Source organism: Mytilus trossulus, chromosome 4 (genome assembly GCF_036588685.1).
Source record: "Mytilus trossulus isolate FHL-02 chromosome 4, PNRI_Mtr1.1.1.hap1, whole genome shotgun sequence".
NCBI classification, from domain to species: domain Eukaryota; kingdom Metazoa; phylum Mollusca; class Bivalvia; order Mytilida; family Mytilidae; genus Mytilus; species Mytilus trossulus.
In genome coordinates this window covers 55,014,692-55,140,631 of record NC_086376.1, presented here as the reverse complement: position 1 = coordinate 55,140,631, position 125,940 = coordinate 55,014,692, and the positions used below count along the sequence as shown (strand labels likewise).

The 125,940-nt window shown below is 33.2% G+C and overlaps 5 protein-coding genes and 2 long non-coding RNA genes across 8 annotated transcripts; 4 read left to right on the top strand and 3 right to left on the bottom strand.

Moving 5' to 3' along the window:
* Positions 1 to 19,614: 19,614 nt before the first annotated feature.
* Positions 19,615 to 28,062, bottom strand: LOC134715549 (uncharacterized). Its single transcript, XR_010106747.1, has 3 exons — positions 27,959 to 28,062; positions 20,543 to 20,624; positions 19,615 to 19,729 (listed from the first exon to the last, which is right to left on the bottom strand). It is a non-coding gene; the product is annotated as an uncharacterized LOC134715549 (long non-coding RNA).
* On the top strand, positions 21,828 to 46,663 carry LOC134715548 (lachesin-like). The gene is made up of 8 exons (XM_063577789.1): positions 21,828 to 22,005; positions 25,191 to 25,303; positions 30,362 to 30,566; positions 38,058 to 38,210; positions 38,851 to 38,991; positions 41,578 to 41,874; positions 42,903 to 43,178; positions 44,859 to 46,663. Exons 1-8 carry the CDS (start codon positions 21,831 to 21,833, stop codon positions 44,936 to 44,938), a joined length of 1,440 nt encoding a protein of 479 aa, XP_063433859.1. The 5' UTR covers positions 21,828 to 21,830; the 3' UTR covers positions 44,939 to 46,663.
* A 24,870-nt stretch (positions 46,664 to 71,533) lies between these two features.
* LOC134715546 (uncharacterized) lies at positions 71,534 to 81,732 on the bottom strand. The gene is made up of 3 exons (XR_010106745.1): positions 81,629 to 81,732; positions 73,620 to 73,701; positions 71,534 to 71,649 (listed from the first exon to the last, which is right to left on the bottom strand). It is a non-coding gene; the product is annotated as an uncharacterized LOC134715546 (long non-coding RNA).
* On the top strand, positions 78,667 to 101,011 carry LOC134715545 (lachesin-like). Of its 2 annotated transcripts, none has more exons than XM_063577787.1 (7): positions 78,667 to 78,968; positions 84,030 to 84,234; positions 92,787 to 92,939; positions 93,593 to 93,733; positions 95,926 to 96,222; positions 97,090 to 97,365; positions 99,207 to 101,011. In XM_063577787.1, exons 1-7 carry the CDS (start codon positions 78,813 to 78,815, stop codon positions 99,284 to 99,286), a joined length of 1,308 nt encoding a protein of 435 aa, XP_063433857.1. In that variant the 5' UTR covers positions 78,667 to 78,812; the 3' UTR covers positions 99,287 to 101,011. The 2 variants fall into 2 exon arrangements, with proteins under 2 accessions (XP_063433857.1, XP_063433858.1); XM_063577788.1 differs by lacking the exon at positions 78,667 to 78,968 and adding an exon at positions 80,756 to 80,814.
* A 2,037-nt stretch (positions 101,012 to 103,048) lies between these two features.
* On the top strand, positions 103,049 to 109,202 carry LOC134714007 (uncharacterized). The gene is made up of 4 exons (XM_063575263.1): positions 103,049 to 103,456; positions 105,310 to 105,514; positions 106,513 to 106,551; positions 109,067 to 109,202. Exons 1-4 carry the CDS (start codon positions 103,316 to 103,318, stop codon positions 109,153 to 109,155), a joined length of 474 nt encoding a protein of 157 aa, XP_063431333.1. The 5' UTR covers positions 103,049 to 103,315; the 3' UTR covers positions 109,156 to 109,202.
* A 1,170-nt stretch (positions 109,203 to 110,372) lies between these two features.
* On the bottom strand, positions 110,373 to 113,887 carry LOC134714006 (uncharacterized). The gene is made up of 6 exons (XM_063575262.1): positions 113,744 to 113,887; positions 113,039 to 113,144; positions 112,517 to 112,747; positions 111,963 to 112,030; positions 111,238 to 111,319; positions 110,373 to 110,530 (listed from the first exon to the last, which is right to left on the bottom strand). The coding sequence occupies exons 1-6, from the start codon at positions 113,815 to 113,817 to the stop codon at positions 110,456 to 110,458; spliced, it is 636 nt and encodes a 211-aa protein (XP_063431332.1). The 5' UTR covers positions 113,818 to 113,887; the 3' UTR covers positions 110,373 to 110,455.
* Positions 113,888 to 120,247: 6,360 nt separating this feature from the next.
* Positions 120,248 to 124,289, top strand: LOC134716680 (uncharacterized). Its single transcript, XM_063579685.1, has 2 exons — positions 120,248 to 120,340; positions 123,081 to 124,289. Exons 1-2 carry the CDS (start codon positions 120,329 to 120,331, stop codon positions 124,287 to 124,289), a joined length of 1,221 nt encoding a protein of 406 aa, XP_063435755.1. The 5' UTR covers positions 120,248 to 120,328.
* Positions 124,290 to 125,940: the final 1,651 nt, after the last annotated feature.

The window sequence follows — 125,940 nt, the reverse complement described above, 5'->3', positions numbered from 1 at the left end:
TAACTCCGAAATATATGAATAAACTAAAATTAAAATCATAAAAGACTAACAAATGCCAGAGGCTCCTCAGTTGGGACAGGCACAAAAATTAATGGAGAATGTGTCCATATTGGACACATATGATTCCCCCGCCTATATATATATATAACTATCAAAGTGTTTTCTCATGAGAACGGTAAAAGTGACGCCACATAATTCGAACATGAACTTTGCTTTGTTGTAATAAGACTTTTTTTCATAACATTTTGTTGAGGCAAACTAAAATTAGATAACGGATACAAATTTCGGGACGGACGGGAATACGGACAGACAAGGATAACACGTTATGCCTCCCTCCGATGACTTTGGGGTGTACCCATACTTTTCTTTATTTAATCATACATGTAAGTACAGTGATTTCAGTCGGAGTGATTAAATGTAAAGTCAACAGGAAAATGTTGAGAAGGATTTTTTTTGCTTTGAAGATAACCGGATAATTTTGTTTTTGTTCTTCATGTGAGTATCTGAAAAAGTAAGGAAACGAGAATTTTTCCACTTGATTATCATGATTATTGGTCATTGTGACATAAGTGTGCGATCTTTTAAAAGAAACTTTGATAGAATATAAAAGAGAGAGGAAAACTAGATCAACCCACAAACTTGTTGGTTGCATCCTTCGCATGTGGTTTAGGGTGGCACGGTAGTATTTGTTTTCCAGAATTTAGGTTGCTCTTTTGTGTACCCTACTTAGGTAAATGTATCTGAACAGTGTGATTGGACAAAAAATACTTTATCAACTGAACATACTTTCCCAAACTGAGTGATGAATCAGGTGTAGAAAAATATGAAATAATTTTACATACAGATAAAAATGAATTAATGATAAATTTTTTAAATTTTGTATTCACTGCACCATAAAAGACCTAAATTTACTAGTGGCCTTAGTTTTTTAAAAATAGCAAAAAAAATAAACGGTCATGATACATATTCAAATTCTTTTCTGTATAGTAAAATGAAAGTACTTCAGTTAACTGTGAATGTAGAATTTTTTGCAGTGTTAGAATTCGAAAGTGGTGAAAATTCTAAAAAGGCTATCATTATCCCTCATGGGCCAGGAAATACTACCGTGCCACCTTAGCCTTTGATCTAATTTGTATATAAATAAAATGTGAAAAGAATAATTACATCGTTTATTCGCAGACAAAGAGAAATGTCAGCAGATCGTCGCTGTAATGGTTGCAGACGAATTATCAACAATAAAACTGCCTGTTGTGTTTCTACGTCATGATAACATGATATGTGCTACACTGCTAGAGCATGTAAGAAATGGATTAGATCACGAACTGATTTAACATACTTTTATTTGATATTTTAATGAAAAAATGAATCTTTTGGCCGATGTTTTGTTTTTTGTTGCTTTATATCCATCTAGTGCACAACAATATGTTAATACTGTAAAGGTCACACCTGGACTTGCAACTGCATTGACATGTCATGTCAAGAAAACAGATGACAGTAATTTAAAGAGGTTAGTATTTTTCTTAACATAAAAATAACATTTCACATATATCATTTATATTTATGTGTGTAAAAACTATTTCATATCAAGGATTAATTTTTGTATAGTAATATTTTGTATCTAGTATACAAATCCTTGGTCTTATATATACAATTAGAAATGTACGTTTTCTTTACATCAAATGCTGATAAAAACTAAGCATTCAAGATTACAGAGAGGGTTCAAAGCTCACAGACGTCCGTTCGAACCGCGATATATATTTGATTCAGCAGCTTGAACACGGCCGACACTCGGCTAACCGAGAGATTGGACAGTTAATCTATATTGAGTATGCGGCTATATTGGTGGTTGGTCTGTTAACCGGGTTGGCTAAAGTCTGATAATCAGGTCTTATCGAGAAAATCATTGAAAGTTCAGCATGTTGCATTGTATAACATTTTAAATATTTTTTTATCATTAAAATTATTCATGTCTAACAAAACAATTTAATGTACTGAATCCAGTGGTGTAATTATTTTTTATTCTAGCTTCGATGTACGATCTGTAAAATGAAACGGCGGGTTACTCATCAATAAATTTATAAACATTTTACACACACGAAATGTACACAAAATGACACGTTGGTTGAATTTACTTGCATGCAGTGTTTTGAACATCGAAAAAAGACGGCCATTATGTTTGTTAACCATATTGATGTCATATTGTAAAAAATCTACACGAAATTTTGGTGACATTAATCAATCTTTATATAAACCTGGTCTGTTAATGGGTCGGATGAATATCACCCGGTCTGTTAATTGGTCTGTTAAGAGTTATGAATGGCAATAAAAGTATAATTTTATTGTTAAATGGGGTGTTATCGGATCAAATTGGTAGACTAAAGACGAGCGGCTAAAATATACGGAAACAACGCATGAACAATGAACAATTTAGACAATGGAAATTGAAATTTGATAAAAAAATGGTTTCAAAAAGTTGAATATTAAAGTAATATTAATTTCATACAAGAATGGTCGCATGCATCATGTGGATTCTGTTTAATTATCATGAGGGACACCAAATTGTCATCTACATTGGTAACCAGTATATAAATCAGAGAATCAGATAAACGTCGTAATGGAAATAAACATCAGTAAGTTAAATATGTTAGGATGCTAAAATATAAAGAATAGAGAAAGAAAAATGAGTTAGATAGATAAAATGTAGAGAAAAGTGACATAACAATATAAAGAATGCAGAAATAATCAACACCCCAAATCCGGACCCTCTTGGTATACACGAAAATCGGGATGGAGACGCAGAATATAGAATAATAGATAAGGACAGTAAAGAGTGATGCATTGCTAAAAAAAAAAGGTAAAACAATAATAATTGTTTAGGAAAACAGATATGAAACACCCCTGGGTGTTGAAACAGTAACGTATTGCGATGTACTCATATTGGTAACAAATGCTAGAAGTTTACATGCGGACAACTGCAGTTCTCCTCTGCACTTATGTAGAAACGAACTAAACGGAATAAAATTAATTAAAACTTAAGATAACCAAATGTAGCTGCATTCGATCCTTTCCATTTTCTTCTTTAGAATGATTTGTTAACAACATATTATTAATAAGTAATGGAAAAAAAGAACCAATTGGAAAATGCTGAAGAATTAGCAAATATTAAGGCTGACTGAAAACGTTAATAATAAATTCATGCATATTCCAGTGGCCAATCCATACCACGCTATATTGAAGTGACACACCCTTCAATAAATGCAAAGAAAGTCAAAATAAAAATGCTCTTACTTGAAGGATACTGTTGCACCGTATTGATTTTTTTCCCTCAAGAACACCTCTTTCTTTACTTTTCCAATGGGAAAATATAACGGTAGCAAAACTATTGTCGTGGCTAAATAACTCATTACTGACACACTTTCAACTGTCCAACCCATTAACAGACTTTATTCCCATAATTTTCACTAAAAAGTGGTACTATTCTCGTTATTTTACGATTATGAAATATCTACTAATGTCAATTTATCTTTTAGAACCAAATTACTATTTTGTGTCCTTTAAAATATATCTTTAATAGTTTTTTCTCGCCTTTTATTAAAAAAATGCTATGCGTATAAGCATAAATACCACATACTTGCACGACGCCTTTTAGTTTATTGAAAACTGCGCAGACTATGTACCTGTCAATTCATTTAATATTTGGCATTGCACAAGTCATGTCTTCTCTGACTGTTCATGACGTTTAAATACTAAATCCCTGGGATGTGTTTTAGTTGATTTTAGTCTCTGATGCATGATTTTTTATTATTTATTGTTTATGGCTTTTAACTAGCGAGTACTCTTAAATCGTATTTTCTTCGACCTGTTGATACTGTTTATAATACTTTTTTGTTATTTTATATTTATATGGATCTTGGCTATATACCAGCTTTGATCATTTGGAATATCTCAAATTTTTCACTTCTTCTTATACTTCATTTGTATAAACTTCAAGATTTACATGTATTATTAAAACCGGTTTTTTTCTAAAGTGATTTTTTTCGAAGGGTTAAATATGTCGCAGTGGTGTCTTGCCATGACTTTGTTTGGGCTTTTTGTTTGCTTTTTGGCCTTGAATGTTTTGTTTTATTTTATTAACTGTATTTGCATTTAGATATATATCGCCGATCAAATTTATTCGTTCATAGTGTATAATTAATTTAAGTTTTTTGATTGATTTAAGCCTGCTAATTGATATTTTATCGTGTGGTGTTCTATGTTTTGATCTTTTGCTCTTGTTTCAGAAAAGGGGAGAATGTTTGGATCCGTTAAAACGTTTAATCCCGCTGCAAATTTTTGCACCTGTCCTTAGTCAGGAATCTGATGTACAGTAGTTGTCGTTTGTTTATGTAATCTATACGTGTTTCTCGTTTCTCGTTTTTTTATATCAAGTTTCAATTTTCAAGTTTTTTATTAAATCAGGAAAATCAATACAAGTATAATGATGTCTTCCCCCGCATTAATATGCTATTACATCACATAAATAAATATATATATCATGTATGACAAAATATCAAATCAAGGTTAAATGAATAAAATTACAAAGATTCAAAGCATAATTTTATGTAATGGCATATATTTTTAGTACCATCAATATTTTGTGGGTTAAGTAAACAAATAATGATTTTCATAACTTTTTCAGGGCACAGATCTTGTGAATTAAAATTTAGTTTATCAAATAGTTGTTTTCTATAGATTTTAAATTTTTTGCAGTATATAAGGAAATGTTTTTCATCCTCTATTTGATTGCAGTTCAAGCATATTCTGTTTTCTCTCTTAATTTTTGGTCTGAAATATCTACCCTTTTCAATCAAAAGAGGGTGGGAACTAATTCTTAATTTTGTAAGATTTCTTGTTAAATTAGGAGAACATATATAAGAAAGATAATTTTGCAATTCAAATTCTTCTGAATAATTATTGGCATAGAAATGTAATTTATTGTCTTGTTCATATATAGATTAGACCGTTGGTTTTCCCGTTTGAATGGTTTTACACTAGTAATTTTGGGGCCCTTCATGACTTGTTGTTCGGTGTGAGCCAACTTCGAAGGCTCCGTGTTAAAGGCCGTGCATTGACCTATAATGGTTGACTTTTTTTTTTAAATTGTTATTTGGATGGAGAGTTGTCTCATTGGCACTCACACCACATCTTCCTATATCTATGAAGTGTTTTACAAGTGGAAACTGTTCTATGATAGACATCATTTTGTCAGACACTTTGCTTTTTTTCAACAGATTCTTAAATATGCCAAAAAATCTGTATATTAAATAGAGTAACCATCTAATTTTCCGTTTTACTCTTAACAGACATATAACCAACCCGATTAATAGACCAATCGCCAATATGGCCGCATTCTATATATAGATAAACCGACCAGTCTCTCGGTAAGCCGAGTGTCGGCCGTATTTAAGGGAGCGACTATTTAACTTCAAGAAGGGGTATTGTTTTTGTCCGAGTTTTTTAGTTGTTTTGGGTCATCAGCTTGACTACAATATTGTTTATTTTCATCAAATTGCGGGTCCGAATATTATTGTTGGGGAAAAATGATCTTCATCCCCCTTTGAAGTTCAGTGAATAGTCGTGCCCTTAGAGATTTTGTCATCTGAACTTCTCCCGTTCAGCTTACAGTTCCGTGTCGTATACTTTACATTTCAGATGCGTGGGATGAATAATTGATTCAAAAATAATCATTAAAAGGAATACAAATATTTAATACGATACTTTGTCAATCCTTTGTACATTATAAATACATTTGATTGGTGTTTGACGCCACATTTTTACCGCTGGAGTGCCAGGAGAAAACCATATACCTTCGGTATGAAAACTTACAAGCATGATCCATTGCCATGTGCGGGATTCGAACTCACAACCCCAGTGTTAACGTGCTAGTGATACAGTTCGATTAAATTGACCAATCGGAAATAGACTTTACAGTAAAAAGAAAAGGTGAATTATACCCTTGGGATTTCATAAACTCGAAAGCCGAAAATAAACTGAAAATAGTGGTTACGACAATTGGAACATATATGTCTCTTGGCTTTTTTTATGACACAGTCATTCCATTAGAATCTACCAAATCCTGATGATGCCCATACATATTTTACCAATTGGAACCTCATAAAAATGTGCATCATTTTCTATATTATTTTTAGTTCATCTAGCTATTTATAATGGATACCAGTTTCTATGTGTTGGGGAATCAAGACAGTATATTGAGAAGGAAAACTGGCAATAATTAAGGTCAGAGTCAAACATATCTCGCATCGAGCTTAAACTTCATACTCTAAAGATCACTATAAATTAACTACTAAAACCCCTTATTAAATTCCTACCTAATGTCTTCAAAAATAAACTCATCATAGATACCAGGACTAAATTTAATATATACCAGACGCGCGTTTTGTCTACAAAAGACTCATCAGTGACGCTCGAATCCAAAAAAGTTTAAAATGCCAAAACACCAAAAACGCGTATTGCTAGTTCAAATAAAATCTCGAACTCCCTTTGGAGGCTACAGGAACTTGAATTCTTACGTACATATATAAACATTTAGATATGATAAATTTCTCCTTTTCACTCTTTTGAACATGTTGTAGATTCTCCATTATTTAAAAATATATCAAAATTTTGTTATTACTTTATACTTTATTCGTTTGTCATCATCATCAGGTCATATGGGTCGGACCTTCAGGAAGTCCTCTTACCTTTGGTAAACGTAATGTTACAACAGATTCACGAATTTATATAGAGCAGCCTTATGCGAATGTCTGGAAACTCCACATAACCAGAGTAAAACTGAGTGACTCCGGGGATTATACCTGTAAAGTGGAATCGACACTCCCTCAAGTTTCAAAAGTAAAGTTAATTGTTAAAGGTAAGGTTATGGATACCGTATTGCAAATCCATAAATAATAATAATACTTTATTCCGAAAGCAAATACAGCTCATAAGATTAAACATATACACAAATTATACAGTTTACTAAGGCAACAACCATTTGATTTTCTAGTGGATGGGGGGGGGGGGGGGGGGGGGTCTATGGATTTTTTTATAGTGGCAGCTGAGGGTAAAACAAACAATTTGTTTTTCTCAGGGTTGAAAACAAATTATTTTTTTCTCCAAAAACTGAAAACAAACTTTTTTTTCAAAAAAAACCCATAGAACCCCCCCCCCCCCTTTTCCATTGGTAATAAAGGTGCATATAAACAAACAAGCAAGTGTAACGAATTTTTCTGTGTCTCATAAATGTATTTACACAGATTATTTAACTCCTTAATACTTCTTACAGTTAATAATAAACAGTTATCTTCAAATAAAATTGATCGGAAATTTACTTATATTACCAAAAAAAAATCACACAGTAAAGCAGATGTACGTAAACAATCAAGGCAAATGGATTTAATTGTTGATCTTTGTCTAGAACATCGTTAGCCCCTTCCATAATACGTAAGCATGGATTTTTTCCAGGCAAAGACTGAACTTCGGGAAGTGTATTTCTGTATTCGGTGAGATAAACCCGATAAAATGAGTTCTCTATTATATACTTACTGCCATTCATCACATTCGCACGAAACTTTATTCATTACAATTTTAATAAATTCCTTCTCTGCTCAATTTATGTTTAGAATCCACTGTTACAAACCCTCATTCAAACCAATACAAACTTCAAGCTATAATTTCGGATATTGCAAGTCACAGACTTTTCAAGCCAGTTCGCATTGGAAAAGATGAAAAAGAGAAAAGATCTTTTTTAAATCTTTCCTTTGCCAACAAAGGTCTCGATGGCGTCAACCTAGGCAATATCCTTCATCATAAATTAGTTCAATCGAAAATACCTCCTTATTTTAAAGACCAGTCTGTACCAATAATTTCCTATACCTATACCAAACCTATTGCAACTAAATTTTCAATTACAAACCCGTTTTGCAGGATCTCGGTATTGACGACTTCATGTCTAAACCTCCTGATTGCAACTGTGCTTGTTCCTAATTCACATATGATCCTGCTGGCCACGTTATTACCGGTGACCTTTACATTGTTAATAACACTTCTCTACGAAATGTGTTATAGAAAGGTTCGAAATGTCGTGAGCCTAAATCCATCAATTTGATTGGATTCAGTCGAGGATATGCGCGAGAAGGAAGACGTAGACACTCTTTCCGAGTATATTAAGGCAGTGAGGTCGTTGATACAAATCAGAATTAAGAAACTGAATGGGTCCATCAATGCCCATGCTACGTCAATCTTTAAAGACCCAAATGCTGCAAAACACCTATCCGACCTCCATGAAAAATATGTTATAGTCCCCGCAGATAAAGCCCCAAATAACATCGTTTTTGTGTGTAAAAGTCATTATATGAACTGCTTGATAAACGAATGGGGTATTGACAATTCACTTGGAAACTCAGCATATACCCTCACGACACTTACCAAAGAGGAAATCCTGGATAATCATAGGTCTGTTCTATGTTCCTTTGGAATTTCAACCAAAGAGGAAGAACTGGATCTTCCATCGCTGTATTGGATACCTAAATTACATAAGTGTCCTTACAAACAACGGTATATTGCTGGGTCTTCCAACTGCTCCACGAAACCTCTTTCTAAATAATAAACATCTATTTTATCAGCAATCAAAGACGGGCTTCAAATTTATTGTGAAACTGCCTATTCTAGAGGTGGCGTGATTCAGATGTGGATACTTAAGAATTCCAAAGATCTTTTAGAGTACATACCTTCGAACTCTTTCATCTTGTAACAGTATTTAAAAATTTGACTTTTCTACTCTTTACACAAGTATTCCACGTTCCAAACTAAAAGACAAATTGAAAGAGTTGGTATTACTTTGCTTCATAAATAAGAATGGCCAACGTAGATACAAGTATCTTGTCTTAGGGAGGGATGAATCCTACTTTGTAAAGAATCACTCTGATTCAAACAAAAAATTCTTTGAAACTGATATTATCAAGATGCTTGATTTCTTGATTAACAACAGATTTGTTACGTTCGGAGGACGTGTTTTTCAACAGACTGTCGGCATTCCAATGGGAACAAACTGTGCCCCTCTACCTGCTGACTTGTTTCTTAATTATTATGAGGGTGACTTCATGCAGGAACTTCTTAGTAAGAAAGATAAGAATTTAGCATTATCCTTTAACTCTACTTTCTGCTATATAAATGTTCTTTCACTAAACAATTCAAAATTTGGTGACTATGTGGAACGCATCTATCCCATCGAACTAGAGATAAAGGATACTACAGATACAGTAAAGTCTGCTTCATATCTTGACTTACATCTAGAAATTGACAATGAGGGTCAGTTTTCTATGTTGTGTCATGCGTACCATTGTTTTTCTGTTTGTCTGTTTTCATTTTAAGCCATAGCGTTGTAAGTTTGTTTTAGATTTATGAGTTTGACTGTCCCTTTGGTATCTTTCGTCCCTCTTTTAATCCTTTCAAAACATTAATTTTCCTTTCATTTTCCTTATTCGTTAATTTAATTTAATTTCTCATTGTATCTCTTATACACGAAAAGCTAGTCGTCTCTTAGATGATGAAAGTGGAAAGGGTTTTCGCTTTGAAGATTCAATTTAATTCATTAAGAATATCCTTGCAAAGATTTTTTTCTGTTGGGGGATGGACGTAGGGTGACTTTAGTCTCTTTGTACGGTAATCTGATCCTGTTATTTGAGTTGTCCAGTCAAACACCAATTACTTTTTTTAGAGAGAAAAAAACACGTGATATAAAATTATTTATCTGCTAAACAATTTTCTTCACGTCAACAATCAATAAAGGAATACATCGTTAGGATTCGTTTTGATTCGTTTTGTTTCTTTTCATATATTTTTTTTACCAACAACGACTATGCCATGAACAATAGAAACACTATCAACATCGACGAATTTTCCAACACAAACAGGTAACTGCAATTATTTTATATATATATATTATTTGAGGAATATGCTACACTAGTCACAATTTTTTGAAATGCATTTGAAAATTTAAAGTTCTGGTCAAACATATTAAAATTTGCTATAATAATTTCATAACATAAGTTTAGATCTCCGTTATGTATGTAAAATGTAGTCTTTCTGTGAAGTTGTACAAATCTGTGACGTAACCTGTGAAGTGGGTAGACGGAAGATACCAGAGGAATAGTGACTATGTTCATTCTCATGAGTCGACTACGAGCTAATAATGCCATGCCGAAAGAAAAAAAGTACGAAAAATTATCAGATGACAAACAACAGTCTACAAAAACAACATAGAAAACTAAAGATTGAGCAACACGAATCCTACATAAAGCCGATAGTGACCTCAGATGCTCTGGAATGCTAACTTCATATTCTTCTCCATAGGTGGCTAATTTGAGAAAAGACCCGGTGGTGAGTCTAATTTTTTAGGTCACCTTCGATGAAAAATATCTTGTGACGGGATTACAGTTAGGACAACTAGAACATATATGTCGTCATCTGTCAAATAATATTTCAAAACGGTAAAATAAAAATAAAAAACTCGTGATGGTATACATAATGGGTTGATTGCATAAATTTGTTTCCCTCTTTTACAAATGATTACGGTTTAAACATTTAAGAACCGTATAGAATTTACTTAAAACAGTATAAAATATTGTCAGTCTGCCAAAGCACACAACATCACTATACTGTTAGTCGATTCATAATGCGTGCCTTTACACGGCCGACACTCGGCTAACCGAGAGATAGGTCGGTTAATCTATATTGAGTATGCGGCTATATCGGCGGTGGGTCTGTTAATCGGGTTGGCTAAAGTCTGTTAATCAGGTGTTATCGTGAAAATCAGTGCAAGGTCTGCATGTTTCATTGTGTAACTTGTTAATTATATTTATATCATAAAAACTAATCATGTCTGACAAAATGATTTGGAGTACTGAATCCAGTGGTGTAATTAATTTTTTTCTAGCTTCAATAAAAGATCTATAAAATGAAAAGGCGAGTTACTCATCAGTAAATTTATACACATTTTACACACACAAAATGTACACAAAAATTACAAGTTGGTTGAGTTTACTTGCATGCAATCTTTTGAACATCGAAAAAAGACTGGCATTATGTTTGTTTACCATATTAACATCAATATGTGAAAAATCTACACGAAAAACTGTATTTTGGTGACATAAATCAATTTTTAATAAAAATATGGTCTGTTAATGGGTCGGATGTATAAAACTCGGTCTGTTAATTAGTCTGTTAAGAGTTATGAATGACATTACAAGTATAATTTTAATTGTTATATGGGTAGTCAAGAGATAGGCCCAATATTAGTGGCTATAATAAATGGAAACAACACATGAACAATGAAACATAAGTTTAGACAATGGAATCTGAAAATTGATAAAAATGATTTTAAAAAGTGTAAAATCAGAGTAATATTAATTTCATCAAAGAATGGTCGCATATATCATGTGGATTCTGTTTCATTGATATGATTGGCACCAATTTGTCATTTACATAGTTAACAAGTACATAAATCAGAGATAAACTTCTTAATGTTTTGATTTATTATCAAATGAACTGAAATATGTTTATTATGCAAACAAATACAGACAAACCATTCAACATCAACCTTTCTCTACACAACCGTGAAGGTCACTCGACAGAAAAAACAAGCACGTTTGCTGACTGCGAGTCGGCTAAATGACTTACGATATCATTGGAATACATCATTACTCGAAAAATAAAATTAATATTATGCATTTATTGTGATTTACAGGAATATAAAATTTTCTTGTTGTTACCCATTAAATCAGCACCCAACAATAATATAAAAAAAACTTACTAATGTCTATTTCTTCTTTAGAACCACGGTTTAGAACTTGGTATGAGAATGATGACTCGGTACAAAGGAAAATACATACCGGAAATAAACTCCTCATAGATAACAGGAATGAAATTTGATATTTGCGCCTTATATTTACGCCAGACACGCGTTTCGGCTACGAAAAACTCATCAGTGACGGTAAAAAAAAAAATGTTTAAAAGGCCAAAAACAAAAGTTAAAAAGCATTGAGGAAGTACGACTAATACCGGCGTCACACATCAGCGTATAGCTCTGGCGGGTTAAAAATCATTTACGCTGCCAATATCACTGTGCTTAAACGGCCAAGCGCAAGGCCAACTTTTGAAAAATGCATAAGATGTCCGTAACTTATAAGTAAAAAATAATCAGACTGTCCGTAACTTTATTTTTCGGAAGTGGGTAACCTTTTTTCAAAATTATAAAAATTAACAATTTCAACACTTAAAGGACAATAAACACTATCAAACCCCTTATATTATTACATAGATTTATACAATAACAATATGCTTCAAACTTAACAAGAGAAAAAGCAAACCAGAGTGTCACGGATTTTCCGTTGAATTTAAAAAAAAATATTCCCGGGATAAAACGGGATCTTACGGCACGGCGAAATTTATCTAACATTCTTCTAGCTTTATAGATTGTTCACTGATGAGTCCTTGGTCGGTATAGTCGCGGAAAAATTGATATCCTTTCCTTTAAATAATTTCTGAATTGTTAGCCAAACAAGTATGGTCTCTTCACTATTTCTAGTGTGATGTATTGTTGATTGTGGGAAAAAAAAGTGCTAATATCTAGGAATAGATGGAAAGCTACATTGTTGAACAGGATTCAGTTTATTATAGCAATAAAAGTAGATTTAAAATATTCTAAAAGTTTCATTGACCTCAGGGATTTAATAAGATCGGGTATCAAATCATACACATCTTCTTGAGAGGTTTGGACTGATTCATCTATGTATTTCTGCTAAGGATTGACCTCCGAACTTGTTCTCCTGAGGTCATTTTCATATGTTCACTATTAATGTAATTTCTACAGTTGGAAATGGTGAGATTTATAACCTGCATGCATGTCATGATTTATCATCTAAAAAGCAGTTAACAATCTATAAAGCCAGTAGAATGTAAGATGCATTAATTTTGCGGTACAATTTTCTACATAATAAAATGCCTGTACCAAGTCAGGAAAATGGCAGTTGTTATCCATTCGGTTGAGCTTTGGATTTTTCCATTTTATAAGGGACTTTCCTTTTTGAATTTTCTTCAGAGTTCAGTATTTTTGTAATTTTACTTTTTAATGCCTGTACCAAGGAAGGAATATGACCGTTGTTTCCATTCGTTTGGTGTGTTAACTTGAGCTTTTGGCTTTGCCATTCTATAAAGGACTTCCCGTTTGAATATTCCTAGGAGTTCGATCTTTTTTTATAATTAAATCTACGAATAAAGATTTTTGAAAGTTACCGACATCATGCTAAAGTTACGGACATCCCTATTGGTACAAGGAAAAAAGTTACGGACAAGTTGTTTTGAAGTTACGGACATCATAAGTGTTTTGGAAAATCATGTTGTAATCGTTTATTTTGTAGTAACAAACCACGTTTTACATTGCAAAGTTTCCCTAAAAGATTTATATAACTTTTTAATTACTGAACATTTCTTTTGTATGCATGGTATTGTAATTATATAGGAGCAAACTTCCTAACCGAAGTCAGGCGGCTCCATCTTGGGCTGTGGGTAACTTAAGTTACCCACGGCCGTTTAAGCACAGTGAATATGCTTTAAGCGTGAATTGGGCGTACTAGAAGCGTACCTAAGGCTAAACGTTTATCCGGCGTTCAAGAAACGTATGTTGGCGTATGTTGTATGTTTTTATGCTGCATAAATATTTCCTCGGGTTGTAGCGTTCATCAAGCGTATTTACTTTCCTTTAGTGGCTAGAGGTATCGGGGGAGGGTTGATATCTCATAAATATGTTAATCCCCTCCGCAATTTTGCGCCTGTCCCAAGTCAGGAGACTCTGGCCTTTGTTAGTCTTATATGATTTTTAATTTTATTTTCTTGTGTATAATTCGGAGTTTATTATGACGTCCATTATCACTGTACTAGCGTTCCTATGGCGTGCAACTAATGTATACCGACTTTGTCAGTTTTCTCTGTACGTTTAGTGCACGCTATAGTCTATCCGTCAATGTGTGCCGCCGGCATAAGGTAATCTATTCCTAAGGTAGAAAAGCCTAAGTATTCTAAAAAAAAATGGAATTTAACCAGCTGAATTGCAACACATGACAGATTCATAGATGTTACAGACTTTGAACAGACAAAAAAATAAGGCTGATTGATAACTTGGCGTAAATAATAAATTCATGCGAATTCGAGCGGCCAATCAGTGACACACCCTTTTAATGAAATGCAGAATTTAAAAAAAAAAATAAAAGTGCTCTTTCTATAAGGATACTGTTGCACCGTATTGTAATTTTTTCGTCATAAGTACATATCATTAGTTTCAATGTGAAAATATAAACTCAAGGTAGTAAGACTACTAGTATTGTCGTGGCTAAATAACTCTTAACTGACACGATTCCAATTGTCCAACCCATTAACAGACTGTATTCCCCTAATATTCATTAAAATGTGGTATAACTCAATTTATATAACAATTATGAAATATTTAGCAATGACAATTGATCTTTTAGAACCAAAGTACTACTTTGTGTCCTTTAAATCATATCTAAAAATGGTTTTTGGCCTTTTATCTAAAATATTGGTATGCGTACAAGCATAAAAACCACATACTTGCACGACGCCTTTTCGTTTTACTTAAAATTGCGCAGGCTATGCATTTGTTTTGATGGTGGAAATTGTTCAATGATAGATATCATTTTGTCAGACACTTTTCTTTTTTTGATGTGATTCTCATAATATGCCAAAAAATCTGTATATTTAACAGAGTTTAACATTAAATTGTGAGTTTTACTCTTAACAGACTTTAGCCAACCCGATTAACAGACCCACTGCCGATATAGCCGCATACTCAATATAGATTAACCGACCTATTTCTCGGTTAGCCGAGTGTCGGCCGTGCTTTAGGGCAATACATGTTGTAATTTCAAATGAGACAATTATCCATTTAACACCAAAAATCCTGACAATGTGTTTACTTTTGGAACAATGAAAGTTTATGTTAAAGGTAAGTTCACGTCAAACTTAACAAAACAATTATAGTATAATAAACTCATCAAAGATACCAGGACTAAATGTCCCTTCTGCAATTTACGGTCGCTTTTATGGTTTTGTAAGATGGTTGACAGTATAAAAGAGGGACGAAAGATACCAAAGGGACAGTCAAACTCATAAATCTAAAACATACTGACAACGCCATGGCTAAAAATGAAAAAGACAAACAGAAAAAACAATAGAACACATGACACAACATAGAAAACTAAAGAATAAACAACACGAACCCCACCAAAAACTAGGGGTGATCTCAGGTGCTCCGGAAGGGTAAGCAGATCCTGCTCCACATGCGGCACCCGTCGTGTTGCTTGTGTGATTACAAATCCGGTAAAAAGTCTAATTCGGTAGGTCAAATTCATTAAAGGGAAGGGGATTGTAATTACGACGTAAGGAATATATTCGATATCATTTGTGAAACGGTAATTCCATAACAGTCAACCAACTCTTGATAGCGTCCGTAAAATTTACGAAGGGATGATTTCAACTTCCCCATTTGGAACTCTTGGTTTAATAGCTTCCTTGTGAGCAGTAACCCTCTATCAAGAAAATCATGATAGGAAATGCAAGCACGGGAATATCGTATCAATTGGGAGATATATACCCCGTATTCAGGTGCTGCTGGAATGTTGCTACTTAGAAATGGAAAGTTCACAATTGGAAAGCTGAAAACATCTCTTTTCAATTTCTAGATGTAGGTCAAGATATGAAGCCGACTTAACTGAATCTGTAGTATCCTTTATCTCCAATTCGATGGGATAGATGCGATCCACATAGCCACCAAATTTTGAATTGTTTAGTGAACGAACGTCATCTATATAGCGGAAAGTAGAGTTAAAGAATATTGCTAACTTCTTTTCTTTCTTCCTAAGAAGTTCCTGAATGAAGTCAGTCTCATAATAATAAAGAAACAAGTCAGCAAGAAGAGGGACACAGTTTGTTCCCATTGGGATGCCGACAGTCTGTTGAAAAACACGTCCTCCGAACGTAACAAATATGTTGTCAATCAAGAAATCAAGCATCTTGGTAATATCGGTTTCAGAGAATTTTTTGTTTGAATCAGAGTGATTCTTTACAAAGTAGGATTTATCCCACCCTAAGACAAGATACTTGGCAGACTCAGCAATATACCGTTGTTTGTGAGGACACTTATGTAGTTTAGGTATCCAATACAGTGATGGAAGATCCAGTTCTTCGTCTTTGGTTGAAATACCAAAGGAACAAAAAACAGACCTATGATTATCCAGGATTTCCTCTTTGGTAAGTGTCGTGAGGGTATATGTTGAGTTTCCAAGTGAATTGTCTATACCTAATTCGTTTATCAAGCAATTAATGTAATGACTTTTTCAGACAAAACCGATGTTATTTGGGGCTTTGTCTGCGGGGACAACAACATATTTATCATGGAGGTTGGAAAGGTGTTTAGCAACATTTGGGTCTTTGAAGATTGACGTAGTATGGGCATTGATGGACCCATTCAGTTTCTTAATTCTGATTTGTATTAACGACCTCACTGCCTTAATCCATTCGGATAGAGTGTCTACGTCTTCCTTCTCGCGCTTAGCCCATTGCCTGGCATAATCCTCGACTGAATCCATCAAAATTTTAAAGTTGTATTTCCAATTGATGGATTTAGGCTCACGATATTTCGGACCTTTCGATAACTCGTTTCGTAGAGAAGTGTTATTAACAATGTTAAGGTCATCGGTAATAACGTGGCCAGCAGGATCATATGTGAATTGGGAACTAGCACAAGTGCAATCAGGAGGTTTAGACTTGAAGTCGTCAATATCGAGATCCTGCAAAACGCGTTTGTAATTGAAAATTTTAGTTGCAATAGGTTTGGTATAGGTATATGGAATTATTAGTACAGACTGGTCTTTGAAATAAGGAGGTATTTTCGATTGAACTAATTTATGATGAAGGATATTGCCTAGGTTGACGCCATCGAGGCCTTTGTTGGCAAAGGAAAGATTTAGAAAAGATCTTTTCTCTTTTTCATCTTTTCCAATGCGAACTGGCTTGAAAAGTCTGTGACTTGCAATATCCGAAATAATAGCTTGTAGTTTGTATTGGTTTGAATGAGGGTTTGTAACAGTGGATTCCAAACATAAATTGAACAGAGAATGAAGTTTTGAAAGGGGTAATGAATAAAGTTTCGTGCGAATGTAATGAATACCTAACGGTTTGTGTATGCATGGCAGCAAGTCATTAATAGAGACATCATGCAGAGAGGGTGATGTATAATGACGATGACCATGACTACGTCTACGTCGAGGAGTCGAGTTGAAAATATTCATCACATTCACCGAGTTACACGAAGGACTAGATAGAATACCTATACCATCAATTTTGTCATTGCAGCTACACAGTGTTGCAATTCCCAATTGTCTAATCCAGTAGTCTTCTTTTTGTCTACGGAGAGTCGTTGAAAGATTAGGATTGTTAGAGCTTTGGTATATCTTTTCGATAATTCGAACTGTCATAGAAACGATGGAATGATCGGGCTGATTGAAATGCTGGTATAGAATGTCGTTAGCATTGAGGTTAATGTCTGAAAATGTATAAAAGATGAAGTCGCAATCCTGCACTTTTTTTCTTATTAATAACCATATATACCATATGCATTTATTATCGCTGTCTGCTTTATTATCATGAGCCGTAAGATTGGTTATACTATAAGTAAGGAACTAATTGCCCTTAAAAAGGTCCTCAGATTATTACGGTTTATGTTCAATGGTGTTGTGAGAAATAAAACAAAACTTTTCATATTTGAAATTATCAAATTTGAATGCAGTATTCCTGAATATAACAAACTATACATATCAAATAAATAAATGCAAAAACACAATTGCCGGTAGAGTCAAGAAACGGTGGAACACCAAGGGGAACGTACGATATTGTGTTTGACCATATTCATTACCTTGCAACACATGCATGCCAATTTATTTTTTTCCTGAAAACTATTGATACAAATTTTACAGCTTTATAAACTCTGCCTCCAAATGAAAAGAAAAAAACGATAATAAAATGTTTTGACTGGCTAGCTTGTCATGGAGAGTACGAATTGAGCAAATAGGGACAACTCTGTTATGAAAAATACGCCAAATATAATATATATTACACTGAATAGATATAATTTAAGTTAATTGTTTCACTTACACGCAGTTCTTACATACAGTTGCATATAGTGTTGATATACAAAACCGATCCGAAAAATATATATAACAGTGCGTTCTATAAAGCATATATTACCTTCGACTGTTTGGCTGCTTATCTTCTATTTCTTCTTTGTGTTGACACACGATTGAGTTACCATTATTAAATTTTACTCTTTCTTTCCAGATCCAACTGGTATGGCACCGAGTTTACGAATGAAGAATTTTGATGTTTTTTGTGTCATTTTATCATTTTCATTTCTAGTTGCTTAACGAATGTGGTGATCGTGTAAATACAACAATTATAACTATGACATAACTTCGTCGATAATGGTTGGATCTGCATGTACTGTGCTACACCCCTAGAATAAACCGACAGGAAAAGAATTCACTGCCATGGTTCAATATCCGTGCTTGTGCACTTCTAACCCCAGAGTTTATCCTTAACTTTGATATCAGTGCTGCGGTGCTGACAAAAAATAAAACTTTAACTTAATTCTACGTAAATTCCGAAATTATAATGTAACTAAGATTCTAACTCTCTTACACAAAGTTGCCTATTATAGTTAAATTTTGCCATATCTCTAAGGTCCCTTGTGTTCAAATAGCTCTTCGCGTGTTTAGGTCGAATACCTCCTTGGCTTTCATATATTTGTCTATAAAATTAAGGATGAAGGTAAAACAATAACGACGTTTTGGACACAGGAAATTAATAAAGTGATATTTCCATTATCTTGGGTATAACAAATTACCAAATATATTTGGTATAAATCGAACGTTGAGACACGAACAATTTTTTTATGATTGTTCGTGATGGTTGTTTAATACAAGAGGAACAGTAAATACCTAATCGAGTTCCTCGTTTCGTCACTCAAGAGGAACAGTAAACACCTAATCCAGTTCCTCAGTTCGTTACGTGTTGCTCAACCTTTTGTGAATGTATATTGTTTTGTGGACTTTCTTTGGGATTTTGGAAAGTGAGTAATTTTCCATTGCCTCTTTGGAAAAAGTAAACCAATAAACAAGATTTAGACTGCTTGGATTCTCTGGTTGTTTAGAAAAAGGAAGATGTGGTATGATGGCCGATGACAAAAGACCATATGACAAATACATTAGCATCTATAGGGTCCCGTACTGCCTTCAACAATGAGCTAAGCCCATTCTGCATAGTCAGCTATTAAAGGCCCCGAGATGACAAATGTAAAACAATTCGAACGAGAAAACTAACATGCATGCTTCCTTTTTTTCTCTCTCTCGATTAGCTGAACATTAACATACTAAACGTGAAATGACGAAATTATTCAAAAAATATATTATAATTTATTCATAAAAACATGAAATAAAACAACCTCAAAAGCTGATTTACAAAACGTTATCAATATTGTATTATGTCTCTATCTACGGAATTCACGCTTGGTTAGTTCAAAATCAGGCAACCTTGCAAAGCATCCATTCTTTTCATTAAATTTCTGAAAATGTATTAAAAAAATGTAATGAAAAATAAAAATGAAGACTAAAAAATACAAAAGTATATTGTTTAATTTTAAAAATTTATTTAGTTATTGAAAAATTAGCCAATATCTCATTTGAATTCAGAGCGGTGAACCTTAACTTTTGCTTTTTATTCCGGTCAAACAACTCTGTCGAACTTTGCTATTCGCTATTAGTGTATGGTCGTTAATATGTCTGTAATGGTTTCAACTGGATAGTTAGGTAGCACAGCAATCAATTAATATTGCAAGTTGTCAATTTCATTATATCTGTTACATGTATATAAGCTTACAAACGTAACCCTTTCAAATCTCACTGGGGTAAATTTGATGGCCGTAATTCGATTCGTTGTCATGTCTAATTATTTTTATATTATTTTTTTTATACAAAGCATACATTGGTATGATGTTAATTCATAAAAGATTCATATGGAAATCACAACTTACTACCGAAAAATGTGCATGAAACAGAAAATTCGATTTGTAAAAATCTTGAATCGGGTAATTTTATCAATGACTTGGGGTTCGTGTTGTTTATTTATTAGTTTTCTATGCTGTGGCATGTGTGCTATTGTTTTTCTGTTTGTCTTTTTCTTTTTTAGCCATGGCGTTGTCAGTTTGTTTTAGATTTATGAGTTTGACTGTCCCTTTGGTATCTTTCGTCCCTCTTTTAATAATCTAATGTTGACTTTAATATCAAAAGTCAAACTTTTTCTAAAAGCACTTGAAGCAATCTACATCCAGTCACATGACAAATGCTCAAGAATTCAAGAATATAGTAAAAGAACTTACCTGAGGCATGGTAAACTGGTATTTGCTACTCTTTCGTTGCACAACAGTTTGTATCGGTATGATTGTGTGTATACTTCTATTCCTGAAATGATATATAAAAATATTGTAAGGCGTATTAGATTATTACATTGTACTGAGTATTTGAATTGTTACATTTTAATGCGTATTAGATCGTAACATTGTAATGCGTATTAGATTGTAACATTGTGATGCGTATTGTAACATTAAAATGCGTATTATATTGTATATAACATTTTGTCATATACTTAGCATTACTATGATAGCTTTTGCAAATGTGTAATGGGCGAAAGTTAACAAGCCATAATCTCCCACCCAGGCTGATAACCCATATCAAGTGCCTCTCGTGCAAACAAAAACCATATTAGTGCCTCTCGTGTTACTTCCGGTTTCCGGTATCGTCTGTTTACAAATAAATTTTATAAGTTCTGCTCAAAACATCTGACAAACAGACAGAGGAGGAAAGATTTTTAAATGTGGGAGAAGGAGACACAACTGATTTGATCAACTCGATGAAGAACGCTAACACTATAACAGCATGTTTCCAACTTGGCTTTTAGCTACACAAAATGAAGAACGTCCGTTTTCAACGATTGAAAATGAGAAACTGGATCAATATCTTGTCAGATTTTTTTTTATATCTGTGAGGAACAAAAAAGGTGAAGAATATGAACCGGACACACTTAAGTCCATACTGTCTTCAATTAACAGACAACTTAATGAAAATTCTGAAACATTTTAACTGATAAAGACTTTCAACACTCAAGGGACGTTCTGTCAGCTAAAAAGAAAGATTTAAAGAGCAAAGGGTTTGGGAACAGAAAAAGACAGGCAGATGCTTCCACACAAGAGGAAATTGATCATCTTTATGACAAAAATTTGCTTGGAACAAGTTAGTTTAATAAAATATGATCTAAACCATTACTTTATATATTATACATTAAAATTATTATTTTTCATAAATTATATAAGTGTTCCTATTATGTCGCTAAAGTGTATATTTTCAGGTACTACTATTTGGTATTTTTTCCACCAAAAACATAATACTTATTTTTTTCTGTTAAGCATAAACATATTCATATACACTCAATGTACATGTACAGTAAATAATCGAATAGTAATTTAATGCATGTTATTGGTATCGAGTTACATGCATACACATACTTCCCTAATAAAATGATGTTTTAATTACTGGTTTTATTTCAATGTATGCTTTTATTTGACAGGTAATCCAGATAGTTTGACTAATACAATGTAGCTAAATAATTCAATGCATTTTGGCATGAGAAGCCGCCAAGAACATCAATATATGAAGTTTGGTGATATTGAGATGAAAGCAACATCAGGAGGAGTCCAGTATCTTGAATTTACCAAGCACCAAACAAAAACAAGAAAGGGAGAGGGAGGTGCAAGGCCATTTGCCCCAAAAATGTTTGCAATTGCAGGTAATTATTCTTAAAAAAGTACTTTTATCATGTTTATTATTCTTAGTATTATACAAAAAGAAAATATCATTTATTATATTTCATAACAAGATAATACCCAATTATAGTTCCTGAACAGCTATGAGGTAATCTGTTTAAATCAAACACCGGTGAAACTCACTCCGCTACGACAATATCACACATGTATATAGTGAGTAATACAGACCAATTTAAAAAATGTGCAAAAAACTTTAATGTTTCTTTATGAATGAAAGTTTTATTGATATTCCTATTGTTTTTTCTGTCTCTTATCAAATGACAAGATTGTGTTTACATTTACATCATTATATATTTTTAAGATAATCCAAGATGTCCTGTGAAAACATTCAAGGCTTATATTCAATGAAGGCCTACTGAATAATTAAAGCCAGACGGTAAATTTTATTTGTCAATTCTTCCTTGTTATCACAAGGGTCATGATGATTTTGACACTGAAAACAAAAATACATGGTACAGTATGCAGCCAATGGACAAGAATAAACTTGGTGAATTAGTCAAAGTAATGTCATAGAAAGGAGGATTCACTGGTCGAAAAGTTAATCATTCAGCTAGAAAAACAACAGTGACATCATTGCTGCAATCCCATGTAGAGGCAACAACAGTAATGCAGTTAACTGGACACAAAAATGTAGCATCTATAAATGATAAATTCTCAGCATCTTTAGATCAATTAATCAAAATGTCCAACATATTGTCTGATATTGGATCTGGTGGTAAATCTGTGTGTACAGAACCTGCTGTAATGGCAAAACAGACTGTAAACATGATTAAATCTAGTGATATTGATTTTCCAAATGAAGATACCAGCTGATATGGATCTACAAGCCATTGATAATTATGAATCTAGTACAACATGTAGTAAAACTGACCAGAATGCCGTACGGTGACCTATAGTTGTTAATGTTTTTGGCAGTTGTCTCATCGACACTCATACCACATCTTCTTTTTTATGATGATAAAACTGTAAACACTTCTATGCTTCAAACCTCAAAATTCCAAATGTTTCAAAATGCCTCCATAGGAAATGTCACCATAAATAAATATGGAGGTAGTGATGCTGTTGTTGGACATTTATTACTTGTATTTGTTGGATTCATTATTTCACTTCTTTATAAAAAAAATTTGACTGTATTTTTTATATATGTATATCGGGTTTGATAAAACTATTGTATTGTTTAGATACTATAATATATGTACTATGATATAGAAAAAAAATTCATGCAGTCCTTTCGGTTCCCAGCAAAGTAACATGCGTAAATGACCGTTTTCGTTTTTAGCTTCCTTGTGCAATAATTGTGAGTCAACGACCGTAAAAAAGAGCAATTTCACTAAAAGAAACAGTATGACAGACGAATAAATAATTCAATACAATCTAACTTGTTGTAAGCTCGGAAGGATGTTTGACACGGCTTCATGTCGGGAACCGTATTTTTTCCAATTAAATTAACTGTATAACTGAAATCTCTGCTCAGTTTCATTCTTGTTTTCATTATTGTCTGCTGTCTCCGTAAAGATGAAATTGACAACAGTTGAATATTTGACTAACACAAATTTTTGACTAGCCATTAAACCAAATTAGATTTTATAATTGGCATCTGTTTTTGAAAATGTAATTACCATTTAAAGTTAATAGGACTTCAGGTTGTATGGATAACTTTGAGATGTAAAGCTTATCATCGTTGTAAGGGACACGATTAGTGCTAAGTAGATACATGTATCAGGACAAGTTGTTAGAGCTTTAATCATAGTGATATATTTGACTTCCGCACGATTCCGAAGGATTTCTTTGTACATACTTTGCATCATAGATCTGATATGATTAAAACGAAGATATATACGTTTGTGAGGGTTGAGATCTCACAAACATGTTTAACCACGCCATATTTTTGCGCCTGTCCCAAGTCAGGAGCCTCTGGCCTTTGTTAGTCTTGAATTATTTTAATTTTGGTTTCTTGTGTACAGTTTGGAAATGAGTATGGCTTTCATTATCACTGAACTAGTATATATTTGTTGAGGGGCCAGCTGAAGGACGCCTCCGGGTGCGGGAATTTCTCGCTACACTGTTGGTGACCTTCTGTTGTTGTGTTTTTTCTTTGGTCGGGTTGTTGTCTCTTTGACACATTCCCCATTTCCATTCTCAATTTTATTTGTTATCATGGTTATGTATACACCCAGTCTACAACATATAACCATGCATGATGGGAACTGTTTATTATGTTCTGGAAAAAAATCTGTTATTAAGTAAAACTACCATGTGCATGCGATTGAAAACGGAGAAGGTTGCGTGCTATGAAAAATGGTTAAACCTCAGTGTCTATCGTCATAGTTAAAATGCGGTTTTTTTCTAGAATTTTTTTTTTTTAAATAATAACAAATGTTCTACCCTTTTGGATTAAGAGCACGACTTATTTTATCGAAATCTGCAATGACTGTCAGGTTTCTGGTCAAGTGTTCCATCAAAATACTTATTCTAAAATGATTTACATTATCCCGATTGACGTGAATCTTAAGATTGACAACAGTTGAAATGTTCAAACTTCCCACTTTAGAAGGAAACATAACTTAATTATGTAAATGGTTACATAAATCTTTTGTACGAGTCTTTCCAATTGTAGGTGTTTTAACCAAGTGCGCAGTATATTTTAAATATTCGCCCAATTTTTTTTATTACATTCCTACAGAGTAATTATTGTTTCAAACGCAAAATAAATTTTGAAACATTTAAATAAAAAAGCAGAACAATATTTTCTTTATTAGCACACAGTTTAATGTTTAATTGATAATGTTGAGTCACATGTACAGAAACCCTTTGAACCAGTACTTAAAAGTACTTCATGAAGAGATCCACTTATATTAGTGTATAAGTACAAACAGAGGATGTGTATCTTGAAACGAAAATGACAAAGTGACACTTTAAAATTCAATGAAACGTATTGACCTTCCTGCAACTTAAACTGCCTTCATTATTTTTAATAACTAGTACTGAAATATAAGTTTTGATTCATTATAATATAACTGATCATTGATTAAACACCACTAGTATTGAGAAAATTAAAACGAGAACTGAACTGCTGTAACATAGGATTTAGTTTTTGGTGTATAAATGGAGCTATTGATTAATGTCTTCTTTCTGTTTCTGATTCCAGTATATCATACATGGGCATACCCTCGTCTCAACACTGTTTCGACCACCATTATGCAATTATCCGGGTATTCAGCTGTTCTCAAGTGTCAGGTCTACGATTTGGGCGATGCACAGGTAAAGTAAATTATTTGAATATTTTATGAATCTGTAGTATGGAAATTAAGATAAATGTTAATGTCTGATTATTGAGACGAAACGATATTGATAAAATCGGTAAATTTTGCTGTTAATACCTTGCACTATACATTGCTATAGCAATCTTTGGGACCACAGAGATGTATTGATAATTCTTATGCTTATAGGAAACTTAATTGGGCGTTTAGAAAACTAAAAGGCTAACCCAAACCATAAGACATTAGTTCTTCGTGATGGTCTAAGTATTTTACAACCAAGAAACTGCCACTGTTTCATGAACTGCAATTCAGCAAATATTCTATAACATCGTAACATAAAATATGTATAAAGACACTAACTCATAAGGTTTCCGACTTGGGATAGCTTCAGATGGAAATATCCCCCACAAAAAAACTCCTGCAAGTGGGCAACATTAAGCAAGAGGAAGATATAATGTTCCACCTGTATAACAATTATTTTCATAGGCACATATTATATTTCGCCAATTTGATGTTCCAGTATAACTAAATATCTTGCAGTTTCTATGGCCTATTAAGTGTTTTTCTTTAGTATGTTTATCCTAGGATTGTTCATCAACTCTGCGTGGTTTTATTAATGTTTTTTTTTGCAAAACTTCAGTAATGTGGCTTTTTCTGATTAAGCTGTTTTAGCTAGAAAAAGATGACATTCTATTGAAAGGGGTACCTTAATGCGATAACTATTATTTAATTTTGATTTATTTTGTTTTTTTAATTTTCCTTAAAAAGAAGAATACTGCATCAACATGTCCTCCTATTTGAAGAGACAGAAAAAACTTCCTTATTAAAGCATCATTATATTTCAAGTGCATTTCAAGCGAACCAAACTTAACTTCACGTTACAACTATAGTATCATCGAATTAACGTATATATGATATACGTTTTTTCACACTCAAGACTACCTTTAAGGACATACGATACAGTTTTGATCCTGTTTTTACAAGTTCGTGAAAATTGGCATATATGCTATTTTTTACCTGATTAAATCAAATATGTAATAAAAACTATACCTTCATGTGCTACTTTTTGAGTAAATTGAGGTCGAAATTTTGTATATTTGCTCAAAATTCAGATTTGTGGCCGTAATTTCTTTTTCGAAAGAAAGACATAACTTTTTTGTTATAAAATATAAACACAAATTGTTTTTTGTTAAATAAACGGTAAATTCTGTATTTAATAATTATTCGAAAAAATTATGCATTTTTTATTCAGAAATAACTCATGGTGGGGTTCGTGTTGTTTATTCTTTAGTTTTCTATGTTGTGTCATGTGTACTATTGTTTTTCTGTTTGTCTTTTTCATTTTTAGCCATGGCGTTGTCAGTTTGTTTTAGATTTACGAGTTTGACTGTCCCTTTGGTATCTTTCGTCCCTCTTTTTTCATATTCATCAAATATTCATGAATTGAGTGAAATACGTCATTTTTTTATGCATGTTTATCAAAATTAAAAAAAATATCTATTTACAGTTTTATAAACTTTGGGTCACATACTCTCCCTGCAAAATAAAACAAACTAGTTAAGTTTAAACATATTTTATTGTCCAAAAACATTGACAATAAGATTAGACACAAGTTTTGCAACTTAGAACGTCTTCTCCATTACATACAAATAATAAATAACCGAACAAAAATGAAATACATAATAATAACATCATAAACAATATTAATATGAAGACATGAAACTAACGAGAATTTAAACGACATGGCTCATCTATTTCTAAAAGTCGAGTTGACCGTAAATTTTTATGATAGACCTACCTGGTAGGTTGTATTAATCTTGGAATAAATATTCCCTCAAAAGGTAAGTTTTTTACTGTATTTTAAACAAATAAGTTAAATTGTTGTTGTCAACTGATCAATTATATACTAAAATCAAATTGATGATCCATGTCTTAGGAAAAAATGAACAATTTCATTCGAAGTCAACAAAAAGTAATAACATTGAAATTGCTGTTTTGAAAAAAGAGGGGTCCATGAACTCGTTTTCAAATTAAATCAGTTTGAATGATAAAATTCAGTCGAAAAATGCATCTTTTTCCAATATTTCACAGTTTGATGTCGCGAAAATAACATTTTACGTTAGCAACGTCATTACCTCCACAGTAACTGTATGGTATGCCCTTAAATAAGTCTCATATAAACGGCATCATATTCTTGGCACTTCACATCAATTTATAAACGCAATATCTTGAAAAATACTTCAATCAAAAATTTGCAACATACGGTATGTATTTTCTTTTATTAAAGTTTATAAAAAGTACACTTTTATAGTTAATATATAAGATAAGTAGGTAAAACGTTTTAAGGGCATACGATACAGTAGAGATCCCTGGTTGATTTTTTCTTTAAATTATGATAGAAGGTCAATTTCAATGTGTACTTTTCAAATATGCAAAGAAAAAGGTAGCTGCGGAACCGTAGCTCTGAGGTCCTTTTGCTATTTTTTACTATTTGCGGACCATAGAGCTACGGATTTTTCCTATTTCAAAACGTTAGGAATTGCGACCCAGGTTCAGGTCGCAGTTATTTCCACAAAATATATTGTTTATAATCAACGCGAAGCTTGTCAATATATATAGTTCGTTTCGTCAGATATTTTTCTAGGATATGACGTACCTATGATGTTTGAATATTCATTTCCTTAACACTATTATCTAATTATTTCCATTTGTATACATTCTCCGCCTATTTTGTACGGCCGTATTGAATCTCGTGGTGACGTCACGAAAATCAAGAAAAGATAACTCAAATATCCTCGATCTCTTATGTTGGAGGTGAGGAACACCTACGAAAAACATGAACAGATAACTCTCATAGGAAAACACGTGTTGGTTTGTTTACTTATTTCTAAGCGAGATCGAGTGTTTATAAGACTTTACAACAATTATTTATACTAAATATTCAAATTGCACGATAGAATTATTATTTCCGTTAGTATCTAACTTTAATTAAATGTACTTTCATTCAAAAAGTCATGAAAATAAAATAAAAGCCTTCAACAATGAGTAAAATCCTAACTGCATAGTTAGCTATGAAAGACCCCTACATGACAAATGCAAAACAACTCAAACGGGAAACTTAAGGCTTTATTCATTACAAAACAACAAAATACAAATATGAGGAACAATACCAAAAGACACCATTTTAATACAAGCCCTTTTAACAGCATGTGAACGGGCGTTTTCTTGTTTTGGTATATTTACATCCAGTTTCATATACAAAAAGAATACAACTAATTAAACAAATTAACATGTGACAATTCTGCATATATTGGTAATATTTTGCTTAAAATCAAACCAAAAACGACACCAATATATTTTTTTGAAATCTTTTTAACTGACTTTCATCGACAGTTTTTCTACATACACATACAATAATATATGTTTTTAAAATACCAATTAAAATCGACAGGGTTTTTTTATGTACCAATTTCAATTCCAGAACAGGATGAGAAAATCTCCTTATTTATTATTTTATTTACGAAAAAGGGTGTTATGTGACCTTGTCCACCAATGAGGGTCTCGCACACGTCGGTTGTGTTATTTCATTGATAGTCTGTTAAATTTGGCCTTACAATGACAATTCTCTGTAAAAATTTGGAGGCTGCCAAATGCTAAACAAGAAAAGTAAAAAAAAAAAGACACAAACTTAACTATTTTACTACTGATGTTTTTCAATTCAATATAATATTATTCACTTCGAATTCATTGTCAATAAATGAAAATAACTGTTCTCGTCATAAAAAATATTTCACAGCAGTACAACACGCCGTGGCAATGACTTAAGTGTATGGATTTCAACACCAAACTAGATTCGGCCACCATACGCGCCATTGATTTTGTTAAATTGTTTTCATTAACACGGGTTCATACGTTTTCTCATTTCTTTAACTTTCATTAAAATAACATTTGGATGTTATAAATATGCAGTTAAATATTTGCCCCTGGACGTTAAGCAGCTACCAATACTTATAATTAGCTATTGAAGGTCGTTTTGTTTCGAATTGTGTTATTGGTAAAATGATTTTTCAGTATGTTCCGTCTTTCCATGTTATACGCTCTTCTGTGTCTATCACCATTTCTCCAATTTCGTCATGCAAAATTGTATTGGATTTATTTTTGTTTATCACAAGTATTTCCTATAATCTCACTGCTTTTTTGGCGGATGTCTCCGTCTTTTAGAAAGGACATGGCACTTTTTTAGCAGGTACTTTTGTGAAACTCGCGCAACCGAAATTAATGACGTCAGTGAATATTCCGCGAAATATGACTTCTTTTAAAGCGACTTCGCGAAATGTTAACGTTCTTATTAGAAACATCGCGAAATTACAACGTTCTGGTTAACAAGATCGCAAAAAAACAACACGAACAGTCTTAAAAACGTTATTATCTGCCCCTGCTACTGTATCGTATTCCCTTAACTGCATTGTTGACGGAGGTAACTCCCCAATATAAAACCTGGAACAAAGGGTCCGTTTGAGCTTTAAAATTTTGTTGTCACTTGTGGACGGTCGTCTGTTGTTCCTCCTTGGTGTCGTTCATCGTTGGAAAGAATACCAAAGGAACATTTTTAGTTTTAGGGCAGAGCAGCGTAAAATGTATGAAAATAATTATCATGAATACAGCTAGGAAAGAACTTATACAGCATGCATTCAATTTTATAATCTCAAGCAGCATTTGTTTAGGGAAATAAGACATGCGCTAGGAGTGTGAAACTAAACTGTTTAGCTGTTAAAAACATGAAGATTCCAGACATAAAATTTTGTATTACAATAAGAAATTACCATAAAAATTAACTTATGCGTTGATGAATTTGCAAATTCTTTTGGTGAAACATTCCATCGACATTGGACTAGTTATTAGTTTCATTTATTGTAGTTTTATTTCTGAAGAATTTCCTGGTTCTGTTCTAAAAGAACCATATTAAGAAATCGTTCATTTTGGAATGATTCGATCATTCGAAGGATAAAGCCATTTTTATTTATCTCCGTATTATCTGTCAACTATCTTCTATTTATAGGTTATATGGTTTGCTCCTAGGGGAATGCCGTTAGCGTTAGGCCGAAGGCGAATTACGACGGATAAGAGGATTTCTGTGGAACAACCCAATAATGTTGATTGGAATTTACATATACGCCATGTCAAACCGAGCGATGCTGGAGAGTACATATGCAAATTAGATACATCGCCACCGCAAACAAAAAGAATCAACCTGAAAATTGAAGGTAAACAAATAAGTGTTTATGATATCAAAAGTTGAAATTGCATTAATCTTCAGGCAGTAAACATTGAAGAAATATACTTAAGTCTTACAAGTACAGCTAATAATGGCTGAGTGTGATTTTTTCTCATTAGAAATGTTTTTAATTTGCATGAGAAGTTCAGCTGTGAACAAAAGATAACAGGCAAGGTTGAAAATCCTTTAACATTGATACTGTTGGACAGCCTTATTTTCTTAATATACATGTAGTAAACCTGCTATTCTACCAAAAACCAAGGGACAAAATTACGGTAACAACTATAATTCACACGGTCTTAAATAATGAGTAAACCCATACAACAAAACAACTTACGGAGATACTACTATAAAAGCGTACGAAATAGTCTTTCTTATCATCTTCTTTTGCGGCCATGAAATCATAAATTTTAAATCGTGAAAAAATGTGACAGGGACGGAACCAGCCATTTCTAAAAAGGGATTCCAACCATGGAGAAAAAGGGGTAAGATTCCAAATATCTGTCACCATTTAAATGCATTGATCGTTTGAATAAAAAAGTGTTCCAACCATCGGACCCCATTTCTTGAATCAGCCTCTAGGGCACGAGATGTTTGTGATTTTTTTTAAATTTTCTTTCCAACTTTAATCTGACTGATGCAAAGTTCTAAGGTTAGTATTTTGGCTAAAATTGTTTACCTAAAGTGCGTATGTTCTGACTAGTATATGTGCAAAATCTGCCAAAAATCAAAGCATAATGAGAGTAGTTGCAACAATATAATAATTGACAATATCCAGAAGCAAACTATTTACACCAAGTTCTTTATGTTACAATAATCCAGACGAATCTGCTATAATACCTCATTGACTTTAACCTTATATATCAATTTCGTTTTTTTCAACAGTTTTATATCTAAAAGCCTTGTTATAATATTAATTTTTAATGTGTAAATTAATTTAGTTTAAATATATTTTATTTGCTGAAATACATGTATGCAAAAGGGATGAGACACAAGATAATCAAACTTATGTATAGTCGTCTCCCATTAATTGATGTGTTATTCCGTTCGATTAGAAAGAGAGAGCTTATTTTTAACCATACTATGTGAAAATTACCAGTCAAGCGTCAATTTATATAAGGATTGCCTTTAATTAGAGCCTTGCATAGTTTCATACATTATTTCTACTTCATTTGCAGTCGCTACTCTTCGCGTAAAAGTTTTGCAAGTGCTGCGTATTGCAGTAGAACAAATTTATGAAAGTATTTGAATGTAATGTTTTACAATAGTCACTTTAGGAGCCGAAACTGACAGAACAATAATATACATAGTCTCAGGGATCTCCATGGATGACAATTGAACCATGGAGGAACTTTCATCATCATAAAACGTATCTACACCGTACAGTGTAGCGCGATTTAGTGTATTTGATCCCTCCACATAAGTATAGGTGAACATGCTAATTCATTGCTTATTTGAATTATATTTATTTGAATCTTCATTATAAATACTATATAGAAGTATATATATTTTCAATAATTTCCGTTTGTAACCCTTCGACGGCCAAGCCCTCATGCCCCTCCTTCCCTTAGTCAAAAATAACCAATAGCTGTCACGAAGGTCCCAATGTATTTTTCTTGCTATTTTTTAGTAATTGTTATAGGGGTTAAAAACTTGTGGAGCTTATTTTTCACGGACACTGTCAAACTTAGAAGTCATGAACCCATTACCGGTATGGCTGGTTTGCAGTAGCCAGTAACTACAAAACGAGTCATACGGGTTATTTAAAAGGTTAAAAAGATTTGTAAAGCAAACGTTGTCAAATGAAAAAGTTTTTAATTACTTTATCTAGCAAATCGATGCTATACAAAATGCATCTTTCGAGTCTGAGTAGAAACCGGAAGCGCGGGTGTATCAATTTGATTGTAATACGTCTACGTAGTATTTTACCAAAACGGAGACACGTTTTCTTCCTTCAAAATTTGTTAACCAATCTTCGTGCACAAATCTCAAATAAGTGCATATGTCCCAACATATAATGAGTAACTTTGAATCAAAAACCCAAGAGTAAACAAATTAGACTTGGAATACCGTTAATGTAATCTACACCGAGTTCATCATAAAACAACTATATTACAAGATTGATGACTTCTAAAGCCTCAATTTATAATGTGGATTGTAAAGTCCAAAAGTTTCTCAATAATAGAGTATCAATATACTTATTCATGACACATAATAAATCATATAATGGACAGAGATAGATTGTTGTTTCAGATTTAAGATTTAACTTTTTCATTCACCATGCACATTTTATTAACGGAAACAATCACTTATTCCTGTATGAAAGCTATTTAATATAATTATTTCATCTAATATATCTATTTTAAGTTCAACAGCAATCCAAAAAAAATTTGCGTATTACGGATATTTATATTGAACCACAAGGGTGCCATCTGCTTGATAGCAATATTTTTTTCCATCAACTTGGGGATCAGAATATGTGTATGCCTCTCCGTAGTGGAGGGGACTTTAAGTTTGACAATTGTCCGTACGTATGTCCGTACGTCCCAATGATGGTTTCCGTTTTCTAACTTTACCGATTGCTTATAACCACAGAATACAGATCAAGTTGGAAATTTGGTGATGTCACTTTAACCGTTCTAGAGTGATGCCCCCTTACACATGGAAAACAAATGTTGATTTTGTTCTTTTCCGTTCTCTAGCACAAGTAAGCCTCAACTAAATTTTTTGCAACTTATACACAATGCTCATTACCTCAAACAACAGATCTATTTCAAATTTTAATGATGTCATTTTAACCGTCTTAGAGTTATGCCTCTTTACAATTCGAAAAATTGCTGATTTTAAGTTTCCGTTCTGTTACTTTAGTTTGCCTCAACCAAAACTTTTGAAACTTATAAACATGGCTTTAACATAACCACAAAATACAGATCAAGTTTGAATTTGATGGTGTCACTTTAACTTTCTAGAGTTATGCCTCTTTACAAATGGAAAAATAGATTGCTGAAGTTTTCCTTTCTGTTCTCTAACTTAAGTTTGCCTCAATTTTATTACTACAAAAAACTCAGACCAATATCACATTTGGTTGCGTAACTTTCACCTTTTCTTCGGTTATGTACCTTTATAACTTTATAAAATATGTAATCAGGGGCTTCATCTGTGTCCCATGGAAATATTCCCCATTTAATTTAGGAATAAATCAGAACCCCCCTTAAAGATAAATGGTCGTTCCCTAATGCACTGTTACGTTCTATGAACCATCACTGAGGGTTTTCAAACTAAAATGTATTTCCTACTGTTTCAATGTACGGTGTTTGCATTTTTGAAAATATAATGCTTCTAATTGAACTCCTTCTTAATGATTATTCACTTTGTCTGTTAATTTCTAGATAACGAATTGCGTAATAGTAAAAACATTAAGGTTATCACTCTTTCGAGTGAAAATAATATTACATGCGTTCTAATAAGGTTATGTTGCTTTGTATGATTTCTTATATTTTCGTTTTTCATCATTATTGGCACCATTTTTTGTTGTGAAAATTATTCTAGAAGTGTGTACCGTGAGATTTAAAACACGTTTTTTTCTCCATTCTTTTCCCACTATTTAAGCTTCAAGATTTAACAAAAATATTTCATCTAGATTGATAAAGCAGACACCCATTCTGAACGACTCGAAAGCTACGACTGATTCAGGTTTCAAGTAAAATTGAAGCAAAATGGTCGAAAAGAGGGACGAAAGATACCAAAGGGACAGTCAAACTCGTAAATCTAAAACAAACTGACAACGCCATGGCTAAAAATGAAAAGGACAAACAGAAAAACAATAGTACACATGACACAACATAGAAAACTAAAGAATAAACAACACGAACCCCACTAAAAACTAGGGGTGATATCAGGTGCTCCGGAAGGGTAAGCAGATCCTGCTCCACATGCAGCACCCGTCGTGTTGTTTATGTGATTACAAATCCGGTAAATAGTCTAATTCGGTAGGTCAAATTCATGAAAGGGAAGGGGATTGTAGTTACGACGTAAGGAACATATCCGATATCATTTGTGAAACGGTTATTCCATAACGGTCAACCGACTCGTGATGGCGTCCGTAAAATTTACGAAGGGATCATTTCAACTTCACTATTTGGAACTCTTGGTTTAATAGCTTCGAACTTGGTATTTTAAAATTGACAACAATCACCAAGTTTCTGTGATAAAGATGTGTTTATCAAACTAAACAATTACTCAATGTTCTCGACAGCTGGAGCAATGTACGATACAATCATGTTTGTCGATTTTGCTTGGGTGATCTTTTGATTGCCTAAGTGATAATAGATTGCATCTTTTCATCAGCGATCGGAAGGCTCAATATTTAAATTGGGATTTTCATCTTGGTGACACGAATCATTATGCAGAATCGATGTAAATAGTGAGAAACGACAGGTCACTCTACTCAAATGCATAAATGACGGTGATAAATTTACTTCTAGCATTTGCAATCAATACTTTCTCGTTATTCAGTTATATACTCTTTCAATCCTCGATTTTGATATCTGTCATATAAGGAACGCTACAAGTGTTAAATTCCCATGAACAACTATATGCATGTCTGTTAAAGTGAGTCTTTTGGACAACTTTCAAGGGAAAGCGCAGTATTACAAACATTAAAATTTGCATATCGCGTATTTCTATGCAACTTTAAACTTGAACTGCTCTAATTTACAATCATCGAAAGGGAAAAAGAATGCTACTGATTTCTAATAAACTATTTCATATAAGTTTTTTTCGAAGTCAAACTATCTACTAGTATATTTTGAATCCTCGTTTACTGTTATGCAATTAAAAGAACGGAGCGTCTATTCGGTAAATTCTCTGTTCGTCCGGCCATCCGTCTGCGGATGCGCAAATCTTCAATATCAATAAAAATGTCATGTGACGCGGAATGTGTCCCGGATGAGGTGTCGGATAACACACGTGGTGTCGGATAACACACGCTCGTATGCAATGGACGTTTTGAGAATTGGAGATCGTCATTTATATTTAAAGATGTCATAGAGAAAACCAGAGATAATGTGATTGCTTTAAACAAACTTTTATAGGAGTGATTCCAGAATAATAACTGAGGACTAAGCCTGAAATCAAAGTGAAATGGATGATTTAACCCCATTTAACTCCCCTTTTATCTGTTGTATCTAATATACATTTAAAAAAAAAAAGTCTTATCGAAAACACAATCCTACTTTTTGAGACAGGTTACACGTGCCTGCCCTTTTCTCTTATGTCCTATGAATTAAAATCGCCAAATAATTTAAAAATAAGAATTGCGCATAATCATATGAGACCTTACTTTAACCACACGAACATATTTTATTAGAATTAGTTCTTTCCCATAAAATGATGTTAGCCAATATATTTTAAAACAACTCGTGCTTTATTTTAAACCTCCAAACACGGTGCTATATCTTCACAATTATATGTTTGGCCGAACAAATATCATAAAACCGTAAACATACTATCTGTCCGACTTGCCGGATGAATACACATTTTTGACTATCTAGCCGGACAGCCACTGCATGCCTTAAAAAAATGTCTGATAGGTTTGTTGGTCAGTCGATTAAGGAATATCGCTTTAATAGGCATTAGATATAAATTAATCATGGTAAGTGTTGAACCACGTTGCGGTATCAATCTCGATCCATAGAATGTGTTCACCAATTTAGTCGTCCTATCCTTTCTTAAAGTCAGGGATGAATAAAATGAGATTATGGATAAACGACCAAAATACCAGCAAAACCAAAAGATAATAATATTTTGAAACCGAATTATTATTTTTGTTTGTAATAAACACTAACATTTTCTTATCAGTATGGTCGAAGGTGCATCAAAACCGTCCAAACATTATTAGAGGTCGTCATTAAAGAAACATTATGATTAATGTATTACTAGACAAAAAGCCAAGCTGATTAAAACCATGGAAGATACATCCAAAATAACGGAAGTGCGGTATGATTTTAATGAAATTGAACAAAAGTCCGTCTTGTTTTGGTCAGGTGTCAATTTCCTTTGGTGGCTACTATTAGACACATCTATATTCAGGTTGAGTAATGTAATTAACCGTATAAAAGTCAATATTAGATAATGTAATATCTACTTGTAAATCATCAATTAGAATCGATAAGTTTTGTCAATACCAAGTGGCATATTAGGATTGTCATGTAGGCTGAGGCAATTGCATGGCTTGTAAACAAATGCATATGGCAATGAATAAATCGTTTCTATCCGGATTTGACATCAACGTCGTTTGATTTGGGGGAAAATGATAAAAATATCGAAAATAAACCACATTTAACACCGAACTAGGACGTCAGTTTAGGTAATTTGTGTAACAAAAAACAAAAATATGAGCTTACATGTATCTGCATTTGTGGAAGAGTTCCGCGATTGAAATTTTCGCATGGTTTGGAGTATTTTGAAGACACATTATCCACATGTACTTTCTACATCTTTAAATACATACTAATGAAATGATTCCAATCTTTAACGGATTTAACGGCTTTCTTTCTGTTGTGATTCCTTTGATGTTTTGACGGAGTATTCTTGATTGTAAGCCTTGTGTCTGGATAGTACTGAATGTTCCGCAGTCTGATACGTGTAACCGAAATACTAACCATGTCTATAGCTAATAGATTGTTCTTTGTTTAAAATCAATTATGATCAACATTTTTAGTTCAGTTCAACATGTTATAGACGGAATTTAACCTTTCCTATTTTGTTCTTACCCGTGTATATCCGCCCTAACTAGATAAATGACTGCAGAAATGTAAAGGTAACTTAAGTTCACAAAAATACTGAACTCTGATGAAAATTCAAAACCGAAAGTCCCTCATATATCGAAATCAAAAGCAAGATAGATAGATAAATTTATCTCTCTGATCCATTGTCAATTTAATGAATTTATTCATTTCTGCACCCGTTGTATAAAAAATTTAATCAACATGTGGTTCGTTTGATCTGAGTTCTTCATTGGTTAAAATCCGATTACGACGTCGAATTTCTTGCTTTCCACTGACTTTCCTTTTGTGACGGCATGAAAACAGGTAGGTTGGTCCCCTCCGTAAAATATCCAGTATGCCTTCGGAATATACAAATGTTAACAATATTGTCAACAATTTGACTAACGACCGGGACACAGACTCGGAAGAGGCGACCAGGCCTTGCGGTCATAAAACTTTCGAGTCGGTTTTTTGTACTTGTCCTCGAAAATCAACCAATCAAAATATTGGATTTCATGTTTCGAGCATGATTTTGGTGCTCCAAGCACTGAGCAAATTTTATAACTTCAACCCCAGGTCTGAAGACGTCACATAGAAAGAACACATCTTTTTATAGATCATTTGAAAAGAAGGAATACGTTTCTCTCTCTATGTATATAGAACCAGTCCTCAGTAAAAGCTGCATATTCATTTCAGTATTTTATATGTTTCAGTTGCACCTACAATTAACCATGCACTTTCAACAAAGAATCCCCTTTCGGTAGCAGAAGGAAAAAATGTTACACTCTTCTGCAAGGTATCAGCATTACCTGCCGCAAGTGTCATGTGGTTTTATTATCACCCTCAAAGACCGAATAATAAAGAGCGTAAGTCTAATGTAATTTGTTTAATTATAGCGCCGCATAAACATACAGCTGTCCCATTCCGATAATAATTTTAGAATGGCAATAACGCACGAATCTCTCAATTATATTTGTTTCCAAATTTACTCGAATTGTCTACGAAACGTCATTGTGGCATCAGAAATACATATACAAGTACATATTATAGCGGGTGGCAAATACACAAGCACACAAAAAGGAAACAAGAAACTAATTAAAAAGTTTTGCAGGAAATACTATTGGTATCGGATTAATCACACAAAATACCTTAAACACTCACATTTGCATAGAATACATTATACTCACATTTGCATAAAAAAACTTTATACTCACATTTCCCTAAAATACCTTATACTCACATTTGCCTAAAATACCTTTTACTCACATTGACATAAAATTTCTTAAACCATGTCTATCAAACACAGAAATGGTAAACCAATAAGGATTGTCCAAGTCACTAGTTAGTGATCTTTATATATATATGAGGTTTTCGCATTGATATACCATCATGACCAGTATATGCATTAGACAGTCGTACTCGGCTTTGCTTCTTGAATTATAATTTTTGTTTAACTAAATAAGTTAATGTGCCCTAGTATCCTTAATCAATAATAATTATTTTCAGAGCCTAATTTTCCTGCCTCTGTTACTGGAGAAACATTAACAATCCACGAAATATCTAAAGAACAAGCTGGTATTTATAAATGTCTTGCATTCAATGGTGTTCCTCCAACAGCAGTCAAAAACATTACAGTTAATGTTGAATGTAAGTATTTGGTATACCTACCTTTTTTGGGTTTCAAAAATATTAAAAAAAACACACACGTTATATATAATACATTTGTGTACATAAAATATTTTACTAATATTCCATTTCAGTAAAGTTACGCGCTGCTTTGTAACTCAGAGGTCCCGGGTTCGAGTCCCGGTGGAGACAAGCAATTTTATATCCGGTTACATTGGCGCCCACCTAAAAACGATAGAGGTTAGAGATGAATTTAAGCTAGGGTAGTTTGTGTGAGAGTCATAATGGTTAGATGATTCTTGAGGTGGGGGACGTGTGACGGGATTGCTTCCCTTAGAAAGTGTGGTAGTTACTTTGGCAGCTGTAAATGGTTGAGCTAAGGAAGTACTTTGTTTTAGCTCAGTCGTTCAACACGCTGCCTTATTTCACAGAGCCCCGAGTTCGAGTCTCGGTGGATACCAGCAATTTTGTAATGAAATTAATTCAAGCTCACCAGTTACATTATTAACACATTTCGACGATAATTTACTGTTAAAATTTTCTAGTAATACATCGACAAAGATTTTCTCCTAATGTTGTTGTTAGCTTTAAATCCATAGTAAATGCTTCTTATATTTAGAGGATATCAGTTATTGAACGTAGAAGATGGATAAATCAGTTCGGAAGTTGATACGTTCGACTACAAGTGGAAATAGAGGCCTTTGTTAAAGTTCTTGGACCCCCACATATGAGTTATTGTCCGTGCCTTTACATAGGCAGGGGCACATGCATTCTCCCAAACAAAAATAACGTTGTTTATATTTCGAGTGTCCGATTCACGTTCTTGATTTTCCTTCACCGTGAACATTTAAACCTATACAATTTAAAGCCAGTGATGTATAAATACATAAAAAGTTAGAAGATATAACTCATAATTCTTTTTAAATTGCCTTTATTCATAAGTGAATTGTATCTTGTAAATGTTTTGTCACAGACAAGACTTAAAACGAAATATTGTTTTGTCTATTCTGTATGACCAAAAGGAACTTAATAAGAATTGCCAAATTCATTTACTTTGCCTGATGCAGTCGGAACCTTAGTTGCTTGATTATATTTTAATTAATCATCAGGAATTACAATTGTACACACTGCAATCAAAGCCCTTTCATGTATTTTTGTGTCTGATATCAAGTTTACTTACAAATATGGCAATTTAATAAATGATTCTGACTATGGATTCCATAACTCAAGCATTGAAGCTTGATATTATCCAAATCAATCATGTAATGAAAGTAAAGCAGCTAAAGTAAAATAACTTCTATGGCTTTTGGTCTGTGGTGATGAGAATCATACACAGCATCTTTATATTTTTATAATTAATGTTCGGTGCATTTTTTTATGAGCACAGAACATTATAACATCCGACTGCAATTTAATTATTAATTTATTATAAATGATTCTGACTATGGATGCCATATCTCAAGCATCCAAATCAACCATATAATGTAAGTAAAGCAGCTAAAGCAAAATACATACGATAATTAGTTGTTTTAAACTTCTATGTCGTTTGGTCTGTGGTGAAGAGAAACATACACAGCATCTTTATATTTTTATAAGTAATGATCGGTGCATTTTTTTTTATGAACACAGAACATGATAACATTCGACTGTGTTTTAATTTAATGAGTTGTATGCGTTGAAAATTTGAAATACATCTATTCAAATTAAAAATCTTTCAAATAACCAGTTTATATGACACACATGAAAATATGCAGAAACGTTCATTATAACTGAACTAGAATATATTTGTTTAGGGGCCGCAGGACGCCTCCGGATACGGGAATTTCTCGATACATTGAAGACCTGTTGGTGACCTTCTTCTGTTGATTTTTTTCTATGGTCGGTTGTTGTCTCTATGACACATTCCCCAGTTCCATTCTCAATTTTATAAACAGAATATTTGGACATATACATCATATGTTTTAAAACAAATCAATGTCTGTCTAAGATATACAAATATGGTCACCTTTGAATAAGTTGAGAAATTTAAACACGTTGAAAGAAGCATTAAAGCAATACTTTAAGTCTGTTGCAAGTCAAAGTATTAATTATCTGCTCCTGCTCATGTTAAGCATTATCATAAATGTCCGCCCTTCATCACGGTCTACTTGTTTTGCAGTACTGTCCTGTCCAATCCCCTCCGTAAAATATCCAGTATGCCTTCGGAATATACAAATGTTAACAATATTGTCAAGAATTTGACTAACGGCCGGGACACAGACTCGGAAGAGGCGACCAGGCCTTGCGGTCATAAAACTTTCGAGTCGGTTTTTTGTACTTGTACTCGAAAGTACTGTCCTGTCCAATAATTTGTTCGTCCAGGATATTTGTGAAATGTTTATCACTGGACGTTTAGCAAACAATAATAAATAAATCCATCCGCTTTGGAAAATGTATTTATATTCACCATTCTTACACTTACATGTAGGAATAATAAGTTTACAGTACGTATACACGTATCACTATGTTTTGTGTGTATACTTTGATAAGATTATAAATCATGGATAATCTAATTTTAAGATCGATTTTGTATTTCTTTTGAAAAAAAATATTTGTTTTATATTTTAGTTAAACCGATTATCTCTACAACCAATAAAAAAATTCGACAATCAAGAGGTAAAGATACTATTTTGGAATGTAATATCAAGGCATATCCACCGGAAATAGCAATATGGAAAAAGGGAAATATGGAGATAAAAGAAGGAGAAAGAGATTGGAAATACAATCCAACGTTATTCAAAAACAGTGACTCAGAATTCGTTTTAAGTTTACAAATATATTCGTTAGAAGCAGATGATTTCGGAAATTATACATGTGTAGCCAGCAATCAACACGGAACAACTTCTGTACAAGTTTTAGTTGAAGGTAAGATAAACAAATATACCGAAATGCGAGGACATTTCTAAACGGAAAGGCCCAAATTGAATTGTTAATTTAAAAACTCAAACACATCAAACGAAAGTATAACAACTGTCATATTCTTGACTTGGTATAGGTATTTCGATGTAAAAATGGTGGATTAAACTGGTTTTATAGCTAGCTTAATCCCATACTTATATGACAGTCGCATACAATTTCTTTCTATTAATAACGATGTGTGAATAAAACAAACCCAGTCACAATAGCTAACCATAATGTAAAATAATGGTGTACAGCAGTCAACATTGGGGTATAATGTTATTCACTTTATAAAAAAAATCTTTGTAATAAAGAAATACAAAATAGTATGGGATTCTAAGGGGTTCCAAATACTTACTGATAATACAAACAATGTAATCGATAATATGTTTAACCGGATTTTTGAGTTTTTTTGCTTCTAAAAAGATTTCTGAATGCATATTGAGTAGATAATAAATATCGGTTTTATATGCATGAGCAACACGACGGGTGCCACATGTGGAGCTAGATCTGCTTATTCTTCCAGAGCACATGCATGAGATCATCCCAGTTTTTGATAAGGTTCGTGTTGCTAAGTCTAGTTTTCCATGTTGTGTCTTGTGTATACTATTATTTGTCTGTTTGTTTTGTTCTTTTTTAGCCATGGTGTTGTCAGTTTATTTTCTATCTATGAGTTTGAATGTCTATTTAGTATATTTTGCGTTTCTAATGTTAAACAGAAAATAGTAAGCGTTTTGTGTTTTTATTTTTTGTATCCATTATTATATAAATAAGAAGATATGGTATGAGTGCCAATGAGACAACTCGCTATCAAAGTCTAAAAAGATGTACGTGTAATAAAGACACGAAAGCGTTCTCACAGGCTAACAACCCATTTATATTATAAAATATCAGAGTTGAAAGGCATACAAAATGTTTTATAAGATTAATAAAGTGCATTTGTACTTAACTATGAAAATCATTGCGTTCTATCATATGTTTTCCTTCTTTTTCAGAATTGGTAATTAAGCCGTCAACAACAACTTCAACTACCACTACAACGAGTACTACAATTGTCACCACCCCAACATCAACATCAACGATACCAATGACATCATCAGTTTCAAATAAGACATTATCGTCTATTCGGACAACACCAAACCAAATTAAATCCACTACAACACAGAAAGGTGTGATTATCGATGATGGCGATTCTTCGAAGGGCGATAAAGATCCCGGATATAATGTGCTTATAACACCGGCTATTTATCCAATTTCTCCTGCAGAACAAGGTAAACAAATTGTTTTTGAATCAAAACAGTTGCTTCCGTGCGGACATGTCTGTCTCTTAAGCCATTAAATATTTTAACTAACATTATGCTTTACCTTCATTAGGAAAAAAATATACATAGTGGTCCAAATAATTAACAGATTTTTTTTCAATAGTAGACAAATTCTTGAACAATCTTCCTGCATATTTGGAAGGGCAATTACATACGTGTCGGAAAAGAAAAATATTACGCATCCCTCCATTTTATTCCTTATTCATTAAAGAATATCTGTTTTCTTTTAATTGAGAGGTAACATTTCATATAAGTACATGTTATACAACTACATTCTAGTTATATCGAGAAATTCATGGAATAGGCGCTTTTAATCAGTCCTTATTTGACAAAAAACTTCGATTCAAAGAAGATTTGTCCTGATGTATCAGGATAAAAATATAAGACTAACAGAAACTTTTATATTGAAAGAGTTTTTTTTAACGAAAAATAGTTATTGCTCTTTAATTATCAAGTGCGAACTAACCATGGCGGAATATAATGCATGCATTGTAAGATTTTAAAAAAGCTCCGATGATTGCGATTGATTAACAACCGTCCTTTGGAACCTATTGAATGGCGTATTGCTAATTAAGTTTGAGAAACGAGCTATCAAATAAACTACAATCCTCGAGATTAGTGTATGGAAAATTGCTGTAGAAATTTGTGTTTCATCGACTTTATTGGTGATATGCAATACCACCTAAATAGTACGGGCACTCTTGTTTTTATACGACCCCAACATTTTTTTGGGATCGTATAATGGTATGATGTCGTCGTCTGCGTCGTCGGAAGACACATTGGTTTCCGGATAATAACTTTAGTTTAAGTGAATAGACCTTTATGAAATTTTTTCAGAAAGTTCAATACCTCAAAATGAAGTTCGGGATTAATTTTGGGATTGATGGTCCCAACCGTTCAGGAATTAGGGGCCCAAAAGAGGACCAACACAAGTATTTTTCTAGTTTCAGGATGATAACTTGTGTACAAGTATTTCAATTGCTCTGAAATTATATTGCAAATTGACTGTTGCAAACAACAAGTAGAAGGTTCGGATTCATTTTCAGGGATATGGGGGCAAAGTTTAGGAATTAAGGGCCAAAAAGGGGCCAAAACGAGCATTTTTCTAGTTTCTAGACAATAACTTGTGTGTAATTGTATGGATCATTCTGAAATTGTACCACAACGTTCCATATAACAAAGGGGAGGCTGAGTTTATGCTTTGGGTTAATTGCCCGAAATATGTAGGATTTAGGTACCTAAAAAGGGCCAAAAAGAAGCATGTTTCTAGTTTCTAAACAATCAAGATGATTTATTGTGTTTAAGTGTATGGATCTCTCTAAAATTGTACTACAAAGTTCAATACTACAAAAGAAATCATGGGATTGAGTTTAAGGGTTATTGCTTTAGTAGGGGGTTTCAAAAAGTGTCGGGGGATTTTTTGCTAACAATTTTTTTAAGGGATTCAAATTCAGACAGTATCGAGCTTGAATGTTGTGACCATATTCCGCCCTGCGGAGCACCTGGTTACCGATTCTTCTGTAACTTTTTAACTGGTAATTTAATATCCGGTATGTTTTCAAAATAATATATACCAAATTCAAAGAAGATGTCAAAAACAGGTCTTAACACAGTGTTTTCTACTTTCAGATCCAGGAAACAGAGGAAATTGTTTAAATTGGAAATTGTCGGGACTTGCAGCTCTAGTGTTATCCCTAATCATAATGTGACTTGATCTATGATGAATTTGTCTCTTTTGCACAAGTGCTACAAACTTTTCTAGTCAGTTGATAAGATATTGTACATTTACTGAACATTGCATGCCTAAGTCTTAAGTTCTATGTAAATTAAAAAAAATATTTATCGAGTCATAGCGTCAGTATTATTGAGAACACTGGTGTTTTTTTAATTTGTTATGTTTTGTACTTCTAACTTTCTATGTACATGTAAATAATGAAAAGATCTGAAAATTATCATTTTTACTGAAGTATAAATGGGTTTTTTTTCTGTCGAAATCCAAGTAAAAGAGTGCATTTCTACTTATTTTCAAGCGTAGGCTTTATTAGTCATATTTGTTAAAAGGCATTTTGTCATATTTGTTAAAAAGCATTTTTTCATAACTATGATGTTTATATTAACCTGAAATAAAAGGTGTTTTGACACTAAGTGTAAGGTAATTGTCGACGAATTTTGTAGGATTTTCTAAAGAAATAGAAGTGAAAGTGAAATGTTTTAGTCTATATATGATAACTTAATTATATAAAAATGACTAAACTACATGTAGGTGGTAAAATGACCCTTGAAGCAGTACATATTACATGATAACGCTTCCTATTTTTGAGTTGGAAACCGGACTAAATGTCAGATATGAAATGATTTACATAAAAGGTAAATAGATCAAACCATAAATAAAAGTATGTAACATTTGGTAGATATACTCGAATTTATGTACTTAAAACAGGGATGACATAAACAATACTCATTTATTTCATTTTTAATTTGTACAAAGTATGAATAAATTTGTTTATATTGTTTAAGATACATTTACAGTAACTTGTTCTATAATCATTATCACAAATAAATATCTTTTATGTCAAACATCCTGAAAATTTGAAGAACTGTCTCGAATTTAAGGTTTATGGGTAAACTTTTTAAGTCACATGACTTCTTGTTTATAAATAATTTATTTATTCAATTGCAAAAGCAATAAAAACATAGTAAAGACAACTTGATTAAGGTATAAAATTTCTCTGTTTTCTATGAGATGTGTATGATGCTGTGTCCACATGTACATTTAAATTGAATTTGATTCATTATAACTAATTCAAATAAGTTTAACATTCGAAACGTTTCACGTCCGAACGTAAATTCTTATTGCAATTGCAATGCGTATTTTAATTGCAATGTGCGTCGAATTTGCTAAATAGTGTCCGAACGACGTTAAGTTTTCTTTCGCATTCTCAATTAATAAATTAGAATTTAATTCGAATTACTAATAAAGAAAGTGTCCAAATTAATATAGTTTAATTCTACTTAACTAATTCGTATTAACAGAAACGCATTTCTAATGCAAATTGGATAATGCGAATAAGCCAATTCGAATTTGATTCGAATCAAATAAAAGAATACTGTGCGAACACGATTAGCGAATTCGATTCGCATTCGATTCGAATTCAATTTGAATTAAAAGTACGTGTGAACGAGGCAGATTTTATTATTTTGAATTGTTGCTTATGTATTGATTTAGAATTGTATTTCAGTGTCTTGAGTTAGTAAAACTTACAAAACGCGTGAACGAGCAAATAATCGATGTGCTATTATAAATGTTTTCTTTTGTGCCAAAGAATGATAATAATCAAACAATGTATGTTTATATGTAAAGATGTGAATGTGTATCATGTAAATATATGGTTTACTGCATTTTAAATGTTACATGAATAAACTGTCGCCAAGTATGACGGTTTTGTTTTTTTACCTTATTATACGGCCGTCAAAATTTTGACGGGACGTATGATATACAAATGTCCGGTGTCTGTCTGACTGTTCAGCGTCCACATGTCGCACCGTAACTTGAGAATAACAGGGACATGATTCATTTGTAAAATGTTAGTTCGTGTGGGAATTTAAATAAAACAAATATTCTAAATGATTTACATTGATAAATATTGAGAAATAAAATGAGGAATGTGTCAAATAGAAAGCAACCCGACCAAAGAGCAAAAACCGCCGAAGTTCACTAAAGGGTCTTAAACACAGCGTGAAAATCCTGCACCTTGTTCAACTCCGAAATATATGAATAAACTAAAATTAAAATCATAAAAGACTAACAAATGCCAGAGGCTCCTCAGTTGGGACAGGCGCAAAAATTAATGGAGAATATGTCCATATTGGACACATATGATTCCCCGGCCTATATATATAACTATCAAAGTGTTTTCTCACGTGAATGGTAAAAGTGACGCCACAAAATTCGAACATGAACTTTGTTTTGTTGTAATAAGACTTTTTTTCATAACATTTTGTTGAGGCAAACTAAAACTAGATAACGGATACAAATTTCGGGACGGACGGGAATACGGACAGACAAGGATAACACGTTATGCCTCCCTCCGATGACTGTGGGGTGTACCCATACTTTTCTTTATTTAATCATTCATGTAAGTACAGTGATTTCAGTCGGGGTGATTAAATGTAAAGTCAACAGGAAAATGTTGAGAAGGATTTTTTTTGCATTGAAGATGACCGGATAATTTTGTTTTTGTTATTCATGTGAGTATCTGAAAAAGTAAGGAAACGAGAATTTTTCCACTTGATTATCATGATTATTGGTCATTGTGATAACGTCGTGAGATCTTTTAGAAAAAAACCTTTAATAGAATATAAAAGAGAGAGGAAAACTAGATCAATCCACAAACTTGCTGGTTGCATCCTTCGCGTGTGATTTAGCCTTTTATCTAATTTGTATATATAATAAAATGTGAAAAGAATAATTACATCGTTTATTCACAGACGAAGAGAAATGTCAGCAGATCGTCGCTGTAATGATTGCAGACGAATAATCAACAATAAAACTGCATGTTGTGTTTCTACGTCATGATAACATGATATGTGCTACACCGCTAGAGCATGAGCATGTAAGAAATGGATTAGATCACGAACTGATTTAACATACTTTTATTTGATATTTTAATGAATAATGAATGTTTTGGCCGGGGTTTTGTTTCTTGTTGCTTTATATCCATCTAGTGCACAACAATATGTTAATACTGTAACGGTTACACCTGGACTTGCAACTGCATTGACATGTCATGTCAAGAATACAGATGACAGTAAAGAGGTCAGTATTTTTCTTAACATAAAAATAACATTTCACATATATCATTTATATTGATGTGTGTAAAAAGTATTTCATATCAAGGATTAATTTTTGTATAGTAATATTTGTCTTACTAGTATACAAATCCGTGGTCTTCTATATGCAATTAGAACATGTACGTTTTCTTTACATCAAATGCTGATAAAAAGTAAGCATACAAGATTACAGAGAGGGTTCAACGCTCACAGACGTTCGTTCGAACTGCAATATATATTTGATTCAGCAGCTTTAACACGGCTGACACTCGGCTAACCGAGAGGTTGGTCAGTTAATCTATATTGAGTATGCGGCTATATTGGCGGTTGGTCAGTTAATCGGGTTGGCTAAAGTCTGTTAAGCAGGTGTTATCGAGAAAATCATTGAAAGTTCAGCATGTTTCATTGTATAACATTTTAAATATTTTTTTATCATTAAAATTTTGCATGTCTTACAAAACAATTTAATGTACTGAATCCAGTGGTGTAATTATTTTTTATTCTAGCTTCGATGTACGATCTGTAAAATGAAAAGGCGGGTTATTCATAAATAAATTTATAAACATTTTACACACACGAAATGTACACAAAATGACACGTTGGTTGAATTTACTTGCATGCAATGTTTTGAACATCGAAAAAAGACGGGCATTATGTTTGTTAACCATATTTATGTCATTGTTTAAAAAATCTACACGAAAATCTGTATTTTGGTGACATTAATCAACCTTTATTTAAAACCTGGTCTGTTAATAGGTCGGATAAATAAAACCCGGTCTGTTAAGATTTATGAATGGCAATAAAAGTATAATTTTATTTTTATATGGGGTGTTATCGGATCAAATGGGTAGACTCAAGACGAGCGGCTAAAATATACGGAAACAACGCATGAACAATGAACAATTTAGACAATGGAAATTGAAATTTGATAAAAATGGTTTAAAAAAGTGTAATTTATACCTATAACTTTCAGAACAATAGAAGTCTCCTTGAACACTGAAAAGTCTAATATACCATACCAATAAAACAGTAGATGTCTTCTAAAGCACATTAACAAGTCTCCTATACCCTACCACAAGGAACAATAGATGTCTCCTAATAAATGCTACCAATTCTTGTATACCATACCACATACAAATGTAAATGTCTTTAAGTACATAAAAAAGTCTCAAGAACCATACCACATAGAACAAGTAGAAATCTCCGCCTAAAACCTAACAAGTCTCATACATATATATACCATACCACAAGAACAGTTGATGTGTCCTTATAGACAATAACTAGTCTCATGCATCATACCACATTTATCTATATTTCTATAGATGCTTAGAGTAGAAAAGGAAATGTCCAACTAGGATGGAACATATATCTTGCTGTACTGGATACTGATATCATACGCAAAACTTTATAATAACTATCCTCATTTTATTAACAAACTAATATACTAAAACACTATTGTATACACAGTATACTAAAATCATATTCACAATCATTTCTACATCTTTTATACTACTACATATGAAAATAATAATAAATGTATCATTTGGCTTTCTAGGGGGCTACTCGTTAAAACTTACAATAAAAATAAAAATAACCATATGAAAAACACTACCTACTCAAAACAATTTTTAAATTAATTAAAAAGTAAATTGTCTAAATTATGCAATTTAAAAACCTGCAGTAGAGCCCTGACAGGTGAAAAAATAGTTTAAGAAACCTGACTGGTAGAGCCCAAACAGGTATAAATTTGAAAAATGAGAATGTCTGCGGTAGATCCCAGCAGGTACTTTTAGAACCTGAGTGGTAGAGCCCAAACAAGTATGAATTTTGAAAACTGAGAATTCCTGCAGTAGATCCCAACAGGTACTTTTAGAACCTGAGTGGTAGAGCCCAGACAAGTATGAATTTTGAAAACTGAGAATTCCTGCGGTAGATCCCACCAGGTACTATTAGAACCTGACTGGTAGAGCCCAGACAAGTATAAATTTGAAAAATGAGAATTCCTGCGGTAGATTCCAACAGGTACAAAAAAAAAACTTAGTTATCACCCTTAAATAAAACAAAGCCTTAATAAATAATAAAATGTATGAATGAATTGGGGGAAAATAATTTCCCTGAAATTAAGTAGGCCAAATTGAAACGAGTAGCATGAGTGAAAGCCCCCAAAATGATACATATACATATAAAAAAGATATATATATAATAATGATAATACAAAATTTTCCATATACCATAAAGAGAATAGTACTTGAATGGAATTTATATATGAAAATGAAAACGCATAAAATAAAAAACCATACTATATAGATTTAACAATTGAGTTTTTATAACTCTTTGATATAGTACTGAACATGTATCAAAAATTTAGGAACAACACATTCTGTTTGTGCTTTGCAAACAGTTTTTGGGTCAGTTCTAATGTAACGTATATAACAATCGGATGACCATCTTCCTAAAGTCTGAATAAGCTGATGTAGCAGCACCAATTCGAAAAGAATGACCACAAAATTTTACTATCATTATACCCTAATCTGAACAGGGACTCTCGAAGCCGAGCTATAAATGTATCTCTAGACAAAGGAGCGTTAGTATACTCATCGTTAACAAATAAATAAGAATCTGACCTAGCTCCATGATTTTCTCTTACTTGTATATATCTTCTCATCAAATCAACTGGGCTGAAAATATCATTTTCGAAAATAGTAATGTTAATACCTTCTCGAAATGGATCACATTTGGAGGAATTCAGATGTACTGTGAAATTTTGAAAGTTTAAATCGAAATCAATGTTTTGAATTAAAAGTGTGTCCTGCCTGGCAATTTTACTACTATACGTAAATTCACCACATCGGATAAATCCAAAAAAAGCTAGATTAAAAGAGCACTGTAACATTAAGTCGACAAATGGAGAAAAAACTCCTTGCTGTAACATACAGCACAATTGTTTCAAAATTTGAGATGTAATAGGTAATCTCTTTTGTTTAGCATTGTTCTGAGACTTTTTAATACCTCGAAATATACACTCTAAGCGTGCACAGTTTGACAAAGGGTCAGGATGTCCTATTCTTAAATAATTATGCCTAATTCCTGCTAAATACAATTTAATTGTAGCATGGGCTAGCTTAAGAGAATTCTTGCAATAGGTTACAAAATAAATTAAGTAATCTTCATATTTTATAGGCACACTATTTATATGATGCTGATTAGTCATAGCCATAAATGTTTTAAAACATAGAAATCCAGAATTATAAGTCTTTCTAGTACTTATACATAAGGATGCCTCCCATAGCTCTTCAACTTGTTTAATTAGACCATCATCAAATGAGCTGGAGCTAGGCAAGATGTGGGTATCTGATCTGCTTTTGGTGCCAGCTTTCGAAATTTCTCCATCTGATATTATGTTCTTTCTCAGCTGGGGAGAAATAGTCTCCATGAATGGCAGAGTTTCCGCTGAATATCCCCTAGACGTTCTCACACTTCTCGCTTCCTGGTTTGCACTTCCAGCTGCCGCTGCTGGTATTGTGGTTCTATTTAAAGATGCATATGCCGACTCCAAGTTATGGGAATTCCACAAGTTGTTTATATCTTCACTATGCCCACTTCCGGTTGAAGTGAAAGTATAGGGACAGCTACTTCTTCCTGACGAGTATTAGGTTGTACCACTAAAAGAGAGTTCACCTTCCCGTTTAAAGCCGACACATTTTGCTGTAGAAACTGTACGGTCGACGATAGTCTCGAAACTAAGTTCCTTCATTTGATGAAGTGGCAGTTGGAGCCACGTGATCCTCTTGAATCCTAACTGGTGCATTATGGGATCGCGCACCACCATATATGGTATTTGCTTCATCTGCTATGTCTGATATATCCACTGTTTCTGTTGTATTGTCACTATGCGAAGAGTCTTCAACACTATTAAGAATTCTCACTAAGGTCAACCTTTTGGCGTTTTTTGGCACTTTAAGTTTTAATCTAGTAACTTCTTGGCGAAGTCTTAATAGAGTCCAATTTTCTTTCAATACCGGGTCGTATTGTGGTTGTCCCGAAGGTCTGCGACTGACCGGACCCATTACGGCAAAAAAAAAAAAAATTCAAAACAATCACTAGGATAGGTTGATCAAGTAGTCGTTATTAACGAAACTTAAAAACAAGTACAAAAATTATTATCCATGGTACGAACGCACTCCTATATGAATATGTTTCCAGATGACAAGTCCAATGAAAAAACGTATTAATCCACTAAAATATAATGTCCAGTTTTGATTCACAATTAATATACTGTACACTTGAAGAGAACAAAAAGTAAAATTGTATGAATAAATTATCCACAAGTAAAAATATGACTGCTAACAGTGCAATGCTCAAACGACAACTGACCATCCTATCAAAATTATATACAGATGATTCTCTGACATGTCTGATAACACCTATGCTGTCATCAAGCTGTTTCCCATCCATGATATAATACCTATCCCTTAATCTCTAATTAAAACAGAACTGACAAGCTGACAAGCTAACAGCTGACCTTTACATTAATGAAAACAAACCAGCGGAAGTTTAATCATGGGAATTTATCAAAATATGTATAAACTATAATTGAATTTTATTTAAATTACCATTTTAAAGTAATAACAATTTCATCATAGAATGGTCGCATGCATCATGTAGATTATGCTTAATTGTCATGAATGACACCAATTTGTCATCTTCATTGGTAACCAGTATATAGATCAGAGATAATAGTTATCAAAGGTACCAGGGTTATAATTTAGTACGCCAGAAGCGCGTTTCGTCTGCATAAGACTCATCAGTGACGCTCACATCAAAATATTTATAAAGCCAAACAATTACAAAGTAGAAGCGCATTGAGCTTCAAAAATTCCAAAAAGTGGTGCCAAATACGGCTCAGGAAATCTTTGCCTGGAATAAGAAAATCCTTAGTTTTTCCAAAAAATTAAACTTTTGTTAACAGGAAATTTATAACAAAAAATGACCACATTATTGATATTCATGTCAACACCGAAGTGTTGACTACTGGGCTGGTGATACCATCGGGGACGAAACGTTCACCAGCAGTGGCATCGACCCAGTAGTGTAAATAGTTATCAAAGGTACCAGGATTATAATTTAGTACACAAGACGCGCGTTTCGTCTGCATAAGACTCTAAACGTAGTAATGTAAGTAAACATAAGTTACATATGTTAGGATGCTAAAATATAAAGAATAGAGAAAGAATAATGAGTTAGATAGATAAAATGTAGAGAAAAGTGACATAATAATATAAAGAATGCAGAAATAAACAACACCCCAAATCCGGACCCTCATGGTATACACGAAAATCTGGATGGAGACGCAGAATATAGAATATTAGATAAGAACAGTAGAGAGTAATGCATTGCTAAAAAAAAGAGAAAACAATAATTATTGTTTAGGAATACAGATATGAAACACCCCTGGGTGTTGAAACAGTAACGTATTGCGATGTACTCATATTGGTAACAAATGCTAGAAGTTTACATGCGGACAACTGCAGTTCTCCTCTGCACTTATGTAGAAACGAACTAAACGGAATAAAATTAATTAAAACTTAAGATAACCAAATGTAGCTGCATTCGATCCTTTCCATTTTCTTCTTTAGAATGATTTGCTAACAACATATGATTTATAAGTAATAGAAAAAAAGAACCAATTGGATGATGCTGAAGAATTAGCAAATATTAAGGCTGACTGAAAACGTTAATAATAAATGCATGCATCTTCCAGTGGCCAATTCATACCACGCTATATTGAGGTGACACACCCTTCAATAAATGCAAAGAAAGTCAAAATAAAAATGCTCTTACTTGAAGGATACTGTTGCACCGTATTGATTTTTGTTTTCCTTCAAGAACACCTCTTTCTTTACTTTTCCAATGGGAAAATATAACGGTAGCAAAACTATTGTCGTGGCTAAATAACTCATTACTGACACACTTTCAACTGTCCAACCCATTAACAGACTTTATTCCCATAATTTTCACTAAAACGTGGTACTATTCTCGTTATTTTACGATTATGAAATATCTACTAATGTCAATTTATCTTTTAGAACCAAATTACTATATTGTGTCCTTTAAATTATATCTGAAATAGTTTTTTTTCCGCCTTTTATTAAAAAAAATGCTATGCGTATAAGCATAAATACCACATACTTGCACGACGCCTTTTAGTTTATTGAAAACTGCGCAGACTATGTACCTGTTGATTCATTTAATATTTGGCATTGCACAAGTCATGTCTTCTCTGACTGTTCATGACGTTTAAATACTAAATCCCTGGGATGTGTTTTAGTAGATTTTAGTCTCTGATGCATGATTTTTTTATTATTTATTGTGTATGGCTTTTAACTAGCTGTCAGTAACTACGAGTACTCTCAAATCGTATTTTCTTGTTAATTCGACCTGTTGATACTGTTTATAATACTTTTTTGTTATTTTATATTTATATGGATCTTGGCTATATACCTGCTTTGATCATTTGGAATATCTCAAATTTTTCACTTCTTCTTATACTTCATTTGTATAAACTTCAAGATTTACCTGTATTATTAAAACCGGTTTTTTTCTGAAGTGATTTTTTTCGAAGGGTTAAATATGTCGCAATGGCGTCTTGCCATGGCTTTGTTTGGGCTTGTTTGTTTGCTTTTTGGCCTTGAATGTTTTGTTTTATTTTATTAACTGTATTTGCATTTAGATATCGCCGATCAAATTTATTCGTTCATAGTGTATAATTAATTTAAGTTTTTTGATTGATTTAAGCCTGCTAATTGATATTTTATCGTGTGGTGTTCTATGTTTTGATGTTTTGCTCTTGTTTCAGAAAAGGGGAGAATGTTTGGATCCGTTAAAACGTTGAATCCCGCTGCAAATTTTTGCACCTGTCCTAAGTCAGGAATCTGATGTACAGTAGTCGTCGTTTGTTTATGTAATTTATACGTGTTTCTTGTTTCTCGTTTTTTTATATCAAGTTTCAATTTTCAAGTTTTTTATTAAATCAGGAAAATCAATACAAGTATAATGATGTCTTCCCCCGCATTAACATGCTATTACATCACATAAATAAATATATATCATGTATGACAAAATATCAAATCAAGGTTAAATGAATAAAATTACAAAGATTCAAAGCATAATTGTATGTAAAGGCATATATTTTTAGTTTCATCAATATTTTGTGGGTTAAGTAAACTAATAATGATTTTCAAAACTTTTTCAGGGCACAGATCTTGTGAATTAAAATTTAGTTTATCAAATAGTTGTTTTGCAGTATATAAGGAAATGTTTTTCATCCTCTATTTGATTGCAGTTCAAGCATATTCTGTTTTCTCTCTTAATTTTTGGTCTGAAATATCTACTCTTTTCAATCAAAAGAGGGTGGGAACTAATTCTTAATTTTGTAAGATTTCTTGTTAAATTAGGAGAACATATATAAGATAGACAATTTTGCAATTTAAATTCTTCTGAATAATTATTGGGATAGAAATGTAATTTATTATCTTGTTCATATATAGATTAGACCGTTGGTTTTCCCGTTTGAATGGTTTTACACTAGTAATTTTAGGACCCTTTATGACTTGTTGTTCGGTGTGAGCCAACTTCGAAGGCTTCGTGTTAAAGGCCGTGCATTGACCTATAATGGTTGACTTTTTTTTTTAAATTGTTATTTGGATGGAGAGTTGTCTCATTGGCACTCACACCACACCTTCCAATATCTATGAAGTGTTTTACAACTGGAAACTGTTCTATGATAGATATCATTTTGTCAGACACTTTGCTTTTTTTCAACAGATTCTTAAATATGCCAAAAATCTGTATGTTAAATAGAGTAACCATCTAATTTTCCGTTTTACTCTTAACAGACATATAACCAACCCGATTAATAGACCAATCGCCAATATAGCCGCATTCTATATAATTATAGATAAACCGACCAGTCTCTCGGTAAGCCGAGTGTCGACCGTGTTTAAGGGAGCGACTATTTAACTTCAAGAAGGGATATTGTTTTTGTCCGAGTTTTTTAGTTGTTTTCGGTCATCAGCTTGACTACAATATTGTTTATTTTCATCAAATTGCGGGTCCGAATATTATTTTTTTGGAAAAAAATGATCTTCATCCCCCTTTGAAGTTCAGTGAATAGTCGTGCCCTTAGAGATTTTGTCATCTGAACTTCTTCCGTTCAGCTTACAGTTCCGTGCTGTATACTTTACATTTCAGATGCGTGGGATGAATAATTATTTCAAAAATAATCATTAAAATGAATACAAATATTTAATACGATACTTTGTCAATCCTTTGTACATTATAAATACATTTGATTGGTGTTTGACGCTATATTTCTGCCGCTGGAGTGCCAGGAGAAAACCATATACCTTCGGTAGGAAAACTTACAAGCATGATCCATTGCCATGTGCGGGATTCGAACTCACAACCCCTAGTGATACAGAGAGATTAAATTGGCCAATCGGAAATAGACTTTAAAGTAAAAAGAAAAGGTGAATTATACCGTGGGGATTTCATAAACTCGAAAGCCGAAAATAAACTGAAAATAGTGGTTACGACAATTGGAACATATATGTCTCTTGGCTTTTTTTATGACACAGACATTCCATTAGAATCTACCAAATCCTGATGATGTCCATACATATTTTACCACTTGGAACCTCATAAAAATGTGCATCATTTTCTATATAATTTTTAGTTCATTTAGCTATTTATAATGGATACCAGTTTCTATGTGTTGGGAAGGAAAACTGGCAATAATTAAGATCAGAGTCAAACATATCTCGCATCGAGCTTAAACTTCAGACTCTAAAGATCACGAAAAATTAACTACTAAGACCCCTTATTAAATTCCTACCTTATGTCTTCAAAATAAACTCATCATAGATACCAGGACTAAATTTTATATATATCAGACGCGCGTTTCGTCTACAAAAGACTCATCAGTGACGCTCGAATCCAAAAAAGTTAAAGATGCCAAAACACCAAAAACGCATATTACTAGTTCAAATAAAATCTGCAAAACTCCCTTTGGAGGCTACAGGAACTTGAATTCGTACGTACATATATAAACATTTAGATATGATAGATTTCTCCTTTTCACTCTTTTGAACATGTTGTAGATTCTCCATTATTTAAAAATATATCAAGATTTTGTTATTACTCCGAGTGAGTGACTCCGGGGATTATACCTGTAAAGTGGAATCGACACCCTCTCAAGTTTCAAAAGTAAAGTAAAGTTAATTGTTAAAGGTAAGGTTATGGATACTCTATTGCAAATCCATAAATAATAATAATACTTTTTTCCGAAAGCAACTACAGCTCATAAGATTAAACATATACACAAATTATACAGTTTACTAAGGCAACAACCATTTGATTTTCTAGTGGATGGGGGGGGGGGGGGGGCGGGGTCTATGGATTTTTTTACTGGACAAACAATCTATTTTTTTGGCGACAAGTCGACAACAATTTTTTTTTTCAATTGTAGCATTACAAATAGTGGCAGCTGAGGGTAAAATAAACAATTTGTTTTTCTCAGGGTTGAAAACAAATTATTTTTTTCTCCAAAAACTGAAAACAAACTTTTTTTTCAAAAAAAATCCATAGAACCAACCCCCTCCCCCCTCCTTACCATTAGCAATAAAGGTACATATAAACAAACAAGCAAGTGTTACGAATTTTTCTCTGTCTCATAAATGTATTTACACAGATTATTTAACTCCTTAATATTTCTTACAGATAATAACAAACAGTTATCTTCAAATAAAATTAATCGGAAATTTACTACTAGTATGACCAAAAAAAATCACACAGTAAAGCAGATGTAAGTAAACAATCAAAGCAAATGCATTTAATTGTTGATCATTGTCTAGAACATCGTTAGCCCCTTCCATAATACGTAAGCATGGATTTTTTCCAGGCAAAGACTGAACTTCGGGAAGTGTATTTCTGTATTCGGTGAGATAAAGCCGATAAAATGAGGTCTCTATTAATTACTTACTGCCATTCATCACATTCGCACGAAACTTTATTCATTACAACTTTCAAAACTTCCTTCTCTGTTCAATTTATGTTTAGAATCCACTGTTACAAACCCTCATTCAAACCAATACAAATAGTGGAGCGGCGAATGTTGAAAAAGTCGCTTAGTTAAGCTGGGGTCACACATTCACGATTTTTACTACCGTTCTTGACAGGACCATTCCCGATTAAAATTTATTAAAAGTCTGATCAAGATCCTGTGAATCGTGGATAGAAATTCAAACTTAAATTAAAATTTGTAAAAAAATTAATTTGATCACGACAACAACCAGATAGTGTTCAGGAAGCACCGATATTCAACCGTTTCTAAGCGAATAAGTCCCGATAATCCCGTTCTGAATCCGCTTTTAATTCGATTTGTATTTTTCGCCAGGTAAAATTCGACCGAGTCTGTCACGACTGCGTCCCGACTCTACCGAATGTAATCCGACTGAGATCAGACAGTGACCAGACAGTGAACCGACGCTGACGGAAGTTATTTGTTCGAAAACTGTCGGCATGTTCGGGATGATCAGGTACTGTCGGAACGTAATCCTATCACGATCCGCTCTATCGCATTGCAAACGGCTTTGTCTGGTCTCATTCGTATTGTATTCTGTAGTTGTCGGGACTCTGACGTGGGAATCATTGACGAATTTCGTATTAATAACGGGACTGTTTCGGAACGATTTCGGCAAAAAACGGTTCGCAATCGACAAGATCTGGATGCAATCTGGACTCAATCGGCAGAAAAACAGCTATGAAAAATTACTCCGGATCATTCCCGTTCCATAGGACACAGTCCAGAATACACAAGACATTGTTCGGAATTCGATCCGATACAGCAGAATCTGTCACGACATAGCCACGATTGTAATCCGATTAGACAAAATCGGCTGAGTTGCCCCGAATGTTACGGGACGCACCTAACTGTCGGGATGCTTTGCCGAACTATTCGGACCCTTCCCGATCCGTAGGAATCTGTTACGAACTAAAACGAATGCGTTCAGATAATGATAGGACATTCCAGATAATTGAGGATACCGATCCGACTTTTTCACTTTTCATATCGTATTGCTGTCTGATCTCAAACGGGAGCAATAATCGGCAATGTGTGAACCCCGCATTAACGATTTTAAATTACCTAAATACCTCATGGAATTTTAAGGTCTTAAAATGTTTATCGATTATTCAGCTTTAGAAAAATATCTGTCGTCAATATAAAATGTGGTACAAATGACGTTAAAAATAGCCTTTACTGACGTTACCCAACTTACATCGAATACCCCACTGCCGTTTCGGAGGTCAAATTTCACAACAAACCCGTTCTAAAAAATAATTTTTGAATGAAATTGGTAAATATAGTTATTCGTGAACTTCATACAATGTAAGGGCATTTCCAAATAGTCCTAAATTTAATACTTAATGCATCTGAAAATGGTTGAAAATAACACTGTAAAAATCATCGTTTTTCATCTAGCATTATTTGCACGTGCAGTATATGTGTATTTTAAAGGCACAACAGTGAAGCCGCCGTATAATACTTTAATCGACCCGATTTACTTTTTGAAGTAAATTCCTAATAATATAAATATTTGACTAAATATCTGCTTTTTATCCAGATTTCAAGTACGAATATTTGTCACAGATTTACCGACATTGTTGTGGTTTCTAGTTATAGTCACACATTCATCGATTTAGCGAAGGTCATTTGTAGTCATTTTTAAGCATATTTCTTGTTCATTTTATAATTTCCAAAGCCTTGTGATTAATTTATGTTGTTTGGTATTGTTGTATACTCGTTTTTGTTGAATTGAACTGGGAAAGTGAATTTGATTTTAGGGTTCGTTTGGTTTTCAGGTGTGTTCGATTTGTTTTTTTATTCAATCACATGGACAATTTAACAATCTCGTTTAAACTGGTCCCGCTAGATGCCAAAAAAAAGGAAAGTGGAAGTTTGTGTTGACAAATGCATTATCTGCAATTCTGTTGTTGATGAAATATTAAAAACATCAACAGAATCTGGAAGAAAAAGTCTGATTACTGCTACAGCAAAGAGACGTGATGATTTGTTCAGTTATTTGAACGAATTCTGCAATGAAACAGCAAGTGAATTACCCGTATTTAGGTATCATAGGTTATGTTATAAAAGCTACACAAGTAAGCAGAATTTAAAACCAGTATCAGCTGAAAAGGAATCACCAGATATAGGTTCCGATTTATTTATAATGAATTGTTTGGTGCCTGAAAAAATTTATCGCAATACATAAAAGTGTATTATTTGCAAAAAAAATCTCATAAAAGGGTGAAAACATTACATACAATTTCATCTGCTGAAAGGTTAGTCAATCTTATAGATGCTGCTTTAAGAGCATGCGACGATGAAATGATTAATCGAATATAGCAAGATAATTTGCTCAATAATGCAGTGTATCACGCAGCATGTTTGACCACAAACTTGGCATATAGACCAAAATCCACTGATCAATCTGCGTACGATTTGGCATTTAGCATAGTTTAAATTATAGACAGAGACCTTATTCTTGACAAAAAGTCTCTTGTTTTATCATCACTTTTGACAAGGTTTCAGTCATTTTTACCTGATAAAATAAGTAAGACATACTGTAATTCCTCTAAACATAAGGCTAAACTTGAGAGGTACTACAGGGATGTCATTGCCTTTTTTGCTCAACAAGGACAATATAAATCTAGCATTGTATTTGCTAGCGAAATTTCCATTGGAGAAGTTGTTAAGACAGCGAATAACATCAAAGCATAATTAAAAATGGTTGAGATAAAAGCCGACTTAAGTACATGTAGCTCCACCAAAACCAACGAACAAATCGGTATGCAAGTACTTTATGAAGCAGCCTCAATTTTATGAAAAAAATGGAAAATGTTTATATATCTAGGGATTATTATCGTGCAAATAACCAAGTACAAATGCATATCATTGGAAATATCAGAAGAAATGTTGTCAACCTGTTTGATAAGTTTTGTTACTTGTCTCTTGAAAAAGTCTTTTGAAACATTTTCTTCAGTATCAATGAATACTTCGCATGACATTCGGAGAAAATGTGCTACTCTCGCAGAGTGCCTGGTGTCAAGTTGTAATAACATAATTACTCCATTTAAAGTCTTATTATGCCGGTCGTTCATGCTCTGGGTGGGTGTGACTTCGCTTCAAGTTTTTTTTGGAATCGGTTAAAAGTCGGTATTTAAACTCTTTAGGACAAAACCAAACCGTTTCGGTAATCTTGTAGCATTAGGTCACCTTATGGCCTTCAACAATGAGCAAAGCCCAAATGACCATACCGCAGTTAGCTATAAAAGGCCCCGATAAGATAGTGTAAAACAATTCAAATGAAAAGCTTTCGGCATGTGAATTCGTATTTATGCATCACGTACTACGTACAATGTGGCAAAGCAAAGTTTGGTTGTCGGCAAATCTAGCCAACCGAAGTAATGGCTCCCCATGTGCCTTTGTTGGAAAACTGCGCAACATGACAAGTTAGAGCCAGTTTTCTTTGAGGGACAAATGGCATCGGACTTTCTACAATATATAATAAGTTCATGTAAGGGGGAAAACATACTAGGCAGCACGTGTTTGCAAGGAGCAGGGTCTTCCTTGCACTGATTTATGTTTTTGTCAAAATGTAGGTAGTTGTAATGGAATATCATGAAAATAGTTCTTGTAATATTTGGTAACTTTATTTTAATTTGTTCCAAGTTTTCGACGTTTCATTTGGTATGAAAATAAACTCATCATAGATACTATAACGGTCATGTCTCAATTTTAGGAATTTGTTCTACAACACGCTTGCACTAATTGAGTAACATACCAAACTCCAATGACTATATTATATAAAAAGGTATCTTGTATTGAGATAGTTTGAATTCATTTTCAGAAAAGACAGTATCACGTCCTTGAAAACTGAAACGATTTTTTTCATGGCTGCATATTTGATTTGATTTATTAACTATGCATTTCAGATACTCTTTGAAAACTTTTTAACTATTAAAGTATTCAAGAAATGCTATTTGTCGATTTCAATTATCAATGTTTATATGTTCCTATTTTCCATTAGGCATTACAATTTGTATGTGCCATGGACTACCTTCAAAAAAGTTAAATAAAACGTTGTTCTGACCGTCATGTGCAAATATGAAACAGATTTTGTATGAACTAACGTTTTTCTACATAATACTACTCGTATAAGTTATTGAATAGATTATTAATTTTGAAAAATATCAATGGTATTGTGTCTCTAGATGAAAGTAGGATTTTTATAAGTGATGACCTTTGACCTTGATTTTCGATATTATTGTACCAGATTTGATATTGACGACACATATTTTCAAAAAGTACAGGATTTCAGCTTTCCAATGAGCTATTAAAATCCCATGAGGTATTTAGGTAATTTAAATTTCTAAAATTGTCCTCTCCGCCGCTCCACTAAAACTTCAAGCTATAATTTCGGATATTGCAAGTCACAGACTTTTCAAGCCAGTTCGCATTGGAAAAGATGAAAAATCTTTCCTTTGCCAACAAAGGTCTCGATGGCGTCAACCTAGGCAATATCCTTCATCATAAATTAGTTCAATCGAAAATACCTCCTTATTTTAAAGACCAGTCTGTACCAATAATTTCCTATACCTATACAAAACCTATTGCAACTAAAATTTTCAATTACAAACCCGTTTTGCAGGATCTCGGTATTGACGACTTCAAGTCTAAACCTCCTGATTGCACTTGTGCTTGTTCCTAATTCACATATAATCCTGCTGGCCACGTTATTACCGGTGACCTAAACATTGTTCATAACACTTCTCTACGAAATGTGTTATCGAAAGGTTCGAAATATCGTGAGCCTAAATCCATCAATTTGAAATACAACTTTATTTGTTGATGGATTCAGTCGAGTATTATGCCAGGCAATGGGCTATGCGCGAGAAGAAGACGTAGACACTCTTTCCGAGTGTATTAAGGCAGTGAGGTCGTTGATACAAATCAGAAATAAGAAACTGAATGGGTCCACCAATGCCCATGCTACGTCAAGTTTTAAAGACCCAAATGCTGCAAAACACCTATCCGACCTCCATGAAAAATATGTTATAGTCCCCGTAGATATAGCCCCAAATAACATCGTTTTTATGTGTAAAAGTCATTATATGAACTGCTTGATAAACGAATTAGGTATTGACAATTCACTTGGAAACTCAACATATACCCTCACGACACTTACCAAAGAGGAAATCCTGGATAATCATAGGTCTGTTCTATGTTCCTTTGGAATTTCAACCAAAGAGGAAGAACTGGATCTTCCATCGCTGTATTGTATACCTAAATTACATAAGTGTCCTTACAAACAACGGTATATTGCTGGGTCTTCCAAGTGCTCCACGAAACCTCTTTCTAAATAATAAACATCTATTTTATCAGCAATCAAAGACGAGCTTCAAAGTTATTGTGAAACTGCCTATTCTAGAGATGGCGTGAATCAGATGTGGATACTTAAGAATTCCAAAGATCTTTTAGAGTACATACCTTCTAAAAGAGGGACGAAAGATACCAAAGGGACAGTCAAACTCGTAAATCTAAAACAAACTGACAACGCCATGGCTAAAAATGAAAAAGACAAACAGAAAAACAATAGTACACATGACACAACATAGAAAATTAAAGAATAAACAACACGAACCCCACCAAAAAATAGGGGTGATCTCAGGTGCTCCGGAGGGGTAAGCAGATCCTGCTCCACATGCGGCACCCGTCGTGTAACTTATGTGATTACAAATCCGGTAAATAGTCTAATTCGGTAGGTCAATTTCATGAAAGGGAAGGGGATTGTAGTTACGATGTAAGGAACATATTCGATATCATTTGTGAAACAGTTATTCCATAACGGTCAACCAACTCGTGATGACGTCCGTAAAATTTACGAAGGGATGATTTCAACTTCACCATTTGGAACTCTTGGTTTAATAGCTTCCTTGTGAGCAGTAACCCTCTATCAAGAAAATCATGATAGGAAATGCAAGCACGGGAATATCGTATCAATTAGGAGATATATACCCCGTATGCAGGTGCTGCTGGAATGTTGCTACTTAGAAATGGAAAGTTCACAATTGGAAAACTGAAATCATCTCTTTTGTCGTAAAGTTTTGTCTTCAACCGACCCTCATTGTCAATTTCTAGATGTAAGTCAAGATATGAAGCCGACTTAACTGTATCTGTAGTATCCTTTATCTCCAATTCGATGGGATAGATGCGATCCACATAGTCACCAAATTTTGAATTGTTTAGTGAAAGAACGTCATCTATATAGCGGAAAGTAGAGTTAAAGGATATTGCTAACTTCTTATCTTTCTTCCTAAGAAGTTCCTCTTTCACTCTTTCATCTTGTAACAGTATTAAAAAATTTGACTTTTTTACTCTTTACACAAGTATTCCACATTCAAAACTAAAAGATAAATTGAAAGAGTTGGTATTACTTTGCTTCATAAATAGGAATGGGCAACGTAGATACAAGTATCTTGTCTTAGGGAGGGATAAATCCTACTTTGTAAAGAATCACTCTGATTCAAACAAAAAATTCTCTGAAACTGATATTATCAAGATGCTTGATTTCTTGATTGACAACAGATTTGTTACGTTCGGAGGACGTATTTTTCAACAGACTGTCGGCATTCCAATGGGAACAAACTGTGCCCCTCTACTTGCCAACTTGTTTCTTTATTATTATGAGGCTGACTTCATGCAGGAACTTCTTAGTAAGAAAGATAAGAATTTAGCATTATCATTTAACTCTACTTTCCGCTATATAGATGTTCTTTCAATAAACAATTCAAAATTTGGTGACTATGTGGAACGCATCTATCCCATCAAACTAGAGATAAAGGATACTACAGATACAGTAAAGTCTGCTTCATATTTTGCATCTAGAAATTGACAATAAGGGTCGGTTGGAAACAAAACTTTACGACAAAACAGATGATTTCAGCTTTCCAATTATGAACTTTCCATTTCTAAGTAGCAACATTCCAGCAGCTCCTGCATACGGGGTATATATCTCCCAATTGATACGATATTCCCGTGCTTGCATTTCCTATCATGATTTTCTTAATAGAGGGTTGCTGCTCACAAGGAAGCTATTAAACCAAAAGTTCCAAACGGTGAAGTTGAAATCACCCCTTCGTAAATTTTACGGACGCCATCACGAGTTGGTAGACAGTTATGGAATAACCGTTCCACAATTGATATCGGATATGTTCCTTACGTCGTAACTACAATCCCCTTCCCTTTCATAAATGTGACCTACCGAATTAGACTATTAACCGGATTTGTAATCACATAAGCAACACGACGGATGCCACATGTGGAGCAGGATCTGCCTACCCTTCCGGAGCACCTGAGATCACCCCTAGTTTTTGGTGGGGTTCGTGTTGTTTATTCTTTAGTTTTCTATGTTGTGTCATGTGTATCATTGATTTTCTGTTTGTCTTTTTCATTTTTAACCATAGCGTTGTAAGTTTGTTTTAGATTTATGAGTTTGACTGTCCCTTTGGTATCTTTCGTCCCTCTTTTAATCCTATCAAAACATTAATTTTCCTTTCATTTTCCTTATTCGTTAATTTAATTTAATTTCTCCTTGTATCTCTTATACACGAAAAGCTAGCCGTCTCTTAGCTGATGAAAGTGGAAAGGGTTTTCGCTTTGAAGATTCAATTTATTTCATTAAGAATATCCTTGCAAAGATTTTTTTCATTTGGGGGATGGACGTAGGGAGACTTTAGTCTCTTTGTCCTGTAATCTGATCCTGTTATTTGAGTTGTCCAGTCAAACACCAATCAATTACTTTTTTTAGAGAGAAAAAAACACGTAATATAAAATTATTTATCTGCTAAACAATTTTCTTCACGTCAACAATCAATAAAGGAATACATCGTTAGGATTCGGTTTGATTCATTTTGTTTCTTTTCATATATATTTTTTACCAACATTGAGCAACACGAATCCTACATATAGCCGATAGTGACCTCAGATGCTCTGGAAGGCTAATTTCATATTCTTCTCCATAGGTGGCTAATTTGAGAAAAGACCCGGTGGTGAGTCTAATTTGTTAGGCCACCTTCGATGAAAAATATCTTGTGACGGGATTACAGTTAGGACAACTAGAACATATTCGTCGTCATCTGTTAAATAATATTTCAAAACGGTAAAATAAAAATAAAAAACTCGTGATGGTGTACATAATGGGTTGATTGCATAAATTTGTTTCCCTCTTTTACAAATGATTACGGTTAAATGTGGTTTATGCTTAAAAAAATGTACGAATAATGCTTTAAACATTTAAGAACCGTATAGAATTTACTTAAAACAGTATAAAATATTGTCAGTCTGCCAAAGCGCACAACATCACTATACTGTTAGTCGATTCATAATGCGTGCCTTTAGGGCAATACATGTTGTGATTTCAAATGAGACAATTATAGATTTAAGACCAAAAATCCTGACAATGTGTATACTTTTGGAACAATGAAAGTTTATGTTGAAGGTAAGTTCACGTCAAACTTAACAAAACAATTATAGTATAATAAACTCATCAAAGATACCAGGACTAAATGTCCCTTCTGGAATTTACGGTCGCTATTATGGTTTTGTAAGATGGTTGAAAGTATAAAAGAGGGACGAAAGATACCAAAGGGACAGTCAAACTCATCAATCTAAAACAAACTGACAACGCCATGGCTAAAAATGAAAAAGACGAACAGAAAAACAAAAGAACACATGACACAACATAGAAAACTAAAGAATAAACAACACGAACCCCACCAAAAACTAGGGGTGATCTCAGGTGCTCCGGAAGGGTAAGCAGATCCTGCTCCACATGCGGCACCCGTCGTGTTGCTTATGTAATTACAAATCCGGTAAATAGTCTAATTCGGTAGGTCAAATACATGAAAGGGAAGGGGATTGTAATTACGACGTAAGGAATATGTCCGATATCATTTGTGAAACGGTTATTCCATAACAGTCAACCGTCTCGTGATGGCGTCCGTAAAATTTACGAAGGGATGATTTCAACTTCACCATTTGGAACTCTTGGTTTAATAGCTTCCTTGTGAGCAGTAACCCTCTATCAAGAAAATCATGATAGGAAATGCAAGCACGGGAATATCGTATCAATTGGGAGATATATACCCCGTATGCAGGAACTGCTGGAATGTTGCTACTTAGAAATGGAAAGTTCACAATTGGAAAGCTGAAAACATCTCTTTTGTCGTAAAGTTTTGTCTTCAACCGACCCTCATTGTCAATTTCTAGATGTAAGTCAAGATATGAAGCCGACTTAACTGTATCTGTAGTATCCTTTATCTCCAATTCGATGGGATAGATGCGATCCACATAGTCACCAAATTTTGAATTGTTTAGTGAAAGAACGTCATCTATATAGCGGAAAGTAGAGTTAAAGGATATTGCTAAATTCTTATCTTTCTTACTAAGAAGTTCCTGCATGAAGTCAGCCTCATAATAATAAATAAACAAGTCAGCAAGTAGAGGGGTACAGTTTGTTCCCATTGGGATGCCGACAGTCTGTTGAAAAACACGTCCTCCGAACGTAACAAATATGTTGTCAATCAAGAAATCAAGCATCTTGGTAATATCGGTTTCAGAGAATATTTTGTTTGAATCAGAGTGATTCTTTACAAAGTAGGATTTATCCCTCCCTAAGACAAGATACTTGTATCTACGTTGGCCATTCTTTTTTATAAAGCAAAGTAATACCAACTCTTTTAATTTGTCTTTTAGTTTGTAATGTGGAATACTTGTGTAAAGAGTAAAAAAGTCAAATGTTTTAATACTGTTACAAGATGAAAGAGAGTTAGATTGTATGTACTCTAAAAGATCTTTGGAATTCTTAAGTATCCACATCTGATTCACGCCACCTCTAGAATGGGCAGTTTCACTATAACTTTGAAGCCCGTCTTTGATTGCTGATAAAATAGATGTTAATAATTCAAAAAGGGATTTCGTGGAGCACTTGGAAGACCCAGCAATATACCGTTGTTTGTGAGGACACTTATGTAGTTTAAGTATCCAATACAGTGATGGAAGATCCAGTTCTTCCTCTTTGGTTGAAATACCAAAGGAACAAAAAACAGACCTATGATTATCCATGATTTCCTCTTTGATAAGTGTCGTGAGGGTATATGTTGAGTTTCCAAGTGAATTGTCTATACCTAATTAGTTTATCAAGCAATTAATGTAATGACTTTTACACACAAAAACGATGTTATTTGGGGCTTTGTCTGCGGGGACAACTACATATTTATCATGGAGGTTGGAAAGGTGTTTGGCAACATTTGGGTCTTTGAAGATTGACGTAGCATGGGCATTGATGGACCCATTCAGTTTATAATTCTGATTTGTATTAACGACCTCACTGCCTTAATCCATTCGGATAGAGTGTCTACGTCTTTCTTCTCGCGCTTAGCCCATTGCCTGGCATAATCCTCGACTGAATCCATCAAAATTTTAAAGTTGTATTTCCAATTGATGGATTTAGGCTCACGATATTTCGGATTTTTCGATAACACGTTTCGTAGAGAAGTGTTATTAACAATGTTAAGGTCACCGGTAATAACGTGGCCAGCAGGATTATATGTGAATTGGGAACTAGCACAAGTGCAATCAGGAGGTCTAGACTTGAAGTCGTCAATATCGAGATCCTGCAAAACGCGTTTGTAATTGAAAATTTTAGTTGCAATAGCTTTGGTATAGGTATATGAAATTATTGGTACAGACTGGTCTTTGAAATAAGGAGGTATTTTCGATTGAACTAATTTATGATGAATGAAATTGCCTAGGTTGACGCCATCGAGGCCTGTGTTGGCAAAGGAAAGATTTAGAAAAGATCTTTTCTCTTTTTCATTTTTTCCAATGCGAACTGGCTTGAAAAGTCTGTGACTTGCAATAGCCGAAATTATAGCTTGTAGTTTGTATTGGTTTGAATGAGGGTTTGTAACAGTGGATTCCAAACATAAATTGAACAGAGAATGAAGTTTTGAAAGGGGTAATGAATAAAGTTTCGTGCGAATGTGATGAATACCTAACGGTTTTTGTATGCACGGCAGCAAGTCATTAATAGAGACATCATGCACAGAGGGTGATGTATAATGACGATGACCATGACTACGTCTACGTCGAGGAGTCGAGTTGAAAATATTCATCACATTCACCGAGTTACACGAAGGACTAGATATTATACCTATACCATCAATTTTGTCATTGCAGCCACACGGTGTTGCAGTTCCCAATTGTCTAATCCAGTAGTCTTCTTTTTGTCTACGGAGAGTCGTTGAAAGATTAGGATTGTTAGAGCTTTGGTATATCTTTTCGATAATTCGAACAGTCATAGAAACGATGGAATGATCGGGCTGATTGAAATGCTGGTATATAATGTCGTTAGCATTGAAGTTAATGTCTGAAAATGTATTAAAGATGAAGTCGCAATCCTGCACTTTTTTTCTTATTAATAACCATTTATACCATATGCATTTATTATCGCTGTCTGCTTTATTATCATGAGCCGTAAGATTGGTTATACTATAAGGAAGGAACTAATTGCCCTTAAAAAGGTCCTCAGATTATTACGGTTTATGTTCAATGGTGTTGTGAGAAATAAAACAAAACTTTTCATATTTGAAATTATCAAATTTGAATAGCAGTATTCCTGAATATAACAAACTATACATATCAAATAAATAATTGCAAAAACACAATTGCCGGTAGAGTCAAGAAACGGTGGAACACCAAGGGGAACGTACGATATTGTGTTTGACCATATTCATTACCTTGCAACACATGCATGCCAATTTATTTTTTTCCTGAAAACTATTGATACAAATTTTACAGCTTTATAAACTCTGCCTCCAAATGAAAAGAAAAAATGATAATAAAATGTTTTGACTGGCTAGCTTGTCATGGAGAGTACGAATTGAGCAAAGAGGGACAACTCTGTTACGAAAAATACGCCAAATATAATATATATTACACTGAATAGATATAATCTAAGTTAATTGTTTCACTTACACGCAGTTCTTACATACAGTTGCATATAGTGTTGATATACAAAACCGATCCGAAAATAGCTGTTTGGCTGCTTTTCTTCTATTTCTTCATTGTGTTGACACACGATTGAGTTGCCATTACTAAATTTTACTCTTTCTTTCCAGATCCAACTGGTATGGCACCGAGTTTACGAATGAAGAATTTCGAAGTTTTTTGTGTCATTTTATCATTTTCATTTCTAGTTGCTTAACGATTGTGGTGATCGTGTAAATAAAACAATTACATTAACTTCGTCGATAATGGTTTGATCTGCATGTACTGTGCTACACCCCTAGAATAAACCGACAGGAAAAGAATTCACTGCCATGGTTCGATATCCGTGCTTGTGCACTTCTAACCCCAGAGTGTATCCTTAACCCTGATATCAGTGCTGTGGTGCTGACAAAAAATCAAACTTTAACTTAATTCTACGTAAATTCTGAAATTATAATGTAACTAAGATTCTAACTCTCTTAGACAAAGTTGCCTATTATAGTTAAATTTTGCCATATCTCTAAGGTCCCTTGTGTTCATATAGCTCTTCGCGTGTTTAGGTCGAATACCTCCTTGTCTTTCATATATTTGTCTATAAAATTAAGGATGAAGGTAAAACAATAACGACGTTTTGGACACAGGAAATTAATAAAGCTATATTTCCATTATCTTGGGTAAAACAAATTACCAAATATATTTGGTAAAAATCGAACGTTGAGACACGAACAATTTTTAATAGATTTTTTTATGATTGTTCGTGATGGTTGTTTTATACAAGAGGAACAGTAAATCATGACCTAATCGAGTTCCTCGTTTCGTCACTCAAGAGGAACAGTAAATACCTAATCCAGTTCCTCAGTTCGTTACGTGTTGCTCAACCTTTTGTGAATGTATATTGTTTTTTGGACTTTCTTTGGGATTTTGGAAAGTGAGTAATTTTCCATTGCCTCTTTTGAAACAGTAAAGCAATGAACAAGATTTAGGCTGCTTGGATTCTCTGGTTGTTTAGAAAAAGGAAGATGTGGTATGATGGCCGATGACAAAAGACCATATGACAAATACATTAGCATCTATAGGGCCCCGTACGGCCTTCAACAATGAGCTAAACCCATTCGGCATAGTCAGCTATTAAAGGCCCCATGATGACAAATGTAAAACAATTCGAACGAGAAAACTAACATGCATGTTTCCTTTTTTTTTTTCTCTCTCGATTAGCTGAACATTAACATACTAAATGTAAAATGACAAAATTATTCAAAAAATATATTATAATTTATTCATAAAAACATGAAATAAAACATCCTCAAAAGCTGATTTACAAAACGTTATCAATATTGTATTATGTCTCTATCTACGGAATTCACGCTTGGTTAGTTCAAAATCAGGCAACCTTGCAAAGCATCCATTCTTTTCATTAAATTTCTGAAAATGTATTAAAAAATGCAATGAAAAATAAAAATGAAGACTAAAAAAATACAAAAGTATATTGTTTAATTTTAATATTTTATTTAGTTATTGAAAAATTAGCCATTATCTCATTTGAATTCAGAGCGGTGAACCTTAATTTTTGCTTTTTATTCCGGTCAAACAACTCTGTCGAACTTTGCTATTCGCTATTAGTGTATGGTCGTTAATATGTCTGTAATGGTTTCAACTGGACAGTTAGGTAGCACAGCAATCAATTAATATTGCAAGTTGTCAATTTCATTATATCTGTTACATGTATATGTTACAGTGAATTTGTATAATCAGGGATTATGTAGAATCCCTGATTTTTCAGGGAATATGTAGAATCACTAAAATCATTAGTAATTATATATAATCCCTGAAAATGACCAGTCATTTTACATAATCACTGAACATTTTAATAATTATTCTACAAATCCCCTAATATGATTTCAGGGATTATAAATAATTTAATGGTCCTTTGTTTAATAAACAAAATTAATATAGATAAATTATAATTTTAAGTTTCTTAATTTCATTTTCCTTGCCAGATGAAATAATTTAGCTTTTAAACACAGAGGATGATCTAAAAGATATAACCAACACAAGGTTTCGACATATAGTTGAAGACTTCAAAATTAAAAATATCAACCTTCCCTTCATAACGATAGCTTTACATGTATTGTTTGTTTATTAAAAGCTAGCGTCAAATTGATTTTCATGCTCTATTTGTAAATCCACAAGCATGTTATTTGTGATACATGTAAAGCAAATGGTGAAGTAGATTATGGTGTGTTTTTTTTTTGTTCAAAGAACAATTTGCAAGAAATTCAAACTGTGAGAACTTAAGCATCTGAATGTAGAGAAAAACAGGCAGAACTTGTGATTGACAAATAGAACAAACTTTAAGAGGAAGCTTGCATATTCTCATAACAATTCGATTGGATAAAAAAGAAAAAGGGAAACCCAAAAAACATAATGGCAATTCTTTAAAAAAAAAGTCCAAAAAAGGATATTGCCTGACCACAAAACAATGGTATTTTTATCTGTCTTGCTCGAACCAGTTCAAGGTTGCAAATTCCCATTTATTTAATTTTTTTAAATTTTTTTTTGGGGGGGGCGGAGGGGGGTACCTTCGTTTGTTTTTTCTAACCGTTTAAATCTCTTAGGCGTGTTGTTGTCTATCATTTTGATACATTGTTACAATTTTTGTTACTTTATTATGATGTTTTTATGTGATTTTATAGAATAAATTATTTTATTTTTATTAACTTTCTTTATAAATACAACTATTTCTTCAATTCAGTTATTATGTAGAATCCCTGACGTTTTTTCTAGTGATTATACATAATCTCTGAAAATTTCAGGGATTCTACATAATCACTAAACTAGCCAGGGATTCTACATAATCACTGATTATACAAATTCACTGTAACATATATAAGCTTACAAATGTAACCCTTTCAAATCTCACTGGGGTAAATTTGATGGCCGTAATTCGATTCGTTGTCATGTCTAAGTATTTTTATATTATTTTTTATACAAAGCATACATTGGTATGATGTTAATTCAGAAAAGATTCATATGGAAATCACAACTTACTACCGAGAAATGTGCATAAAACAGAAAATTCGATTTGTAAAATCTTGAATCGGGTAATTTTATCAATGACTTGGGATTCGTGTTGTTTATTCATTAGTTTTCTATGTTGTGTCATGTGTGCTATTGTTTTTCTGTTTGTGTTTTTCATTTTTAGCCATGGCGTTGTCAGTTTGTTTTAGATTTATGAGTTTGACTGTCCCTTTGGTATCTTTCGTACCTCTTTTAATAATCTAATGTTGACTCTGATATCAAAAGTCAAACTTTTTCTAAAAGCACTTGAAGCAATCTACATCCAGTCACATGACAAATGCTCAAGAATTCAAGAATATAGTAAAAGAACTTACCTGAGGCATGGTAAACGGATATTTGCTACTCTTTCGTTGCACAACAGTTTGTATCGGTATGATTGTGTGTATACTTCTATTCCTGAAATGATATATAAAAATATTATAAGGCGTATTAGATTATTACATTGTACTGCGTATTTGAATAGTTACATTTTAATGCGTATTAGATCGTAACATTGTAATGCGTATTAGATTGTAACATTGTGATGCGTATTGTAACATTATAATGCGTATTATATTGTATATAACATTTTGTCATATACTTAGCATTAATATGATAGCTTTTGCAAATGTGTAATGGGCGAAAGTTCACAAGCCATAATCTCCCACCCAGGCTGATAACCCATATCAAGTGCCTCTCGTGCAAACAAAAACCATATTAGTGCCTCTCGTGTTACTTCCGGTTTCCGGTATCGTCTGTTTACAAACAAATTTTATAAGTTCTGCTCAAAACATCTGACAAACAGACAGAGGAGGAAAAGTTTTTAAGGAGGCTCGAGGGTATAAAAATATCAGAAAAAAATTAAACATTTCTTTTTCAATACAAATTTTATGTGTTACCTTTTGTAGTTGTTACCTTATCATATGGTACAAAAATCATTCCAAACAATCAATTCGTGTCGGCTCCAGATGACTTTTGAAATGTATAAATTATTGAAAAAGTTCCAAATTATCTCCCTTTGGTGAAAAAATGCAATTTTTTTGGCTCTAAAATTGAAATATCTTTTTCAACTCATCGGTGACCATATATTTTTAATATAATTTCCATATAAGCTGTACTTAAACTAAATTATTGTAAAATTTGAGCGATTTCTGTAATAAATTTCTTTTTTTATTTCGATATTAACTTTATTTCTCCTATTACTTTAACAGAAAAAAACAACTTTTTTAAAAATGTATGCTTCTTTCGAAGGCAGATTGTGAGCGCGAATGAACGGTGACCCCACTTTTTTATTTTATTTTTCTATTAACTTTAAGATAAAGTTCATTTATAGAAAAATATAGAGAAATCCTATATAAATGATTTAGACCCGCGAACCCCCTTAAATGTGGGAGAAGGAGACACAACTGATTTGATCAACTCGATGAAGAACGCTAACACTATAACAGCATGTTTCAAACTTGGCTTTTAGCTACACAAAATGAAGAACGTCCGTTTTCAACGATTGAAAATGAGAAACTGGATCAATATCTTGTCAGATTTTTTTTATATCGGTGAGGAACAAAAAAGGTGAAGAATATGAACCGGACACACTTAAGTCCATACTGTCTTCAATTAACAGACAACTTAATGAAAATTCTGAAACATTTTAACTGATAAAGACTTTCAACACTCAAGGGACGTTCTGTCAGCTAAAAAGAAAGATCTTAAGAGCAAAGGTTTTGGGAACAGAAAAAGACAGGCAGATGCTTTCACACAAGAGGAAATTGATCATCTTTATGACAAAAATTTGCTTGGAACAAGTTAGTTTAATAAAATATGATCTAAACCATTACTTTATATATTACACATTAAAATTATTATTTTTCATAAATTATATAAGTGTTCCTATTATGTCGCTAAAGTGTATATTTTCAGGTACTACTATTTGGTATTTTTTCCACCAAAAACATAATACTTATTTTTTTTCTGTTAAGCATAAACATATCATATACACTCAATGTACATGTACAGTAAATAATCGAATAGTAATTTAATGCATGTTATTGGTATCGAGTTACATGCATACACATACTTCCCTAATAAAATGATGTTTTAATTACTGGTTTTATTTCAATGTATGCTTTTATTTGACAGGTAATCCAGATAGTTTGACTAATACAATGTGGCTAAATAATTCAATGCATTTTGGCATGAGAAGCCGCCAAGAACATCAAGATATGAAGTTTGGTGATATTGAGATGAAAGCAACATCAGGAGGAGTCCAGTATCTTGAATTAACCAAGCACCAAACAAAAACAAGAAAGGGAGAGGGAGGTGCAAGGCCATTTGCCCCAAAAATGTTTGCAATTGCAGGTAATTATTCTGAAAAAAGTACTTTAATCATGTTTATTATTCTTAGTATTATACAAAAAGAAAATATCATTTATTATATTTCATAACAAGATAATACCCAATTATAGTTCCTGAACAGCTATGAGGTAATCTGTTTAAATCAAACACCGGTAAAACTCACTCCGCTACGACAATATCACACATGTATATAGTGAGTAATACAGACCAACTTAAAAAATGTGCAAAAAACTTTGATGTTTCTTTATGAATGAAAGTGTTATTGATATTCCTATTGTTTTTTCTGTCTCTTATCAAATGACAAGATTGTGTTTACATTTACATCATTATATATTTTTAAGATAATCCAAGATGTCCTGTGAAAACATTCAAGGCTTATATTCAATGAAGGCCTACTGAATAATTAAAGTCAGACAGTAAATTTTATTTGTCAATTCTTCCTCGTTATCACAACAAGGGTCATGATGATTTTGACACTGAAAACACAAATACATGGTACAGTATGCAGCCAATGGACAAGAATAAACTTGGTGAATTAGTCAAAGTAATGTCATAGATAGGAGGATTCACTGGTCGAAAAGTTAATCATTCAGCTAGAAAAACAACAGTGACATCATTGCTACACTCCCATGTAGAGGCAACAACAGTAATACAGTTAATTGGACACAAAAATGTAGCATCTATAAATGATTAATTCTCAGCATCTTTAGATCAACAAATCAAAATATCCAACATATTTTCTGATATTGGATCTGGTGGTAAATCTGTGTGTACAGAACCTGCTGTAATGGCAAAACAGACTGTAAACATGATTAAATGTAGTGATATGGATTTTCCAAATGAAGATAATTTAATACCAGCTGATATGGATCTACAAGCCATTGATAATTATGAATCTAGTACAACATGTAGTAAAACTGACCATAATGCCGTACGGTGACCTATAGTTGTTAATGTTTGTGGCATTTTGGTCTTTTGTGGATAGTTGTCTCATTGACAATCATACTACATCTTCTTTTTTATGATGAGAAAACTGTAAATACTTCTATGCTTCCAACCTCAAAATTCCAAATGTTTCAAAATGCCTCCATAGGAAATGTCACCATAAATAAATATGGAGGTAGTGATGCTGTTGTTGGACATTTATTACTTGTATTTGTTGGATTCATTATTTCACTTCTTTATAAAAAATAATTTGACTGTATTTTCTATATATGTATATCGGGTTTGATAAAACTATTGTATTGTTTAGATACTATAATATATGTACTATGATATAGAAAAAAAATTCATGCAGTCCTTTCGGTTCCCAGCAAAGTAACATGTGTAAATGACCGTTTTCGTTTTTAGCTTCCTTGTGCAATAATGGTGAGTCAACGACCGTAAAAAAGAGCAATTTCACTAAAAGAAACAGTATGACAGACGAATAAATTATTCAATACAATCTAACTTGTTGTAAGCTCGGAAGGATGTTTGACACGGCTTCATGTCGGGAACCGTATTTTTTCCAATTAAATTAACTGTATAACTGAAATCTCTGCTCAGTTTCATTCTTGTTTTCATTATTGTCTGCTGTCTCCGTAAAGATGAATATGACAACAGCTGAATCTTTGACTAACACAAATTTTTGACTAGCCATTAAACCAAATTAGATTTTATAATTGTCATCTGTTTTTGAAAATGTAATTACCATTTTAAGTTAATAGGACTTCAGGTTGTATGGATAACTTTGAGATGTAAAGCGTATCAGCGTTGTAAGGGACACGATTAGTGCTAAGTAGATACATGTATCAGGACAAGTTGTTAGAGCTTTAATCATAGTGATATATTTGACTTCCGCACGATTCCGAAGGATTTCTTTGTACATACTTTGCATCATAGATCTGATATGATTAAAACGAAGATGTATACGTTTGTGAGGGTTGAGATCTCACAAACATGTTTAACCACGCCATATTTTTGCGCCTGTCCCAAGTCAGGAGCCTCTGGCCTTTGTTAGTCTTGAATTATTTTAATTTTGGTTTCTTGTGTACAGTTTGGAAATGAGTATGGCTTTCATTATCACTGAACTAGTATATATTTGTTGAGGGGCCAGCTGAAGGACGCCTCCGGGTGCGGGAATTTCTCGCTACACTGTTGGTGACCTTCTGTTGTTGTGTTTTTTCTTTGGTCGGGTTGTTGTCTCTTTGACACATTCCCCATTTCCATTCTCAATTTTATTTGTTATCATGGTTATGTATACACCCAGTCTACAACATATTACCATGCATGATGGGAACTGTTTATCATGTTCTGGAAAAAAATCTGTTATTAAGTAAAACTACCATGTGCATGCGATTGAAAACGGAGAAGGTTGCGTGCTATGAAAAATGGTTAAACCTCAGTGTCTATCGTCATAGTTAAAATGCGGTTTTTTTCTAGAATTTTTTTTTTTTAAATAATAACAATTGTTCTACCCTTTTGGATTAAGAGCACGACTTATTTTATCGAAATCTGCAATGACTGTCAGGTTTCTGGTCAAGTGTTCCATCAAAATACTTATTCTAAAATGATTTACATTATCCCGATTGACGTGAATCTTAAGATTGACAACAGTTGAAATGTTCAAACTTCCCACTTTAGAAGGAAACATAACTTAATTATGTAAATGGTTACATAAATCTTTTGTACGAGTCTTTCCAATTGTAGGTGTTTTAACCAAGTGCGCAGTATATTTTAAATATTCGCCCAATTTTTTTTATTACATTCCTACAGAGTAATTATTGTTTCAAACGCAAAATAAATTTTGAAACATTTAAATAAAAAAGCAGAACAATATTTTCTTTATTAGCACACAGTTTAATGTTTAATTGATAATGTTGAGTCACATGTACAGAAACCCTTTGAACCAGTACTTAAAAGTACTTCATGAAGAGATCCACTTATATTAGTGTATAAGTACAAACAGAGGATGTGTATCTTGAAACGAAAATGACAAAGTGACACTTTAAAATTCAATGAAACGTATTGACCTTCCTGCAACTTAAACTGCCTTCATTATTTTTAATAACTAGTACTGAAATATAAGTTTTGATTCATTATAATATAACTGATCATTGATTAAACACCACTAGTATTGAGAAAATTAAAACGAGAACTGAACTGCTGTAACATAGGATTTAGTTTTTGGTGTATAAATGGAGCTATTGATTAATGTCTTCTTTCTGTTTCTGATTCCAGTATATCATACATGGGCATACCCTCGTCTCAACACTGTTTCGACCACCATTATGCAATTATCCGGGTATTCAGCTGTTCTCAAGTGTCAGGTCTACGATTTGGGCGATGCACAGGTAAAGTAAATTATTTGAATATTTTATGAATCTGTAGTATGGAAATTAAGATAAATGTTAATGTCTGATTATTGAGACGAAACGATATTGATAAAATCGGTAAATTTTGCTGTTAATACCTTGCACTATACATTGCTATAGCAATCTTTGGGACCACAGAGATGTATTGATATTTCTTATGCTTATAGGAATCTTCATTGGGCGTTTAGAAAACTAAAAGGCTAACCCAAACCATAAGACATTAGTTCTTCGTGATGGTCTAAGTATTTTACAACCAAGAAACTGCCACTGTTTCATGAACTGCAATTCAGCAAATATTCTATAACATCGTAACATAAAATATGTATAAAGACACTAACTCATAAGGTTTCCGACTTGGGATAGCTTCAGATGGAAATATCCCCCACAAAAAAACTCCTGCAAGTGGGCAACATTAAGCAAGAGGAAGATATAATGTTCCACCTGTATAACAATTATTTTCATAGGCACATATTATATTTCGCCAATTTGATGTTCCAGTATAACTAAATATCTTGCAGTTTCTATGGCCTATTAAGTGTTTTTCTTTAGTATGTTTATCCTAGGATTGTTCATCAACTCTGCGTGGTTTTATTAATGTTTTTTTTTGCAAAATTACAACTTCAGTAATGTGGCTTTTTCTGATTAAGCTGTTTTAGCTAGAAAAAGATGACATTCTATTGAAAGGGGTACCTTAATGCGATAACTATTATTTAATTTTGATTTATTTTGTTTTTTTAATTTTCCTTAAAAAGAAGAATACTGCATCAACATGTCCTCCTATTTGAAGAGACAGAAAAAACTTCCTTATTAAAGCATCATTATATTTCAAGTGCATTTCAAGCGAACCAGACTTAACTTCACGTTACAACTATAGTATCATCGAATTAACGTATATATGATATACGTTTTTTCACACTCAAGACTACCTTTAAGGACATACGATACAGTTTTGATCCTGCTTTTACAAGTTCGTGAAAATTGGCATATATGCTATTTTTTACCTGATTAAATCAAATATGTAATAAAAACTATACCTTCATGTGCTACTTTTTGAGTAAATTGAGGTCGAAATTTTGTATATTTGCTCAAAATTCAGATTTGTGGCCGTAATTTCTTTTTCGAAAGAAAGACATAACTTTTTTGTTATAAAATATAAACACAAATTGTTTTTTGTTAAATAAACGGTAAATTCTGTATTTAATAATTATTCGAAAAAATTATGCATTTTTTATTCAGAAATAACTCATGGTGGGGTTCGTGTTGTTTATTCTTTAGTTTTCTATGTTGTGTCATGTGTACTATTGTTTTTCTGTTTGTCTTTTTCATTTTTAGCCATGGCGTTGTCAGTTTGTTTTAGATTTACGAGTTTGACTGTCCCTTTGGTATCTTTCGTCCCTCTTTTTTCATATTCATCAAATATTCATGAATTGAGTGAAATACGTCATTTTTTTATGCATGTTTATCAAAATTAAAAAAAATATCTATTTACAGTTTTATAAACTTTGGGTCACATACTCTCCCTGCAAAATGAAACAAACTAGTTAAGTTTAAACATATTTTATTGTCCAAAAACATTGACAATAAGATTAGACACAAGTTTTGCAACTTAGAACGTCTTCTCCATTACATACAAATAATAAATAACCGAACAAAAATGAAATACATAATAATAACATCATAAACAATATTAATATGAAGACATGAAACTAACGAGAATTTAAACGACATGGCTCATCTATTTCTTAAAGTCGAGTTGACCGTAAATTTTTATGATAGACCTACCTGGTAGGTTGTATTAATCTTGGAATAAATATTCCCTCAAAAGGTAAGTTTTTACTGTATTTTAAACAAATAAGTTAAATTGTTGTTGTCAACTGATGAATTATATACTAAAATCAAATTGATGATCCATGTCTTAGGAAAAAATGAACAATTTCATTCGAAGTCAACAAAAAGTAATAACATTGAAATTGCTGTTTTGAAAAAAGAGGGGTCCATGAACTCGTTTTCAAATTAAATCAGTTTGAATGATAAAATTCAGTCGAAAAATGCATCTTTTTCCAATATGTCACAGTTTGATGTCGCGAAAATAACATTTTACGTTAGCAACGTCATTACCTCCACAGTAACTGTATGGTATGCCCTTAAATAAGTCTCATATAAACGGCATCATATTCTTGGCACTTCACATCAATTTATAAACGCAATATCTTGAAAAATACTTCAATCAAAAATTTGCAACATACGGTATGTATTTTGTTTTATTAAAGTTTATAAAAAGTACACTTTTATAGTTAATATATAAGATAAGTAGGTAAAACGTTTTAAGGGCATACGATACAGTAGAGATCCCTGGTTGATTTTTTCTTTAAATTATGATAGAAGGTCAATTTCAATGTGTACTTTTCAAATATGCAAAGAAAAAGGTAGCTGCGGAACCGTAGCTCTGAGGTCCTTTTGCTATTTTTTACTATTTGCGGACCATAGAGCTACGGATTTTTCCTATTTCAAAACGTTAGGAATTGCGACCCAGGTTCAGGTCGCAGTTATTTCCCCAAAATATATTGTTTATAATCAACGCGAAGCTTGTCAATATATATAGTTCGTTTCGTCAGATATTTTTCTAGGATATGACGTACCTATGATGTTTGAATATTCATTTCCTTAACACTATTATCTAATTATTTCCATTTGTATACATTCTCCGCCTATTTTGTACGGCCGTATTGAATCTCGTGGTGACGTCACGAAAATCAAGAAAAGATAACTCAAATATCCTCGATCTCTTATGTTGGAGGTGAGGAACACCTACGAAAAACATGAACAGATAACTCTCATAGAAAAACACGTGTTGGTTTGTTTACTTATTTCTAAGCGAGATCGAGTGTTTATAAGACTTTACAACAATTATTTATACTAAATATTCAAATTGCACGATAGAATTATTATTTCCGTTAGTATCTAACTTTAATTAAATGTACTTTCATTCAAAAAGTCATGAAAATAAAATAAAAGCCTTCAACAATGAGTAAAATCCTAACTGCATAGTTAGCTATGAAAGACCCCTACATGACAAATGCAAAACAACTCAAACGGGAAACTTAAGGCTTTATTCATTACAAAACAACAAAATACAAATATGAGGAACAATACCAAAAGACACCATTTTAATACAAGCCCTTTTAACAGCATGTGAACGGGCGTTTTCTTGTTTTGGTATATTTACATCCAGTTTCATATACAAAAAGAATACAACTAATTAAACAAATTAACATGTGACAATTCTGCATATATTGGTAATATTTTGCTTAAAATCAAATCAAAAACGACACCAATATATTTTTTTGAAATCTTTTTAACTGACTTTCATCGACAGTTTTTCTACATACACATACAATAATATATGTTTTTAAAATACCAATTAAAATCGACAGGGTTTTTTTATGTACCAATTTCAATTCCAGAACAGGATGAGAAAATCTCCTTATTTATTATTTTATTTACGAAAAAGGGTGTTATGCGACCTTGTCCACCAATGAGGGTCTCGCACACGTCGGTTGTGTTATTTCATTGATAGTCTGTTAAATTTGGCCTTACAATGACAATTCTCTGTAAAAATTTGGAGGCTGCCAAATGCTAAACAAGAAAAGTAAAAAAAAAAGACACAAACTTAACTATTTTACTACTGATGTTTTTCAATTCAATATAATATTATTCACTTCGAATTCATTGTCAATAAATGAAAATAACTGTTCTCGTCATAAAAAATATTTCACAGCAGTACAACACGCCGTGGCAATGACTTAAGTGTATGGATTTCAACACCAAACTAGATTCGGCCACCATACGCGCCATTGATTTTGTTAAATTGTTTTCATTAACACGGGTTCATACGTTTTCTCATTTCTTTAACTTTCATTAAAATAACATTTGGATGTTATAAATATGCAGTTAAATATTTGCCCCTGGACGTTAAGCAGCTACCAATACTTATAATTAGCTATTGAAGGTCGTTTTGTTTCGAATTGTGTTATTGGTAAAATGATTTTTCAGTATGTTCCGTCTTTCCATGTTATACGCTTTTCTGTGTCTATCACCATTTCTCCAATTTCGTCATGCAAAATTGTATTGGATTTATTTCTGTTTATCACAAGTATTTCCTATAATCTCACTGCTTTTTTGGCGGATGTCTCCGTCTTTTAGAAAGGACATGGCACTTTTTTAGCAGGTACTTTTGTGAAACTCGCGCAACCGAAATTAATGACGTCAGTGAATATTCCGCGAAATATGACTTCTTTTAAAGCGACTTCGCGAAATGTTAACGTTCTTATTAGAAACATCGCGAAATTACAACGTTCTGGTTAACAAGATCGCAAAAAACAACACGAACAGTCTTAAAAACGTTATTATCTGCCCCTGCTACTGTATCGTATTCCCTTAACTGCATTGTTGACGGAGGTAACTCCCCAATATAAAACCTGGAACAAAGGGTCCGTTTGAGCTTTAAAATTTTGTTGTCACTTGTGGACGGTCGTCTGTTGTTCCTCCTTGGTGTCGTTCATCGTTGGAAAGAATACCAAAGGAACATTTTTAGTTTTAGGGCAGAGCAGCGTAAAATGTATGAAAATAATTATCATGAATACAGCTAGGAAAGAACTTATACAGCATGCATTCAATTTTATAATCTCAAGCAGCATTTGTTTAGGGAAATAAGACATGCGCTAGGAGTGTGAAACTAAACTGTTTAGCTGTTAAAAACATGAAGATTCCAGACATAAAATTTTGTATTACAATAAGAAATTACCATAAAAATTAACTTATGCGTTGATGAATTTGCAAATTCTTTTGGTGAAACATTCCATCGACATTGGACTAGTTATTAGTTTCATTTATTGTAGTTTTATTTCTGAAGAATTTCCTGGTTCTGTTCTAAAAGAACCATATTAAGAAATCGTTCATTTTGGAATGATTCGATCATTCGAAGGATAAAGCCATTTTTATTTATCTCCGTATTATCTGTCAACTATCTTCTATTTATAGGTTATATGGTTTGCTCCTAGGGGAATGCCGTTAGCGTTAGGCCGAAGGCGAATTACGACGGATAAGAGGATTTCTGTGGAACAACCCAATAATGTTGATTGGAATTTACATATACGCCATGTCAAACCGAGCGATGCTGGAGAGTACATATGCAAATTAGATACATCGCCACCGCAAACAAAAAGAATCAACCTGAAAATTGAAGGTAAACAAATAAGTGTTTATGATATCAAAAGTTGAAATTGCATTAATCTTCAGGCAGTAAACATTGAAGAAATATACTTAAGTCTTACAAGTACAGCTAATAATGGCTGAGTGTGATTTTTTCTCATTAGAAATGTTTTTAATTTGCATGAGAAGTTCAGCTGTGAACAAAAGATAACAGGCAAGGTTGAAAATCCTTTAACATTGATACTGTTGGACAGCCTTATTTTCTTAATATACATGTAGTAAACCTGCTATTCTACCAAAAACCAAGGGACAAAATTACGGTAACAACTATAATTCACACGGTCTTAAATAATGAGTAAACCCATACAACAAAACAACTTACGGAGATACTACTATAAAAGCGTACGAAATAGTCTTTCTTATCATCTTCTTTTGCGGCCATGAAATCATAAATTTTAAATCGTGAAAAAATGTGACAGGGACGGAACCAGCCATTTCTAAAAAGGGATTCCAACCATGGAGAAAAAGGGGTAAGATTCCAAATATCTGTCACCATTTAAATGCATTGATCGTTTGAATAAAAAAGTGTTCCAACCATCGGACCCCATTTCTTGAATCAGCCTCTAGGGCACGAGATGTTTGTGATTTTTTTTAAATTTTCTTTCCAACTTTAATCTGACTGATGCAAAGTTCTAAGGTTAGTATTTTGGCTAAAATTGTTTACCTAAAGTGCGTATGTTCTGACTAGTATATGTGCAAAATCTGCCAAAAATCAAAGCATAATGAGAGTAGTTGCAACAATATAATAATTGACAATATCCAGAAGCAAACTATTTACACCAAGTTCTTTATGTTACAATAATCCAGACGAATCTGCTATAATACCTCATTGACTTTAACCTTATATATCAATTTCGTTTTTTTCAACAGTTTTATATCTAAAAGCCTTGTTATAATATTAATTTTTAATGTGTAAATTAATTTAGTTTAAATATATTTTATTTGCTGAAATACATGTATGCAAAAGGGATGAGACACAAGATAATCAAACTTATGTATAGTCGTCTCCCATTAATTGATGTGTTATTCCGTTCGATTAGAAAGAGAGAGCTTATTTTTAACCATACTATATGAAAATTACCAGTCAAGCGTCAATTAATATAAGGATTGCCTTTAAATAGAGCCTTGCATAGTTTCATATATTATTTCCACTTCATTCGCAGTCGCTACTCTTCGCGTAAAAGTTTTGCAAGTGCTGCGTATTGCAGTAGAACAAATTTATGAAAGTATTTGAATGTAATGTTTTACAATAGTCACTTTAGGAGCCGAAACTGACAGAACAATAATATACATAGTCAGTCAGGGATCTCCATGGATGACAATTGAACCATGGAGGAACTTTTATCATCATAAAACGTATCTACACCGTACAGTGTAGCGCGATTTAATGTATTTGATCCCTCCACATAAGTATAGGTGAACATGCTAATTCATTGCTTATTTGAATTATATTTATTTGAATCTTCATTATAAATACTATATAGAAGTATATATATTTTCAATAATTTCCGTTTGTAACCCTTCGACGGCCAAGCCCTCATGCCCCTCCCTCCCTTAGTCAAAAATAACCAATAGCTGTCACGAAGGTCCCAATGTATTTTTCTTGCTATTTTTTAGTAATTGTTATAGGGGTTAAAAACTTGTGGAGCTTATTTTTCACGGACACTGTCAAATTTAGAAGTCATGAACCCATTACCGGTATGGCTGGTTTGCAGTAGCCAGTAACTACAAAACGAGTCATACGGGTTATTTAAAAGGTTAAAAAGATTTGTAAAGCAAACGTTGTCAAATGAAAAAGTTTTTAATTACTTTATCTAGCAAATCGATGCTATACAAAATGCATCTTTCGAGTCTGAGTAGAAACCGGAAGCGCGGGTGTATCAATTTGATTGTAATACGTCTACGTAGTATTTTACCAAAACGGAGAAACGTTTTCTTCCTTCAAAATTTGTTAACCAATCTTCGTGCACAAATCTCAAATAAGTGCATATTTCCTAACATATAATGAGTAACTTTGGATCAAAACCCAAGAGTTAACGAAGTAAAATTGGAATACCGTTAATGTAATCTACTCTGAGTTCATGATAAAACAACTATATTACAAGATTGATGACTTCTAAAGCCTCAATTTATAATGTGGATTGTAAAGTCCAAAAGTTTCTCAATAATAGAGTATCAATATACTTATTCATGACACATAAAAAATCATATAATGGACAGAGATAAATTGTTGTTTCAGATTTAAGATTTAACTTTTTCATTCAGCATGCACATTTTATTAACGGAAACAATTAATCACTTATTCCTGTATGAAAGCTAATTAATATAATTATGTCATCTAATATATCTATTTTAAGTTCAACAGCAATCCAAAAAAAAATTGCGTATTACGTATATTTATATTGAACCACAAGGGTGCCATCTGCTTGACAGCAATATTTGTTTCCATCAACTTGGGGATCAGAATATTTGTATGCCTCCCCGTAGTGGAGGGGACTTTAAGTTTTACAATTGTCCGTACGTATGTCCGTACGTCCCAATGATGGTTTCCGTTTTCTAACTTTACCGATTGCTTATAACCACAGAATACAGATCAAGTTGGAAATTTGGTGATGTCACTTTAACCGTTCTAGAGTGATGCCCCTTTACAAATGGAAAAAAATGTTGATTTTGTTCTTTTCCGTTCTCTAGCACAAGTAAGCCTCAACTAAATGTTTTGCAACTTATACACAATGCTCATTACCTCAAACAACAGATCTATTTTAAATTTTAATGATGTCATTTTAACCGTCTTAGAGTTATGCCTCTTTACAATTCGAAAAATTGCTGATTTTAAGTTTCCGTTCTGTAACTTTAGTTTGCCTCAACCAAATCTTTTGAAACTTATATACATTGCTTTAATATAACCACAAAATACAGATCAAGTTTGAATTTGATGGTGTCACTTTAACTTTCTAGAGTTATGCCTCTTTACAAATGGAAAAATAGATTGCTGATGTTTTCCTTTCTGTTCTCTAACTTAAGTTTGCCTCAATTGTATTACTACAAAAAACTCAGACCAATATCACATTTGGTTGCGTAACTTTCACCTTTTCTTCGGTTATGTACCTTTATAACTTTATAAAATATGTAATCTGTGTCCCATGGGAATATTCCCCATTTAATTTAGGAATAAATCAGAACCCCCCATAAAGATAAATGGTCGTTCCCTAATGCACTGTTACGTTCTATGAACCATCACTGAGGGTTTTCAAACTAAAATGTATTTCCTACTGTTTCAATGTACGGTGTTTGCATTTTTGAAAATATAATGCTTCTAATTGAACTCCTTCTTAATGATTATTCACTTTGTCTGTTAATTTCTAGATAACGAATTGTGTAATAGTAAAAACATTAAGGTTATCACTCTTTCGAGTGAAAATAATATTACATGCGTTCTAATAAGGTTATGTTGCTTTGTATGATTTCTTATATTTTCGTTTTTCATCATTATTGGCACCATCTTTCGTTGTGAAAATTATTCTAGAAGTGTGTACCGTGAGATTTCAAACACGTTTTTTTTTCCATTCTTTTCCCACTATTTAAGCTTCAAGATTTAACAAAAATATTTCATCTAGATTGATAAAGCAGACACCCATTCTGAACGACTGGAAAGCTACGACTGATTCAGGTTTCAAGTAAATTTGAAGCAAAATGGTCGAATAGAGGGACGAAAGATACCAAAGGGACAGTCAACCTCGGAAATCTAAAACAAACTGACAACGCCATGGCTAAAAATGAAAAGGACAAACAGAAAAACAATAGTACACATGACACAACATAGAAAACTAAAGAATAAACAACACGAACCCCACTAAAAACTAGGGATGATCTCAGGTGCTCCGGAAGGGTAAGCAGATCCTGCTCCACATGCGGCACCCGTCGTCACGGTTGTTTATGTGATTACAAATCCGGTAAATAGTCTAATTCGGTAGGTCAAATTCATGAAAGGGAAAGGGATTGTAGTTACGACGTAAGATAGATAGTTTATTCTCATAAAACCATGCAAGTACAAAGGTTACAGAGAAGTTGAAAAATAAAATACATAAAAAAAACAAATTATGCATTTAAAAACAATTAACATTTAAGGAACATATCCGATATCATTTGTGAAACGGTTATTCCATAACGGTCAACCAACTCGTGATGGCGTCCGTAAAATTTACGAAGGGATCATTTCAACTTCACTATTTGGAACTCTTGGTTTTTAAAATAGCTTCGAACTTGGTATTTTAAAATTGACAACAATCACCAAGTTTCTGTGATAAAGATGTGTTTATCAAACTAAACAATTACTCAATGTTCTCGACAGCTGGAGCAATGTACGATACAATCATGTTTGTTGATTTTGCTTGGGTGATCTTTTGATTGCCTAAGTGATAATAGATTGCATCTTTTCATCAGCGATCGGAAGGCTCAATATTTAAATTGGGCTTTTCATCTTGGTGACACTAATCATTATGCAGAATCGATGTAAATAGTGAGAAACGAAAGGTCACTCTTCTCAAATGCATAAATGACGGTGATAAATTTACTTCTAGCATTTGCAATCAATATTTTCTCGTTATTCAGTTATATACTCTTTCAATCCTCGATTTTGATATCTGTCATATAAGGAACGCTACAAGTGTTAAATTCCCATGAACAACTATATTCATGTCTGTTAAAGTGGGTCTTTTGAACAACTTTCAGGGGAAAGCGCAGTATTGCAAACATTAAAATTTGCATATCGCGTATTTCTATGCAACTTTAAACTTGAACGGCTCTTTAATCTCTAATTTACAATCATCGGAAGGGAAAAAGAATGTTACTGATTTCTAATAAACTATTTCATATAAGGTTTTTTCGAAGTCAGACTATCTACTAGTGTATATTGAATCCTCGTTTACTGTTATGCAATTAAAAGAACGGAGCGTCTATTCGGTAAATTCTCTGTTCGTCCGGCCATCCGTCTGCGGATGCGCAACTCTTCAATATCAATAAAAATGTCATGTGACGCAGAATGTGTCCCGGATGAGGTGTCGGATAACACACGTGGTGTCGGATAACACACGCTCGTATGCAATGGACGTTTTGAGAATTGGAGATCGTCATTTATATTTAAAGATGTCATATAGAAAACCAGAGATAATGTGATTGCTTTAAACAAACTTTTATAGGAGTGATTCCAGAATAATAACTGAGGACTAAGCCTGAAATCAAAGTGAAATGGATGATTTAACCCCGTTTACCTCACCTTTTATCTGTTTTATCTAATATACATTTAAAAAAAAAGTCTTATCGAAAACACAATCCTACTTTTTGGGACAGGTTACACGTGCCCGCCCTTTTCTCTTATGTCCTATGAATTAAAATCGCCAACTAATTTAAAAATTAGAATTGCGCATAATCTTATGAGACCTTACTTTAACCACACGAACATTCTTTTATTAGAATTAGTTCTTTCTCATAAAATGATGTTAGCCAATATATTTTAAAACAACTCGTGCTTTATTTTAAACCTCCAAACACGGTGCTATATCTTCACAATTATATTTTTGGCCGAACAAATAGCATAAAACCGTAAACATACTATCTGTCTGACTTGCCGGATGAATACACATTTTTGACTATCTAGCCGGACAGCCACTGCCTTAAAAGAATGTCTGATAGGTTTGTTGGTCAGTCGATTAAGGAATATCGCTTTAATAGGAATTAGATATAAATTAATGATGGTAAGTGTTGAACCACGTTGCGGTATCAATCTCGATCCATAGAATGTGTTCACCAATTTAGTCGTCCTATCCTTTCTTTAAGTCAGGGATGAATAAAATGAGATTATGGATAAACGACAAAAAAAAACCAGCAAAACCAAAAGATAATAATATTTTGAAACCGAATTATTATTTTTGTTTGTAATAAACACTAACATTCTCTTATCAGTATGGTCGAAGGTGCATCAAAACCGTCCAAACATTATTAGAGGTCGTCATTAAAGAAACAGTATGATTAATGTATTACTAGACAAAAAGCCAATCTCATTAAAACCATGGAAGAGGCATCCAAAATAACGGAAGTGCGGTATGATTTAAATGAAATTGGACAAAAGTCCGTCTTGTTTTGGTCAGGTGTCAATTTCCTGTGGTGGCTACTATTAGACACATCTATATTCAGATTGAGTAATGTAATTAACCGTATAAAAGTCAATATTAGATAATGTAATATCTACTTGTAAATCATTAATTAGAATCGATAAGTTTTGTCAATACCAAGTGGCATATTAGGATTGTCATATTAGGCAATTGCATGGCTTGTAAACAAATGCATATGGCAATGAATAATTTGACATCAACGTCGTTTGATTTGGGGGAAATGATAAAAATATCGAAAATAAACCACATTTAACACCGAACTAGGACGTCAGTTTAGGTAATTTGTGTAACAAAAAACAAAAATGTGAGCTTATCTGCATTTGTGGAAGAGTTCCGCGATTGAAATTTTCGCATGGTTTTGAGTATTTTGAAGACACATTATCCATATGTACTTTCTACATCTTTAAATACATACTAATGAAATGATTCCAATCTTTAACGGATTTAACGGTTTTTTTTCTGTTGTGATTCCTTTGATGTTTTGACGGAGTATTCTTGATTGTAAGCCTTGTGTCTGGATAGTACTGAATGTTCCGCAGTCTGATACGTGTAACCGAAATACTAACCATGTCTATAGCTAATAGATTGTTCTTTGTTTAAAATCAATTATGATCAACATTTTTAGTTCCGTTCAACATGTTATAGACGGAGTTAAACCTTTCCTATTTTGTTCTTACCCGTGTATATCCGCCCTAACTAGATAAATGACTGCAGCAATGTAAAGGTAACTTAAGGTCACAAAAATACTGAACTCTGAGGAAAATTCAAAACGGAAAGTCCCTCATATATCGAAATCAAAAGCAAGATAGATAGATAAATTTATCTCTCTAATTATCCATTGTCAATTTAATGAATTTATTCATTTCTGCACCCGTTGTATAAAAAATTTAATCAACATGTGGTTCGTTTGATCTGAGTTCTTCATTGGTTAAAATCCGATTACGACGTCGAATTTCTTGCTTTCCACTGACTTTCCTTTTGTGACGGCATGAAAACAGGTAGGTTGGTCCCCTCCGTAAAATATCCAGTATGCCTTCGGAATATACAAATGTTAACAATATTGTCAACAATTTGACTAACGACCGGGACACAGACTCGGGAGAGGCGACCAGGCCTTGCGGTCATAAAACTTTCGAGTCGGTTTTTTGTACTTGTACTCGAAAATCAACCAATCAAAATATTGGATTTCATGTTTCGAGCATGATTTTTGTGCTCCCAGCACTGAGCAAATTTTATAACTTCAACCCCAGGTCTGAAGACGTCACATAGAAAGAACACATATTTTTGTAGATCATTTGAAAAGAAGGAATAAGTTTCTCTCTCTATGTATATAGAACTTCTATGTCGTTTGGTCTGTGGTGAAAAGAAACATACACAGCATCTTTATATTTTTATAATTAATGATCTGTGCATTTTTTTTTATGAACACAGAACATGATAACATTCGACTGTGTTTTAATTTAATGAGTTGTATGCGTTGAAAATTTGAAATACATCTATTCAAGTTAAAAAATCTTTCAAATAACCAGTTTATATGACACTCATGAAAATATGCAGAAAACGTTCATTATAACTGAACTAGAATATATTTGTTTATGGGCCGCAGGACGCCTCCGGATACTGGAATTTCTAGATACATTAAAGACTTGTTGGTGATCTTCTTCTGTTGTTTTTTTCTATGGTCGGTTGTTGTCTCTTTGACACATTACCCAGTTCCATTCTCAATTTTATAAACAGAATATTTGGACATATACATCATATGTTTTAAAACAAATCAATGTCTGTCTAAGATATACAAATATGGTCACCTTTGAAGAAGTTGAGAAATTTAAACACGTTGAAAGAAGCATTAAAGCAATACTTTAAGTCTGTTGCAAGTCAAAGTATTAATTATCTGCTCCTGCTCATGTTTAGCATTATCATAAATGTCCGCCCTTCATCACGGTCTACTTGTTTTGCAGTACTGTCCTGTCCAATCCCCTCCGTAAAATATCCAGTATGCCTTCGGAATATACAAATGTTAACAATATTGTCAAGAATTTGACTAACGGCCGGGACACAGACTCGGAAGAGGCGACCAGGCCTTGCGGTCATAAAACTTTCGAGTCGGTTTTTTGTACTTGTACTCGAAAATCAACCAATCAAAATATTGGATTTCATGTTTCGAGCATGATTTTTGTGCTCCAAGCACTGAGCAAATTTTATAACTTCAACCCCAGGTCTGAAGACGTCACATAGAAAGAACACATATTTTTGTAGATCATTTGAAAAGAAGGAATAAGTTTCTCTCTCTATGTATATAGAACCAGTCCTCAGTAAAAGCTGCATATTCATATCAGTATTTTATATGTTTCAGTTGCACCTATAATTAACCATGCACTTTCAACAAAGAATCCCCTTTCGGTAGCAGAAGGAAAAAATGTTACACTCGTCTGCAAGGTATCAGCATTACCTGCCGCAAGTGTCATGTGGTTTTATTATCACCCTCAAAGACCGAATAATAAAGAGCGTAAGTCTAATGTAATTTGTTTAATTATAGCGCCGCATAAACATACAGCTGTCCCATTCCGATAATAATTTTAGAAAGGCAATAACGCACGAATCTCTCAATTATATTTGTTTCCAAATTTACTAGAATTGTCTACGAAACGTCATTGTGGCATCAGAAATACATATACAAGTACATATTATAGCGGGTGGCAAATACACAAGCACACAAAAAGGAAACAAGAAACTAATTAAAAAGTTTTGCAGGAAATACTATTGGTATCGGATTGATCACACAAAATACCTTAAACACTCACATTTGCATACTAGAATACATTATACTCACATTTGCATAAAAAAACTTTATACTCACATTTGCCTAAAATACCTTATACTCACATTTGCCTAAAATACCTTTTACTCACATTGACATAAAATTTCTTAAACCATGTCTATCAAACACAGAAATGGTAAGACAATAAGGATTGTCCAAGTCACTAGTTAGTGATCTTTATATATATATATATATATATGAGGTTTTCGCATTGATATACCATCATGACCAGTATATGCATTAGACAGTCGTACTCGGCTTAGCTTCTTGAATTATAATTTTTGTTTAACTAAATAAGTAAATTTGCCCTAGTATCCTTAATCAATAAGAATTATTTTCAGAGCCTAATTTTCCTGCCTCTGTTACTGGAGAAACATTAACAATCCACGAAATATCTAAAGAACAAGCTGGTATTTATAAATGTCTTGCATTCAATGGTGTTCCTCCAACAGCAGTCAAAAACATTACAGTTAATGTTGAATGTAAGTATTTGGTATACCTACCTTTTTTGTGTTTCAAAAATATTAAAAAAACACACACGTTATATATAATACATTTGTGTACATAAAATATTTTACTAATATTCCATTTCAGCAAAATTACGCGCTGTTTTGTAACTCAGAGGTCCCGGGTTCGAGTCCCGGTGGAGACAAGCAATTTTATATCCGGTTACATTGGCGCCCACCTAAAAACGATAGAGGTTAGAGATGAATTTAAGCTAGGGTAGTTTGTGTGAGAATCATAATGGTTAGATGATTCTTGAGGTGGGGGACGTGTGACGGGATTGCTTCCCTTAGAAAGTGTGGTAGTTACTTTGACAGCTGTAAATGGTTGAGCTAAGGAAGTACTATGTTTTAGCTCAGTCGTTTAACGCGCTGCCTTATTACACAGAGCCCCGAGTTCGAGTCTCGGTGGATACAAGCATTTTTTTAATGAAATTAATTCAAGCTCACCAGTTACATTATTAACACATTTCGAGATCCAACGATAATTTACTGTTATAATTTTCTAGTAATATATCGACAAAGATTTTCTCCTTATGTTGTTGTTAGCTTTAAATCCATAGTAAATGCTTCTTATATTTAGAGGATATCAGTTATTGAACGTAGAAGATGGATAAATCAGTTCGGAAGTTGGTACGTTCGACTACAAGTGGAAATAGAGACCTTTGTTAAAGTTCTTGGACCCCACATATGAGTTATTGTCCGTGCCTTTACATAGGCAGGGGTACATGCATTCTCCCAAACAAAAATAACGTTGTTTATATTTCGAGTGTCCGATGCACGTTCTTGATTTTCCTTCACCGTGAACACTTTAACCTATACAATTTAAAGCCAGTGATGTATAAATACATTAAAAGTTAGAAGATATAACTCATAATTCTTTTTAAATTGCCTTTATTCATATGTGAATTGTATCTTGTAAATGTTTTGTCACAGACAAGACTTAAAACGAAATATTGTTTTGTCTATTCTGTATGACCAAAAGGAACTTAATAAGAATTGCCAAATTCGTTTACTTTGCCTGATGCAGTCGGAACCTTAGTTGCTTGATTATATTTTAATTAATCATCAGGAATTAAAATTGTACACACTGCAATCAAAGCCCTTTCATGTATTTTTGTGTCTGATATCAAGTTTACTTACACATATGGCAATTTAATTATTATAAATGATTCTGACTATGGATGTCATATCTCAAGCATCCAAATCAACCATATAATGTAAGTAAAGCAGCTAAAGCAAAATACATACGATTATTAGTTGTTTTAAACTTCTATGTCGTTTGGTCTGTGGTGAAGAGAAACATACACAGCATCTTTATATTTTTATAATTAATGATCGGTGCATTTTTTTTATGAACACAGAACATTATAACATTCGACTGTGTTTCAATTTAATGAGTTGTATGCGTTGAAAATTTGAAATATATCTATTCAAATTAAAAATCTTTCAAATAACCAATTTATATGACACACATGAAAATATGCAGAAAACGTTCATTATAACTGAACTAGAATATATTTGTTTAGGGGCCACAGGACGCCTCCGGATACGGGAATTTCTCGATACATTGAAGACCTGTTGGTGACCTTCTCCTGTTGTTTTTTTCTATGGTCTTTGACACATTCCCCAGTTCCATTCTCAATTTTATAAACAGAATATTAATTTGGACATCTACATCATATGTTTTAAAACAAATCAATGTCTGTCTAGGATATACAAATATGGTCACCTTAGAATAAGTTGAGAAATTTAAACACGTTGAAAGAAGCATTAAAGCAATACTTTAAGTCTGTTGCAAGTCAAAGTATTAATTATCTGCTCCTTCTCATGTTTAGCATTATCATAAATGTCCGCCCTTCATCACGGTCTACTTGTTTTGCAGTACAGTCCTGTCCAATAATTTGTTCGACCAGGATATTTGTGAAATTTTTTTTTAATGTTTATCACTGGACGTTTAGCAAACAATAATAAATAAATCCATCCGCTTTGGAAAATGTATTTATATTCACCATTCTTACACTTACATGTAGGAATAATAAGTTAACAGTACGTACACGTATCACTATGTTGGGTGTGTATACTCTGATAAGATTATAAATCATGGATAATCTAATTTTAAGATCGATTTTGTATTTCTTTTGAAAAAAAATCTTTGTTTTATATTTTAGTTAAACCGATTATCTCTACAACCAATAAAAACATTCGACAATTAAGAGGTAAAGATACTATTTTGGAATGTAATATCAAGGCATATCCGCCGGAAATAGCAATATGGAAAAAGGGAAATATGGAGATAAAAGAAGGAGAAAGAGATTGGAAATACTATCCAACGTTATTCAAAAACAGTGACTCAGAATTCGTTTTAGGTTTACAAATATATTCGTTAGAAGCAGATGATTTCGGAAATTATACATGTGTAGCCAGCAATCAACACGGAACAACTTCTGTACAAGTTTTAGTTGAAGGTAGGACAAATATACCGAAATGCGAGGAAAACTCTAAACGGAAAGGCCCACATTGAATTGTTAATTTAAATACTCAAACACATCAAACGAATGTATAACAACTGTCATATTCTTGACTTGGTATAGGCATTTTTATGTAGAAAACTGTGGATTAAACTGGTTTTTTAGCAAGCGTAATAACCTCTTACTTATATGACAGTCGCATACAATTTCTTTATATTGACAACGATGTGTGAATAAAAAAAAACACAGACACAATAGCCAATAATGTAACTGTGTTTAGAGTTTTTTTTGTTTTCTAAGTACATTTCTGAATGCATATTGAGCAGATAATAAATATCGGGTTTTTATACATGAGCAACACGACGAGTGCCAAATATGGAGCTAGATCTGCTTACTCTTCCAGAGCACATGCATGAGATCATCCCAGATTTTGATGGGGTTCATGTTGCTAAGTCTAGTTTTCTATGTTGTGTCTTGTGTATACTATTATTTGTCTGTTTGTCTTGTTCTTTTTAAGCCATTGTGTTGTAAGTTTATTTTCTATCTGAGTTTGAATGTCTATTTGGTATCTTTCGCCCTTCAAATGTAAAACAGATAATAGCAAGCGTTTTGTGTTTTTACTTGTATTCATTATTATATAAATAAGAAGGTGTAGTATGAGTGCCAATGAGACAACTCGCTATCAAAGTCTAAAGATGTACGTGTAATAAACACATACAAGCTTTCTCACAGGCAAACAACCCATTTATATTATATAATATAAGAGTTGAAAGGCATACAAAATGTTTTATAAGATTAATAAGTGCATTTGTACTTAACTATGAAAATCATTGCGTTCTATCATATTTTTTCCTTCTTTTTAAGAATTGGTAATTAAGCCGTCAACAACAACTTCAACTACCACTACAACGAGTACTACAACTGTCACCGCCCCAACATCAACATCAACGATACCAATGACATCATCAGTTTCAAATAAGACATTATCGTCTATTCGGACAACATCAAACCAGATTAAAACCACTACAACACAGAAAGGTGTGATTATCGATGATGGCGATTCTTCGAAGGGCGATAAAGATCCCGGATATAATGTGCTTACAACACCGGCTGTTTATCCAATTTCTCCTGCAGAACAAGGTAAACAAATTGTTTTTGAAACAAAGCAGTTGCTTCCGTGCGACATGTCTGTCTTTTAAGCCTTTAAATTTTTAAACTAACATTATGCTTTACCTTCAGCAGCAAAAAAATATACATAGTGGTCCAAATATCTGAGACTAACACATTTTTTTTCAATCGTAGACAAATTCTTGAACAATCTCCCTGCATATTTGGAAGGGCAATTACATACGTGGCGGAAAAGAAAAAATTACGCATCCCTCCATTTTAATCCCCATTCATTGAAGGATATATGTTTTCTCTTAATTGAGAGGTAACATTTCATATAAGTACATGTTATACAACTATATTCTAGTTATACTGAGAAATTCATGGAATAGGCGCTTTTAATCAGTTATTACTTGACAAAAAACTTCGAGTCAAAGAAGATTTGTCCTGATGTATCAGGATATAAATATAAGACTAACAGAAACTTTTATATTAAAAGAGGGTTTTTTTTAACGAAAATTAGTTATTGCTCATTAATTATCAAGTGCGAACTAACCATGGCGGAATATAATGCATGCATTGTAAGATTTTAAAAATCCGGTGATACACCACAGATTGCGATTGGTTTACAACCGTCCTTTGGGCCCTATTGAATGGCGTATTGCTAATCAAGTTTGAGATACGAGCTATCAAATAAACTACAATCCTTGAGATTAGTGAATTGAGAATTGCTGTAGAAATTTGTGTTTCATCGACTATATTGGTGATATGCAATACCACCTAAATAATACGGACAATCTTGTTTTTATACAACCCAAAACATTTTTGAGGATCGTATAATGGTATGGTGGGTATGATGTCGTCGTCTGCGTCGTCGGAAGACACATTGGTTTCCGGATAATTACTTTAGTTTAAGTGAATAGACCTTTATGAAATTTTTTCAGAAAGTTCAATACCTCAAAATGAAGTTCGGGATTAATTTTGGGAATGATGGTCCCAACCGTTCAGGAATTAGGGGCCCAAAAGAGGACCAACACAAGTATTTTTCTAGTTTCAGGATAATAACTTGTGTACAAGTATTTCAATTGCTCTGAAATTATATTGCAAATTGACTGTTTCAAACAACAAGTAGAAGGTTCGGATTCATTTTCAGGGATATGGGGGCAAAGTTTAGGAATTAAGGGCCAAAAAGTGGCCAAAACGAGTATTTTTCTAGTTTCTAGACAATAACTTGTGTTTAATTGTATGGATCATTCTGAAATTGTACCACAATGTACCATATAACAAAGGGGAGGCTGAGTTTATGCTTTGGGTTAATTGCCCGAAATATGTAGGATTTAGGGACCTAAAAAGGGCCAAAAAGAAGCATGTTTCTAGTTTCTAAACAATCAAGATGATTTATTGTGTTTAAGTGTATGGATCTCTCTAAAATTGTACTACAAAGTTCAATACTACAAAAGAAATCATGGGATTGAGTTTAAGGGTTATTGCTTTAGTAGGGGGTTTCAAAAACTGTGGGGGGATTTTTTGCTAACAATTTTTTTAAGGGATTCCTTTTTTTCAAAAATTTTCGAAAGTTTCAAGAAGAAATATTCATTGCACAGTATTGTGCAATAGATGTGTTAGATCTTTGACTACATTATTTTGTGACAAAAACTCATATTATGTCAAAAATTTGATCACAATCCAAATTCAGACAGTATCAAGCTTGAATGTTGTGACCATATTCCGCCCTGCGGAGCACCTGGTTACCGATTGTTCTGTAAATTTTTTTTAACTGGTAATTTAATATCCGGTATGTTTTCAAAATAATATATACCAAATTCAAAGAAGATGTCAAAAACAGGTCTTAACACAGTGTTTTCTACTTTCAGATCCAGGAAACAGAGGAAATTGTTTAACTTGGAAATTGTCGGGACTTGCAGCTCTAGTGTTATCCCTAATCATAATGTGACTTGATCTATGATGAATTTGTCTCTTTTGCACAAGTGCTACAAACTTTTCTAGTCAGTTGATAAGATATTGTACATTTACTGAACATTGCATGCCTAAGTCTTAAGTTCTATGTAAATTAAAAAAAATATGTATCGAGTCATAGCGTCAGTATTATTGAGAACACTGGTGTTTTTTTAATTTGTTATGTTTTGTACTTCTTACTTTCTATGTACATGTAAATAATGAAAAGATCTGAAAATTATAATTTTTACTGAAGTATAAATGGGTTTTTTTTCTGTCGAAATCCAAGTAAAAGAGTGCATTTCTACTTATTTTCAAGTGTAGGCTTTATTAGTCATATTTGTTAAAAGGCATTTTGTCATATTTGTTAAAAAGCATTTTTTCATAACTATGATGTTTATATTAACCTGAAATAAAAGTTGTTTTGACATTAAGTGTAAGATAGTAGACGACGAATTTTGTAGGATTTTCTAAAGAAATAGAAGTGAAAGTGAAATGTCTTAGTCTATATATGATAACTTAATTATATAAAAATGACTAAACTACATGTAGGTGGTAAAATGACCCTTGAAGCAGTACATATTACATGATAACGCTTCCTATTTTAGAGTTGGAAACCGGACTTAATGTCAGATATGAAATTATTTACATAAAAGGTAAATAGATCAAACCATAAATAAAAGTATGTAACATTTGGTAGATATACTCGGGTTTATGTACTTAAAACAGGGATGACATAAACAATACTCATTTATTTCATTTGTAATTTATACAAAGTATGAATAAATTTGTTTATATTGTGTTAACATAAATTTATAGTAACTTTTTCTATTATCATTATCACAAATAAATAATATCTTTCATGTCAAACATTTTGAAAATTTGAAGAACTGTCTAGAATTTAAGGTTTATGGGTAATCTTTTTAAGTCACATGATTTCTTGTTTATAACTAATTTATTTATTCAATTGCAAAAGCAATAAAAACATAGTAAAGACAACTTGATTAAGGTATACAATTTCTCTGTTTTCTATGAGATGTGTATGATGCTGCGTCCACATGTACATTTAATTCGAATATGATTCATTATAACTAATTCAAATAAGTTTAACATTCGAAACGTTTCACGTCCGAACGTAAATTCTAATTCGAATTGCAATGCGTATTCTCATTGCAATGTGCGTCGAATTTGCTAAATAGTGTCCGAACGACGTCAAGTTTTATTTCGCATTCTCAATTAATAAATTACAATTAAATTCGAATTACTAATAAAGAACTTGTCCACATTATAGTTTAATTCGACTTAACTAATTCGTACTAACGAAAACGCATTTCTAATGCAAATTGGATAATGCGAATAAGCCAATTCGAATTTGATTCGAATCAAATAAAAGAATACTGTGTGAACACGATTAGCGAATTCGATTCGAATTCGATTCGGATTCAATTTGAATTAAATGTACGTGTGAACGAGGCAGGACTTTTTTTTTTAATTGTTGCTTATGTATTGATTTAGAATTATATTTCAGTGTCTTGAGTTAGTACGACTTACAAAACTCGTGTACGAGCAAATAATCGATGTGCTATTATAAATGTTTTCTTTTGTGCCAAAGAATGATAATAATCAAACAGTGTATGTTTATATGTAAAGATGTGAATGTGTATCATGTAAATATATGTTTTACTGCATTTTAAATGTCACATGAATAAACTGTCGCCAAGTATGACGGTTTTGTTTTTTACCTTATTATACGGCCGTCAAAATTTTGACGGGACGTATGCTTTATACAAATATCAGACGTCTGTTTGTCTGTCCGTCCGCCTGTCTGACTGTTCGGTGTCCACATGTCGCACCGTAACTTGAGAATGACAGGGACATGATTCATTTGTAAAATGTTAGTTCGTGTGGTGATTTGAATGGAAAAACGGGAAAAAATATTCGAAATGTTTTTCATTGAATGAAATTAAGAAATGAAATGGGGAATGTGTCAACGAGAACACGACCCAACCAAAGAGCAAAAACAGCCGAAGGCCACCAAAGGGTCTCCAACACAGCGAGAAAATCCTGCACCCGTAAGCATGATTTAACTGGTCCCTAAACAAAAATGTGTACTTCTTCAGTGATAATGGACGTCATACTTAACTCCGAAATATGTGAATAAACTTAAATTAAAAATTATACAAGACTAACAAATGCCAGAGGCTCCTGAGTTGGGACAGGCGCAACATATTAATAGAGAATGTGTCAATATTGGACACTTATGATGCCCCCGCTTATATTATAATATATAACGTTATTAAAGTGTTTTCTCACGAGAACGGTAAAAGTGACGCCACGAAATTCGAACATGAACTTTGTTTTGTTGTAATAAAACTTTTTTCATAACATTTTATTCAGGCAAACTAAAGTCAGATAACGGATACTTATTTCGTGACGGACGGAAGTACAGACGGACAAGGATATCTGTGGGGCGTATACATACTTTTTTCTCTCTATTTAATCATACATATAAGTACAGTGATTTCAGTCGGGATGACATCAATGTAATGTTGAGAAGGTTTTTTTTTTGCATTGAAGATGACCGGATAATTTTGTTTTTGTTCTTCATGTGAAAATCTGAAAAAGGAAGGAAACGAGATTTTTTCCTAAACAGTAATTGCTTTTCCATGAAGCATTTGAGCATCATGAATCTCAGGGGCGGATTTAGGCGGCGCGTGGCGGGCGTGCGCCCCCCTAAAATTTGCAAAGCATGGGTTGACTTCAACATTTTTAAGAATCAGATATCATGAAACCATTCAATCTTTTTTAACATTCAAAGTATCACTGACCTACGCTTTATTAAAGTTCTATAAATAATTTCAAAGGAAGGTGTCAAACGCGGAGCTGCTTTTGATGACAAATATAATAGATTTTTAGCAGATAAAGTAAAAACAAGTGTTAAATTGCATTTGCGGTTTTTATAATCAATTTGTTTGATAATCGAAGTTCCAAGACATCCATTGCTCACTTTCACAACAACAGTCGGCAGGTGAGATTCTTTTATAATATCCATAATGAACGATAGAAAACCTGTTTCAAGCGAAAGGTTCGTTTATTAATTTGTATCTCTGTGTCTATATTTATTTCTCACTTGCAACCTAAATATTTAGCCGAATTATGTACCGTATTACTGTATGCTTGAGATCCCAAGAAAATAAATATAACTGCGTAAATGCATTCTATTCTGATGTTTAATAGTTGTTTGTGGCGAACACAGTAAAGTCTGACACGACCTCCGATAGCCAAAAAAGTAAAAAAACAGATAGTATGAAAGGACAATTAAAAATCGCTGGTAAAAGTAGAAATTTTCGTTTGAAAAATAATTTGGTCAGGTGAGCAATTGTGATCTGTCTAGTCTCACTTTGCGTCCGTCTGTCCATCCGTCTATCTGTAGATTGTTGTCATGTGTGGACTAAGGCGGTTTCAGCTTGAAACTTTATTTTTTTCACTTATTTTACCACACTATAGTTCGAGATATCTACATTTCACCCCTTTAGAAGAATATTTTAATATTTTACCTAAAACAAACCTCCAAAATATTTTCGCCTCGTTCCGCTCCGCGAATTATAAAAATTTGCGCCCCCCCCCCCCCCCTAACTGGAAATCCTAGACCCGCCCCTGATGATAAATGGTCATTGTGACATAATCATGTGATATTTAAAGACTTTAAATAGAATATAAAAGTAAGGGAGAAACCAGATCATCCACAAACTTGTTGGTTACATCCTTCGCGTGTGGTTTAGCCTTTTATCTGATTTGTATATAAATAAAATGTGAAAAGAATAATTACACCGTTTATTCACAGACGAAGAGAAATGTCAGTAGATCGTCGCTGTACTGGTTGCAGACGAATTATCAACAATAAAACTGCCTGTTGTGTTTATACGTCATGATAACATGATATTTGCTACACCGCTAGAGCATGTTAGAAATGGAATAAGATCACGAACTGATTTAACATACTTTTATTTGATATTTTAATGAAAATATGAAAGTTTTGGGCGGTGTTTTGTTTCTCGTTACCTTATATCAATCTAGTGCACAACAATATGTTAATATTGTGACGGTCACACCTGGACTTGCAACCACATTGACATGTCATGTCAAGAATATAGATGACAGTAAAGAGGTCAGTATTTTTCTTAACATTGAAATAACATTTTACATATATCATATATATTTATGTGTGTAAAAACTATGTCATTTCAAGAATTTGTATAATAATATTTGTCTTATATACAAATCCTTGGTTATATATACATACTGTACGTTTTCTTTACATCAAATGCTGATAAAAAGTAAGCATTCAAGATTATAGAGAGGGTTCAACGCTCACAGACGTTCGTTCGACCCGTCATATATTCAATATCAATAGCTTAAAGGAAGCAACCATTTAACTTCAAGGGGGGGGGGGGGGGGGGTATTGTTTTTTATCCGAGTCTTTTTGTTTTTTTCTCTCATCAGCTTGACCACAATACTGTTATTTTTTTCATTAAATTGGGGGTGTTAATGTTTTTTTAGGAAAATATGATCCCCCCTATGAAGTTAAATATTCGTTCCCTTAGGGATTTTGTCATCTGAACTACTCCCGTTCAGCTTACAGTTGTGTGCTGTACTTTTTATTTCAAATGCGTGGGATGTATAATTAATTCAAAATAATCATCAGAAGGAATAGAAATATTAAATACGATACAGCGTTGAACCTATGTATATAAGAAATATATTTGATTGGTGTTTGACGCCACATTTTTACCGCTGGAGTGCCAGTAGAATTCATATACCTTCGGTAGGAAAGCTTACAGTCTTGATCAAATGCCATGTGCGGGATTCGAACTCACAACCTCAGTGCCAACATGCAAGTGATACAGAGAGATTTCATACACTCAAAATCCGAAAATAAACTGACAATATCTCGAGAGAAAAAAAGAAAAACGATAAAAACGACGAACAAGTCTCCAAAACATTACATAGAAACATAAAGTGAACAAATCAAACGCCACTTAAACCGATGGTGAACTCGGTTGCTACACAAGAGTTGGCAGTTCATGCTTCACACGTGGCACTCTTCGTATTAAAAGATCCTACAACTACAACCATGGTGATAAATCTCTTTCGGTGATGACACGATCCGGGAAAATAATTGTCACGAAAATTGGAGCATATATATATGTTTCTGGGGGTTTTTTTTATGACACAGATATTCCTTAACAGATATAGGCAGATGTGGTGTGAGTGACAATGAGACAACTCTCCATCAAAATAACAATTTATAAAAGTAAACCATTATAGGTCAAGGTACGGCCTTCAACACAGAGCCTTGGCTCACACCGAACATGCAGCAAGCTATAAACAAAATTAGTAATGTAAAACCATTCAAACGGCAAAAACATCGTTCTTATCTATATAAAAACGAGAAACGGGAAACATGTACACGTATGAACTTCATAAACAAACGACAACTGCCTTTCATCAGATTCCTGATTTAGGACAAGTGCAAACATTTGCAGTGGTATTAAACGTCTATCAAATCCTGATGATGTCCGTAAATTTATAAATGGATGACTTCAACTTTACTACCTTTTACTATTTTGGCTGTATAATGGGTACCACTTTCTATGAGTAGAGTAATCCAGAGAATACAACTGACTGGTACTAGTATTTAGAAGGAAAACTGGCAATAATTCTGATCGGAGTCAAAAATACTTCTTCGCATCAGACACTAAAGAACACAATAAATTAACTACTAAGACCCCTTTTTAAATTCCGACCAAATTTCTTCAAAAACGTGTATTACTTGTTCAATCAAAATCTACAATACTCCCTTTGTAGGCTATACAGGAACTTGAATTTTAACGTACAGATGTAAACATTTAGATATGATAAATTTCTCCGTTTGTACATGTTGGAAGGTTCTCCATTATTTCAATATATTGCAAGATTTTGTTATTTCTTTATACTTTTGTCGTTTGTTATCATCATCAGGTTATATGGGTCGGACCTTCAGGAAATCCTCTTACCATTGGTAAACGTAATGTTACAACAGATTCGCGAATTTATATAGAACAGCCTTATGCGAATGTCTGGAAACTTCACATAACCAGAGTAAAACTGAGTGACGCCGGGGATTATACCTGTAAAGTGGAATCGACACCCCCTCAAGTTTCAAAAGTAAAGTTAATTGTTAAAGGTAAGGTTACGGATACTGTATTGCAAATCCATAAATAATAATAATACTTTATTCCGTATTAAGTAAATACAGCTCATAAGATTAAACAGGTACACAAATTATGCAGTTTACATATACATATGAAGCATTAATGTCATAAACTATTTCTAACATATAGCGGAGTTTGGCATACACTTTACATTGATAATAAAGACACATATAAACAAACAATCAAGTGTTACGAATTTGTCTGCCTCATAAATGTATTTAGTAAACACAGATCATTTAACTCCTTAATATTTCTTACAGATAATAAAAAATAAACAGTTATCTACAAATAAAATTGATCGAAAATTTACTTTACTAATATGACCAAAAGAAATCACACAGTAAAGCAGATGTAAGTAAACAATCAAAGGAAAAGCATATAATTGTTGATCTTTGTCTAGAACATCGTTAGCCCCTTCCATAATACGTAAGCATGGATTTTACCCAGGCAAAGACTGAACTTCAGGAAGTGTATTTCTGTATTCGGTGAGATAAACCCGATAAAAGTTTTAATCTTATCAAAACATTAATTTTCCTTTCATTTTTCTTATTCGTTCACTTAATTTAATTTCTCATTGTTTCTCTTATACACGAATTATATGTCAATTTTCCCTTTTTTCTGTTTGTTGAAGACATTTCCACGATAATTAAAGTATACGGAACAAATAAATAATAGCTGTTTTAAAAAAGCTAGCCGTCTTTTGGTTGTTTTTTTTTGGGGGGGGGGGGGGTGTACGTAGTGATACTTTAGTCTCTTTGTCGTGTAATCTGATCCTGTCATTTGAATTGCCCAGTCAGACACCAATCAATTATGATTTTTGGAGAGAAAAAGACAAGTGATATAAAATGCATTATTTATTTGATAAACAATTTTCTTCATGAAAAGGTATACATCGTTAGGATTCGTTTTGATTCATTTTGTTTCTTTTCATATATTTTTTTAACAACAACGACTATGCCATGAACAATAGAAATACTATCAACATCGACGAATTCTCCAACACAAACAGGTAACTGCAGTTATTTTATATATATATGATATTATTTGACGAATATGCTACACTAGCCGAAACTTTTTGACATGCATTTGAAAATTTTAAATGTTCTGGTCAAAAATATTAAAAATTGCTACAATAATTTCATAATATAATTTAGAACTCCGTTATATATGTAAAATGTAGTCTTTCTGTGAAATTATACAAATCTGCGACGTAACATGTGAAGTGGGTAGACGGAAGATACCAGAGGAATAGCGACTATGTTTATTCCCATGAGTCGAATACGAGCTAACAATGCCATGGCCAAAAAAAATACGAAAAATTATCAGAAGACAAACAACAATCTACAAAAAACAACACAGAAAGCTAAAGATTGAGCAACATGAATCCTACATAAAGCCGATGATGATCTTAGATGCTGTGGATTGGTAACTTTATATTCTTCTTCATATGTGGCTATTTTGAGTACAGACCCGAGTCGAATTTTGTAGGTCACCTTCGATGAAAAAACATGTTGTGGCGGGATACGATAATAAGAGTATATCCGTCGTCATCTGTATAATAGATATCCCAAAACGGAAAAAAAACTTGATGGCGTGCATAATGGTTTGCATAGAGTTGTCTCCCTTTACAAATGATTACGGATAAATACGGTTTATGCTTGAAAATAAATGGACGGAAAATGCTCCATACATTTCAAGGAACTATAGAAGTTGATAACTTTAGACAGTATCAAATATAATCAGTCCGCCAAAACAGTATAAAAAATTATCAGTCCGCCAAAGCGCACAACATCACTATACTGTTAGTCGATTCATAAGGCGTGCCTTCTGGGCAACTACATATTTACCGAAACAAAAGACAGTAAATGTTTTATTCCATATTCCGAGAGAAATTAATGTAATGGGAAATATTTACCAAAACCAATTGTACATCAAACGTTTTTTACCAAAATTATACACGTAAAAGCACGCGACGTTTTGCGCGGTGAATAACCTTTTTCCGTAGGTGAATATGCTTATTTATTCAAAATTCCATTCATATAGAAAAACCTTCTAATTTTTTATCAATATGGAATAATATACAATTACAGTGTCTTTTGATGAGGTAAATGTGTGGTTTTATTGACTTTTGAAAAACTGATATTCACTGAGGCCAACGGCCGAAGTGAATATCAGTTTTTCAAAAGTCAATAAAACCACATATTTACCGAAACAAAAGACAGTAAATGTTTTATTCCATATACCGAAAGAAATGAATGTAATGGAATATATTTACCAAAACCATTTGTACATCAAACGATTTTTTACTAAAAGTATACACGTAAAAGCACGCGACGTTTTGCGCGGTGAATGTTGTGATTTCAAATGAGACAATTATCCATTTAAGACCAAAATACCCTGACAGTGTGTTTACTTTTGGCACTGTAAAATTTATGTTGAAGGTAGATTCACGTCAAACGTAACAAATCAGTTATAGATTCTGGAATTTACGGTCGCTATTATGGTTTTGTAAGATGGTTGACAGTATAAAAGATGAAGTCGCAATCCTGCACTCTTTTTCTTGATAATTACCACATATACCATTTATTACTGCAGCCGCTGCTTTATTATCATTAGCCGTAAGATTGGTTATACTTATAAAGAAGGAACTACATGTAATTGTCCTTCAGATTCTCAGATTTTCACGGTTTATGTTCGATGGTGTTGTGAGAAATAAAACAAATATGAAAATTTGAAATTATCAACTTTGAATGCAGTATTCCTGCATATAACATACTAGACATATCAAATAAATAAATGCAAATTTAAAATTGTATAATCATGGAACGGCGTAACACTAAGGGGAACGTACGATATTGTGTGTTTGCCCCTATTTATGACCTTGCAGCACATGCATCCCAATTTCTTTTTTGCCTGAAAACAATTGATACAACTGTTACACGTTTATAAACTCTGCCTCCAAATGAAAAGAAAAAACGACAATAAAATGTTTTGTCTGGCTAGTTTGTCATGGAGAGAACGAATTGAACAAAGAGGGACAACTCTGTTATGAAAAATACGCCAAATATTATATATATTACACTGAATTGACTCGTCTAAACATCAACCCAACAATGTTAGATCTGTAAATTTGCTTTCGCAAATTTTTGGTTCTTCCCTCGCCGGGATTCGAACCCATGCTACTGTGATATCGTGACACCAAATCGCCTGCACTGCAGCCGTCCCGCTAGACCACACGACCACCTGGGCTCTCATAAAAAGAGCTTCGGTGGGCATGTGTTACCTTTCCACGTCGGTTTAGAAGTGTATATATACTTAAAGCTAATTGTGTCACTTACACGCAGTTCTTACATACAGTTGCATATAATGTTGATATACAAACCGACCTGAAAAATATATGATTTTAACAGTGCGTTCTGTGTAGCACATGTTACCTTCGACTGTTTGGTTGCTTATCTCCTATTTCGTCATTGTGTTGACACAAAATTGAGTTACCCTTATTAAATTTTATTCTTTCTTTTCAGATCCAACTGGTATGGCACCGAGTTTACGAATGAAGAATTTCGAAGTTTTTTGTGCCATTTTATCATTTTCATTTCTAGTTGCTGAATGATTATGATGAATGTGTAAATACAACAATTACATGTATATATTTCTTTGTTTTCGACTTATAACATCAGTGCACTGTCTCCTGCAAGCAAGTGTATATAAATACAAATATTTAGTTTTACGAGTATAGATTTGAACATATTCTTTAGCATGTCCTGCTGTCTTTCGTAGATACAAATCTCATTAAAATCGTATCAAATCTTTATAATGAATCATTGAAAAGTGAACCTACAGGGATACATTTTCTCGTTGCATTGAAGACCTGTTGGTGACCTTAAGCTTCTGCTGTGGGCTGCTCAATGATCGGTTTGTTGTCTCTTTGACACATTCCCCATTTCCATTCTCAATTTTATCTTAGACTCAAATATGTAAAAATTATCATTTTTTTCTCTCTCTCTTTAATTAATAATAAATTAGTAACCTGTAATTAACTGCTATACACTATAAAAACAAAATGATCACTATTAACACATTTCCCAATTGTCCCACAATTAAACATCCCAATTGTCCCACAATTAAACTTCCCATGCAATTGTCCCACAAACATATTCCCGATTGTCCCACAAACATATTCCCGATTGGCCCACAAAATTTCATGACTTTTTAACCTGTAATTTCCAAAAGTGTCCCCGGGACAATCGGGAATACACCAAATTAATGTAGTGATATTTCCATTCCCTAGGGTAAAAAAAAATACATGTACCAAAGGTTTATATATTTGGTAAAAATCAATCTTTGAGACACGACCTATTTATTAATAGAATTTTTTTATGTTTTTTTCGTGATGGTTGTTACAAGAAAAACAATAGAAAACGAGTTCCTCAGTTCGTCACTTGTTGCTCAACCTTTTGTGAATGTCTTGTTTTGTGGATTTTCTTTGTGTTTTTGGTAAATGAGCAATTTTTCTTCTGAAAAAGTAAATCAACGCACGAGATTTAGGCTGCTTGGATTCTCTAGTTGTTTATAAAAAAGAAGATGTGGTACTATGATTGCCAACGATACACCTCTCCACTAAAGACCATATGACACAGAAATTAGCATCTATAGGGCACCATACAACCTTCAACAACGAGCTAAGCCCATTCGGCATAGTCCGCTAGTAAAGGCCTCGAACTGACAAATGTTAAACAATTCGAACGAGACATGTTTGCATGGTTGTTTTTCTCTCTCTCTCGATTAGCTGAACATTAACATATTTAATGTGAAATGACAAATTCTAAAAATATATTATAATTTATTTTATAAAAACATGAAATAAAACAACCTCAAAAAGTGATTTACAAAACGTTATATTGTATATGTCTTCATCTACGGAATTCACGCTTGACTAGTTCAAAATCCGGCAACCTTGCATAGCATCCATACTTTTCATTAAATTCCTGGAAATGAATTAAAAAAATATAATGATAAAATAAAAATGAAGAATCTAAAAAAACAAAAGTATATTATTGAATTTTAATAATTTAATTTATTTAATTATTGAAATAGTGCGCCTTTAGCCAATATCTCTTTGAATTTAGAGCGTTGGACCTTTATTTTTTTGCGTTTTATCACGGACAAACAACTCGGTCGAACCTTACTATTCGTTAATAGTGTATAGTCGTCAATGTCTGTAATGGTTTCTACTGGACAGTCAGGAAGCACAACAATCATTTAATGTTGTAAGTTGTTATTAAATCTGTTATATAAGCTTACAAACGTAACCCTTTCAAATCTCACTGGAGTAAAGTTGATGACCGTAATTTGATTCACGGTCATCCAAAGATGGCGGATTAAAAATCGGGTCAGTCTCTATATTGTCTGTAAAAGTGTTTCTATATTATTTTCTATACAAAGCATACATTGGTATGATGTAAATTTATAAAAGATTCATATTGAAATCACAAATTACTACTGAGAAAAGTGCATGAAACAGGCAATTCGATTTATAAAATCTTGTATCAGGTAATTTTATCATTGCGGCATCCCTTAATCTAATGTTGACTCCGATATCAACCGCCATCTTTTTCTTAAAGCTCTTGAAACACTCTACATCCAGTTACATGCCAAATGCTCAAAATATCAAGAATGTAGTAAATGAACTTACCTGAGGCATTGTAAACTGGTATTTGCTACTCATCCTCTGCACAACAGTTTGTATCGGTATGATTGTGTGTATACTACTATTACTGAAATGAAATTAAAAAAAACCATTGTAATGCGTATTAGATTGTAACACTGTTTCTTTTAGCATGCTGACTTTTTCATTCTGTACATACTTATTTTTTCCTTTACAGCCGATTTCATTGAGTGTGTAGCAAGAGGTAATATCATTGGTTAGCAAGCTTGTTAGCTGAACCGTGAAGTCAGAGTTACATGTAGGTTAGTTCAATTTCCCTCCTTTAAATGTAAACTAGTCAAATAGATAACCAACTTATCTGTCTGTAGAAGTAAGCTTCTCCGACGGGAGGGTAGTATACCTTACCTTACAATGACTTCACTCATATAATGGTGACACTCAATGCAATCGGCTGTAATATTATCTCCTCGTGCTTTTACTTTATTATTTTTTTTAAACAAAAAATTGTAGCATTGTGATACATGTGTGCTTTTGCAGTAAGACAAATTTGGTGCTTGCATTTGAGATAATTTTTCTTTTATCGTGTATTGTTTATTGGGAGACTCAGACATTTTGAAACCTTTTTTTTGTCATTGTTGCGTATTGTGCCAGCGACATTAAAGCAAAAATACAATTTAAAAGTCCACATACTTTTTTTGCTTCAACGAGTTAACAAATATGGCATGGAACCAGTTTATATGCAAATTACTTACACATGCGTTGGAGTAAGTGTCCTATCATTCACTTGGAATTCAATCATTTTGACTATGTCCTGTTCCAGCTTAAACAAATACAATGATAAAAATTAATTGAAAAAAGAACTATTGTGAATGAAAATTTGGGTAATATATGCAAAATGTTTGCTTAACCTTAAACTATTAGACTAGTAGACTGTCCTATATATCTGATCCTGTACTCTGCAATAAAATAATGTTTACTTCCTTTGCATGTATCCAGCATCAATATCTGAGATACATTTTTCAGTGGCAGTTCTGTAAAAATCAAGCGGCATCAAAATCTATTTTTCGGTTGTGGAATTTACGGTTTATCTAATTTTATGTGTGTCTATGTGATAGAAACGGTCGCTGTGGTTTAGTATCATTCTCTACAGTGACATGCTATATGCAATTCTATTATAATTCCCAATTCTATTATAATTCCCAATTCTATTATAATTCCCAATTCTATTATAATTCCCAATTGTTAAGTCAAATGGATTGATGGTTTTTGTGTTTGCTTTGTCATGATAATAATGTTGCATATTTACCTTTTTGACAGATAATCTTATCCTGGACTCCTGTTTCAGAAGATCTTGGTACTTTTGTTCCGTCCTTTTCGCTTGCTTTAATGTTTGTTGAAGATGTTTCTGAATTTTATTTATTGCTTTTCGTGTAGTGTGTTCTTCATGTGCACTTACAATTATTTCTACTATGTAATCATTAATCTTCTTTGAAGTATCCAACTTGTGTGTAACTTTTCTGTTGGCAAGCCAACACACCTAAAATGTTATTTTATTCAAATTTAAAAAAAAGCGCATTTCTAGGAACTGACTCAAATGATAATTATACTTAAAGTATTTATCATAATTTTACATACATTTTTACAAGAATATTTAACAGAGGTCTAGTCATTTGATTAATATCGTATCTTTCATTTGACTCTTTTCATAGTAACTCTTTAAAAGGGTCCCCTTTTGGTTTAATTTCCTTTTTCTGTTTTATTTAATCTCGCCGTTATTATAATAATTTATTTTTTCGGGGAAGTGGCTGATGGGAATTATGATTATTACCTTTTGCTGATCCTGCAATTTTTTGTAAATTTGGTTGTGTCTTTTTATCTCCTTTTCCAATTCTTTGATCTTCTTTTCACATTGATTGACTATCTTTTTGTCAAACCTACAACATTTTTATAACATGATTTCACGAATCTACAGTTTTATAACATGATTTCACGAATTAATCTACAGTTTTATAACATGATTTCACGAATCTACAGTTTTATAACATGATGTCACGAATTAATCTACAGTTTTATAACATGATTTCACGAATCTACAGTTTTATAACATGATTTCACGAATCTACAGTTTTATAACATGATTTCACGAATCTTTCACAAGTTATCTAACCATTATATAAAAATAAGGATGTGGTATGATTGCCAATGAGACAAATATCCACCAAATCTTAAATACAGTGGATGTAAGCAATTATAGGCAACCGTAAGGGCCTTCAACAACGAGAAAAATTCATATCGTAAGGTCGGTTATAAAAGGCCCCAACATTAAAATATGAAAAAAATCAATTGAGAGAGCTAACGGCCTAATTTATAACAAGTTTCAGAAAACAAACCATTTTTAAAAGCTTTTATTGTTACAACTTTTATACAAACTTCTGACCCTCACGAAAGCAAAGGATTTACAAGTCACAAACTGAACTTACTTCTTAAAATTATCTTCTTATATTGGCTTTTTAATTTCTAAAACAATACTTACATTCCATCAAACACATAACCTATTCCGTACATCCTTGGAATATATATGGTCATTACGACATCTGTGGCCTCCATTTCTATTATTTTTCTCTGCGAAAACGTGCTGAACTTCTGCGTGTATATCTTTTCACGTCGTTGTGAAGGAAAGAAGAGAACGATGGGAAGGGCCGACGTCACAATAAAGACGTCTTCCAGTTGGACGTTATAACAACAATGCGAACGACGTCAAGACTACTTTTGCCCATACTAGGCTCAAAATAAGAATAAGGAGATGAGGTATGAATGCCAATGTGAATACTTTCCACTAGATTGCTGATGAATATAAAAATAAGAAGATGTGGAATAATTGCCAATGAGATACATTTTTGTAAATCTCCATCAGAGACCAAAAGACATAGAAGTTCAAAATTAAAGGTCACTGTATGGTCTTCGACAATGAGCAAAACCAATACCGCATAGGCTGCTATTATAGGCCCCGAAATAATGACAAATGTAAAACAATGAAGTCGACTTAACCGATTATAGACAAACTTGAAGATTATTGAACAGATAAGTTGTTACTCAAATGTTAACCAAATACCAAAAACACAGGAAATCGTTGATTGTATATGTATGTATGGGGTTTTGTTATGAAGTTAACTGCACGAAACATCCATTGGTTGGCCTGTATAACTTCAACTATATAAACTAAAAGTCAGTGGTATTTCACAGCAAACTCTTAACATGCTAACAAGTAAGAAATCTTCCTTCAAATGAATTTGGCTTATTAGACTTATTGATACGCGTTATAATTATTTTTTTGTGGTCGCGTTATAATTATTTTTTGTGGTCGCGTTATAATTATTTTTTGTGGTCAACAGTCAAAGTGTTTATAAAAAAATTGAGAAGTCAATTGGTAGATTCATGCAATTTTAGTTAAGCCGAAAAAGAACAAAATTTGACATAAATTCCACGATTACAAAATTGAAAGTTTTTTTCCCGGAATGCCGAGAATGAATGATTAAACAAAACCAGGGTTGTAAAATGTCTTAACAAAATTGTTAGAATATGTAGTGTTTTTGGGTTAAAGTGAAAATATTCAAAGGACAAGGGACGAGAAGACCAGTTTATGCATGGTCTAAATATGGCAAACTATAAAACACCAGGCAAACAAATGATACAGTTGTAACCTTAAGTACATGTACTTACTTTGTGAAGAATAAAGAAAATAATTATGCATTATAAAGTTATTATGACAATAAAACATCACCAATATAATACAATTTCATAAAAACAATTCTAGGTTTTAATGATTTCGAACATTTTCCGCATAATAAGGGAAATCGCCTGCGCATTTACATTTTGTATACGTATTCAGATAGTACAAAATGAGTCTACAAAAGAATCATCTGTGACGCTCTAATAAAACAAAAATCAAAAGGCCAAATTAAGTACGAAGTTGAAATTTATAGAAATACACTGAACATGTTTTATTTGACATGCTGATGACCACCCGACATTTCATACGTCCAGGTAATAAAACAGAATTGATGTGTAATTTAACAGGAATCGTGCGAATACTTAACAGAGAGAGTGGACATGATCCAACCCTGCTTTACTGCATATAAAGCAAAGACAATTTCAGCAAACAATGTGAATTATAAAAAGGCTGTGTGGGTTTCTTTTTAGTTTAATCATGTCAAACTGCGTTCCAAAAACAATAATTTGTTCAGCGAACAAGTCTGAATCTGACACCTGGTCCAAGACCACAATTATTTCGTGGTGCATTTCTTTTAGAACATAAATGAAAATTTAAAAAAAACAACACCTTCGCTTTCTCAATGCTCTTTTTGAGGGTTTCTTATCGTCGAGTTGCGAGTTGCGAGTTAAGAAAGTCGAGTTGCGAGTAATAACAGTCGAGTTGCGAGTTACAAAAGTCGAGTTGCGAGTTACAAAAGTCGAGTTGCGAGTTACAAAAGTCGAGTTGCGAGTTACAAAAGTCAAGTTGCGAGTTACAAAAGTCGAGTTGCGAGTTACAAAAGTCGAGTTGCGAGTTACAAAAGTCGAGTTGCGAGTTACAAAAATATTGTTTACACCGAATTTTCAGGTTTGATTCACATTTGATAAACAAAACATGCATGTATCCGAACTTAGTTATTCCCTGATTTTGGGATTTGAAACAGTTATATGTGATACTTATTTATAAGAGTCTAATATAAGTTAAGTTTTGGAAGCATACAAAAAAATAATGTATCCTTAATGGACGAAATCGATCTTATTTAATCCAATGCGTTTACACTACAACATAAAAAGAACCAATCTGACCATAAATTACCTTTCGTAAACAAATAATCCTAAAAATAGAATAGTAAAGGAATTCTGCATCTCGCGCGAACTATAACCCATTGCAAAATCCGGCATTGAGAAAATAGTTTGCTCATTGGAATTTCGTATTGACTTGTAAATCATTATTTTGAATCATACATTACAAGTCATTAAACAAAGATATGTGTGTAGACTTCGCTAAATAACTAAATGAAACCCCAGATGCTGTTGATATAAATTCTTACATATTTACTCGTGAATTATCGGATTTATCCAATCGAGATAGTTAAATTATCAATTTTAAAGGCCGAGCCGATTATCGGTAGTGTTCATATCTCTCAAACGAGACAAATTTTGTTTTGTTATGTATATTTGAGAATGTGTCTGTACATAAATATTTAGGGAACTACATCTGTATATTATTACAAATCTAGATGTTAAACGAAATGTAAATGAATATATGTTACTTAACAATGATAATTGTTTATGATTTTATAGTTCAGGTCCTGTCTTGAATTAAGTGTATGTGACTTATATTTAGAATAATATTTCGTGTCAACGTATAAAATATGCCAGTGGCTGTTTTGTCGACTCCCTTCGGGGCTATTTTACCAGCGCCAGCAGAATATGCTATTTTGCCGGTTTTAATTAAGTTAAAAATAAATTATAATTGACAATATCAAACATGTGAACACTATAAAACTCCAGTTTAAACCTAAGTGACTCAGTTTAATAAGTTACCCAATACTTTAAAAAAAAAATACTTATGAAACCACGATGTAACAATAATCATTTTATACTTTCCAATCAAATCTTACCTGTAAAATGGCGCAAATGTAGTTTTTAAAATAGTTTCTTTTACAGCTACATTTATAAAATAGAGAATAAAAACGGGAAATGAGTCAAAGAGGCAGCAACCAAATCAAAATATACAATTCAACCAAAGGTCATTGGGTCTACAACACAGCGAAAAATCACACACATAGAGGGAGCCCTGAGCAGGCCCCGAAACACAATATTAGATAGATCAAGAATATAGACGTCATTCTATGCTGCTTAATATAAAGATGAACCAAAATTAAAACATATACAAGAGCAACAAAGGCTAAAGGTTCCTGAAATAGGTCAGACACAAAAATGCGTCGAGTTTAAACTGGTTTTATTAACGCCCATCATATCCCCTTCATCTCTATAGCCAATGTATAAGACATATATAATTTTAACATCCTCAATTTTGAGTGCCACTGACAAACAATAAATTTTGCGGTCCCTAACGAATATTGCCAGGGCCGTAACTAGCTTCTTTTGATAGTGAGGCAAAATATATTTGCCGAGCGTAGCAAGGCGAAAAAATTTCGGCGAGGGGTCTGGGGGCCGCTCAAGAAGCTCTGAGAAAAATAACGCAACATTGTGCATTCTGATCGTTTCCCGGAATTTTTCTTACATTAAAACGCATATAATTTTTAGCTATTTTTTCGACAATATTCTGGTCTCAAATCAAAAATATAGATTTATTGTTATTCAAGATTTTTCGGTTTAAGGGGCAAGATTAAAAGACCAATATGTAGGATAAAGCAAAAATTGCAACTCTCATAAGCATTAATACCGGTCTGTCAGTTCTTGTCTAGTATTGTGCTGACTTTGGTGATTTTTTATGACTAGATTTAAATATATTGAGAGGGCAGTATTATACTTTAAGTTCTAGTCCTGCTAAGGTTGACACCAGGGACCATCTTGAACTTGTTTTACGGTATTAATGATTCTTTTATTATTGAAGACCCTCCAACAACTATCAAGTTGGAGAACAGGATAAAAAAAACTTTGACCAATGATCATTTGTATTTTTTCTATGCATTGACGCTGTGTGCGATTAGGTTCCATGCACTTTTACTCCATATTCCTTTATTTTCTGTTAAAGGGTCCGAACACGACTTAAGTTAATGCAAGTTTAACCCTCCAATGTAAAAGGTCATTATGCCAATACGTTGTTTGTTTTTTTTCAAATAATTTGATACCGGGAATTTGGTGATCTTATTTTGATTTAAACCATGGCAGCTATCTAGTTTTATCCTTAAGCCCATGGGTATAATTTTATGATACAGATATTTTTTTTATTTTTTATTTTGCTGATTAAAATATTAAATTTTCGATATTTATAATACATATCTATATCACTTCTGTGAATGTCTCGCCTAGTTTTGAATGATTTAAACGACTCACAGAAAATACCCAATTTTACCATCCATACTAAGTAAAATTGGGTATTTTCTCTGAGTCGTTTAAACCCGGGACACAGAAGTACAAACAATAGACCATCAACTCTGAAAAGCAAAAGTTAAATAGAAACATGGATCACGAAAAACATGCAGGGGCGACACCAGAGAGTGAAGAGAACTTGCTTCTTGCAAAACACTTTCCGTGAAAACAATTTGATATGAAGACAATCTTTTGTTTAATTTTTTTTTTTTTTTTTTTTTTAATTTCCAACATGAGGCATAATGCCTCATTTGCCGCAATGTAGTTAAGGCCCTGATTGCCCGGCTCTGCAGCTGCCCCAAAAAGCCCACTGTAAACGAAATCTGCAGAAGGGGTGTTTTACATATATGTACTATAGTTTAGTTGCTTTCTCCATTTACGTTTAATAAGACGGTGCTATGTATGAAATTAAAAAATAATCAAACTGCAAGCCATCTGCTGTATTTCAAAAGGCTGTCTGCTTCTTTAGAAAATACTATACGTAGTTATTATCTAGTCCATTCTATTTTTACAAAAGACACAGATAAAGTTCAAACCACAAACACTATGTACAATTCTATAAGCAATCATCATTCCAAAATGTCATACAGTTACACCAAAAAAATAAAATATTTGAGTTTCCACATTTTTACGCAATTCGACTTTTGTAACTCGCAACTCGACTTTTGTAACTCGCAACTCGACTTTTGTAACTTGCAACTCGACTTTCGTAACTCGCAACTCGACTTTTGTAACTCGCAACTCGACTTTCTTAATTCGCAACTCGACTTTTGTAACTCGCAACTCGACTTTCTTAACTCGCAACTCGACTTTTGTAACTCGCAACTCGACTTTCGTAACTCGCAACTCGACTTTTGTAACTCGCAACTCGACTTTTGTATTTCTCAACTCGACTTTTGTAACTCGCAACTCGACTTTTGTAACTCGCAACTCGACTTTCCTAACTCGCAACTCGACTTTTGTAACTCGCAACTCGACTTTTGTAACTCGCAACTCGACTTTTGTAACTCGCAACTCAACTTTCTTAACTCGCAACTCGATACTCGACAACAAGTGAATCTACGGAAGCGTATATGTGCCGTGTCTTTGCGAGTTATTTTCTCCGTTTCACGAGTATAAAATAACGAGTTGCCGAGTTACTTCTCAACAACCCGACTTTTAAAATCACCCGTTAGTGTCTTAAAACGCAATATTACAAGTTGATATGGCACGTAATGAGTTTGGTTTCTTAAACTTCGTGCAATATCAAAATCGTGTTACTCATTACGATCGCGTTATGCGAGTTGTACTCTGCAAGTTTGTGTGTTCTTATTACTCGATTACGAGTTGTAGAACTCGTGTTTATTTAGCCAATAACACTAACACAAGTTCCTTAACTCGCCTCAATGCAATGTTTGGCGCCCTTTTCATTATCAAACTGGAAAAGAAATGGCGGAGGTGTGTATACAATATCATGCCAAGAAATTGCCTCCGTTGAAATTCTGCAAACACCCCATAGAGCAAATTACATGGATGATTAATTTTGACCATTTGGTATATGGCCGTGTTCTAAGCGACACGTACATGAAGGTCATACATTAATTTCTTGAATGAAATCAAATCTTTAGCTACTAATGACTGCCGTAGGGGGTCGACCGGAATTTTTAACGAGGATTTCTTGGCATGTAACAGATAGAAAACTCAGGGTCAAAATTCATAGAACAGAAAAGGGGTAGTGGCAAATATTTCATGTATATTTTGAACACAGTGAGAATTACCCCGGCACCCTTTGCCAAAAAAAACACCCTTTCTTTTTTCTTATATGTGCCTTCGGACTTTATGCTTTGAATTGTAGTTTCACTTTCCATATTCGGTACTTATTCAAATCTAAGCTCCACGTGGTAAAAATCACGTGATGCAGGAATATAGTATCTTGGAGTTCGGCTATTTCTTTCTTTTCGGGAAGGGACTCCAAGCAAACAACATGCATGTGTATAACGGCACTGTAGATTTTCGCATTAAATAAAGAAAGTTGCCGGTCCGGTACATGAATAAATTGGTTAGAAAGCAAGGTTTTAATTTTAATTAGATTGGAAAGCTTAATTCGAGGGTTAAACATAGAGAGCACAAAAAAAGGGGGGAGGTGTTCCACAGGGAATATTTTTTATCTTATGAACTGTTCATTTGAAAGGTTTATTATTTTTTTTATTTAATTAAAAAAGAGAAAAACATAAGACAAATTGTGAATGGTCTTTCTTCCTTTCTCCCATAACAAGAAATTGCCTCCGTCGAAATTCTGCAAACACCCTCATAGAGCAAATTACATGGATGATTAATTTTGACCATTTGGTATATGGCCGTGTTCTAAGCGACACGTACATGAAGGTCATACATTAATTTCTTGAATGAAATCAAATCTTTAGCTACTAATGACTGCCGTAGGGGGTCGACCGGAATTTTTAGCGAGGATTTCTTGGCATGTGCTGTTCTTATTTAACATAATTCATGTTTTAATATAGTATGCTTGGAATGTTAAATAAAATGCTATAAGAACTTTCAAATTGAACTGATTTAAATGAGAACTAATTTATAAGACATATGTTTTGATAGGGAAAATAACATCGCTCCCGCGGGATGTTGTGCAAAAGATTTCCTGCTCTAAAGTTAGTTTATATACATGTATGGCAATATGATCAGTGTCAGTTCCTAAAGAAATATGGACCTTGCGTTGTTAAGAGGAAGACCGTCTGAGCGAACTTCAGCACGGGTTTCCTCTATTCAATATTTTTCGTAAAAGGGGTGTTGAACACCTTGAGTGACCCATAATCTACCAATGAATTTAATATCTTTTATTGTACAATGAAAACTTAATGAGGAAATGTGTCATCCGTACTTGAAAAATGAAGACTATTTAATTTTAATCATGCAAAAGAAAGATTTCTTGGCACCATCAAGCCTTTTAAATGCCAAGTCACTTTGACATATTGTTTTTTTTAACAATTATTTGATCATCTTTGATATTTTTTTGATAAATTTTATTTACAAAGTTGGTTTATATACAATAGTTTAATAAAAATACCAAAATATATTTGTAGAAATAAACGTTTTTTATTCAAAGAAAATAATCAGAAAAAATGAATTGTGACTTTTTGTCTGTGACTTTTTGTCCTGTGACTTTCTGTCCTACATTCATGATACCGTAGGAGGTTAGTAAGTTTCATAGGGGGTTCAGGACGCGTTAATGGTGACGTCATCTATTAATGTTGTTGTGTTTTATTGTTTTATTTTTCAACAAAACGCAGCAGAAAAAGTCCAGCGTCCGATAAATTCGTTATACGGTTAACTACTGTTCCCCTACGGATCCATAGAGAGTGAATAAAATCCATAGGGGATTCGGCCCATGGCCTCATCCCCTATGGATTGTATTCACCCTCTATGGATCCGTAAGGGATTAGTAGCGAACCATATAACTTATAATAAAACGCTACCGTCTGTCAGTATATAATTCTTGTGAACACTTCTGAGTCAGCATGGTTTTATGGATTTTAACCAAATTTGGTGTGTAGTTAGTTAAGTCTGCAACAAAATCTAGAAACGTGTTGGTACCCTACCCTTTACAATTATTGATTATTTCCTATTGATTATTAAGGTCAAAGGTTAAGATCACAAAGAGACAATCCTTGTGGGCTCAAAAATCTTGTGAACACTTTAGTGTCAACATCGTTTTTGAGGGATACTTTCAAAAATTTTATTTTTCATAGTCCTTTGAAACATCTAGATCCAACTGCCATTTGTTTTTCAAGGTCAAAGATGAAAGTTCAAGGTCACAGTTGGATATAAAATATGTCTTTAAGATATATACATGGCGAGGATATGTTCTGTCTTGCGATGTCCTTGTTATGTCCAACCTTAATTTACACGAAATGGGGGCTGAACGTTTAAATGAGATAATTGGGCATTACTTCATAAGATTGAAAGCAATACTTTGTTCAATTTGACTAGTTCTTAACTATGTTATTTTTGTATTTATAACTATTTGAAATACTAAGGAATTTATACCTCCAAGAACAGATGCCCAAATTTTTCGGAACTTTTCAATGTTCTTTACTACTGGACATCTTGCTACAACTTAACTGGATCAACCATTTTCTTCCTTATGTCTAGTGACCTTGGGAATAACTGCAATTTGATAATCATTTACATATATTTTATACGAAACTACCTTTTAATTTGAAAATTAACCTTGCATTTTTTATTAGTCCGATGTGACCCCCCAGGAGACTCATTGATATTAAAAGCAGCACAAAATACACAAAATACACGTATAGCACAACAGCAAATGAAGTAAAACGAAATTTTCAGCAAGCAAATGGAATTCTAATGCAACAACGTTTGTAACGTTCAATTTGATTGGATAACGTCACTTTCTTACATGGCATCAATTGACAATTGATGCTATGGGAAGTACGCGCAAGCGCAGACGGCATATGGCAGATTTTAAATACATGTTTTAACGTTGTTTTCTGTCAGTTTCATTAGAATGGAGATAACAATATTGTATTTTAAGCTCCGACGGCATCAATTTTGGATTTGATGGTCGCAAATACCCGTTTACTGTCTCCGCTAACGCGTCGCCAGTAAACTTAATTTGCGACCATCAAATCCCCAATTGATGCCGTCGGAGCTTAAAATACAATACAGTTATCTCCTAAATAGAAGATAGATGTAGGCCGTAGTCATATATTATCGGACTGTAATTGAGAGCATAGTAACGCTTTGGTTTTTTTTTATACTTTTAGGTAGATGTATTTCCTGGTGTACCTCAACACGCAACCGTCGAAGAAATTATTGAGTATTACTTTAAAAAAATGTATACTGCTCATGAAATTTTAGGATTTCTTACTTTCTTGCATGGCATTGTTATCAGTAGAAGAACGTTTTACAGAATAACAAAGAAACTAGGCTTAAAGAGGAATCGTGCGTCAAATAGCGGAATGGACATTTATCGGCAGATGACATATTTGCTGAGAGAAGGCTATTCCAATCTGGGGTATAGGTCATTGTGGAAACTTTTGAACACGCAGTGTGGTATTCGGGTTACACAAAAAGCGGTCAGACTTATGCTAGGAGTGTTGGACCCTGAAGGTGTGTCATTGCGTTCATCACATCGATTGAGGAGGAGGAGATATTGCAGTAAAGGTCCGAGTTTCACAACTCATATTGACGGGTACGATAAATTAAAACCTTTTGGAATAAGCATTCATGGTGCTGTTGATGGATTTTCAAGAAAGATACTTTGGCTCAAAGCGATGCCTTCCAACAAAAACCCGCGTGTTGTAGCTCGCTTTTATATCGACTACATCAAAGAATTGAAAGGAGTGCCGCGGGTTGTTCGATGTGATGCCGGAACTGAAAATGTTGTTATTCGAGACATTCATATTGCACTCCGTTCTTCACATGGAGATCATATGTCTGGTAGAAATAGTTTTTCTGTTGGACGATCAACCGCCAACCAACGGATAGAAATGCTTTGGAGTTTTTTGAAAACGTATTTTACCCAATTTTGGAGAAATTTCTTTCATGATCTCATAGACGATGGATTGTTTAACAATGCAATTCCTATTCATCTTGAATGTATTAGATTTTGTTTTTTAGATATCATCCAAACTCGTTTGAATATTTTTACAGATTACTGGAACTCTCACAGAATCCGTTCACAAAGAAACCTGGAGGGAGTTACTGGAATTCCAGATGTTTTGTTCCATCAACCATTGCTGTATGATGCAATTGATTATTCTTACCCCTTACCGTGTAGCAACATAAGCATAGACATGATTTCAGAGGTGTATACGGAAACGGTGCCGATGAAAGGGTGTTCTGAAGAGTTTCTTAATTTAGTTGAACTTGCAACCGACACTAACAGAATTGAATTCCCAGAATTTACCACAATACAAAATGCTTTGATTATGTACCGTTCTTTCATACACTTGTTAAATGAAATAAATTAAAATGAGATATTCCTGTATATCAAGACTGTCATTAACAAGATCAATTAAAAAGTGTTCTAGTGCTTAGAAACTCTGTTGTCCGTCAGTCCGCCAAACCCCCAAGTTATTGTCCATCTTTTTCTGCTAAGCACACCCTACAAGTAAATTATGGTGCCGATTGAGAGAAAATTCTACACACTTATTACATGCAAACGTTTGATATATATATATATAGATTCTACCACTGCATCGAGTGTAATACGATATTTATCCACTCGAGACAGTTAAATTTTAAAATTTAAAACGCGAGGCTCGCCGAGCGTTTTAAATATTTAAAATTTAACTGTCGAGAGTGGATAAATATCGTATTACACGAGATTTGGTGGTAAATTCTGATTCTCTAATGATTTTCAAACAATATGCAGGCAAACGTATTCCTTCTTTTCGAATGATCTGCAAAAAGATGTGTTCTTTCTATGTGACGTCATCAGGCATGGTCGCCTTTTTTCATGCCGTCACAATAGGACATTCAGAGGAAAGCAAGAATTTTCGACGTCATAATCGGATTTAGCCAATGAAAAACTGTGATCAAACGAACCACACGTTGATTACATATTTTTTTTATACAATGGGTGCAGAAAGGGATAAATATTCGTCAATTTATCCCTTTCTGCACCCATTGTATATATAAAAAAAATAATCATTAAGGCATATAATTTATATTTTATCAAGGTTTTCAATAGCAACGTTTATATCAAGTATTTTTGTTTCCATGGTTATGAGTCTTGAGTCAGCAGTCATGGTACAAATTCGCAATGATTGCAGTTCTTCTAACCAGGCTCAAGCTAGCAGCCACTCGCTAGCAGCCACTTCGCTAGCAGCCAGTTTTCAGATATGTCTATAAACCCAAAAGTTACATAAGATTTAAACGTACTTTAAAGTTTTTATTAAACATATAATCACAAAATAATCTGTTTTTATATATGAGTGAGCAACCGAAGAAACTATTTAATGTTTTTTTTTTCTTCAAATTAACATGTTATTTCCTGTTCATTACTTTATTCGCTTTTCATATACCAAACAGCGTAAGTGCGCGCAATTTTAAATAGTGTATGAAGAATAATAAATAGCTATGCACTTATTTAAATGCTGGCAAAATTGTTGCTCCATGACATCGACTTTTCCATTAGAAATCCATTTTGTGATATTGTAAGAAATAGCTTTCCATAGTCTCGGCATCCTGTCAAGTAGTTCCAAAAAAGTATCAATAGTTTTGCATTACAAGAATAGAAAATTGAACTCGTGCTTTGCTATTTTTTTTGTCAAACAAATTTGTTTTGACAAAAGATTCTACTTCTGAACAAGCGGAATGCGCTCACATTTGATTATATGAAAGGTTTATTTGTTGTAATTAATGTATGGTGTGCACGGAAAATATAAATTAGCAATTTATAAAAGAAACCTGCATTTCGAGCTATGGTGAAATTTTTCAACCTGGGCCATTCATTTGGCCCATTGGACCTTTGACCATTACATATCATTTGCACCTAGTGGCTAAAAAAGTATTGCCGTAGGGAATTTTTTACACCCTTTTAAAAATTGAGATAAGGCATTTTTTTTTAAATCTAACTTTGGACCCATGGTGAGGACAAACAATGAGTTGTCCCACCTG

Excerpts from the sequence above, each read along its gene's own strand:
- LOC134714006 (XM_063575262.1), bottom strand. The coding sequence starts at position 113,817 with ATGGAGGCCACAGATGTCGTAATGACCATATATATTCCAAGGATGTAC. Across the intron at positions 112,748-113,038 it reads AATTGCAGGATCAGCAAAAG|GTGTGTTGGCTTGCCAACAG; the intron begins GTAATAATCATA and ends ATAACATTTTAG. Across the intron at positions 112,031-112,516 it reads TAAGATTATCTGTCAAAAAG|CTGGAACAGGACATAGTCAA; the intron begins GTAAATATGCAA and ends TATTTGTTTAAG.
- LOC134715548 (XM_063577789.1), top strand. The coding sequence starts at position 21,831 with ATGCATTTTGGCATGAGAAGCCGCCAAGAACATCAATATATGAAGTTT. Across the intron at positions 30,567-38,057 it reads AATCAACCTGAAAATTGAAG|TTGCACCTACAATTAACCAT; the intron begins GTAAACAAATAA and ends TATATGTTTCAG. Across the intron at positions 43,179-44,858 it reads AATTTCTCCTGCAGAACAAG|ATCCAGGAAACAGAGGAAAT; the intron begins GTAAACAAATTG and ends TTCTACTTTCAG.
- LOC134714007 (XM_063575263.1), top strand. The coding sequence starts at position 103,316 with ATGAAAGTTTTGGGCGGTGTTTTGTTTCTCGTTACCTTATATCAATCT. Across the intron at positions 103,457-105,309 it reads ATATAGATGACAGTAAAGAG|GTTATATGGGTCGGACCTTC; the intron begins GTCAGTATTTTT and ends TATCATCATCAG. Across the intron at positions 106,552-109,066 it reads GAATTCTCCAACACAAACAG|ATCCAACTGGTATGGCACCG; the intron begins GTAACTGCAGTT and ends CTTTCTTTTCAG.
- LOC134715545 (XM_063577787.1), top strand. The coding sequence starts at position 78,813 with ATGGAGCTATTGATTAATGTCTTCTTTCTGTTTCTGATTCCAGTATAT. Across the intron at positions 78,969-84,029 it reads ACGATTTGGGCGATGCACAG|GTTATATGGTTTGCTCCTAG; the intron begins GTAAAGTAAATT and ends TTCTATTTATAG. Across the intron at positions 97,366-99,206 it reads AATTTCTCCTGCAGAACAAG|ATCCAGGAAACAGAGGAAAT; the intron begins GTAAACAAATTG and ends TTCTACTTTCAG.